A 132,181-nucleotide genomic window follows, 5' to 3' on the forward strand; every position below is an offset into this window, starting at 1 on the left:
CAGACAGCGCGCTCAGTCAACCCCAGCCCCCCGGCAGCTTATGGAGAGCGTGGCCAACCCCTTCTATGAAGCCAGGACACTGGGACCAAAGTGCAGGTGTCCCCAGTGCCATCCAAGTGAGATGACATCCTTCCTGTGGGAACAGCGTACGAGTGGTTCAGCAGCCTGGGGAGGGTAAGTGCATGGATGGGCCCCTTATGATCTGAGAGCCGAAGGGAGGTGCAGAATGCAGAGGAAGACGGTGACCCCAGGGCCTTTGCACATGCCCTCTGTGTTGAATTTAGGCTTCCGTTCCAGTCTCAGCCCCCGTGCTAAGACCACCTTGACCCTGGCTGGTACCCCGGAGCTTCCACATGGTCCCATCCATTCATTCCTGCCCCTCCACCGTGGTGCTGGGTGACTGCTGCAGAACCAGCCTCTGCACACGGCACGTGCTCACGTAAACACTTTGGAACTCCTCCTTGCAAGCGGAAGCTACTGAGAAACTTGGAATTTCCAAACACACCTGAGCTGACGCACATGAAGGTGTTTCTGAAAAGCCCCTAAAGATGGGTGCTGGTTGTCGGGGGAACCAAGTGCCCTCGTGATGAGCGGGTCACACATGGCCATCAAGCCACGTGTGACCCCTGGGGATGGGAAAGACACCACAGGATGAGTTAATCCCAATGACCCATGATTTAATCAATCATCAATCGTGCTCACGTGATTGAAGCCTGCCTAACACCCAAAAGGACTGGGTTCAGTGGGAGTCGAGGTCGTGCTGAAGTGAGGAATACACCGTCACTCCATGGGGACACAAGCTCCTGTCTGGACCCCTCCAGACCTCACTCCATGAACCTGTTAACCCAAAAGCTTGTGCATATCTTTCATCAAATCCCATAAGGTAAACCAACACCTGTCTAAACCGCTCTAGCAAATTAACGGAACCCAGAGAGAGGGTCCTGGGAACCTCCATCTACAGCCAGATGTTCAGAAGCTCAACCTGCATTTGCCAAGCATCGTCTCAACTGGGGACAGTGTCCTTGGACTGAGTCCTTACCCTGTGGGATCTGGTGCTATTTTTGGGAAACAGGAGCATGGTGATGTGTGCTCGCCAGAATTTCCCTGCCCTCTTCTGAATAAACTTGCTTATATCCAGAGCCAGCATTTTTTAAGGAATTTTTTGGTCAAAATAGAAAGAAATTTAATGTGCACTGGGGTCTCCAAAGGTCCCTCTTGTGTTCAGTGCTTCCCTTTGTTAACATTTTCCAGGCACCAAAAGTCCCGACCCTTTTCTGGAGATGCTGATACATAAAGGCCGGTGAGGGGGCCTGACCTGTCCACTGGGGCCACTGCGGGGACGTCTGTGTTGGCGATCAGAAGAAACCTCAGGGCCCCGAGAGATGGGGGCCAACCTATCTGCAGAGCCCACCTGCAGGATGGGCGTTGCCCTAGGGTGGCGGGGTGCTAAGGGGGTGTCAGGAGGCAGCAGCAGTTCCCATGGCCAGTGATCACCATCCACATAGGAAACTGTGTATCTTGTCGAACGGCTCTGGCCACAAGCCACAGTCTGCCCACCTTCCAGCTGCCTCCTGTGCACCCACAGGGACGCAGGTCCCAGTGGAGACCCCAGACCTCACATCTGAGCTGGCCAGTTGCTAATGCCATGAAAACATGCACTGCTCAGTTCAATGCTGGAAAATCCTACAGAAAGTGTCTGCCTTCTTGGAAAACCCTACAGAAGGCATCCACCTTCTTGAAAAACAACACAGAAGGCATCTACCTGCTTGGAAAACCCTAAAGAAGGAGTTCATCTGCTCAGAAAACCCCACAGAAGGTGTCCACCTGCTCGGAAAACTCAACAGAAGGCATCCACCTGCTTGGAAAACCCCACAGAAGGAATCCACCTGATTGGAAGACCCAACAGAAGGCATCTATCTGCTTGGAAAACCCTAAAGAAGGAGTTCATCTGCTCAGAAAACCCCACAGAAGGTGTCCACCTGCTCGGAAAACTCAACAGAAGGCATCCACCTGCTTGGAAAACCCCACAGAAGGAATCCACCTGATTGGAAGACCCAACAGAAGGCATCTATCTGCTTGGAAAACCCAACAGAAGGCATCTACCTGCTTGGAAAGCCCTACAGGAATCTGCCTGCTTGGCAAACCCCACAGAAGGCATCTGCCTGCTTGGAAAGCCCAAAAGAAGGCATCCACCTTCTTGAAAAACTCTACAGAAAGCATCCACCTGCTTGGAAAACAGCACGGAAGGCATCTACCTGCTTGGAGAACCCTACAGAAAGAGTCTACCTGCTTGGCAAACCCCACAGAAGGCGTCCGCCTGCTTGGAAACCCTCACAGAAGGCGTACGCCTGTTCACTGCACCCAAGTGGCTGAATCCTGCATGTTTTGTCCCCAAGAGCCAAGACATGGCCCCTGAGATGCACCTAAAGGGGTTTGGGATGCCCTAAGCAGCCTTTAGCAAAATCTGTCTGCATGAACCCCCCCATGTCTCCAAACAACCTTCTCTCCCCAACAGAGTTCCAATGCCCCCTGCCCTCCCAAGGCGTGCATACCGGACTGAGCTACTTGGAGCCCAGATGACCTCCAAGGGGATCTACTCAGGGTTTGGGAAACCATCTGTCGTCACCCTGTATCTCTTTCTCCTTCCCTGTATTAATGAGACCATAGTTGGTCTCTGTCTTGTCTCTTAGAAACTCCCATAGAGAAGCCCGGCTGTCCATCCTGGGGTTGGATAAAATTGTCCGATTTCTCTCAACAAGAGTTGCTCCATCAGGGACGCCTGCCCAGAGCTGTGGGGACCGCTGGGAAAGAAGCTTCCAGAAACCTATCCTGCCATCCAATAAGGGCCAGCCACCAAAGACATGGCGGCATCTTTAAGAGGCTGTCATGAGGCTCTGGAGACCTTATGATTTCCTATTAATTTTGCTTCCAGTGGGCATCTCCAGAAGCATCCATGAGCTGAGACCAGTGTCCACCATGACCCCTCATGAACATCATGGAGGAGACAGAATGCCATGCCCAGGGATTTGGGGAGGGTACGGGGGACTGTGTAGACCATTCCAGCCAACAGAGTTGAGCATGTGCACTCTGATGGGGAGATTTAGGGAACTGGGTCTTCTGTCCCCAACATGGGAGTGGGTTGCTAGTAAGGCAGCTGCTGGGCATTCGAAAACCATTGTCACTTCATCATGGAGGACAGAATTTCAAGTGGGTCAACATGGATGGTGTATCCATTCCCAACGTTTCTGAATTCAGGATTAATACACTTACCCCCGCCGCCGTCAGAACCCCCGGGCTGGGGGCGAGGGTGTGGCCTCGGCCTTGGGTAGATATCTGTCGGAAAGAAGCACAGGGACGTGAGGAACGCTTCTGGAAGCCCTTGACGTAGCCCAGGCTCACGTGGTTCTACGTGGTTGGGTTTTAGGTTTTGGGTGCTATTGGATCACCCCTGGACTTTACTGACAATGTTTCCTTCTATTTTATCTGCTTATTTATTTTTAGGAAATCTATGGGAACTGGGTCTACCAGGTTTTTGAGGCCAAGGAGACACAGAGAGTCAATGAGTTGTAATGCACGGTGCACACAATGAGCAGGAGATAATTTGGAGCCCTGCAAACGAGCGGAAAAGGAACCCGTCCTCAGCATCACTAAAAACCATCATGAGAATGTACAAGACTGAGCACACGGTATTTTCCAGAGCTCAGAGCAAGGGGAAATAAAATGAGTGATGTCGGTTCGACCTTCCGGCCCCCTCCCGCTTAGGAGTGCGACTCTGTTTCCTGCAGACTGAGCTGCTCCTTATTCCGAAAGCAGCCTGATGACCCCCCCCCCCATCCCCGTAAAGACAAGGCAGGTGTCACGGAACCAGGCTGCAAGGGAGCCCGCGGGCTGAGAACACTTACTTCCACTCTCGTCCGGCATCCCGGGCTGCGGGTGATACGGCGGTTTAGGCCTTGGGTAGAGATCTGCGGGGAAACGACATTGCATTTCAGCGCAGAGAAACAGCCTCCTGTCACCAGCGGCCTATACAACACGGACGTCGTGCAAGTCCCGATTTTCTGTCTTATTCACGTTTGCGGCTCACGGTGTCACAGATGGCCACGGACCCGCTGGACATGACTGAGCCGAGAGACGTAAAATCTGAAAACTGCCACTTAAAGGGAAAACCACACGAGGGAGTGTGTACACACACACATACACACACACACACACGTGCACACACACACACACACACACACACACACACACTGTTCCTAGAAGCTAGCTTCCATGGCAAAGACGGTGCCAGAGCTCCAGGTTGCCGACAGGGGCTGGCTTTATGGTAAGGATCAGCGTGCAGCCAAAAAAAAAAAAAGTCAAAAAAGGCAGAGAAATTCTCCTGGTTTATTTTTAAATTGACCTCAATGCTTTCTTACTAAATACAGTCCTCTCCTGGTTGTTGGTTATCTCTCTCTCTTTTTCTTTAATTTTAACTATAATATTTATTTATATATCACATATCGTGCATCATATATATAACATATACATCTCATATATATGACATATCAAATAATATATAAAATACCATATAATACAATACATATGTGTTATTGAATAACATGTACTAAATTTTATTATGTAATATAACATTTATTTTATATATAATTTAGTAATGTATATGATACATATAATACATTATGTGTTATATATGTACTATGATATATAAATATACAGCATGTATCATTTATTTTATAGGTAGCATCTATGCTACATAATATGTTATATGCTATTATATATTTCCACTATATTATAATTATGTATATTATATTTGTTAGTAATTATAATATATTAATATTATATATAATTGCCTATTATATAATATATAAATTTTTATATATAACATATACATTATATGTTATACATTATATATACATATACATGTATATATGTATATATACATATGCATTATAACATATACATTATATAAACATTATATACATTATTTATATAAATTATTATATAAAATTATGAATGTAAATTATATATACTATATCGTATATAAATTGTATTATATAAATATATATAAATATTTATATTATATATAGATTATATATCTTATATATAAATATATAAATTATATATTATTTACTTTACATGTTTATTACATATGCCATATTATATATGCTCTCCAATGTATATAATATACATTGTCTTTTGTTATATGGTATATAAATATGTTACTGATTTCATATAATTTAAGAATGTATATTGCATGTGAGCTACCTATATGCTCTATAATTATATATTACATTATAACACATATGTCCTATAAATCATACTTGTATTACTGAGGTTTAATCGACGTACAAGACTATACCAGTTTCAGGGGAACAACATGACGACGGGGTATTTCTCCGCATTTCAGAATCTGGTTAACACCCATCACCACAGACACCAGCTACAGAACCTTTTTTCTTGTGGGGAGAACATCTCGGATCTACAATCTGAGCAACCTTCTGACATGCACTTCAGCATTTTTAACCACTCTGCTCACGTTGGCGAGCCATCTTCGTGGTGATGCACATGGACGCTGTGCGTTGAGACGCTGGGCTCCGTGGTCCGCCTCCCACACCATGTCACTGATGGACGCGTAGGTGTTGTTTTGTAGCTCAACTAAGGATCCTTTGCACCCTGAGCTCACAAGCCACATCCATCTATTTTCCCAACACTTGTAAAGTGTTTCTTTGCACACTTGGACCTTATTTTTATAAATACTGCAGGACGCTGAGAGTGAACTAGCTATTATCCAGGAGAACAGCCGGTCGCCCCAGCCTGCTTGTGTGGTGTGCTCCTTTCCCTCTGTTCTCTGGCTCTGACCTCTCTCAGGTACTGAGACATAATTTGGTCCCTGAGCTCCAACCTAACCCTGGTCAAACCTCAGCTTCCCACCCTCCCTGGGGTCTGTGTCTGGGGTTTCTTGTCCAGACCCCTGGTCAAAAATGTGCCCATCCCTGCAGAAGTAACAGACGGCCCTTTTTCCTAAATCATCCCGTGCCATGCAAGTGTCTACTTCTGATCCAGACTGTGCAAACATAATAAAAACTGGAGATTATATAACACCTGTTGGCTACTATGCAAAACACAAGAAACGACAGCTGTTGGCGAGGATGTGGAGAAAGGGGAACCCTCCTGCACTGATGGTGGGAATGCAAGCTGGTACAGCCACTCTGGAAAACGGCACGGAGGTTCCTCCGAAATATTAAAAGTAGAAATACCCCGAGATCCAGTAATTCCAGTACTGAGTGTTTATCTACAGGAAACAATTACTGTCTTGAAAAGATATCTGCACCCCCATGTTCCCTGAAGCATTATTCACAATAGGCAACAGAAGGAAGCACCCTCCAATGTCCACTGATAGACGAGCGGATAAAGAGAATGTAGTATATGTTACAATGTAATGTATACAGAGAGATATATTGTATCTATATGTAGTATGCTTGAAAGAGAATTTTTATATGTTGCAAACAATGTAACATGTATATTGCAATGTAATGTATCTGTCACCACTTATACAGATAGAGATACATTGTATCTATATGTAATATGTATATTGCAATGTAATGTATCTGTTCCCATATATACAGAGATATATTGTATCTATATGTAATATGTATATTGCAATGTAATGTATCCATTACCACATATAGAGATAGAGATATATTGTGTCTATTTGTACTATGTATATTGCAATGTAACATATCTATTACCATATATAGAGATACATTGTATCTATATGTAATGTGTATATTGCAATGTAATATGTATATTACCATATATAGATAGAGATACATTGTATCCATATGTAATATGGATATTCCAATGTAATGTATCTATTACTATATATACAGATAAAGATACATTATATCTATGTGTAATATGAATAGTACAATGTAATGTATATATTATCACATATACAGATAGAGATACATTGTATCTATATGTAATATGCCTACTACAATATAATGTATCTATTACCACATATACAAATAGAGCTATATAGTATCTATGTGCAATATGTATATTGCAATGTATCTATTATCACACATACAGGTAGAGATACATGGTATCTATGTGAAATATGTATATTGCAATGTAATGTATCTATTACCATATATACAGATAGAGATATATTGTATCTATATGTAATATGTACATTGCAATGTAATATATAGTAACATATACAGATACAGAACTATGGTATCCGTATGTAATATATATTTCACAAAGTAATGTATGTATCACAACAGATATGGATATAATGAAATATTACTTGGCCATGAAAAGAAGGAAAGCCTGCCACCTGTGACCATATGGCTAGAACCTGAGCGCATTATGCTGAGTGACCTAAGTCAGACAGAGCAAGTCAAAGACCATACATCTCACTATATGTGGAATTTAAACAAAAAGAAAAACAAAGCAATGAGAAGGTCGTAGACACAGAAAACAGACTGGTTGTTGCAGAGATGGGAAGTCAGGGAGGCCAGAATGTCTGAAGGTGATCAGAGGGAAATCATCCCCCCAAAATAGGTCGTTTAGGTGTACACATCCAGCAGAAACCAAAATGACGCAAAGTGAAGGAAATACTCTATATAAAATTCAGTATTATGTTTAGCTCTGATGGGGAGATGGGGAGATACGAAGGGAGCTCACAGGTAGAGAGAGCTTATTGCCAAGTACGAGCTCTTGAATTCATCATGAAATTACTTAAAATACAACAAGGCTCTCCTCAGACAAAGACGACAAAGGGACATAAAAGAAGGATCACAATTCTTTCAAACTCTGGGCAGGTTTTAGGTTTTTGGCATTACTCGATTATTAAGGACTTTACTGACAATGTTTCCTTTAATTTTATCTACTTATTTATTTTTAGGAAATCTGCAGGAACTGGGTCTGTCAGGTTTTTAAAGCCAAGGAGACAGGGAGGGTAAAAATGACTTGTAATGCACGACACACACGGGGGGGGGGGGGGGGTTGAACAGGACATAATTTGCAGCCCCGCAAACACGTGGGAAAGGAACTTGTCCTCAGCATCAAAAAAATGCATCCGAGAACATACAAGACCATCTGAGCATGTGGTATTTTCCAGAGCTCAGAGCAAGGGGAAATAAAATTATTTAACCTTCCGGCCCCCTCCCGATTAGGAATACAACTCCGTTTCCTGCAGGCTGAGCTGCTCCTTATTCCAAAACCAGCCTGATGACCCCCATCCCCATTAAGACAAGGCAGGTATCAGAGAACCAAGCTGCAAGGGAGCCCGAGGGCTGAGAAGGCTTACTTCCACTGTCGTCCGGCATCCCGGGCTGCGGGTGATACGGTGGTTTCGGCTTTGGGTAGAGATCTGCGGGGAAACGACATTGCATTTTCAGCGCAGAGAAACAGCCTCCTGTCACCAGCGGCCTATACAACACGGACGTCGTGCAAGTCCCGATTTTCTGTCTTATTCACGTTTGCGGCTCATGGTGTCACAGATGGCCACGGACCCCTGGACATGACTGAGCCGAGAGACGTAAAATCTGAAAACTGCAACTTAAAGGGAAAACCACACGAGGGTGCGTGTACACACACACACACACACGTGCACACACACACACACACGCACGCGCACGGACACACGCTGTTCCTAGAAGCTAGCTTCCATGGTGAAGATGGTACCAGAGTTCTAGGTTGCCGACAGGTGCAGGCTTAATGGTAAGGATCAGTGTGCAGCAAAAAAAAAAGCCAAAAAAAGGCAGAGAAATTCTCCTGGGGTATTTTTAAATTGATGTCAATGCTTCTTATTAAACATGGCCTTCTCCTGGTTGTTGGTTATCTCTCTCTTTCTTTAATTTTAACTATAGTAATTACTTATAGGTAATAAATATGAAATTATGATATGTGCTATATTCTATACAAATGTATGTTAAATTTTTGTTATATAAATATACTAAATATATTACTTACTCTATGCATGATTTAATAATGTATATGATACATATATATTGTGTGTCGTATATATAGTATATAATATACAATTACATGCTATATAATTTAAATATACTGTTTGCTTTACATATAGGATATATGCTATATGATATATACCACATATTATGTATAATTACATATATATTATATAAATACATTAATTTGCATATATGTCATATGTGCTACATTACGTACTACATAATATGCATAATTATTTATTATATTTCATTATATGGTACATAAACATATTAGTTATTTTATGTACAATTTATTTATTTGTGTTTTAAAGCACTTTGTTTATTTTAGAGAGAGAGAGGGGGCAGGGGAGGGTGAAGACGGGGGACAGAAAAGAATCTGAAGCAGTCTCCACCCTGAGCATCCAGCCCAATGTGGGGCTCGACCCCATGACCTTGAGATCATGACCTGAGCCGAAACAAAGAGTCGAAGGTTAACCGACTCAGGCTCCCAGGTGCCCATCATATACAATTTAATAATCTATGTGCTATCATTTATGGTACGTGTGCTACAGACTAGTTATAATTCCATATTTTATTTTACTATGTGATGTATCATTTATTTTATATATCATTTATCACTTATTTCATATACCACTTATCGTTTTATATATATTATATATATCACTTATTTTATATATAATTTATCATTATTTATTTTGTATCATTTATATATATCATTTATTTTATGTATAATTTATCATTATTTCATATCATTTATGTATAATTTATCATTATTAATTTTGTATCATTTATATATACCATTTATTTTATATATAGCTTATCATTATTTATTTCATATCATTTATATATATCATTTATTTTATATATAATTTATCATTATTTATTTCATATCATTTATCTTATATATAATTTAAGAACGGATATCGCATGGGACCTCCTTAAGTGCTAATTATGTATCACATTATTAAAATGTCTGAAACACATCCCGTGTGTATTACGGAGGCATAATCGACACACCCGACCGGGTCCCTGTGCCCACGTCAGAATCTAGTTAGCCCCCAACCCCCAAGGTCCCGGCTACCAGACGTTCTTTCTTTCTTCTGGGGAGAACGTTCCAGACCGGCGCCCCAGCAGCCGTCGGACACGCGGGTCGGCACGATGAGCCGCGCTGCTCCTGCTGGCCGGCCGGCCTCGTCGGAGACACCTGGACGCCGTGGGTTCCAACTCACCTGAGTTCGGCTTCTTGGTGGGCTCTGCGGACACAGAGGGGACGCAAACCGGTGAGCCCGGAGGATGGGCCCGAGTCCCCACAAGGAACCGTGCACACCCTCCCAAAAGGTGAAAAGTGGAAGGCGGGGAACAGGACGTGTTGGAACACGTGCATTTGGGGAAGGGGGTGCAGACAGAATGCCGCTCAGGGTCCGTACCTCCCCGTCTTCCCCGGGGGCTGTGCCAGGCTGGCATCGTGGGAGGAAATCTGAGGGGGTCCGCTCGGCTCTTAAGCACACAACTTAGAGCAAAGCCTTTCTGGAGGTGAGGGACAGACGCTTTGCACAAAGGCCGACTGAGCCGAGAGCCTCCAGGGCCCATGGCCGCCTTCCACCAGGAACATGGCCATGTCTATGGTGGGCAGAGGCAGGGGATGCAAAGACAGGCAGACGGAGACGCCTTCTGCTCCCACAACCCTGCTTCTGTCTCCTCCTTTCACGTGCGTGTTTATTCATTCAACAAACGCCGAGTGCCCACGTGTCCGGGAGAGTGGAACGGGGATGCGTACAGCTCCCCAGGCGATTGCATGACCTCGAGGCCAGCCTTTAGGGACCTGGACATCGGGCGAGCCGTGCTCGGCGGTGCAAACCACTGTCTGGGTGAGCAGACTGTGAGGGTGTGAGGTCTGCATGTGCAGACGGTGGGGACAGGAGCTCAGAGGAGGGAGGACAGGGCTGAGCAAGCACGGAGGGACCGCTGCGGTGCACAGTGGCCGGGCTGCTTTCAAGCAGACGAGGCCACGTGCTCGAACTGCCCCCTGCAGTTTGCATCACATGTCCTCACGGTCCACCCACCGGCAGGCAGGAGCCAGCGGTCCTCCCTTGCCAGGGCTGCACCAGACTCCCTCCGTGCACGGACCGTGGTCGCACACCTTCCAGCCACGGTGAATGGCTCTGCTGCCCCCGTGCACGGCTGTCCACGAGCACGCACGTGTGGACATTTGAGTCCCTGCGTGTCCCTGTCATAAGCATCTCCACAGGACGGGAATGGCGGGGTCCTCTGCCAGCGCTGCTTCCAGTGACCCGCAGCCTGGCCCCTTCCCACAGCCACGTGCCCCTTCTCCGAGTTTTCCTTCCCCTCGTATCTGCCGCTCAGGCTGACCTTTGGAAGATGCCACCCGATGCCCTCATCGGGGGCGGCAACCATCCACCCTGGGGGGCTACCCTGACCTCCCAGCGGTGCACACCGGAGGCACTAAAGCCTGAGGACCCCAGTGCAGCCTCACGGGGGAAACAGAGTCCCCACCTTGGCACACCCCTGCTGCCCAGCTACACCCGAATCCAGACCCTCCTACATGGTCCAGGAGCCAAATAGTCAGCTTTCTAGCAGCAAGAACGGGCAGGTGGGCTCAAAGGTGGTGAAGACAGGGCGTGGGGGACTCTGCAACCCCATGCCCCCTTTCCGGGGAGCAAGCAGTCCCGATGATGGAGGCAGATGCAAAACCTGCTGAGGAATGACCCCCAGACCCCCAAGCAACCGCTAAGCTGCTGCAGAAGTAAAGCCCCCAAGAACTATGGTCACTCACCGGGGTCGTCGAGAGCATCGGCCAAATCGAAGTCACGCTGACCTGTGGGGGACACAGAGGGCGTTAAGTGGCACAGACGGGAGGCGTCAGGGGCCCGGGCTCCTGGCTGCTGGCGGGTCCCCTTGCCCCGTGCGTCCACGCTAATCAGACAGGAGCCTCGGCGCAGAGGTCAGCCCACGGCGAGAGCTCAGCAGACGGTCGGAGCGTCTCCACCTCCCCGTGGGGTTGTCCAACGGGTATCTTGTCTTTCCCAGCAGCCGAGGCCCTTCACCCAAGATGCAGCTTCTGGGAGACCCTGACGCTGTCTCTGTCTTCAAGGAGGACGGCATCGTCCCACGATCTCAACTCCTTCCAGCTCCCGAGTGGACCACGGGAGTGTTTCCAACACGCCGAGCTCCCGTGCACTCTGCAAACACCGCTGGGCGCTGGGCAGGCGCCAGTGAACCCGATCAGCCCTGCCTCCCCGCTGTTTCAGGGGGACAAGGTGCGTGAGCACCCTGAAAGGGAGAAAAAGAGAGGCAGCGGGCCATGCACTTCTTAGGTGAGCATACCTGGAGGTCTTCCCGGAGGAGGGGGTGGGGGAGCTGTTGACGTAGGAGCCGTAGGAGAATGAAACACCCCCGTAGTCAGACAGCAGCACATATGGGGCAAAGTAAGTAACCTCCCCTCCAGGGAGAGAAATGGACATTGTCCATGGGGCCAAAAGCAGTTAGCCCAGCCCGCACACAAGGCCGTCAGAGCCGCACAAAGAGCTTTACAACAGCCCAAAACGGCCACCACCGGGACTAGCCAGCTTCACCGTGCTCGTCCCTCTGCTCCCGAAGCCACTGTTTGGGACACGTCCCTGCCCCAACTGTGAAAGGGACACAAAAACCAGCTGTTTTCTGCTATTTAACCCCGAGCTCAAGCCTCCCGCTGCCGAGCAAGACAGCTCGGGTGTTACTTTCACTTTGCAAACCGGGCCTGACAACAAAGCCTTCCCTGACCTCTGCTGGCATTTGGCGAGACACCGTCCCCAGGAGCTGGTCCTGAGCCCCATTTCTGGGTTCCTGGGACACGCATGGGCAGATTTCTGGGGTCTTTTCCTTTCTGTGCTCCGACACACGGGTGTGCACGCCCGGCCCGGCCACAAAGCAACCCCTCGCTGTCCAGGACCTCCCCCCCGCCCCCCACCGCCGGAAGCCTTCGCAAAGCTCTCTGAACCGGGCCCTCCTCCTCCTGGAGCTCAGACAGTTCTGAGGCTTTCTGGTTTGTGGGGGAAACGGGGAAGGAAATCTGGGATCTGGGCAGGAGCTAAGACCCTATTTCTGCTTTTTCGCTGGTTCACCTTGGAGACGCTCTGGGTGCATCATTGTGCATAGGACAGGCAGGGAGTGTGGGGTCTCCAGGTGTGGGGACTTACTAGGTCCCTGCGGGAGGAGTACTGGTGCTGGGCACCACGTCAGGCAAAACTCTCTGGAATTCACCGGGTGTGTTCCTTCACCCGCCGACCCTTATCCATGTGCATTTTCTCTAAAGAAAACCCCAGATCTTTCAAATCCACAGAGGGTGGCCCCCGGGCTGCCCCAAACTCCTCTCCTGCTCACGGAGACTCTCCTTCTTGCTTGGCTTTGCCCCTTTTGCTGCTCCCAAAATTATAAGAAGGTGATCAGAGGATGTTCCCACTTGGGGCCCATTTGAGTCCCCTTTTTGGGCGATGATTTTTTTTTTTTTTTTGGCAAGCAAACAGCTACAGGGAGAGAATTTGCCCATTAAACGTGCACACTAGGGCAGCACAGGGCGCTTTCCTCCGGGGTGCGGGGAAGGAGTGACCACCTGCCTCCAGGTCCAGAACATTGCACTCTCTTTCTGCACAGGAGACCCACCGGCATCCGCTCTGCAGCCCTGTCCCCAGAACCCCGGTGACCACAGACCAGGAGCTGGTTTCCGGAGGCCTAATGGGTAAAGTCAGAATCACGCTAGACCCTCAGGCAGCCTCCACCGCAGCCGCGTGCTCCACAAAGGAGACCAGGCATCGGGGACAGGGTGACCCCTGCACGCTGGGTGGCCTCCCCGTGCAGCAAGCTTTGCTGGCCAAGCATATGCCTCTGAGGGGCCTGGAGGCCGGGGTGCACCCTGTAGTAGGCTCTGCGGTCCACACAGGAGGCGGGGGGGGGGGGGGGGGGACGTGCCCCGCCCCCCTGGCAGAGCCAATCGCACGGAGCCGCTTCCCACTGTGGGAGGTGCAGGTGCCTCCACGCTTGCGTCCTCCTGACCAGGGTCCGCTTCGCAGCAGCCGCTGCCTGTTGCTCGCGCAGGAACAGCCTGGCCCTGTCTGCTGCCTCCGGGGCTCTCTCTGGCCGCCTTCATCCAGGGTGGACGCACAGGGCTGCGCATCAACCCCTTTGCAGGGCGGCTGGGGACGTACACCCCCTTCCGTGCGGCTCCCGTGCGCAAATCCCTGGGGCAGGCACTGCTGTTCAGGAACGACCATGGCCCTGCTGTACCGGGGCCTCGTCCCCAAAGTTCCAGGCACCCCTACCATAACCCTACACCCAGCAAACTGCTCCCAAGGCCTCGACCACACCTGTTGTCCCAGATAAGCAAAGGCCTCTGTGTTATCTGCCTGGATTGCCCAGCCCAACCGCGGACCCGCCTCTCTGAATGCCTGCGCCCAGAGGACGGGAACCCCATGCGTGGGATGTAGGATTCCTGACAGCCACCTCTGCATGCATGGCCAGGGAGCCCCCTCGATGCCTTTGCAAACCTCCCTAGCTCTGTGCCTCCTCCCTTCTTAGCAACGCCTTGGCCCAGATGCATGAGGCAGCCACATCTGCAAATGTGGGGATTGCCCTGCCAAGGCTGGTGTGAAAACAGAACTCATGCATGCATGCAGGGGAGGGTCCCCGGGACCTCTTGCATCAGCTGTGGAATCTGGCCAGCATCAGGCGCCCATGGAGGGACCGTCCACTCCTGCGAGGCAGGGGGAACTGGCCAGGCACCCAGCGCTCTCCAGAGGGGCTGTGGCCAAGGCGTGGCAAGGGTCCCCATGCAGTTCAGATCCTAGCTGGGCTGGGAGCTCACTCGGGCTGACGAGGCCACTCCTGGGGAGACACCCAGGGAGGGAGGGACGGTGCTCACGAGGCCGTCGGCATTATTTTCCACTCGGAGCACATGACGCGGCTCATGTCCCAAGACCTGTTTCTCATCTGTTTTCTCCTTTTGCTGAGCGAGCTCGGGGACTTTTAATCAAACCCACATGTGCTGGATCCGGGACCTGGGTTGGGGGGAAGCAGCATCATGTGTCCTGGGGTTGTGATGCTGGTGATCTCGCTGGGATCCCGGGGATGTGGGCTTACGGTGGCTCACGCTGGTCGGGAGGCTGATGGTCAGCGTTACACGCAGCAGCCCCCTCCCTCCACCAAAAAAAAAAAAAAAAAAAAAAAAGCTATTTGGGGTCTTTGAGTAGCTACTGGAGAAGAACGGTCGTCTCCAGGACCCAGGAACCAAAGTTGAAACGCCAACCCCCGTCGACCCTGAGACTCTCGCTGTTCCCTCATGCCGTCTGCATGCCCTGAATTTCTCACCTACGACATGGACCCTTGAGGCCATATAACCCACGGAATCCTCAAACAGCAGGACTGCACTTTGAAGAATCATCACGGCACCCCGATGCCGCGAGGGTCCCCCTTGCCCACGGGCCACGACGGACCTCCCCGCGAGCCAGGAGCCACGCCCAAGCCCACGCCCGAGCTCCCCCTGCAACTACGGAAATCCTGACTCTCTACTGTATCCACATCCGGTCCGGGAATGTATGCGTTGCTTCTTCACGTAGGGTTTGACTGATTTCCCCGAGTTGCGGGGCTAACTAAAAGCAAACTTCGGGGTCAGTTGCCGCCCAACGCTTGCCTCCCCAGGGCTCCCGTCTGTAGGACGCATTCCCTTCCTTGATGCTTCCCCTCTCTGGGGGCGTCGCTGGAGCAGGGATGCCCAGAGAGCCAATCCTGACTTTCCCCAAGCCAATCCTTTCAATCGGCTCCATTGTTCTTAAAAATATCTATATAAATGTACAGAACACTTATTTTCGGAGCTCTTCTCCAGGATAGGGAAAATTAACAGCGCGTGTATTAGGTTTGCACGGACAGTGATCAGGAGCCCGGGGTGCGGTCCGCAGGTGGGTGGGGGGTGCATCGCCGCTCCGGGCTCCGCTTCCTCTGGAACAGCTGTGCCTAAATCTGTAAGAGTTTTGGGGTGCTTCCAAGGTTTCTGTTTTCCTGCAGCAGCAAGGGTTACGCAAGAGGGCTGGGTTCTCAGGCTGCACAGCTGCGTGCCCGTGCAGGGACACCAGGAGGGACTCTCTGTCCAGGGACACCAGTGCAGACCCTCTATGGAGATGAGATGGTGGTCCCTGGAGCCCCAAGCCACCCTCCTGATCTTGCAGCTCAGGGCAGTGGAACATCTCCTGCAAGGCCAACCAGTTGTCCTGGTTCCTAACATCCCCAGGTCCCCTCTGGATGAAACCCCACCACCCTAACAACATGCACGGTCCCAGGAAGGGAAAGTACTTGGTCACAAGAGACTAAGGGATGGTCATTGGTGATGAAAGGCAAGACGTACGTCGTGAAATGCAGACTGTCCGACAAGGCAATATCGGAGGCTGTGTCCTAGACCTTCCCAGAGGGACACGTGCACAAGGACCTCCGAGGACATGGGTGACACACAGCCTGTGCTACCACAGCTCTGGGTGTGCCTGAGAAAGGCATTTCTCTCCAGCTTCTCGGAGAGACTGAGGCTGCGGGCTGTGGGTTTCCCACCCAGTCCTGGAGGGTGGAGGCTGATGCCTCCTGAGGCCTCCCTCCTGGGCGTGTAGACCCTGTGTGCTCACACGGCCACCCCTCTGTGCCTGTCCGCATCCCCTCTTCTTAGAGGGACCCCAGTCCTATGGGATGGGGGCCACCCTAGTGACCTCATTTTACTGTAATTCCATCTCTCAAGACCCCCACCTTCAAATACAACCCCATTCTGAGATCTTGGGCTTAAGACTGCATCCTATGAATTTTGAGGGGACACAGTTCAGCCTGTAACAGACTTAAACCATGGAATCACCACAGACATTCTGCTAGGATGGACAGGAGGCCCTCACGTGGCCCCAGTCCTAGCAGAGAAAGAAAGGAGATTTTCAGCGGAGCTGCACGAGGACAGGCCACGGACATTCCTCAGCCTCAGAACTTCAGTCTCCACGCCTTTCAGACCCTCAAGGGCATGCGTATCAGCCCATAATCCTCTTAGGAGCAGATTCTGGTTCAGCAGGTCTGGGTGAGGCTGAGACTATCTTTCTCAGCAGGTCCCAGGGGGTGTTGGAGCTGTTGGCCCTGGGGACCCTACTCTGCAGACATCCTTCCTCTCAGCTCTGTCCAGGTCACAGACCCTCCCAGGATCTGAGAGATCGTCACCCTCTTCAAGAAAAGAAGAGCCAAAGAAGAGCCCTAGGCTGTTTCTTCCCATGAGTAGGAGGGAAGTTAGCTTTGGGAGCCTTGAAAACGAGAGACGTCATCAGGGTGGGGACACTAGATGCTTCCCTCGTGACCTGGGTAAGCGGCAGGAGCTCACGGAATTCCCGACACAGGAGGACCACCTACAAATCCAGGAATGCATCCAGAGTGGGGCTCCAGGAATGGATGGTGCGGTGGGAGACTGCGTCTTGACCCTACCCCCTCCAATTCTGATGACCACCACCAAGCAAAGTTCTCCAACTACATCCCCTGGGGATCACCATCTGTCCAGACCATATTTTATTGGGATCCACAAGGATAAAACCCAACTACCAGTAGAAAAAGTTTTGGGAGAACTTTTGAGAATGGTTTGCTCCAGGGTCGCCTGGGAAACCCGTCCGAACACTCACAGCAGAAGGCACAAGGCTTTGCGAGCTTTGCCACCTCCGTTCTCAAGAATGTAGCAATTTCTACAGCAGCTGTCCTCACCAGAGGGACACCTTCTTCAAGGGTGTAGCTCAAGGTCATAGGGAAAGTGGGGATGCTACAAGATTTAACAGACCTGGCTCCGCTCCACTCTAGCACCAGAAACAAACACAGGAGTTATTTCTGACGACAGAGCTGCAGGAGACCCCGAGGGCTGAGGACAGGCACATTGGAACCCTCCAGAAAACCTGCAGACTTGGTGTCTCAAGCAGTGGAAGTAGAAACATGAAAACATCCCTAAAGTTTCATATTTTGTGTCAATGTGGACAGGCTTCAGTGCCCGGATATTGGGTCAAACGCTAGTGTAGATGTCACTGTGCTGGTATGCTGTCAATGGGACTGACATCTGCAGTCGCATACTGGGAAAGCCCATCACCGTCGGTAATGTGTGGGTCTCCTGCATCTGTTGAAGGCCTTAAATGCAATGATTGAGGTTTCCTGGAGAAGAAGGGAGTCAGACTCCACACGGCAGTGTTATATCCTAGCTGAGTTGCTAAACTGCCCTGAAGGTTTTGGACTTGCCAGCTCCACAGTCCTGTGAGGCAATTCCTTAAAATAGATTGGAGTCTATAGATTTATGATGATGATAAGGACAATGATTGTAGATAGATAGGTGGATGGATGGATAGTTAGATAAATGGTGCAATGGGTAGATGGATGGATGGATGGATGGTTGGGTGGATGGATAGGTCAATGGATGGATGGATGGATAGATGGATGGATGATGGACGGATGGATAGAAACATAAATGATGGATGGATGGATAGGTCAATGGATGGATGGATACATAAATCATGGATGGATGGATGGATGGATAGATAGATGGGTGGGTGGGTGGATGGATGGATAGATGGACAGATGGATGGATGGATAGAAGAATAGATGGATGGATAGAAACAAATGATGGATGGATAGGTCAATGGATGGATGGATACATAAATCATGGATGGATGGATAGATAGATGGGTGGGTGGATGGATGGATAGACGGACAGATGGATGGATGGATAGAAGAATAGATGGATGGATAGAAACAAATGATGGATGGATAGGTCAATGGATGGATGGATACATAAATCCTGGGTGAATGGATGGATGGATGAATGTGTGGATGGATGGATGGATGTGTGAATGGGTGGATGTATGGTTGGATGGATGGATGGATGCTTGGGTAGATGGATGGATGGATGGATGGATGGATGGATGGATGGATGGACGGTTGGATGGATGGATGGATGGTTGGTTGGATGGATGGATGGATGGATGGATGGATGGATGGGTGGATGGATGGAAAGATGGATGGATGGATAGAAGAATGAACGGATGGATAGAAACATAAATGATGGATGGATGGATAGGTCAATGGATGGATGGATACATAAATCCTGGGTGAATGGATGGATGGATGGACAGATAGATGTACATATGTATTGGTGGACAGACATCAGGTGGATAATACCTAGATCCATACGTCAGACTCAGGCTGATGGAGACTCTCCTGCTAACATAAGATTTCCCAACCTGAGCTCCAGCAACATTTGGGGCTGGATCCCTTTCTGACATGTGCAGCAGACATGGGGTGGCCTCCTTGGCCTCCACCCGTTTGAGGACACCACCTGACCCACTCACAGGCGTGACCACCAAACACGACTCTAGATATTGTCCAGTGTCCCCTGGGGACAAAGCAGCCCCCATGGAGAACGGCGGGCTGCAGCGTGTCTGCCTGGGGCATGTCCCTTCCGGCCTGGCTGTGCTGGCTGTGGACGCACGGTTGAACGGGGAACCCCAGAGCAGCTGGCCCCTTGTGCCACGGATCCATGGGTCTCCACCCAAGGGTAAGCCAGATAGCCTGGTGCTTACTCATCATCCGTCCCACGGAGCCCTGACTCTGCACAGCATGACTCTGGGTGCTTCTGAACCTACAGGTCCCAAGCCCCACCCACATACCAAAGACGCCTATCAAGGGGGCAGCACCTTACATGGCATCTTTAATCCAGCTCCCTCCCAGATGACTCTGCACAACACGGCGGAGAACCACTGCCCTACATAGCTGGGCAGGTTCGGCTGAAAGGAGACAGGCTTAAACGCCTCATCTAGGGCTTGGCCTTCACACCCAGAGATCAGCTAGATCAAACGTCATTGAGGGTCCACGAGGAACGAGGCAGAATTAAGGGAGACTCTTGGTTGGTTGGTTCTGGGGTGCCTTCAGCGTGGGGTGGAGTCCCGTGGCCCAGCGTGGCCTGGCCTGTTGCCTCGGGCACGGATCCCACTCTCCACGTATCAGCCAACCACAACGCCCCACAGAGCTGGGTGCAGCACCGTAAGATAATAAGACGTTATAGTAACATATATACAAGACACGGTACGTTCAGGGGGGAAACATGCATAAAGATAGGACCTTCCTTCTTTCTCGACAGAACAGAAACAAACCGCAAGCTGGCCTTGGCAAGTTTCATTTCTGCTTCTGCTTCCCGACGGCAGAACCTCGGGCCCGTGATCGAACCCCACCCCGTGCCTCAGTGTAGCCGTCTCTAAGGCGGCGGCAAGCGGGGCCCCATCATGGGGCTGGGAGGCTGATGCGTGCCTGGGGTACAGGACACGAGGCCGTCACGGAAGGAATTTGGTGCTCATGGGCCACAGCCTAACCCAGAGAACGTTCCCACCAAAGCCTGAGGAACTGAGTGGCTCCTGAAGGAATTTGGCCCCCTCGTCCCTGAAGCATCAGATGCACGGCACCGTGCAGGTCTCACTGTCCCAAGGGGTTTGCTGAGCCTCCCGCTGTCCCCGCACGGTGACGACATCAACCCTGGGACGTGCTTTCCTGGAGGTCAGGCTGGGTCTGCCGCTGGGCAGCTCCGTGTTAAAACCAGCCTCTGCCCTCCAGCCCCTGCTAGGATGAATGTGGGGACGGGCCTGTCCCTGCTCCCAGGAGCTCCGCAATGTGTCGCGTCCCGGCGGAGATCGTCAGCTGACCCTCACCTTCCCACCGGCCCCCAGACAACCTACGCCCCCGTCCCTGAACACACCCCGAACAGGAAAAACAGGCCGCACCACGACGGGGACGTGGGAACATAATTCTGCCTTCCTAACCTACAGCATGTGCCAACCCACCCTCGTCCCCCGTCCCCTTGCTTGCAAGGACACCACGACACAGAGGGGCTGTTTCAGTCCCGTAGCTCCTGGGTTCCTAACCCGTTCCCAAAGAGCCTCCTGCCACACCCTCCTACAAACAAACACCCCCTCCCCACCCCTCCCTGCATCTGGGACGCAGCAGCCGCGATCTCCAGTGGCAGCTCCGGGCGTAAACAACTCCCACGGCTTTTCTTTTGCAACCAAGAAAGCTCTCCTTTTTCCAAGAAGCCGCAGAATCCAAACCCGCGTGCCAGCTCTGGGTTTACCCGATGAAAATCGGCCGAACTGATCTTTTCCATCGGGACCCAGGACTTGAAAAGACCCTGTGCCCCCTGCATTGAGCTTAAATCACGGAGGAGGAGGAGGGCCGTGTTGGAAAGGCAGAGCGGAACGGCCCAGAGCGCTGCTTGCTTCCCAGCACTGTGGGCCTGTGTTCTGCTGTTCTGGGTCTGGGTTCCTGACTCCAGAGTCACCGGCTGTCCCCTCGGCTCTCTCAAAATCCACCAGTCCCGTATCCTCTAATCGCGTCTGGCAGCTTCTCCCGGTTTTTCAGCAGAAGCAGCTCAGGAAGGAGTTTTGAGAAGGACCCAGACAGCACCCACGGCCGCTCTCCCTCGGGGCCGAGTCGGCTCTTACCTTGCACGTGCGCCAGGAAGCCCAGCACCGAGACCCAGAGGAGGCCCCAGCGGCTCTCCATCCTTGGCGGCAGCAGGAAGGAGCCTCCTGGACGGCCACAGCCCAGCGGCGGTGCGCGTGAGATCCGGCCTCCGAACCCCACCCTCCGTGTGTGTGTTGACTTCCTGTCTCCCAGCTTGGAAGGAAGGGAGGCCAAGTTCCAAGCGGAAAGTCTGCACCCGGTTGCAATCCCTTTGCCAAAAGCTAATGGGGCCCGTGCTCAGTTGAAAAACCCCACAGCCTGGGCGGGTGAGGCCCGTGTGTGCACGCCGGAGGTCGCCCCGGGCCTCCCCAGAGCAGGGCTGGCTGGCCGACGCTCTGCACGGCAGGGAAACACGCACCACCCGACAGCAAGCGGCCTTCCTCGCTTGGGGAAGCCGGCACACCTGCTCGGCAGCTCTGCTCCCTGCCTGCGTGGGAGGCGCCCCTGAGATCAAAGCGTTGCCAACCCCGAGCCTGGGGAGGACGCTCCCGGTCCACAGATCTGTGCATTCCGAGCTCCCCGCTTCCCCACAGGGGGATTTCAGGACGAGCTCATGCGTTCCTCCCCCAAACACGGGGGACACAAACATCTTCTGAGCCAGGCCCACATTGGGTACCGGGTTTGCGGCGGTGAGGAAGGCATCGTTGTGGACAAAGAGGAGGAGACATCGAAGGTTCAGCCCGACGGTGGCCGGGGGGCATTGCATCAGGCAGGGACACACATCGAGGCCTTGGGGGCGGCGTGGGGAGGACTGGCAGGCGCTGGACTCTGCTGGGTGCCGGAAAACTCTTCTGGGGAGGGCAGTGGCCTCGAAAGGACTGTAAAAGCTGAGAAGGAAGGACACAAGATGGGACGGACAGAGCGTTTGGGCCAACAAGTTGTAGGCTGAAGCCCTCAGTACAAAACAAGAAGCCCAGGGCCGCTATGTGGGACAACTCTAGGGGGCGCCATGCCCACTGCCAATGGTTATCGACTGGAGGTCTGCGTTCCCCCAAGATTCATATATCGCAGCCCCATCGTCCAATGGGATGGCATTGGACATGGCCCCCTTGGAAATGACTACACTGAGATTAGGTCCTGAAGCTGGGCACCATGATGGAATTGTGTCCCGATGAGAAGAAGAAGAGGCACCAGGGATCTCTCAGTCTGCCACATGAGGACACGGGAAGACATGGGTTCTATGTCCCACGGAGAGCAGCCTCAGGAGGAACCAGCCTTGGCCCCACCTGGATCTCAGACTCTCAGCCTCCAGGACAGTGAGAAATAAGTGTCTATTGTTTGAGCCGCCCAGTTCTTGGGATCTTGTCATACCAGTCCAGATGGACAACTGTGCCAAGTAGGACAAGTGCCCCCGAGGCAAAGAGTAGCCATAATTTGCCTCGTTCCTCGTTGACGTAGAGTGTGACTTAGCTCATGTCATGTGACAGCATCTGATAGAGCACCCATGATATTCTGTACATCTGGGGGGGGGATAATTTGTCTGCTAAACCATTCCTTGTCCATGTAGGGATGGGGGTGCGGCCTGTGGAGGTCAGTGGGGTTGCACTGTTGATACTGGGACCCATTCATTGCTTTGTGGGCCATCAGAACAGAGAATAGAGACTTTGCCCTGATATTTATGGACTTTGTCTGACTCTACGTTTACAGATAGTCCATATTTCAAATTGAAATGTATCAGAGCCAACGTTGAAAGCGGCCCAAGGTCCATTGTATTTTGTGCCTCCTTTTGTCCCGTAAGAAAGGCAGCTAATGACCATGTGAAATGAAAGGGCAGGACCTACTGAAAGTACTCTTACACCTGTTCCTTCCTCCTGACCCACCCCACCAAAATCAGGGTCATGAAGCCTCTGAGTTGGGCCTTCAAGCACAAGTACAAATTTGATGGAGAGAAAGGGAAGGGAGAACAAACAGGAGGTGTGGACCTCTTGAGTCCCATCTCTGATAATAAGGTCTGAGCCGGGTCCCTTGAGGATTAAAATAACGACAGGCCAGGTCTTGACTTTGCTAGTCCTGGTTGCTGTATGAAGATCTCAGTTCTGCAGGATGGTGGGAACCACATCGCACCCGTAGTCAGAGGAGGATGGAGATGGGGTCCTCTTGGGAAGAGAAGACCACCAGTGCCCAGGAGATGAGTTAGTTACAGAGGGGGCTGAGTTTGATGCAAGGAGGTCACAAAAGCCTTTGATGTCATGCTGGGGAAGGTGACATCAGGCAGAGGTGGGCAAACCCAACAGTCATGGGGTGGGGTGGTTTCAAGCATTCTTTGGAGAGAGAACCAATGGAAATATGGCACCCGTATCCTACCGCAAGAGGACCCTTCTGCAGATCTGGAGAAATTGCAGTCCCTAGCATATGGCAGAGCTAGGATTCAAAGCCAGGCAGCCAGGGGGCACCTGGGGGGCTCAGTCGGTTAAGTATCTGACTCTTGATTTTGGCTCAGGTCATGATCTCAGAGTCGTGAGGTCAAGCTCTGCGTGCGTGGGGCTTCCTGCTCAATGCAGAGTCTGCTGGAGATTCTTTCTCTCCTTCTACAGTTCCACCCGCTCTCTCTCTCCCTCTCAAATAAATAAATAAATCTTTAAAAACCATCTAAATCCAGACAACCTGAGTCCCAGACTCATGCGTCCTGTTGAAGGCTGGCCCGAAGCATGGGTTCAAACACCACCTGTTACGTTAAACTGAGAGGAAGTTGGATGAAAGCGGCTGGTGAAGGGAATGGAGGTGACCATCCAGCCCCATCCGTCTTTGGTCCAGCGTGCATTGCGTTGACCCTAAAGTGAGAGAGCCAAGTCAAGAGTGATGTCCGGCGCTTGGAGTGAAGAGAGAACTCTGGTTCAGGACCAGTTGGCTTTTCGTTGAGTGAGGAGGGCGTCTGTTTCTTCTGGTTTCCTGAGTATTCTTTACGTCTCAAAGTCTCACGTTTGTCCCCCATCAACTACTTGGCAATTACCTGCTTGGTGTCAAGCACAGAGGGGTGTGTGACATTGAGCTAACTCAACAGGCACCGTGCCCTCAAGAGATGGACAGATTGGTGTTTTCGGCTGAGCTGTGTCTCCTTGCAAAGTCATGTCATGGTCCTCACCACCAGGAGCTCAAAATGGGGCCTTGTTTGGAAAGAGGGTTCTTGCCAATGTAGTTAGTTAGGAGGACCCGGGGGGGCCCAGAGAAGTGGACCTTCGCATGGTGATCCAGGTGGGACCTAAATCCAATGACATTGTAAGACGTAGACGCGGAGAGACAGGGACGCAGAGGAGACACCACGTGAAGATGGAGGCAGAGATGGAAGGCACATGGCCATGAGCCCAGGAATGCCTGGAACTCCAGCAGCTGGAAGAGGCAGCTTCTCCAAGAGGTTCAGGAGGGAGCACGACTGTGCCCCACCTGGATCCCAGTGGTCCTGCCCTGCCTGGATCTCAGACATCTGGTCTCCAGACCTGGGAGACTTGATGAATTCCTGTGGTTTTAAGCTGCCTGATTGGTAATTCTTTGTCACAGCAACAACAAGACATTCGTAGATGTTCCTTTCTTTGAAACAAAAGACCAGAAAGGTACTGACTATGCATAAGCCTTTTTCTTTTCGTGCAGAAATAACCCCCCAAGACCGCCGTGCTACGCATCGGCGGACCATCACCACGGTCACGCTGGGCAAGCTCCATCGTGTTCATCAGCACCGTCGCACATGCACCTGTCACCTATACACGTCCTTCATGACGTTATAGGTTTTTCCTTCCCTCCCATCAGCACTAGGACTCGAACACAACAGTACTGTTCTCGAACACGGGTGGGAGCCGAACCGAATGCCCTTCCCACATGCCCCTTTGTCCTCCCTGATACGCGGGCCCGCGTGGAAAAGCGCAGGCACTCGCCTTACGTAAGAGCACTTTCGGGGACCCAGAGCCCGGCTTTCCCGTGGCTGCCCCGAGGTGGAGAATGTGCGGCAGAAAAAAGGCTGCGTAGGGTACCCGGTGACCGGCCACCGTCGCCACGGCCGGGGAAGCACTCAGTTCTGGGGAAGAGGGTTCGAGGGGTGCCAGCCGGGACGGAATCCGTCTTGAGTCTGCACCATGTGTCCTGTCTTCTTTCTTCCTTACTTCCCTCGTTCCGCACAAAAGACTAAACAAAAACAAAAACCAAGCCAGAGAAACCCGCACTATCGACGCTGCAGGCCTTTTACAGAACAGCCAGATGCTTTACATCCTCAGTGTGGAATCCGTCTGCCCATCCGGGGATGTTTTCTCCGTTTTCCCAGACTTTACGGCCGCGTGTCCATGAGACCCTGTGAGGACGCGTCCTGACCCACCGACACACGCTGACCGACGCTGGCCGGCCGCCTCCCTCCACGCGTCGGGGAGACGTACAAACTCACCATTTCCAAAAGGCTCGGAACGCGTCTGGGCCACGGCATTCGTGCCCAAGACACACACACACAAATACATCCTGGTTGTGAAGGCGCTTTCTAAACCACCTTCCCCGACACACACAAGAGCTGGATTTAGCCTAAACAGATGTGAAAAGAGCAACGAACCCTGAGGTTTTCGGCATTTTTTTTCCCCCCGGCACCTGGAGAGGCACGTGTGGCTCGAGCGTCTGGAGATCCGGATCTGGTTTTGTCCACCCGGGGCCATCCGACAGTGAGGTGAGGGACATAGGACATGCTGGGGCACACACAGGTGTGTGTGTGTGTGTGTGTGTGTGTGTGTGTGTGATGCTTTCAGGAAACCTGCATGTCCGATCCCAAACTCCCCACGGGACCGTCGAGGGCAGCAGGGGACGTGCTCGCAAAGACGTTTTCTCCTCATTTCCCCGAGCAGGAATAGGAACAGAGACACCGCCCTGTGGGCAAACTTGCAAAACCGCACAGTCCGTGCCAGGTAACAGACACCGAAGGCCACATCTGGGGGAGTCCGCGTCCCCGAAGCATTCACAACGGGAACCAGAGGCAGATGAGTGGTTTCCCAAGGACGCAGTTGAACTGTGTCCGTCCCCCGCTCTGTTCCTGCCCCCCAAATCCCATATTGGAGCCGTCCCTGGAAATCCTGCAGAATGGGAGCTTTGCTGGACATCGGGGAAGGGTCCGTGAAATTGGTTAGGACGGGGTCACGCCGGGCTCAGGTGGGACATGACCGGTGTGTGGTGTTTCCAGACCCATGGGAACGTTTACCCACAGACGGGCACACGGAGGCAGCGTGGGGTCAGCCAAGGGAGGCCCAGGCCCTCCAGCTGCCCCGGGGAGCGGGGACACAGACAGGGAGCAGACTGTCCCTGGGAGGCTCTACCGGGAACCGGCGCGGAGCCCAGTGCAGTCCTGGACGTCAGGTTTCCAGAACGAGGACACAACATGCTTCTGTGGTTTAACGGCTTCCCACCCGTGGTACGAGCTGCTACATGCACGATGGACAGGAGTCTTTTTGCTGACGTCTTTGTCCGTCTGCACCCCACGATGGGGTAAAACGACCCCTATCCCAGTCCGGTGAGTCGGGGCACCTCCCAGGTACAGGACGAGCAGGTGCAGGAAGGAGAAGCCGGCCTCCAGGGAAGCCGGCTTCCGCGAAACTGGGCTGGGTACACGAGCCGCGTCTGGCCATATGTGGCCATCCCCGGAGCAGCGGAATGAGACACGCTGTTCCCTTGTCAGGCACTCCCGGCCGGAGACGCTCCCGGGAACTGGCCACGGCCGAGGTCGGAAATCCTTGCAGGCCTCCCCAGTTGTGCCCAGTCAAGGACCAGAGGGTCACTGGGTGTCTCTCTGCAAGGCACGCGGGATCTGGGGAAAGCACCCTATTTGGCCGTTACAGGCGGGGGTAGCCACACGCTTTCCAAAAACGAGAGATCTGGATGACCACGAAACGTGATGCGTGGACACAAAGTTTCAAAGTCTACAAAATGTTCATACATCCCCAAATATGCCTTTTCTTGCGGAATTTTAAAACCACACAGAGTTGGGCGCCTGTGGGTGGCTCAGCTGTTGAAGCGTCTGCTTTCGGCTCAGCTCAGGATCCCGGGGTCCTGGGATCGAGCCCTGCATCGGGCTCTCTGCTCGGTGCGGAGTCTCCTTCTCTCTCGCTTTCTGCCTCCTGCTCTCTCTCTCAATAAATAAAGTCTTTATAAAAATAGGTTTAAAATAATAAAATGATGCAGAGTCATCAAAACCACTCAGACGGCAGACTGCATTGGGGTTCTGGGATGTGGGTTGTGTGGTCCTGGGATGCACGTGGTCGTTGGACCCCCATGTGTCACGGGTGCAGGACGGCCACGTCATCTGTCCCCTAGTCACAGGACCCCGGTCTCCTGCACTGGTCTCAGCCCAAACAGCTCCCATACAGGACACCTAGACCAGGAGGATTCCACGATCGCGTCCTGTGTACCTTCAACTCTGAGAACCCACGTGGGTTTCCACATTCATTCTCGGGAACAAAAGCTTCGATCCACTGGGGGGGAGGTGTGGGGAAACACGTGTAAAAATGGGCAAACGGTGTCTTCAAGTGTCTCCCCCATAAACGGCCGGCAAATGGATTTTCCCACACGTTCCCCACCCCGCCTGTGTTGATAGAAATGTAACGTCAAACCAGGGATTCGATGCCGTGTTTTCAACAGGTTGGAAAGGCCCGTAATGCCTGCCCAATCTTCGTGCATTTAGGGTAAACACACACACACACACACACACACACACACACACCCTAACAAAGCTGACCTCAGACAATAAAAAATAAATGCACACACGTTTGCACAAATGTTCAATGTCTGCGTTTTCCTGAGGCCGACAACCCGTACCCAGCTCACGCTGGTTGGCTAAACGCATTCGGACCGAGCTTTAAACCCTCTAACTGGATTACAGTCTCCCGCTAGCCCTACAGAAATTTCCTTTTTTTATAGGATTTTTTTAAAAGACTTTATTTATTTCACAGAGGGGAACACAAGCAGGGGGGTGACAGGCAGAGGGGGAAGCAGGCTCACCACGGAGCAGGGAGCCCGATGCAGGGCTCGATCCCAGGACCCTGGGACGGTGACCTGAGCTGCAGGCAGCTGCTTCACCCATGGAGCCCCTCCCACATAAAATTTCTAATCCTGATGTCAAAACCAGAACCCTAAGATTCTTCATATAAAAGCTCAGAAATAATTAAATGAAGCTATTTTCGTCAAGGAGGAAGAGTACACGTGCATTTCGTTTCCAGTCAGTAGGGAACAGCAGGAGCTCGTCCGCCACCAAGCAGTGTTACCCCAAAGTTAGAGCAACGTCTCCCACCCCAGCAATTAACACACTTGGTAAAGACATGACCGTTAGCCAATTTCCACCAAAAACCCACATGGAAGAAGAGGGAAGTATCTGAACACAGGGGCGATATCTAATTCGGGGGGAGTATCTGACTCAGAGGAGTATCTGATATACAGAGAAGATCTGATTCAGGGGAGTAGCTGAAATGCAGAGGAGTACGTGATGCAGGGGAGTATCTGAATGTACAGAAGTACCTGATGCAGGGGAGTATCTGCAAGCAAGGGAGTATCTGAATACAGAGAAATATGCAATGTAGGGGAGTATCTGAATACAAAGGAGTATCTGAGTAAAGAGAAGTATGCAATGCAGGGGAGTATCTGGATGGGGGAGTATCTAAAAGCAAGGGAATATAGAGAAGGGAATATAGAGTAGTATCTGATGCAGGGGAGTATCTGAATGCAAGGGAGTATCTGAATACAGAAAACTATGCAATGCAGGGGAGTATCTGGATATACTAAAGTATGTGATGCAAGGGAGTATCTGAACACAGAGAAGTATGCAATGCAGGGGAGTATCTGGATGGGGGGAGTATCTGGATAGGGGGAGTATCTAAAAGCAAGGGAGTATAGAGAAGGGAATATTGAGAAGTATCTAATACAGGGAAGTATCTGAATGTATAGAAGTATCTGATGCAGGGGAGTATCTGAATGCAAGGGTGTATCTGAATACAGAAAAGTATGCAATGCAGGGGAGTATCTGAAGCAAGGGAGTATGTGAATACAGAGAAGTATGCAATGCAGGGGAGTATCTGGATGTACAAAAGTATCTGATGCAAGGGAGTATCTGAACACAGAGAAGTATGCAATACGGGGAGTATATGATTCGGGGAGTATCTCAAGCAAGGGAGTATCTGAATACAGAGAACTATGCAATGCAGGGGAGTATCTAAAAGCAAGGGAGTATAGAGAAGGGAATATAGAGAAGTATCTGATGCAGGGGAGTATCTGAATGCAAGGGAGTATCTGAATACACAAAACTATGCAATGCAGGGGAGTATCTGATGCAGAGGAGTATCTCCAGCAAGTGAATATCTGAATACAGAGAAGTATGCAATGCAGGAGTATCTGATGCAGGAGAGCATCTCAAGCAAGGGAGTGTCTGAATACAGAGAAGTATGCAATGCAGGGGAGTATCTGCATGCTGAGAAGTCTTCATTCCCGAGGTACCAAGGCCAGTAAAGGAAAGTAGGCAGGGAAAGAAAATCCCCGAAAACACAGGGGCACACTTGGGTTGATCGTCCGTCCTACAGTCTCAGAAAAGGGACCACGGGGTCCATCCCACTGGTTTCCACAGCCTTCTTTAAACGTCACCCCATGGGACAATATTTAAGTAAAAAAGTACTTGGTTTCTTGTTTCTCATTTATTAGTCCGGTGTGGAAAACAAGAACAAAACAAAACAAAACAAAAATCCTACCCAATGAAGGAAACCTTGAGGACACCAGTGGAAGGTTTATCTCACTGTATCCGAGGGTCAATGCAGGGATGGTTCTGTTTCGTCAGCACGGGGTGTGGTAAACGGCCCAGAGTTCCGGGAGGGAGAACGTGTGCGGGGTCGGTATTGGAAAGACTCTGCCACGGACAATCGGTGTCTCCCACCCCACAGGGAAAGCCCTAACAGCCCCGGAGAGGGAAGCACAGTTCCCCTCTGAAGGTGACACGCAGCGTTAGAAGCCCCTTCGTCTAGCCGGCGTGGTGCAAACGGGCGCGACGCATCTCAAGGTCAAAATAAAGCATCTCAATGTAAGGACAGGCGTGGGCAGGACGGGGCTGGAGCCCGCTGTGGCCACCGTCGCCGCCCGTGCACGTGTTTTTCGGGAAGACACAGCCAGCGAGTCTTGTCCTTCTGCTGGGAATTGCGTCGCGGACGTGCGTCGAGGCCAAGCTTCTATTTTTCCAGAAGACTCCACTGAACTGTCAAGGACAAACAGACGAGAGAAGACTTTACTAGGCATTCCCGGCTCCCCCCAAAACCCGCACGTCACCGGCTGCTCCTGAAACATTTCAGACGCGGGTGACTCCCCTAGAAGGTACGTGAGCACGAAACCCGTCCCCGACAGAAAGCTAAATCCTGACTCTGACCTGCTTGGGGAAAAAGAGTCAACAAACTTCAGTGTATGATCAACTCTACCTAGAAGAAAATATACATACTCCATGAAAAGGAGGGGAAAAAAATAGGAAAAGGCATTTTCTCCTAGAAAAATAAAAAAATAAAAAAATAAAAACATACACCATGAATAATGAGGAAAAAATAAAGAAGGCATTTTCTTCCTAGGGGAAAAATAAAATTTCATACTCCAGGAAAGCTAGGGGAAAAAATAGGAGAGAGAATTTTCTCCTAAAAAAACAAAAAGCAAAAAAAATAAAAACATACTCCAGGAAAAATAGGAGAAAAAAATATAGAAGGCATTTTTCCCCCTAAGGAAAAAAACAGAAGGCATTTTCTCCTACAAAATAACTAAAAAACCCCCCAAAAACAACAAAACAAAGCAAAACAAAAATACTCCAGGAAAAATAGGATAAAAAACATAGAAGGCATTTTTTTTTTCTTAGAAAAAAAATACATAATCCAGGAAAAGTAGGGGTAAAAATAGAAAGCATTTTCTCCTAGAAAAAATAAACAAAAACATACTCCAGGTAAAAATGGGGAAAAATATAGAAGGCATATTTTTCCCAGAAAAAAATATACATACTCCAGGAAAAGTAGGGAAAAAAATAAGAGAAAGCATTTTTTCAAAAAAAAAAAAAAAGAAAGAAAGAAAGAAAAGAAAAAAGTTAAAACATATTCCAGGAAAAATAGGATAAAACACATAGAAGGCATTATTTTCCTAGGTAAAGAAATAGGAGAAGGCATTTTCTCGTATAAAATAACCCCCCAAACCCCAACAAAACAAAATGACAATACTGCAGGAAAAATAAGATTAAAAAATAAAGATGGCATCTTTTCCTAGATTAAAAAATAATAATAATACATACTCCAGGACAAGTAGAAAAACCAAAACCAAAAACATACTCCAGGAAAAATTGGATAAAAATCATAGACAGCATTATTTCTCTAGAGAAAGAAAGAGGAGAAAGCATTTTCTCCTACAAAATAACCCCCCAAACCCCAACAAAACAAAACGACAATACTGCAGGAAAAACAAGATTAAAAAATACAGAAGGCATTTTTTTCCTACGGAAAACAAAGACATATTCCTAGAAAAGTAGGAAAAAAAACATAGGAGAAGGCATTTTTCTCCTAAAAAAAAACCAAAAACCAAATAACAAAAACATACTCCAGGTAAAATCGGATAAAAAACATAGAAGGCATTTTTTTTTCCTAGAAAAAAAAAAATACATACTCCAGGAAAAGTACGGGAAAAAACAGAAGGTGTTTTCTCCTAGAAAAAATAAACGGAAACACACTCCAGGAAATAATGGGGGAAAATATAGAAGGCACACTTTTCCCAGAAAAAAAAAAAAAAATACAAACTCCCAGAAAAGTAGGAAAAAACAAATAGGAGAAGGCGTTTCCTCCTGGCGTCAAAAATGTCTCTGATCCACCCGATCTCCGCGTCCGTGAGTTCCTCAACCCAGTTCCCGTAGTTTTTCTTAATGACTTGGGGCCGCGATTTCGCTCCGCAGCTCATTTAGGGTTGACCACGGGACGTCGCAGCCCATGAGACACGGACGTCCCCGAAGTGTCCATTCTTAAATGGACAGTTCGTTACGAGGTCACGCGACCCTGACCTGGGGGTCCGCTCGTGTCCCGTTCCTACAGGCCGCCTCTCGCGGGGCAAACAGGTGCGTCCCCACGTCCCTATAAATAGGGGAAACGCGCTCACAGACGCCTTATTTTTATTTATTTATTTTTCCCAACGCGGCTTTTGAAAGTGGACCCGATGGTCCAGCGTCTAACTTGGACCCCAAGAAGCTCCCCTTGTTGGGAGGAATAAAACCACCCCGTGGACCTCGTTCCGCTCGTGGTCCCGGGAAGACATCGGTCCCAGGCCCCGCGGCTCACCGGGCTGGTCGGCGTTGGTGCTCTGCTGGTTCTTGGTGCTGGCCTCACCCTGGTCGGCTGAAAGGAAGCACAGAAGATACCCCAAGGGGGTCAGTACGCAGAAGTCCCCCCGTAATGTCACCGCCACGCACGGGGAGCCCCCACTCACCTCCCCACCGGCCCACGTCAGCGGGACCTGGAGGGGCGGAGGCCCAGACCCACTCGGGGCAGCTTTGTCCATATAAAACCGAACGCTAAGGGGGCCTCACCGAGTCCCGTTGGCTTGATTTCGGGTTTTCCCTGTTCTGGTCAATTAAAAAAACTTTTTTTCCCCCGAAATTTCTCTTTGGCATCCGAGCACACGAGCACGTCCCCTCCCCATGATCGGGATCCAGGATCCCCTCCGGAAGTCGACGGAATTCAAGACGACGGACAGAGTCGCGGGCAAAAGGCGTTTTATTTCTGGACGGCGACGCTCGGGGTTCGGGGCCCCGAGCGGACGCCGCCCCACACGGTTCACAGAGCTGGGACGTTGGTACAAAAGCGCCCGGCTCGGGGCGAGAACAGAGCAGACACGTGACACGCCTTCCCTGCGGGTCCCGGGGGGTGTGCCTGAATCCCACCGCCGGCGGCCCTGTCCGGAGGGAGGTCCTGAGCCCACGCGGGGTTCCCCGCCGATGGCAGGAAGACAGGCCGTCGGGGGACTCTACAGAGCCAAGTGCGACAGGGACGCTTGGCAGAACGCAGCATCGTCACGGCAACGTCCCCTTGGGGACAACACCGGAAAGGGCACGTGCCCTTCTGAGGCTTTTCGATGTCGGCGTCGCACACCGCTGGACCTCGGAGAACCTTCTCGAGGTGCTGGCGTCACGGCTGGACGTTGGAGGGAGCAGGACCCCAGAAGGAGCACGCACGGGGCACGGAGTCCAAACACCAGGACCGCTGGTGCTATGCGTCGTGAGTCAGACGGCAATTGGCCACCCGGGCGCCTCCCCCAGATCCTGACCGCCGGGCTCTTTGCTGGACCTGTTCCCACCCCTTGGCAGGGGCCGGCATTCAAAGGAGACCCCAGGCCTTGCGACTAGCAGGGGTGCACAGCCAGACTCCCCGTCTCCCCGAGGGGACCTACGCCAGCCCAGAGGGGACCTACGCGATGCACCTCTACCCCTAAGGGGACACCCCGTTCCACAAGACGCACCCTGCATCCTACCCTCTCCACCCTGCCCTGCGACCAGAAAAGGCCACCCACAGCGTCTCTCACAATAAACAAAACCAATGCACACGCTTTGCGTCGGCGCTGAGAACCCCTCGTCCCTAGCAGGACCGTCATAGAAGGGGCAGCTTTACGGGCCTCTGTGGCTGGGGACTGTTAGGTGCATTTGGAGCCGAGACCACAGCCCTGGGGCACCGCCGACCCGCCGTGCCTGACTGGAGGCAGTTACCCGGACGGCTGCCTTCTCGGGAGGGGAGCGGACACACCGGGTTCAGACCCACCAGGGAACAAGCCTCATTTTACAGGAACGGACAGATCGGCAGGGACATCCTACAAAGAGCCCGTGGTGGCCAAGGTGACCACAGGCGGCGGAGGCGGTGGAGGGGGCGGGGACCAGACCCAGGAGCAAAGCACTTAGAGCCCATGCAAACCCCACAACCTTCCAGAGACCCAGGGAAAGAAGCCGGAACGTGCCCGGGGCAGGAAAACAGTCACGGATGATTTCCCGTGTACGGGCCGATCTAGAGTGCTCGGAGTCTCCGGCCCGGGGACACGCCGCGCTCCGTTCTCCACAGACCTTCAAATTGGACAACGGTGAAATTTTTAGGTTGTTCCTAAATCATGGGATTTTTTTTTTTTTCTTTTTCCTTTCCTTACTGGAGAAGCGAGTCAAGCAGGACAGGCCCGTATTATTATTATGTTTTAAATAGCACGGGTCAGAGAGACAGCGAGGAGCTGCTTCCTAGACGTGCAGAGGACAAGGACTCCGGAGGCAGGAAAGTCAGACGTTGAAAGCTGCAAACGCAACGCGGGCTCTGCCTCCGGACCCTCCGTGTGGCCCCGTTCCGCTGCAAACGGGCATCTGACCGACGCCTGGGAGCGGGATGGAGGCACGGACTAAGCCCCGTCCCCGGACCTGCCACCCTGCCTGCCTCGGATTTAAGTTCAGAAGAAAACAGCTGCATTCCTCCTCACGTCCTAAAACTCCTTGTGCATGAATATAGCCTACTACTATGCGCGGGATCCGGGGATTGGGGTGGGCTGGCGGGGCGGGGGCGGGGGAAGCATCCCGTTCCCATGGCAACGGACTAACTCGCGGCAGGGAGCGGGGCAAATGCCAGATCACACGGGGGCAGCTCCAGGCGTGCGCACGGTTTCCTGCTCGTCCCTACAGCCGCGGCTCATCTGAAACGAAAGGTCGAGACATGAAAACCGAGCCAGACGGGAAAGGGGACCGGGGAGCTCCGCAGAGGTCCCGGCGCGTGCAAAAGCCCCAGGCAGCAGCCGCCGGCTCTGACAAAGACAGTCTTGGTGCTCAGGAGGACAGCGGGGTTTTTAGGATTTTTTAAAAAAGCGATGCTTAAAGGCCAAGGGGCAGTGGGCGGCATGGGTCAGAGACGGAAGCCAGTTCAAGGACAAGAGGGAGGTGAAAGTAGGGCATCGACGCTGACAGGGAGAGGAAGACAAGGCACAGGCCAGCAGGTCAGCCCAGCAATACCTCAAACTCCTGCCGGAAATAACACAAGGACACACGGGAGAGCCCACATCCGCCACCATGCATGCAGAAGGAAAGCATCGTGCACAGCAAGGGACAGCCCCAGAGTGCGTCACCATGCATGCCGTTGGCCGCGCAAAGCCAACACAGCCATCCACAAACACCCACATCAGCCACGAGCCCATGCCCAAGACGGCTCTTAAAACAGGCCACCGTGCGCCATTTGCAAAAAAGCCACATTAAACTCTTGGGCACACACGGATATCTCCAGGAATATAGGACAGATCTACCAAGCCGCGTTGGCCACGGACACTCTTCCGGGCATCGGCTCCCAACATGATACTAAAAAGCACTTCAGGGAACGTAGAGCTGGAAGTCTGGTATCTGATGGATGCATTTCCCCGTAGAGAGACCACCCAGTTGGTGGAGACGGACCTTCACGCACAACTCAACAGACCCTACCAAATTCAACGGGATGACAAGGTCCTGGAGAACCACCTACTCTTGTAGAACCATGGTTTTCCCCAAAAAACCATGGTTTCTTGAATGCACTGGGATGCACCAAGGCCACATCCTTCTTAGGAACTGTCCACGCTCACAGGTCCACGTGCGTATGTGCTTCTTTAAACCATCATCCCAACAAGAACACCCACCAACAGTCCTGCACGAACTCCACCAAAAGGTCTAGGATGTTCACGATCCCAATGTCTGAATCCAACACTTCAATTCTACGACTTTATAAAAATGTGCCATGGAGACAAACCCCAAGTTCATCGACTAATAGGTCAAGAACACCAAAATGTCTCTTCACGGACGTGGAAGAGATGACTCACTCTTCTGTGATACCATCCTGGGGTTTACTGAAAAACAGCACCTGATTTTCTTTGTCTTATGGGCATTTTATAGCTACAGACTAAGGTCCCTAATGACTGAAATCAGAGCTACCAGCTTCCTTGTTGCATTGTTTTTGTTTTTTGGGTTTTTTTGGGACATTTTCTTTGTGTGTCTATATCAGCAAAGATCATAAATCCCATAAAAACCAGAAAGCAAATCAAGATGGTAAAGTCGACCCCAATGGAAAGTTCCCTTCGCTCATGCAGAACGAGAGACTGTACGAAATTCTGGGTCAATGAATGGCCAGGAATGGGGGACAGGAAGATGGAGAACACTTGGTTTTCCAAGTTCCTCATCCCATTCCAAGTACGGGACAACATCAAGTCCATTATGATTCTTGGGTCCTCCCCCAAATCCCTGTGCCTCAACAAATGAAATCAAATTGGCATCGTAACATCCAAGGGGGTCATATATCTCAAACCCAAGGTGACAGAAAGGCTTTGCAGGTCCACGATATGACTGCATTTGGAAATCCAAATTGGATTTGACAGTCACTTATAGATTTTCAGAAAACCGTTGTGCCCAGACTTTCCATGCATCCTTCCCTAGCAGGCATGCCTTCCTTCTCTCCTGGCTGGGCATGAGGCTCTGAGCTGAGCGTTTTCGGAGAGGGAAGCAGAAATGAAGTCCACTTGGGCACGTCCTTGACCTTGGTTCTCTCTCCATTTGGGCATGTCCTTGACCTCACACTTGGGCATTTCCTTGACCAATTCTGCTCTTCATTTGGCAAGTCCTTGACCATGGTCATCTGTCCACTTGGGCGTGTCCTTGACCTCGGTCATCTATCCATTTGGACATGCTGGACACTCAACATTCAGGCAACCGAGCATGGTTTCCTGAGGGCCCCTGATGGAAGGTGCCCGGTCACATGTGGAAAATAGACATAATCGGGTAAACAGTAGCTTCTGTTAAGTCTCTGAACCTACAAGCCATTTGGGACTTTCAGTTTCAGGCTACAGACAGAGTCTGTGAATCTAAAAATCGAGAATGACAGGAGATTAAGGGTAGACTCCCTCCTTATAGACAAATTTTGTATCACCACCTATTCAAATCTTTTGTGAATTTCCCTACAGCCCTCAGGTGGTGGTCCTTGAAGATGGAGGTCAACAGCTAAGTACGAATCTGGACTTGAAACTACAGGTGGGTTGAGAAGTTCAGACAGCATGAGGCTCCACCCACAGACCATGGGACCCCTAAAGCCACATCAGAGTCCACCCCTCGTGTTCATCTTGCAAGAGGGAAGGCAAGACGTAGAGCAACCCAGAGATACAAGAACATGAGCCATGTTTGAAACCAAACTTACGGACTTCAAGGCAAATCCTATGTATTTCAAGGACTCTTGCCTGTATGGTACCCAAACACCCAACGTTGGAGTTCCGATCCCTATGCTGGTGGGTGGGACACCTCCCCATTCTCCTATAAATTTTATATCCCACCCCCAAACCCTTGCGAGTACCTGTTCAGTTCGGGGTCGTACCAGAAAGGCAATCAGCCATCCCGCGTTCGGAATTTAATTCCCTTGGTTGGAGCAAACAATATGGCGGACCACCCCCTGCACCGTCATCGCTCTTGTCATAAGGGGGATGAGGATGACCGCAGTTATAAATTAGGATGAATAAACATTTCCAAGAGCTAACATTTCTCCAATCGACCTGTCGAGACTTTGACACACAGCCCTATGAATCCTCACAAAAGTCTGGTGGTGTGCAGATGATCAACTCTGCCCTTTAGAGATGGAAAACCCAAAGACAGGGATGGTTACTGACTGGCAAAATTTGCACAACTCCACACGGGTGGCACCGGTACGGAAGCTACAGAGTCCAATCCCACTAATCCCAGCAATCTCTCGAACTATCGGCCACCTCCCACGTGTCTCAAGCCAACGGGACTTCTGCATTGTTTTAGTTTCGAGACAGCAGAGCTTTCAAGTTAGTAAGGCATAAAGGGAAGGACGCGGCCGCAAAAACCTTACTGTTCTCTTTGAAGCACAACTTTTTCTTCTGGTAGGCGATAAAGCTAGAGACCGCTCCGACCACGGCCATGACGACGGCCCCAATGATGCCAGGGATTACCCCCGGGGAGTCGGCTGCGGGAAGAAACACACGGAACCATGACTGGGAACATTGGTGGAGAGCAGACCACAGACAGGACACGTGGCTGGAAGCCTCGCCCACCGGAACAAGGTGGGACTGAGTGTCAAGACATAGGGCCCCAGGGTGACCATGGAGGAAACCCCACTCCTGAGTCTTGCTCAACTTCCAACGCCACCTCTAGCCTGTTTGCTTGACACGAAGAACCAGCCATACTGCTCCCCAAAAGTCCCACTTGGTATTGGAATTCATCTGACTACACCTATCGCTTCCAGTGTAAAACAGGTGTCGGGTAGATCCTGTGGCCAGTGCAGGGGTCCTAACAGTTAGAGGCAGAAGCTCTCAGGCGAGGCAGCAGGGTACCCATCACGGAGTGGGATGTCCTGGACATCATCCTCTTCACACATTTTCGGAACATCAAAGCTGCTGATCCCCTTTGCTACTTCCGTTGGATTTACTGCAATGTGGTTTCCACGTGCGATCAGTAACTCTCACACCACGTGTATCTCTGCCATGTGGACAGCTAAGCTATTTCTAAGTATGGTGGCAGCACAGGACATCCCACTCCGTGAGTCAGTCAAGGATGCTGTGAAGGGTAATTGTGTCCACTTGACTGGGCCCAGGGTGCCCAGACGACCGGAAAAACGTTCCCTCTGGGTACGTCCATATGGATGTTCTCGCAAAGGATTAATGTCTGTATCTACAGACTACGTGAAGCAGGTGGCCTTCACCAGTGAGGATGGGCATCAATCCACCCGTAGAGGGCCTGCATGGAACAGAGCTCACAGATGGGGCAATCATCTTCTTCTGCCCTTTGTGCATGGGCACTCCTACTTCTTGGGATTGGAGACTCAGGACGGGACTTGCCCCCCCAGCTTTCTTGGTGCCCAGTCCTCTGAAGTGGGACTGAACCACACCTGAGCTTCTCCTGGTGTCCAGCTTGCAGTCAGCAGATCACAGAACTTCTCGGCGTCTACCATCATGGGGGACAATTCCTTACCATCAGACTCTTTCCACAGATCTATACCTACATCTCTATCTAGATAGATCGCAATGGTTCTGTTTCTCTGGGGGAACCGCAGGTAATACAGATGGGTTAGGGTTAGCGTTCCTAGGGCACCGTGGGAAGGTGAGTGAACCTAACGTGTGGGTGTCATCAGAACCCCCTTGCTGAGCCTACTCAAGAACGTCAATGACCTAGTTCAGCAGAGTGCTTGGGATGTGCATGGGGCAAGGCAACCACAGTTGGACGTTGCCCGCCATCATCTTTAGGACAACGGAGCCAACACAACACGTTTGGTCTTGACCACTGCATTCCACTTTTTCTTAACAGTGACTATAAGAAACCCAAGACATCAGAAACCACATGTACATACCCTGCTCCCCGCCGTCATGATTTTGGCTTCCTCCGCCAGCGCCGCCAGCGCCGCCACCGCCAGCACCACCACCACCACCGCCTCCTGCAAGGGAGAAACAGACTTACAGACAAGTCGTGTTGGGAAGATTTTTGGCAAAGAAAATATCCCAGAGATCAACTCCCAGGACCTTGAGCTGTGAAGAAACTCAGAGAGTCCTTTCCTTCCATTGAGTCCCAACTTTGCTAAACGTCATCGGACTCGTTCCTGTTTGTCTGATACACAAGCTCAGCTCCTGACTCAAAGCACTGCTCTCATGGTGGGCCGCAGGAGAGCCAGTACGTCCTGTGTGCCTCATGGATTCTGACCCCTCAGAATCCCAGTCAGGGCCTCGGAGCCCACCTAAGACCCAGCCCATGGCTATGAGGTGATCCAAGCCATGTTCCTATTGACTCCCAGGATACGTACTGGTGACCCCTTGAACAACGCCAAGAGGATTAGGAAAGCCAACCCAAGGTACAGGCAAAAATCCATAAACAACTTTTGATTCCCCTCCAAATTAATTAATTATTAATAACCTTCTGTTGACTTTCTGGTAACAAAACAGTTGGTAACACATATGTTGTATGTTCTTTATATTACATACTGTATTCTCTCTCTCTCTCTTTTTTTTAAAGATTTTATTTGTCAGAGAGAGAACACAAGCAAGGGGAGAGGCAGGCAGGTCAGCTGAAGGAGCAGCAGGCTCCCCACTGAGGAAGAAGCCCAATGTAGGACTCGATCCCAGGAACCCGAGATCATGACCTGAGCCAAAGGCAGCCACTTAGCCAACTGAGGCACCCAGGAGTCCCATATGTACTGCACTATTACAATAAAGTGCTGTTACAATCAAGTTAAGCTAGGGAAGAAAGAGAACATGTGATTAAGAAATTCATAAGAAAAAAGAAAAAAAGAAAAATCATGAGGGAGAAAAAATACATTTACTAGATTATATTGTATTTATTGAAATAAATGGACCCATGCAGACCAAACCTGTGCTGGTAAAGGGTGATCTGTAAGTGTATATTAAGACCAGCTACAGGTACACATCATAAATATTAATATATTCTAACTACTATAAAGACATTATTATATTATTGTAAACTTAAATTCTTATTTATATAGACAAGATGCATTATATCTAAGTACTGCTCTGGACCCTACTCTAAGCTAAGGTTTTAAAGAGAGGGGTGGAGAACCTGCTTTCATTTCAACGTTCACGAAATAACAAGACACACGCCACTGATGACACCCAACAGTCACCAAGCAAACACAGGTGACTGGGGCGCTCAGGAGATGTCTGAGAAAGGTGCAGTGAGCCCCATGTATATGGTGGGTAGCTCCCTGAACCATCAGCACAGCAACCAGGGACCGGCCCTGGTGGGGCAGGTCTGAACAGTCCTCATCCTTGAGGTGGAGGTAGGAAGAGATTTCCAAGCAACTGACTGTGACTTCACTGAGGGTCAGACTGTCGACCCCGACGGCCTTGTGGACAGCAGGAGTGTGATAAGGAGGAAAGAGAACCCATAACTCTACCTCCATCTGAAGCTCCATCAATGAGATCGGAATCCGAAAAGCCACCTGGGAGACAAAAACACAATGTCACTTGCCGTGTTGGAACAGTCAGGAGGGTCGAGATCAGCCATGCCTGGCCCCAAACTTGCTGACACATACAAAACAAATTTTTTTTTAAGATTTCATTTTTGTATTTTAGAGACTGAGAGAGAAAAAGAGCATGAGCAGGGGCGGGGGGGGGGGGAGGGTAAAGAGAGAATCTTAAGCAGACTCCACGTGGACCCTGACCCAGATGGGGGACTCAATCTCACGACCTTGAGATCATGACGTGAGCTGAAACCAAGAGTCAGATGCCCAATAGACTGAGCCCCCCAAGCACTCTGAGACACAACAATTTAAAAAAAATTTTAAAGGACCCTGGGTTCATGCATGGTTTGTTACGCAGCAGTAGCTAGCTGATACGCATCAGATTTAATGCATCAGTTTAACGAGACCTATCATCACTCAATATGGTTTATTCCAGGAAGTCAAGGACGTATTCTGCAGAAAGACATCGTTCAGTGGATCTCACGGGTTAAAAGAAAAAAAAAAATGCTCCTATGCATTGATGAACAGTCATGAAATTTAATATCAGCTTTCTAGCCAAGGCACAAAGATTCAAATACAAGAAAACTGGAAAGAACGAGACAATATAAACGTAAAAAAATACATTTGATTTAAAGATCACTTGCAAATAATATGATAGTCTTTTCATTAAACACTAAACGATGAAGACAAAGTTATTAACAGGTAATAAGGATTCATCATTAAGTGGCCCATGAGGAAAGACGTATGAAATTCATTTCCATATCCCAGAAATAAGCAGAAAAATAATGGGCATACAATGGATTCACAGAAACAAACACCAACAAGCAAAAGCAATTTAGAAGGAACGTTTATAGGAACGGCAATGAGAAAGGACAGAAAGCGGATTCCAAAGCAAAAAAGCTCAATTTTGCAAATGGTCGGCACTCTGCAAATTGATTTCTCATTGGAAACCATTCAAGTGACAATAAAGGGAGGTTTTTCTTTCTCCCCAGAGGGATGACAGACAATGACTCAGTGAGTGCTCAATTAAAAGGAAAAAACAGAGAGCCACCAAGACGCAGGGGAGCCCATTCGAACACAAAAGATCCCACGGGGAAAACACACATACGCGCACACACATTCCAAGACCACTTGCCAAAAACCACTGCGAAAAATACCCAAAGGCTAAAATAAGGGAAGAAATGTTTTCATCATAAATGACTGAAAAGAAGGATTTGTACGTGGGTGACGTGGGCTTCTAGACCAGGCAGGACATGCCCGTTTTCCTCAAATGTACCCCAGAACCAGAGACACAAGCAAGCCACGCACAAAAGAGAAACCAGACGTGGCCATGACACGCCCAATATATTTCCTTACATTTCGGAAATACATGCCACCAAAAAAGTCAAATCCAAACCAAAAATACCTTTTCGAGAACTCATGTCCCACTCCTGGAACATGGAAAGGGCCTTGTCCCTAGGAGCCCCCCCCCCCATGAAGGCTACGTTGATCTGACAGGACGACTTCTCAGCCGACAGGGAGACCACCGTACTCTGAGAAGTTCACAGTGTGCGTTCAGGGAAGGGGTCTTACCAGAAGATCCCGGCTGGTTGGGTTTTGGGTAAGGCTGAGGTTTGGGTGGATTCGGTGGTACTGGGTCATCTGTTGGTAAAAAACACAAATGTTGCATTTGTGAGGAGTCAGCAAAAAAAAAAAACAAAAAAACCCAAAAGACAAGAAATAAAACACATCCATTTTCCTACAGATGGTTTCCCAAACACCTACAAAGGGCCGTGTATCCTTTCTCCTGGTGGAGACCACTAAACACAGCCACCAGCCCATTTCTTTCCATCATCATCCAGGTGCCCTACCTACCTCCAAGAGAACTGGACCGTTCCAACAGTTGTATAAATTTTTGTTAGAAACTGAAGCAAGTGCCTGGACCAGATACAGAATTTGTGGAACCCAGTGCAAAATAAAAAGTAGGGCCCCTCATTCAAACTCTCTTGAGAATTCCAATATGGCGGCCACAAACCATTCCAGCAAGGGTAGGACTATAGCTGAATGAATGCACCGGTTGGTCACTTGCCCTGGCAAGGGTGTTCACATTAAGCTTATGCCACTGCAAAGGCTAGAAGCCCTTTTATTTATTTTTTTTTTAAATAAAAGCAAAAACAAGCAGAAACCAGAAACCCAACAAAAGCCAACAACAACACACCACTCCCCATGTCTTCATGGTAACAGCTGGTTCTGACTTGAGAGGCACAAGGTTCTTGGGAACGATGATCATTTGGTGACCCTAACCAAGCCGGCCACCCAGGAGACTTCCCAAAGGTACTTACTGTGTCCTTCCCCGCCGAGCGCATCTTCCAGACTGAACCCGTCATCGTCTACAAGGGAAACCGACTGTTAACACTGACGACGCAGGAAGGAATTCAGCTCCCTAAGCCACGGAGGAGCCCCTGCCTCCCCACCTCCCCAAACACGACTGCGAATACCAGTCTGACTAAACAGAAGTGCCAAATTCGTGGCCTCTCCAAGAAGAGGACCAAGAGACAAAACAAAACCCCCAAAAAGGCACTGTACCCATCCCTGGCACCACGCGGGCCAAGCTCAGATTCCAACTCTGCCCACCGTTACCGTCCTGTCCAAAACCATCCCTCCCACGTGGCCAGCCTCCGTAAGGCAGACACGATGTGCTGGATGCAGAAATGGGGCCAGATTTGTGCACCTACAACCGAAGGCCCTCAACGAAATGATGGGACCCTTCCTGCCGCCATCATGGGCTTCTTTGGTATTATGACCCCTTTCCAATTTCCTGCTACGTTGATGGGACGTTGGCGGATCTGCCCATCGCAAGGCACTGAACTACGGCGGCCATTCCGGTTTTCAACAATCTCTAATCCAAAAACCTTTTCACCCCCCCGTGCCGCGCAAGGACACGGGTCTGAACACGGCAGGTGCTACCCTTTCACTTCTGATGGGACATTCTGGCCGGGAGCCCTGTTCCTCAACAAACTGATTCCGTTAAAAACAAATTAAAAAAAAAAAAAACAGCGGTCAGAGCGCCATGATTCTGACGTCTGGTTGGCCAAGAAGCAACGATCAGACCCTTGTTCCCGGTTTCGACTTTCATTTGGAAGGAACCCCGCCTGGAACGGGTAGGTGTGTCCTAGAGGCTGGAGACTGGGTTTGCTCATGGGTTGTACCGGCATGTCAGCTCCAAAAAGTGCTTCTCCTATGCAACGCACATCCAAACACAGAGCAAGCCCTCCAGACACACACTGTCTAGGCGACCCGAAATCATCCCCAAGACCCGTCAGACCTCAGTCTTGCCCAAAAAACATGGCACCCGGTGGCCAACGTCGACAGCATGGCTCCGGGAGCAACCAGTCTGCACCCAGAGCCCCGAAACCACTTGTCTCTGTGGTTGTCTACATCTCGAGCCCAGAGAGGGGTCCGGCAGACGTTCTCTGCTGTGCCCACCAGGCCCGTTGGCTTCTTACCAGCGCTGGGTCTCTTGGGCGGTGGCGTGGGCTTCTTCTCCCTGTCTAGAGAGAAAAGACATCGAATCAGCAAAACCCGTGGCTGAGAAACTGTACCACCTCTCAAGAATGCCCTAGGTGCTCTAAAAATAGTCAAAGAATGTCACAATCACCCCACACACAGCCCCCATGGCTCCGGCAGTGCACAGGGACTGGAGCGTGAATTCTGAGCCCTACAGGACCCCCGTGGACGGGTACACAGCCTGATGCTGGACGCAGCCCTTGCTGAGACCAAGAGCAGCGGGGTCTTTGCACTGGGAAGGTTTCCTCCCTCTACCCAGAGCGTCTGGCTTTTCCTCCCCCGACGTGAGTCCCTTCCCGGGTCCACGCTCGACACACTCACTACGTTCAGATGGAACACTCGTCGTCCGTTTGGAGACACAATTCTAACACGACCCCTGTCACCTCGTGGATCGTAAATCGCAGGACTTACCATCGAGGGCGTCCGCCAAGTCGAAGTCTTGGCCTACGAGGACAGAGAGTCCGGTTAGGAATCAGGAAAACAGTCATGCAAAAATTAAGGCGGCAGTATTTTTTTTTTTTAAAAAGATGGGGACTAAAATTTTTCTGGACTTCATGAAGTTTGCAAGACTTAGTTGGTTTTTAAAACATAGAACGTGCCGGAAGGTCTCATGTCTTCGACATGCTCACATCCATGGGGAAAAGACAGATGACAGTTTACGTTCGAAACAGCTGGTGATTGTAACATTTAGCAACATAACAATTACAAAAACAGTGTATAAAAATGTGTATAATAATTTTTTTTTAAAAAGTGGGTAACAATTTAAAAAATGGGTGTCACAATAAAAAACGGTGTGTAACAATATTAAGAATGGGTATAACAAATTTTTAAAATGTGCATAATGATTTTAAAATGGGCATAACAGTTAAAAATGTATATAACAATTTAAAAAATGTGCATAATAATTTTTAAAACGATCGTAACAATTTTAAAAATGTGTATAACAGTTTTAAAAAAATGTGTGGACCAATTTAATCAAATGTGTGTAACAAAAGTGTATAACAATTTTAAAAAGATGTATAACAATTTAAAAAAGTGTGTATAACAATTTACAAAATGTATAACAATTTCAAAAAATGTGCATAATTTTTAAAATGTGTATAACAATTTAAAAACATGTATAACCATTTAAAAAATGTGTGTAACAATAAAAAAGTAGAACAATTAAAAAATGTGTATAATGATTTTTAAAAAATGTATTAACCGTGTTTAAAAATATGTGTAACAAAAAAGTATAACAATTTAAAAAGGTGTCTAGCAATTTTAAAAAATGTGATAAATAATTTTTTAAAAGTGCATAACAATTTTAAAAATGAGTATGACCATTTAAAAAATGTGTATAAATTTTTAAAAATGTGTTTAACAATTTAAAAAACATTAGCGGCAGCTAGAGCACTAGGAAAATACGGTCATTTTGCCCGTGTGTCCCTCAGGAACATCAGACCCCCTCCAGTAATGACTAACGATATCCCATACGTGACGAAAACACACACACACACGGACAGAAAAGCCCCATTTGGGACCCACTTTCCCGACGACGCACCCAACCTGCATTTCTTGCAAACACACTGAACCACCCAGAAAAGCGGAGAAAGTGTCTTCTCGGGTCCCTGGGGTCGCTCGAACCCCCGGGGCGTCTGCGGAGACGCGCCGCGTCTTCTCTCCGGTTCCCAGGGTTTGGACGGACACCGTTTGCGTGCCACGGCCCGGGGCCCGTTCCCCACCGGCTGCACGGAAGGCAACCTAAGGACATCTCGGAGAAGCCCGCACGCGGGACTTTTTGTGGGTAGTTGTGTGCATGTGTATACGTGCATGTGTCTCCGCGTCGAGCGTGTGTGTATCTGTGTGTGCACTTGTACGTGTGTGTGTGTGTTCCTACGTGTGTGCTAACAACAGGCAGGCAGAAGCCGGCGGCCTCGGGCATGGGCATGACGGTCACGCGACGCCCCGCGATCCCCCACTGGGCTGTACTCAGGATCCCAGACCTGGAGTCCCGCCGTCTACACCCGCGTGGTCCCTAAACAACACACACAATCATACGACGTCCTGCACGCGGCAGGTCTCTCTGAGGCAGCAGGTGGGGTTTCACCGACGTCGCCGACCCCGCTGGCCGTGACATAAACGCACACGCGTGTCCACGTCGCGGGTCGTATTTACAGAGGAATCTGCACCTGTTCCCCCGCACGCTTCACCTGCCATCCCCGCGCTGAGAGCTTCCCCCGACGTCCACGCCCCTCACCCCGCCCTCGGGAGGACGGCGGACGCTGACAGCGGAGACGCAGACAGGGCTCTCGGCGACGCTCAGAAGCCAACCGCCGTGCGGACTTGTCCGTGCGCCGCCCAATTCCTGTGATTTCTGCCTCGTGAGAGTGGACGGTGACGGACGGACGCCACCAGGAGAGCAAACGAGAGAGCTGTGTCCACGGACTCGCGTGCGTGCTTCTGTGTGTGCACTCCTTACGGGCGTGTGTGTGCATTGCACGGGAGTCCGTGTCTCTGTGCCCGTGGCCGTGTCTGTGGACACCAGAACCACCGACCGGGAGCTCGCTCTCCCTAAAACGCCGCCTCGGGTCCTGCCCAGCCTTCCCCGCCCCCGCTGCGAGGCGGCCATAGGTCCCCTGCACACCCCTTTCCACTGACGCCCCGCAGCCCCCACACAAACCCAGCGGAGCAGAGCGAGGAGGGATAGGGACAGGCTCTCCGATCGCCCTCCAGCCCCCACACCCCCAGGCTGCCCTGTCTGCTGTGGCTCGTGTCCAGGACGCTCTGCTACAGACCACGGCCGACACGGCCATCCCAAGACCCCAAGGTCAGCCAAGGGCCGGTCTGACGGTGGATGGGCAAAGGGAGACTCCATCCTTCTCAGCCTCCCCCCAACTCCCTCTGCGTGCCCCAGGAGAATGCCCTCGGCCACAGAGTGAGAGCCTCCCTCGTGGGCAAGACCCCCAGGCATTCGGCGGAGACCATTCAGACTGGATCCCAGGGCTCGGGGCTCTCCCTGCCCTCTGCCCCCTGGAGAACCCCTTTCTCCTGGTCACAAAGCCACAGCCTCGCCACAGATGACAGAATCCCGGGGACTACCCCCAGGGAGTGCTCCCCACACAGAGCTGGACAGACATTCAGGGGCACGGAGGGGCCAGCTTCCACGGAAAGTCCCCCCCGAGCTCAATCACGAAGACACGTCCCCCTGCCCTGCCCCTGTGTGGGTTCCCCGATGCCAGCTGTACCAAGACTGTGCCGATGTTGGCAAAAGGGACGCTCGCACTTCGTGACCGGCTCGAGCCCCCACGGGGACAGTCAGGAGATGCAATGATTCAACACCCAGCAGCACCGGCCGGCCGGAACCCCTCCTAAACTGTTCCTGACCTAGCCTAAGCTCCCCGTCCACACGGCTGGCCTACCAGATCCAGCCCAGCACTGCTCACTCTGTCTCACCACAGGCGACCACGTCAGGGGGCCCCCGGCTCCCGGCAGAAACCCTCCTGTGCCGGCCGCTCCCCATACTGACTTCTGGGGACAATCGTCACCACCGGGACCAGGAGCCCAGGCCCCGTGTCCAGTGACCAAGGCACGTAGCTCCTCGGTCCCAGCGACATGCAGACCACGGTGCACGAAGCCCGTTCACCCCTGTGGGCTCCACCACCCCTCAACGCTGCAGATGCTCACGGCCACGCAGGGGTGAGTCACGCAGGGGTGAGTCACGTAGGGCGAGGCTGGCCCTGGCCGGAGGGAGAGACACGTGAGTCATGCTGACGGCACCACGCCGGCCGGCGCAGCCCTCCAGCCCTGTATCAGTCAGTCCTGCTGGGACGCAGGCTGAGCCACATGCGGTCCCCAAAGCCTCTGGGCAGGAGGGCGGGCGGCTCCTCCTGGGTGCACCCCTGCCTGGGTCGCCATCCCACCAACCCAGCCTAAACCAGGTTTCTCTGAAATTCTAGCACAACAAGGAACCACCGCAGAAATACAAAGCAGGATGGAGATTTGCATAATGACACAAGACAGGTTCCATACAAGGAGCTTATATATTACAGGATTACCTAACAGAAAACTTATAGACGTATATTCAGAACAAATTCCATATGTTGACATATAGAGAGTATGGGATTCTATATAGAATATGGAATAAATTTTAGATATATATTTGGGATAAATTATAAGCATTTACATATATAAAATATAAAATTCTATATAGAATATGGAATAAATTAGACATATTTAGTATAAATTACATATAGAATAAATTATATATATTTACACATATATAAAATACTACAGAATAAATTATATATATTTATACATATATAAAATACTAAGTTATAAAGTTAGAATAAATTATATATAATAATTTTATATAACTGTTATATGTTTTAATAATAAATGATAGAAATTGGAAATCATATAACTTACACACAGACTTTATAAAATCTAGGGATAAATCATATTAAAAATATAAGTAAGTTATAGAAATTAGAATAGGAACAAAATATATTGATGAGTCATAGAAACTAAATCATGTAATTTATAATTCTATGCAAAACCTATAAATTACATAATTAATATGTAAGATAAGACACAAGTAAGTTGTAGAAATAAAATCAGAATAGAAACGAAATGTAATCATAACCCGTTATAGAAATTGGAATTCATGTGCTGTATAATTTACACATGTAAACCCATAAACCCTATAAACAAAATAGAAATAAGTTTACAGGACGGAAGCACGGAAACAGGATTTGGAATAAAGTACAGACCCGCGTTTTACAGACTGACACGTTATAATTTATACAGAGCTTATAATCTATATAACCATATAAATACAATTACAGAAATCGAATGAGAATGGGAACCCAATAAATTATACCGTTTTGGGAATTACACAACTCCCAATAAATGATACAATAAAAATATACAATTTAGACAAAGTGCAAATCTTCCAATTTGCACACACCGTCTGCAAATCACAGACACAAACATCTAGAGACAAACACGTACACAAATAAAATAAGTCACGGAGAGATGAGAGGAGAAAGTCCAAGGAGGCAGTGAGGCCAACGCTCACATTTTCAGATGTTTTCTCGGGGGTGCACCAGAAGAACAAATGTAGGTAAAGCCTGCGATGCCCCTGGGGCTTTCCAGTTAACATAGGAGTCCGCACGGACAGTGGGAGGAGCACAGAGCCCTCCCCAAGGCGCCCCGGTCCGGTGCTGTCGGTGGAAATGCCAGGGTCCCCCCAGCCCAACCACCTGTGAAAGACAGAGCCGTGGGGACCGTCCATGCTCTGTGCCACGACTGCCGCCACCGGGGAAAGGCTTTTCGTAAGAGAGCCCTCCCCCACCCCAAGTCACATGGCACGCCCCTGAGCAGCCGGTGTCCAGGCTCCTGGGGGCTGGAGACGGAGTCCCCTCCACAGGACAGAGCAGCCCGGCACAAAGCGCAGAGCGTGGGGACACACAGAGGTGTCGGCCTCGTCCCAAGCCCTGCAGGTCAGGAGGACGACGGACATCGTGACCACGAATGCCACCTGACTGCATCGTATCTCTCGATACCGAGAACGTCCTCGTGTTTCCGGGGGCAAGACAGAAACCGCTTCAGAAATACTCCGTGCCCTTTGCAGACGCGGCATCGAAGGGCCCGCCCTTCCCAGTTTAAGATTCATTTTGGACAGAGGGAGGGCGCACGGAAGGGGCAGAGGGAGAGGGAGAGAGACTCTCAAGCCGACGCGAGACTCGATCCCACGACCCCGAGATCACAACGTGAGCCAAAACCAGGAGCCTGACGGTAAACCGACCAGGTTGCGGGATTGTGCTGGTCCTGGGTCCAGCTTCCCCAAGACGCACGACGGCACGACACCGGATGTGCACAAAAACGCACAGTGACAGACGCCAACGAAGGCCAAGCTGGTGGACTATCGCCACCACTCACGCAACGGGAGCCAAGATGGCGGGCTGCACATACATGTCTGTGAACCCAAGGCATGGCGCTTGCCCTGCCCGGAGAACGTTCCTGGCCACAAAACGGAGCCAAGCTCAGCGTCACGACGGTCTTGGGCATCATGGGCACCCCGACGGCTCACGTCAACTCTGTTGCCTGTTTCAGTCCCACACGGATTCACCCTCCCCAGGGGCTGGGATGCGCCAAGTCCTTTCATGTAAGTCTATGCCACGGTGGAGGGGAGGGCAAAGGTCTTTCTTGGCGTCACTCTGGGGACGGCCCTGAAAGGTAGGCCAAGCTGTGCACAAACCTTGGGAATATGGTGAGGCTGTGGGTTGGTGTTGGGGACCATGACGGTCCCCGAATCTGCCTGTGCCAACACATTCCTGACAGGCCAGGATGCCATCCGTGCATCTGCCTTTCTAACACCCTCTGGCCGGGACCCTCTGCTGTCTGTCCTCTGCTTGGGGCTCCTTGCAGTACTCTGTTTCCCCCAGAAGCATCCAGTGTCTCCCCTACAAGAAGCCAAGGCATTGCTTCCCCAAGGGCAAGCTCCAAAACCAGACTAGAAGCCCCCATTCCGAACCCAGCCACCTCCCCAACTGTGCTCCCTTCACACAGAGCCCTGCGGGCCCACCTGGACTGGCCCCAAATGACCCATTAGAGGATCCCAAACTCTTGTCAGCTCATGGAGCCCTTGGTGGCTCTGGAAACTGGCCCGAGGCTGCAGAACAGACTCGACCTTCTGTTGATTAATTACAGTCCATTCCCACAGGTCCCGGAAGTTACATTCTCTACGTCGTAGGGGATGTTGCATGCACTGATACTCCATCTTCGCTCCTAGGGATGGACGGGGTTACGACCCCACCGCCGTGGGTCCCGTGTTCCCCAGGGCGTCAACGCAGGACTTTGCTTTCTGCGTGTTTCTGCTTAAACAGACCATCCTGGATCTGTGTTGTTTATGCATCAGCATGGCCAAGCACAGGACGCAAAAATGCAAAAGAACGTGCCGCCACACAGACCACGAAAAGGACACTTGAGGACAACCTGGAGGCCGGTCGGTGGATCGCATAGTCTACGCTTCTGCACCTGTCCCTGAACACGGACGGTATTCATCTGGGAGTTCCAAATCCATGTCAGCAGGGGGGCAAATGCACAAATACGGGATTCGTGAATATGAGGAACGCACTGTATTTCGCTTCAAACAGCATAACCCCAGGAGGTCCTGCGGTATCTAACACAGGGGGCTGTGTGTTCCTCAAAACTTTAAACGCTTCCCCAAAAACAAACCCAGGAGGGAAAGCCACACATTTAGGGCACCTACGGCCTTCATGGGGATCTTCTCCTTGGCTATACATGCTAATCTCTTCTTTCCGTACCAAGAGAACTCCTATTCATACCTCAAAGCCCCGAGAAAATGCTGCCTCCTCTGGGAAGCGCTCTGTCCCTCCTCCTGAGCACACTGAAGCATTTTTTCACCACGGCGTGCACAGACAGCTTCTCAGCTCCAGCCGTGCGTGATTTCATAAGCCCGGATGCTCAGCTCAAGGTCCCGGTGAATTAAACCAGGAATTTTGTGGGCTGGGATTCAGGTACGTGTTCACACTGACCTGCCTGCTCAAAACCCACCCGGGGAGTTTGAAACGCACATTCTGGGCACCGGGGCTGCCGATCACGTAGCCACTGCAGGCTGGTCTACAGCTAGAAATAAGCTACGTTCTTTCGGCATTCACCACCGCTTCTGCCTTGTCATCTCCTCCTCCAGACACCCTCCAGATGATCGCACACACCTAGGCTTCCTTTCTGCAAGCCATGCTCCCCAGCCTAAAAAGCCCTCTTCGCGCTTTGTCAGGCTTCCTCTGCCATGAAGGTCTGTCTGCTCGTGGAAACTTGGTGCCCGTGGAGGTTTCCACCTGCGAGGAGCCCTCTCTGACCCCCTGGGGCAGAGTGGTCCCCTCTCCCCTTCACGACACAGCACCAGAAGAGATATCTTGCTTGTCTCTCCCCTGGCAGAGAACGGAGGACGGGGACCAGGTATTTCTTCTCGGGACCCCAGCACACAGCAGAGAGAGAATACAGATACCACTGGGAATTCAATCTATGCCGGGTGAAAGCACACGTGAGAGCCGGTGGCTGGGTGTGTGGGTGCGTGCACAGACGGACGGGCGAGTGGGTACGTGGGGAGATGGATGAGAGGGTGGGTGAGTGGGTGGATGGAGAGAGAGTAGATCTATACATAAAGCTCAATAAAAGGAAAAAGTTGGTGTTAGTCATAAATAAATGATGGGGGATAGATAAAGCATGGGTGAGCAGATAAACTAATGGATGGACAGACCAATGGATGGATGGATGGATGGACGGACCAATGGATAGTTGGATGGATGGATGGATGGATGGATGGTTGGATGGAAGGATGGATGGACGGACCAATGGATGGATGGATGGATGGATGTGTGGATGGATGGATGGGACGGACAGACGGATAGATGGATGAATGAGTGAGTGGATGGACGGATGGACGGACGGACGGACGGATGAATGGACGGATGGACGGATGGATGAGTGAGTGGATGGATGGATGGACAGACAGACACATGGACAGACAGATGGATGGATGGATGAGTGAATGGACGGATGGATGGATGGACGGACGGATGGATGGATGAGTGAGTGGATGGATGGATGGATGGATGGACAGACGGATGGACAAACGGATGGATGGATGGACAGACAGATGGACGATGGATGGACGGACAGACGGACGGATGGATGGATGAGTGGATGGATGGACGGATGAATGGATGGATGAGTGAGTGGATGGAAAGATGGATGGATGGATGGATGGACCAATGGATGGATGGATGGATGGATAAATGTGTGGGTGGATGGATGCATGGATGGATGGATGAATGTGTGGATGGATGGATGGATGGACAGATGGATGGATGGATGGATGGATGGATGGATGGATGGATGGTTGGGTGGATGAATGGATGGATGGATGGACAGATGGATGGATAGATGGATGAATGTGTGGATGGATGGATGGACAGACAGATGGATGGATGGATGGATGGATGCATGCATGCATGGATAGGTGAGTGAGTGGATGGATGGAGGGACAGGCAGACAGCTGGACAGACATATGGGTGCATATATGTACAGATGGATGGATGGATAGTATATGAGCAGGTGGATGGATGCACACATAAAACGGTGGACAGATGGGTGGACAGAACAAGGAATCCATGCGTTGTTGAAGAGGCCTCAGTCACTGATCCTGGATCTAGTTCACTATCAGCATTCAGAGTTCTTGTCTATCCGGACTTAAGTTTCAGTCAATATAGGATAAGCTCCTGTACTTCCCTATCAAGCCACATTATTAAGAGAGGGAACTCCCTCTGTGGTCTACACGGCAACACCTAGAGAGCTCCTACTAGCCCAGTGGCTCTGATGCTTGGGTCTTGCGATCCAACATAAATCCAACGACACAGGCAGGCCTGGGCAAGAGTGATTTCTCCAAGCTCCTCAGGGACCCAGCTCTGGGGCCAGGTCCAAGAACCTAGGATCTGGGCCTCCACTGGCCACTGAGGGTTCCTGGGCAGGGGTGGAATTGCAACGGCAGCTCAGGCATCAGGACAGAGAGCAGAGGAGGGAGGTGAGCAGGAGAATGAGCAGCCCTGAGCCTGGGATCTTCTCCACCTCAACCCTCAACAACTGGTTTAGTAACACCAGCTTCCCCTGCAACGTTATGTGTTTTATCCTGGGCAGTAAACCATGAAGTATCCTGAGAAGGACTCCCCACCGCCCTCCTAAAAGAGCCTGAAAAGCCCAGGGAAGAATGTAGGTAAGGGGTCTTCCAGGCATCCGAGAAAAGTGTCGGGGTAGGGGTGCAACTCAAGAAAAGAACGAGGAAAGAAGAAAGGAAGGAAGGTTGAAAGGGAAATAAAAAGGAAGAAAAGGCAGAAATAGTGAAAGGAAAGCTAGTAGGAGCTCTCTAGGTGTTGCCGTGAAAGGAGCAAGAACCAAGAAAGATTCAGACCTTGAAACGAACAGGATTGGGTTAGCAGATGGAACCCAGGAGGAAGGTGATGGCAGGAGTGAAGGGTGGTTCTTCCATCTGAGAGTCGGAGCAAATGGTCACATCACAAAAGATAGGAATGAAGGAGGAGACCTAAGCTGAGGAGAAAATAATGAGAAGTTCCAGATACAGAGCAGTGGAGACACCACGGGTGCCGCCAGAGGGACCTGGTTTAGAAGCTGTTACCGACACCAGCTTAACCTGCAGAGAGATTCAGGGCTGGTACCTCAGGGCAGGGAGCAGTGGCCTCCCAAGAGGGGGACAGGGAAGCTTCCTGTCCTGTAGCCAGACCCACGGTGCCAGGCTTTGGCTCATCTTCCTCTCTGTCATCCTCACTCCCGGGTGCCTTTCCCAACTCCACGCCAGGTCCCTCTTGTCCGAATGCAGAGATTCTGACCCCTCTGTCACCTGGTGATAGGCTTAGGGTTCCCTGGGATGAGTGCGGCTGCTTTCAGAGCAACGAGACATGTACACCTCCACCTGGGAGCCTCTCGGGACAGGCTGGGGCCTCTCTCTCAGCTACGCATCTATCACCCAGATGTCTGTCTGTCCATCCGTTCTCTCTGCCTGCCTGTGTATGTATCTATGTATCTGTGTGTCTACTTAGTTATCTATCACCCATCCATCCATCCATCCATCCATCCATCCATCATATCTATCTGTCCATCTGTCTTTCTATCTATCTATACATCCATCCATCCATCCATCCATCCATCCACCATATCCTAACCCTAACCTTCACCCTTTCGAGGGCCACCTCACTCCAGCCAGGCCACAAGTCCTTAAGCAAGTGCCCCGGCAGGCAGGGTCCATGGCCTCATCTTTCCCACAACATCCAGCCCCGAGTGACACGCAGCTGTTCACAACCATCTCCTGCTCCGTGAGACCCCAGCCCATCGGTCCTTGCCCGCCACACCGTGTTGCTCTGCCTCAGAGAGCCGTCTCCCCTCATCCTGCTGGGGTACGCTGGGGTGCACTCTGCACGGAGTTTGGGGCAAACACCACCGTTTCCGTTCGCGCTGAGCACAGAACCCACGCCCTCCTCCAAGAGAAGACAGCGGACAGCCTCAGAAGGGCTCGTGCTGTAGATGGCTTCTCGCAGTATTTACAGACCCGACGTGCCCCCGGGACCCTGTGCCCCCGAGACAACATCAACAATTGATACTCTGTCCACGTACAACACCAGTCCACGGGGCGCCCCAGTGCATGGATGCCTCGTCCACACGGCATGCCCTAACGCCCTCCAGGGAGCCATCGGACCAGCACACGGTGGCTGTGGCAATGGCAGCGCTGAACACAGGCAGCTAGAAATCTCTGGCCGCATTGTCTCAAGATGACTAATGCCTTCCAAAGCCTGGGAATGCAGCACTCTGCTCCTTGAGCCCCCTTCCCGGGGAGGGCGGTTCATGTAAGGACGAACAATTACATTGTTACAGAAAGCACTGCTTCACCGCAACTATGTTGCTCTCTGCAAAGTTCCTGATACAATGTAATGTATCAAAAAAAAGGGGGGGGGTGGACACACTCACACACTTCTCCAAAACTTCCAAGCCCAGAAAAGGAATGTGAGGAACTGTGATTCGCACCGCATTTGGATGGGCAAGTACTTTGGGACCCTGCTGCCTCCCGTCCAGGGCAACAAATCCGTTTTACATCTTGCCTCAGGCCACCCAGACGCAGAGAACCGCAACAAAGGGCTCACCGGGGCTCCCTCTGTCTGGCTCCTGGCGAAACACAGGGCTGCTTTCGCTTCTAGTGAGTTTTCTTCTTGTGTCCACGCGGCCGGTGGCACGCGGAACTCCGGGCCCATCAGTGCATCCTGAGTTACTGCTGCAGGAACACACCGGTTTTTCGTCTTATGACCACCTCCCTCGGCGTGGGGGAGGAAGGAGGAAGCATCTGGTTTCCTGTTTAGGGGATTTTTACTGATCCGGCTAGAGAGAATAGGGAGAGAGCTCGCGAGGGATGGTGGCAGCCTTGAGTCATTCCGAGACAACAACCCCGAAACACACCCGAGGGCCATCTGCCCAAACTGGTCTAACCACCGGGCTGGGGCAAGGAGAAGAAATTCAAGAAAGGGAAGTGTCGCATCTCTAGACGCGTGAAAGATACTACAGATTCCCTAAATACAACGCGAACTTTGGCGAGGGTCCATCGGTCACCCCCAGACACTGGTCCCCACGGGAAAGAGTGCCCCGCTGTTGGATGGTGAACCACCCCACACCTCCAAGCACCATGGCACCAGCAGGATCACTGGGAGTCCATGCGACCTTCTCTCCCAGAGCACGGTGGCCGCGACCTCACAGAATCCTGAATCCTCACAGCTGCTAACGGGGGTGGGGTGGGGTGGGGGGACAGAGGCCCTGTGTGTTATAGGGTCTCTAGATGGTAAGGGTTCACGGTGAAAATAAATTAAAAACAATAGTCCCCTCTGAAAATACTGGAGGAACATAAGGGAAGGCCTGATTTCCCCCACAAATAACAGCACCAAGAAAGAGCTGGCAAGACCGGTTTCCGTAAGGTTGGAGGACAAGACTCAGTAGAGGCCATCAACTCTCGTTCAAGGGTGTGTCCTTCCCCGATGATCAGAAAACGCACCTCTGTCTGCAGAAAGCATTTCCCAAACCACTAATATTCCCCTTGCCCCTAAAAGGACTTTTGGAGATCCCTCCCTAAACACGCGCTTCATGGTCCTTCGCAAGAATCAGCAAAGGACCAGAGGAGGTCCCACAGCCATCTCCGTCCATTGACCTAGGACAGACGCCCAGACCTTAAAACAAAGCACGTGCGGACAGAGGGACATGTCTGGAGTCCCCTGTGTCTCTCTGACCTCCGCAAAGGCTGGGCATCCTCCAGCCTCTGGGCGTCCGAATGATCCCAGGTAGAGACACAACAACGTTGATTTTTTTTTTCTTTATTTGAAGAGTGAGGGCTCCAACTCACGACCCCAAAATCAAGACCTGATTTAAGCACATCTTCCCAGAGACACCCAGGTACCCCCCTAGGGACGCTGACTAATTCTGAGCTTCCAAACACACGTGTACCCCGTCTTTATGTCATAAGTTCCATTCGATTCTTTTCCCCCTAAAAGAAGTCGTCGTGCACTGGAAAATCTCGGGGTCGGGGGGAACACCACGACGCCCACGACTGTGGTACTCAGGGTCCCGTGGGGAAGCCACGTGCCAAGAAAAAGGGCAGTTTCCATCCACGAAATCGCGCTGGGACCCCTTCCCGTCAAACTCGTTGTGTTGCTCTAAGAGCTCCATTCTGCTATAAATGAGAACAGGCAGCCAAGATGTCATCCAGATGGAAGAAAAAAAAAAAAACTACAAAACTCAAGTACTTTCCTATCTCGACATGCCAAAAAAGAAAAAAAAAAAAAAAAGAAAAAGAAAAAAGGCATGAGCCTCATAAACTGAAAACGGAAAAAAGGGGCCCAGGCAGGGAGGTCCGTCCACAAAGTGCAATTCAATTTTATCAGAGCCCAAAGGGCAGGAGGGCAGGGAAACAGGCGAGACCATGAAAGCCAAACCCGAAAGCCATACCCAGGGGTCAGAGAGCAGAGCCGTCATCAGGAAACCGAGAGACCAAGCCCAAACTGGCTTTGGATATTGGGTGCTGCCTGACTCTGGGGTTGGGGAGGGACGTCCCGTGCAAGGCTGGGCGTTGAGAGTGTCTGGTACCCCTTCTGCCGGCTGTCACAACTCAAACTAAACAAACAAACAAACAAACAAATAAATAAATAGAAAAAAGGAAAAAGAAAAAATGCAAGTATCCCAGTGGGGGAAAGCCCAGCTCTAGAAAAGGTGAAATGCCCCTTTACAGCTCCTCTGTCCTGGGATTCGCATGAACCTTCCCCAGGGAGCCCTGGGTCCCCACGCGGGACTTTGAAATCTGTCCCGTGCTGTTAAAAGCAAAGGTCTGTCCCCAGGCTCGGCCGGCTTCGACAGCCACTGTGCAAACCACGCGAAACACCTATTTCTACAGGAAAGTGTGTTCTGACCTTCAGCAAACGGAAAGCAGTTTCCTGATTAAAAAAAAAAAAAGTATTTGTATCTTTGGAGCTGCTGGTTCCCGCCCCGAACCCCAGAAGGATCCTGTAGGGAGGCGTGAATGCGTGTATGCAGGGGGAGTCTGCACCCTTGAAAAGATCAACGGGTAGTAAGGGCCCATCCTTCCCGCTGTTGGGGTGAGGCTGGCTCCCCTCCGCTGCCTCCGGGAATTTCAGTAAAATCTTGCCCCATGTTGGAGCTGCCCCGCGCAATCTGGATACAAATCAGGTAATTTCCCGGACAATCATACCATGGGTTTTTCTAAGAAACAAATCACAAAAGGACTCATGTGGGGCCCCAAAGAACAGAAGGAGGCTGGCCCAGATCTGTGAGGCAGACCCCGACCAGAGAGCCCCCATGCGGCTCACCAAGACTGCCCACCGGGTTCTTGAAGTAGGAGACCGTCCCGGTTCTTGGAACCCCGTGTCCTGGGTGTGTGTTTAGATGTTCCTCCAGCCCCACCACCACCAAGGATGGTCCGTCCGGTCCTGAGGAACCAGAACCACTCCGGATCCACGGCCCGGGGCCCCTGCCCACGGAAGGGGCTCATGAAACCTTCAGAAGACAGACACACCCACATGCCCAGAGAACCCTCGCACGCTCCTCTGCGCCGGTGTGATGCCAACAAACATATCGAAAGACAACCATATTGGGGGGGGGGGCAAACCCATTTCTGCTGAACCAGCCAGAGCCAAGGAAAAGAGGACATTTCTCCCGGAAGGAAGAGAGAAACGGGAGGGCCATGCCAGGCCCTCCCAGCCAGGTCGTGAAGTGTCCCAAGATGTTCCCCCCATACACCAGTCTTAATCTCCCCCTGAAGCCACCCGAGGGCCCCGGGGGCCCATTCCAAAAGCCCCCACATGAATTCACAAATCCTCCCGCAAAACAACCGGGGTGCCAGGCATTCAAAAACTCAAGCCCTTACTGCAGAGCTGGAGGCCCCTCCAACAGCGGGAAAGTCCCCAGCACCACACAGGCCTCCCGCCATGACTCCTGTTTGCAAAACAAGGAGTGGACACCTTGGAGCAGACCCGTCCTGAAACTCCTCTGCCCGGCGCGCCGGACGGTCCCCTCAACAGTCTGGCCACCCTCTCCGGGTGGGTCCTAGGGGAAGGGGGGTGCGCAAGGGAAATCAATAACCGTCAGGTGGAAGAAGTTTCCAAAATGTCTACGCCCAGGAAAAAATAAGTAAATAAATAAAAAGTTTTAAAAATCGGAGCTCTCCTCTTGAAAGGACAGAGAGGGAGAAATAGGCTGGCAACTTCCCCTTTAAAGGAAAGCCACAGGAAAACAGGCAGCGGCCAGGAACAGGCACAGGCTGCGTGCGCGCAAAGTGGGGGGTCGGGGTGGAGAAGGGGAGGGTCCCCAAGGCTCCCCTCGTCCTGATACAACTTCTGTGTTTTCTGAATTCTCCACCGGAGCAGACGCGCAGCGCGCTGAAACCGCGTTCCCCCTCCCCACGCGCGCAGCGAGCGCCCCAGTCCCTGAAGCTTGGGCACACCGTGTTTCTGAACGTGTCCAAAGCTCCGAGCCGCTCTCAGGGGCCCCCACCCCCGCTCGGCGGGCGCGCAGGCTGCACAGCAGACTCCAAATTTAGGCCCGGAACGCAGGGCGTGGCTCCCCGCGCACCAACAAAGACTGCGGCCCGGGGTGCGCCAGAAAGGGGGGGGGGTGCTCGGGTCGCTGCAGGGGAGCAGGGGCGCACACGCGGGGCCGGAGGCACCTGAGAAGTGTCCCGCGTGCGAGCACCCAACGCCAGCGGCTCCCGCGAGCGCCTCCAACTACGGGAGTTGCTGACTTGGAAAACACACGCGGCATTTCGGCCCTGGAGTAAGTCCAGACCCGCCCCGGAAAAAAAGTTGGAGCGCTATGAGGCCGCCCGTTTGGGGCGTTGGCTACCGGCGGGCACGGCGCGTCCCGCCGAGCGGGGAGGAGGACCCGGGGTCCCCGCGGCGTCCCCTGAGGCCCGCCTCACGTAGGGCGCCCCCCGAGGCCCTCCCTGGGGTCCCGGCGCGCGCGGCCGTGTGCGGGTCGTCCCCAGGCCGGCCGGCGCCCCTGGAGCACTCCGCCCGCCCTCCGCCCCCACCAGGCCCTCCAAATCGCTCACCCCGGGCGGGCACTAGGGTGCCGAGCAGGCCGACCAGTAGCAGCGCGACGGCGGCCCGGGGAGCCATGGTGCGCCCGGCGCCGCGCAGGAACCGTCCGGGAGTGCGGCGCGCGGGCAGCGGGGGCGGCGGGCGGCTGCGGCGGCGGCTGCGGGAGGGCCCACGGGGCGGGGCCGGCGGCGGGAGAGGTCGGTGGGGGCGCCCCTGTGGCCCCGCCCTGGCCTCCGCTCGCCCCGCCCGCAGTCCGGGGACACCTCTGGGGCGGGCCCAGCGCAAGGGAGTGGAAAAGCGGGGGGTTGGTCTGGTTACTCAGGGCGGCGCCGAGGGGAGCAAGTGACCCCTCCCTGCTCAGAAGGTGGGGCCCCTCCTAGTGTGTCGGGCCCCTAACGGGACCCGCGCCCCCAAGAACGCGGAAGAGGCCCCTCCCCGCCCCGAACTCCTAACGGGGACGCGTGCCCCCTTGAAGTGAGGCCGAGTGAAAGGCTGTCCTTTCTCAGGAGCCGTGGTTCCCTGGCCCCGGGCAGCCCCCCCAGTCCCATCCCAAAGTCCGGTCTGAACCGACAGAGCCCGGAGCCGGGGTGGGGACTTGGGGGGCGCAGGGTAGCGCCCCAGCCCACAGCCTCTACAAGGACCTCCCTGGGAGGAGCCTCCGAAGCCTTCGCGCACCCCAAGCTGGGGGCTGGGCGCGCAGACGGGGAAAGGCACGAGACCCCTCCCTCGTCCCCTGGGGAGGTGGTGCTGGCGTCCTGCTGGGTCACTGGCCACAGCCCAGACCCCAGGCTTGGGGCTGGTCCTTGTCCCAGACCATCAATATCTTTCTCGCTGAAATGTTAGCTTCCTATTCTCTCCGTGTTCCTTCAGAGAACAGAACATCTCAGAGGGAGAAAAATCCCTGAGTCAGATTCGTGCATTCTCCCCTGCAAACCCTACCCCGGCTACGGGCCAGCTCCACCCCACTCTAGCCCTCTCTTCACCCCTGCAAGAGTCAGGGCCCTTCCTCCCCGCCGGCCATGGGGACACCTGTCCAGCTGCTGTCCACCTACCGCCACCTCCCAGGTCCAGACAGACACAAGGCAGGCCAGACAGCACCCTGGGGCCCGCCTAGGGCAAATGCAGGGACACGTACTTAAAAAGGCACCGGTCTGGCCATATCCGGCTGGATGCTTGGAGGTGTCCCATTTTCCATCAGCCAACAGGAACCCCACCACCGTAAGACTGCGGTGCCAGAGGTAGGAAGATCATGCACTCCTTTCTCCGGAAAATGCAATAATCAGCCTTTGAAATCAACAGGCTCTGACCGTTTGGCCAGAGACCGGCAGCCCTCTGTCCTCACGCACCCGCTGTCCCTACATACGGCCTCTCCGTTCCTCCCCATGCAGCCTTGACTCACCCCCAGGGAAGCCAGTGTGCACGTCTCCCTTCCCCGGCCACAGCCTGGCAGCCCGTGCTGCCTGTGGACCCTGGACCAGGGCTCCCAGGAGGCTCTTCTTGAGCAGCAACAGGATGCCGGAGCTGCGGCAGCCCTTTTGGCATCCCGAGGCAGTTCAGTAGGCTGAGAGAAGCCACTTGTGTTTGGGACCAATGTCAAAAGGCAAAGACCTCATCCCTGCTCACGGAATGGCCCGTTTTAGCCCTGTCCCCCGCCCCCGCTGTTCAACCTAAAACCTCAACCGGGACAATGTTTAACCTCACTCCCTCGGGGCTGAGACTTCCCTATCCACACCATGGTCAGCATTCCAGAACACTCTCCAGCCTGGGCTTTCCTTTCATCCCTGAGGGGCTAGGTCCGCGTCACCAGCTCTCACAGATAGGCACGGTCACGGGAACTAAAAGCCAGGCTTTCAGGCTGGTTGGTTTTTTTTTCTTTTTCTTTTTTTCTTTTTTAATTTATGTTCGTACAGACAGGCGTCTTGGACGCGTCTCTTTCTAATTCATTAAGTTGATTTTTTTTTTTCTCTTAAGGGCCACCTTCCTTGGCTCAGAATGAATATTTCCATCATGTTTCGCAGACGCTCTGGCGTCGAGGTCTAAGCTGCAGAATAAAAATTAAATTAATTGACGGAGGCCCCTGAGGTGTGCCCAGGCATCGCAGAAGAGATCTTTGAAGGACATTCGTGAAGATCTAGACAGGGAGGAGGGAGCAAGGGTCCTTTTCGTGCGGGCTTCTTGCTCTGCTGGTTGGGACTCAGGGCCGGAGGGAGGGCGGACCGTTTTCGGCATCCCCTGTAACTCACGCACAGACACACACACACACCTACGGACTAGCTCTTCTCCGTCACTGATGGACCATTCTTTGTGTGACCACTGGGCTCTGTCTCTCGACCCAGAAAGCGGGTCTCGACGTGGGCCCCAGGAACCCCATGCACAGAGAAAAAAACCATCTTAGAAAGCAGAACAGAAAAGACCACTATTCTTGTGGGGCGTGCGGGAGACGGACAACCTCAGCTGTCCTTAGCAGAAGTTTGCAGAAAGCAAGACCTGTCCAGCGGGGGAAATTCCAAGGGGCCATGCCCGGTTGCAAGGGCTTGGGCAGCTGTCTCCGTCTTCTTGGGAACACTCTGTCCTCACGGCAACCCAAAGCTGGCGTGGGGGGAGGCTCCCTCTTTGTGGCCCTCGAGTCAGAAGACGCAGCCAAAGCAAAGAACGGGAAAAGGGAAGATTTTCCTTGCAATTTCCCGAAGCAGTGTCTTCTCTGAACCACGGAATTGGGGGGGAGTTTGAAGCTTCGGGGTGTATGTCTGACCAGGATAGGGCTTGCAAGGTGGGGGGGGGGACGCAGGGCCGCAGTCATCGGAAGGTGACAGGGTCCACGTCCTACCTAGCTGCTGGAACTCACCAGGGTCAGCGAGGCCCAGGGTTATCAATACTCTGGCTCTGGCCGGTCTGCTGTTTGGGGAGCTCACAGGGGTTTAAAACCCTGCATAAGGGACTCAGGAATGTGGTCCAGGTCAAACTTGGGTCCTCCCGCAGCGAGGGGCGCTGTACGCCTGGTTTCCTGGCTCTGATTCCTTCGGGGTGGCTCCGGGTTGGGGAGAGACTTTTTGTTTTTTTCATTCTTTCATTTCCCTTTAAAAAAAAAAAAAATCACGAAGTCCTGAACTTTTGTGTGTCTTTGTCACGTTTGCAGGAAGTTCTGCAGGAAGTGTGCGGGGGAGTAGGCACTAGATCACTAAATGATTGGGGGGGGACCTCAAATATTTGTCTTCTGCTTGCTTTTTTTTTTAAGATTTTATTTATTAATGTGACAGAGAGAGAGAGCACACAAGCAGGGGGAGCAGCAGAAGGAGAGGGAGAAGCAGGCTCCCCGCTGAGCAGAGAGCTCGGTGCAAGACTCGAACACAGGCCCTGAGATCATGACCTGAGCCGAAGGCAGGTGCTTCACAGACTGAGCCCCTTAGATCAGGGAGGCAGCAGGGAGCCCAGCACGAGACCAGGCCCTTGGAGTTGCAAGCAGAGCCCTTCCCCGGGTTGACCCGGCCTTCAGCATCCAGCTCCACGACCCCAGGCTCCATTTCCGCGGAGAGTAACACTCCGTTTCGGTTCTGGGAAGGGGCACTGTGGAGCGGGCGTGGGCCACCGTTATTCCAAAGTACCACAGACATCTGTCCGGTCACCTGTCACCGTTCCCCACCTGCCGACACCCGCCCGCTGGGCTCAGCCCTTCCGCACTCACGATTGCATTTCTGGAAGGATGTAAACATTCAGTCCCTAGCAACCTCCACTTAAAAGAGTATTGTTTGTGACAACAGAAGCACCGAAAAGCACACACTTCCTGCAACACAAGAACAGAAGTGACAGGCAATCCACGTAAGCCAGGAAGGGAAGCACCAGCCTCTTGAAAGCACCGAAGTCTATGAAAAACCACGGCCTAAACCCAACCACGTTGCACTGAAACGCTCTCTGGGCTTTAAGAGAACGACTCGGGGCCCACGCCGAACGCATAGCCCTGATTCCTTCTTGCAAAGCGAGAGATGTCTTTGTTAACCTGCATTTGCTGAACTCTCTGCACGGAATCTGCGTCATTTTCGAACTTGGAGGTGAACGTACTTTGAAGCTGTAAGAGCGAAAATGTGGGGAACGCCGCCAGAGTGTGGCCCTAACTTCAGGAAGGATCTAGCTCCTGGGAGAGGATGATAGCCATTCGGTCAGACGGAGCCTGATTTCCCTTCCGGCTCATCTCTGGACGGGTAAGTGGGGAGATGGTTAGTGCATGGATAGATGGGTGGTTAGTGATTGGATGGATGGAAGGTTAGAAGGTTAGATGGACGGATGATGGATAGATGGATGGATGTTCTTAGCTCCTAGTCACACCAAACCTTGTCGCCAGACTTTCTCTTGATAGCTCTATTGTTCTTGGAGAGTCAGTGAAAACTGACACATTTGCAATCGGGTACACACATAACCAGTGCCTTACCCTGAATCGGACGGGCTCTGCTGCCCTGTTAAGGTTCAGATTTTCATCTTTAAGCTTGGGCAGCACTAGACCTTTTGGCCAAGATGTTTTCACCAGGACAAGACCCCCAGCACTTGCCCACCTCTGAGTCTCCACCTATCTGCTCCTGTTCATCTTCTCAGTCTTGTCTTCCCCAAGTTCATTGGGGTCCCTCATCTCAATGATTCCGTACTACACTCAGCCACTCAACAACTACCCAAGGGCCCACACTTTGCAATACAGCAGTGAAATCAAGCTGCCATAGCTCTGCCTCAGAGAGCAGTGCTTAGTTTTAATAGCCCTTGATTTACATGTATTTATTTGTGTTTATCTGAGTCTCCCCAAAGTCTTTGAGCAGTCTTGTTTTTTTATTCTATCTCAGCACCTGGCTGAGAGCCCAGCGCACAGAGACTGCCTTTCAGATGCTTAATTACTCCACTGAATCAAGCAGAACAGAAATGAGCGTGCCATGAAAAGCTGAGCATTGAGGTAATGAAGCTTTTTTATTACCTTTGGGCTATCAGGACACACACACACACACACACACACACACAGCGACGCACACACAGAGTATGCATGTATATAAATGTCCACACTTACTTCTACATATAGATCTACATCTGTCCATCCATCCATTTATCTTGGCTACATGCAAGACTATGCATTCTATGCAAGACTTCTACCTTCTTCCATACTAAGGGACTTGATTTTTTATGGATGTTGGCAATATGGCAGCTGGAAGACCATTGTCTTCAGTCTTCCTCACACTTAAGTGTAACCAACAAGTAAGTTCTGGTCCATGAAATAAATGTAAGCAGAAATTGTTGAAGAAAACTTCTGAAATTTTCCTTAAACGATGGATGGATGGATGGATGGATGGATGGATGGATGGATGGATAGATGGATGGATAGATGAATGGTTGGATGGATGGATGGATGGATGGATGGATGGATGGATGGATGGTTGGATGGTTGGATGGATGGATGGATGGATGGTTGGATGGTTGGATGGTTGGATGGATGGATGGTTGGATGGTTCGATGGTTCGATGGATGGATGGTTGGATGGTTGGATGGTTGGATGGATGGATGGATGGTTGGATGGATGGATGGACGGTTGGACGGATGGATAGATGGATGGATGGTTAGATGGTTGGATGGATGGATGGATGGATGGATGGTTGGATGGTTGGATGGATGGATGGATGGGTGGATGGTTGGATGGTTAGATGGATGGATGGATGGATGGATGGATGGATGGATGGATGGCAAGTGGCTCTTTTAGCCCTCTCCCTGCTTCATCTTGTGCTTTCCTGGAATACCAGGTTGATGCCTGGAGCCCCAGCAGCCAGTCTGGAGAAGGAGGTAACCCAGAGGAAGGGAACTACTCTTGTACGATGACTGAATAAGAAGAGAGAAGTAACATTTTTATCTTTTTTTTTTTTTTTTAAGAAAAAGTCATATTTGCTTCAGTCTTATTTAAACCAGTTTTCTTTCTGGTCTTTGTTACCAGAGGTTGAGCCCAGTTTATAACAGAAACCTGCTATGAGTTCCTTATGGGCAATCAAAACAGCTAAGATGGGTCTGGCCATCACACATGGTGTCTGTTGAACAGATGTTGAGGAGAAATTTCCTGAGTCAGTAGAATGGCAGGCAGAACGATGAGTAGTTGGATATGTCAGTGGATATGTGGGTGGATAGATGGATGGATGGATGGATGGATGGATGGATGGTTGAATAGTTGGGTGAATGGATGGTTGGATGGATGGATGGATGGATGGATGGATGGATGGATGGATAAGTAGATGGATGTGTGGATGGATAGACAGATGGATGGATGGATGGTAGAATAGATAGATAGATAGATAGTTGTATGGGTTGATGGATGGATGGATGGATGGATAGTAGAATGCATAGATAGATAGATAGATAGATAGATAGATAGATAGTTGTATGGGTGGATGGACGGATGGATGGATGGTTGGACGGACGGACAAAGAAACAAATGAACCTTTTACCAGATACCATTGTGCCATATTATAACTTACTTCCTTGTTGGGAAACAACTATGAAGTAGAGGCATTGGACTGACTAGCCCACTTGTGTTGATGAGGAAACTTCCTGGTCCCATGGGGCCATCCATGGCAGGCTGGGATGAGAACCAAGAATTTTTTGATTCTGAGTCCAGGCTATTTGTTCCTCCCTGCCTCTTGACTGCCTCCAAACCACCGGCATTTTCCTCAGAGCGTTCACAGCAGCCAAAGATAAAAAGCGTGTTGTAAGCTAGAGTTTTTACCTTAGAAACCTCACGGTCTGTGGCCATCCGTGGTCCAGTTTATTTCGAAAACAGTGCTTTCGTTAATTTAGCAAAAGGTTCGTGTGTTCATGTGTTTATCCCCTCTTAAGTGCAATGTAGGTTGGGGCCCCTGCAGAAATCAAAGGATGTAGTGAAGCTTCCTAACACAGAAACAACTACTTTGTTGAAGGAGCTAAAGCTTGTGGTTACTCTGGCTTAGAATCAAGAACAAATCAATTTCCCAGAGTCCAGGAGTCCCCTTCATCCTCGGGGGACAGGTTTCAAGGCTCCAAGTACATGCTTGGATCTGCAGCCAGTCCCAAACCCTATATGCACTGTATTTTTCCCTGAACTTGCATTTCTTTCATAAAGTTTATTTTATCAGCCAGGCACAGCCTGAGACAAACAATAACTAATCAGGGGCACCTGGGTGGCTCAGTCGGTTGAACATCCCACTCTTGATGTCCACTCAGGTCTTGATGTCAGGGTCGTGAGTTTAAGCCCTGTGTTGGGCTCCAGACTATGCCTGCAGCCCTTAAAAACAAACAAAGGAAAAAACCCAATAGCTCATCATAAAAGACAATGATTAGGAGAAGACACCGTAACAAAAGTTTTGAGAATGTGGCCTCTGTCTCCCTCAAATTGTCTTACTGTTCTGTATGTTCCCTTCTTCCTTCTTGAGATGATAAAATGTCCACGTGATGAGATCAAGAGAGGTGGATGACATAGGCATTGTGACCTAGCGTTAGGCTATAGCTGACCTTCTGGTGATTGCTCAGGATTATCTGTTCCTCAAACCACAGATAACTTGGGACACTGAACTGCATTTGAAGCATGAATCCTCTTTGTCTCTAAGGGCTGCCAGTACCATGTCTGGGACCTGGAATGGGATCTTCCCCAGGGCAAACGTTGGCCATGATGGTCATGGTGGTGGGCCAGAGGGAGTTGTCCTACGGTTTTCCAAAACACAGAACCTGGACCAAGAGCTGTTTGAATTTATTTCTGTTTATTTGTGGGTATCTGAGTCTCCTGATAGGCAGTGAGCAGGCTTGGTGGTGTTTCTAGGTCAGCCCATGGCTGAAACCCCAACACAGACACACACACAGCGCGTTACTCAATGGAATGCATCAAAGCAAAAGTGAGCTCAGCACCAAAGGCAATGCATTGAGATAATGAAGCTCTAGTTATCTCCTTTATCCTACAAGGACACACACAGACTCGTAGACACACGGAACACGCGTGTATATGTGCATATGAAAACGGTACATGGCAAAAGTTAGCATACATACTAATTCTAGGATGCATCATGTTCCAATTTTGCATCACGTACTGCCCCAAAACTTAGTGCTTTAAAGCAGCACTATGCATTTTGTTAAAATTCATTTTAGCTAAAAATGCATTTTGCTAAAAAAAAAAAAAAAAAAATCTGCAACCTGGTGGGACTAGACCAATTTTGCCCCCTTGTCCCAATTGCATTAAGAATTTCAAGATGGTGGCAACGGAGCATTAAGCCAAGCATGGAGCCCCCCTTCTGAGAGGAGGTCTGACTGCACAGGGTGCCAGCCCATGAAGTCAGCCCCGTCTGAGACGTTTGGTGAGACAGAACACCTCCCGATGGCTTGGGCTTCCTGACATTGTGACGGCGGGGTTCCCACAGTGACCTTCCAGAAGGAGAGAGAGAACACCAAGTCATCTCTTATGCAATGTCTCTTCGTCAAAGCAGCCACAACTACGTGGCCAATTTCAAGGATGGGAAATGCTAAGATCCTAGAAGTGGACACGGGACAGAAATATCCACAGTATGTGCCTCACAGCGGCTCGGCTGGTCCAAGCGTGTTCTGGGATGCGGGATCTTAACGCAAGACCATGTGGACATTAGGTTCGTATATGCAGAACACGGTTCTTAAGCGTAGGGTGTGCTGAGGATCTTGACCTACGTACCGAGCATGGAAAGGTGAATTAATCATTTCACCTGTTAGCCCATTTGGTCTTTTGAGGGATACTAGAAAACCCATTTGGTCTTTTGAGGGACACTAGAAAATCCAAGACCATGCCCAAGGGTTTGGACACGTTTCACCAAGGAGATTACATTGAAAGATTCTTATGGGGTTTCCAGAAAAAGAGAGGGTGGGGATGCATTCTAGAGCTTTTTCCTGCATGAGCCATGCTGCAGATATCGGGGGAAAACATCCGTGGCATGCAACGAGTAGGGGAAAGAGTAGGGAGGTCTGGCTGGAACCGGATGGTGATGGACGTCGGATGTTTACCAAGCAGTGTATCTTCGTCCAGAGACAAAGGGAAGCCCCAGCAACACCGTAAGGTAGACGATTGTAGGCTGAGACTTGGTTCAGACAGGGAGCTAACTGAAGGCGCAATAAAGGGACGGTTTCATGGGGTGGAGGAAACCTGGGAAACCCCCAAGTTTCTCAAAATCTATATTTTGAGAACCTTAACTTGCAGTGCAGACTGAAGGGGACCCTTTCCAGAGAACTTGGGAAGGGGGGAATTTATTATTTTTTTTGCTCAGATCATGGTTATTTAGGAGCCAAGTAAAGAATGTATTTGCAACTTTGGGGAACGTTTGTTCCTCTCCCCAGAAACCAAAATCCCCATGTCCTCCTGCTAGTTTTCCTGGCTCTTCCAGAGCTCACCAAAGCAATCTGCCTAGGTCTGACGTATGTGCCGTTAGAGTTGATGCCTGCTGAGAGCCGCCCATTGTTGGTTGGAAGACCTTTCTACACCCCGGGATGGCCATAAATCATTGACGTTTGGTCAAGAGTGGGTGTTTTCCAGTGATATGCCTTGCAGGCAGGAAGGTTTCGACACGTCTGCATGGGGAAAAACAACTCATCTCTCCATCTCATGGACCTCCTCTTGGGTGTTCTTGACTCGGGAATACCAAGACCACACGCACTCCCTACGGGCACAGCCTTTTTCCATCTCAAGGATGGGCTCCGAAGAGTAAGGCCCACAGGTTACACCAGCTAACGTTCATGCCACGGCACAAGCCTGATCTCTGCACACAGAGGTTGGGTGACGTTGGAACAGAGCACTGAGAAATGCAAAGCCTAGTTCGTTTTCCAAATGGAGAGTATGGCCCAGGCTGGGGAGTTCTTCTCACACGCCGTGGGCGAGCCATATCTTCTCAGGCGTTGGGTGTTTGGGGTCTCCACCGAATGTGGTGAAGATTATTTGCAAAAGTGAGTGCAATTAATTTTCTCCGTGCTTCGGCATTTTTTTGCAGGCTGCGCCATGGACAGGTGGGGTCCTTGCCCCCACCATGTCTAGCTGATGCTGTCGCTTGCTTGGTCCGTAGAAGGCAACAGAAGGATCAGCCACATTTCTGAGGGTCACCATGCCTGGTCACCATGTGCTCAAGTCTGAGAGGATCCATGGAGACCAGGTGAGATTTCCTGGCTAAGACAGAAATCAGCCGTGCCTCATCCACCAAGCAGCTGACCACTGACTCAAGACGGAGTCGAGCTCACCCCAGAAGGACTGCCCAGATGATCTCAGCCCCAAGTGCCCAGACAGAGAATCATGAGTGAAACCAATGGTTAGTGTTTTAAGACACCAGATTTTGGAGTGATTCGTCCCGCTGCAAAAGCTGAAGAGCTGCACACCCAGGAGTTCCTCACGCGTCATATCTACCCCCAAGAGGACACACCTTCTTCAGTATCTACCAAGACCTCAACATGCTTCCTATCACCTCCAGGGACTTAAGATAACATCCCCAAGGAGTCTGCAGTCCCGTTGGTTTTGGAGGAAGGGGAGGTAGACAAGGTAGTCCGTTCATGAATGGGAACCAGCTCTCCAGGGTTTCTTCCCATAGTTCATTCTTGCTAGAGGTCAAGGTCAAGCGAGCTGGTCTGTGGTTGATCAGTTCCTCCCAGACTTCAGGAATATTTTCCTAGTTGGTCTATGTTGGTCGTCTATGTTGGCCGTCTACATGCCAAAGAAATCCAACGGGATTTGGTACCGTTTACTTGAATATAAGACACATACTTCTCTTTTCCTGTTGTATCGTCCATTCCAAGTGGGACGATGGGCAACTACTCACCTGGACTGCTTTTTTGATCTTCTGAGGAAATGAATATCCTTATTATAAAATCAAGGAAACCGACCCAATGTGGTTGACGTATAGGTGGGCATGGGAAGAGCTCATTTCTGAGGGCGCACCTGCTCCTGGAGAGTCAGGACGCCTGGGCATTCTGCTTCTGTGTTCTTGAGGTCAACAACTCAATAAACGGCAACTCCGTCCATGCCTTCTGCTAGGGGTGTGTGTGTGTGTCTGTGCTTACACACCCATTACTTGATCCGATCTCATCACGAATTCTGGGAAAGGGTAAACCCTGCTTTCCAAGAAACCGGGACGGTCACTACGCCCCACACTACCCGAAAACTGCCTCTTTTCTGCAAGCAGTCACACCACACCGACCTCAAAGCTACACAGGCGGTCATTTTTGGTGACAGACACACCATTTCACGATCCCAAAGGGAATTTAGGTTCGGAAGTATGCCGCAAAGTATAACCCATACCACTTTTCCAAACTCTTTTCAGTGAGATTAAAACACACACACACACACACACACACACACACACACACACACACCACAGCATTTTCCATTTTGAAATAATTATGACTTAGAAAATTGCAAGGACCCAGGACCCAGGACTAGCCCCAACAGTCCTGTGCGAGCCGGCTCCCCCTCAATGCGACCCTCTCCCCCGGTAGCTACCCTATAAAATCAGAACTGCGGCATCAAGGCTGGTGCAGTCCTGCTCAAGAAACAACAGTCACACCCACCTCCACACTCAACAATTCAGCCCGCTGTGACGCGCTTGCATCTCCATTAGCTCCTGCAGACGCGAAGCATTGGCCGATCCAACCGTCTATGGCTTACCAGCCAACCAAGAGCGGTATTTATGGACCGGCAGCTCTCTACAAAGTTCTTGGAGAATATGGTCATGGTCCCCAGATCCCCAGGCGCCGGATGAATGAGCCCTTTTAGATCGATGCTGAAGAACCTTCTGGCTTCATACCACACGGGGTGGGAATGCCTGTGTTGTCGTTCCAAGAATTCTTGAGGGAGGCTTTGAATTATTTCCGGCTGCTGGGTCCGGTTTGTTTGTAGGGTCAGGAAGTGAAGGTGGGTGGGAAAACGTTGAAGGCATCAAACCGGACCCATCAGAAGCAGCTGTGGACACCACTAGGTGTTGAAGGATGCAGGTCCCCAGGAAAGAAACGGGGCACACCAGGTAGCAGAAAAGGCGTGGTCTATCAGTCACCCTGGTGGGGACAAGTTAAAGAGCCCACAGCCAAGAGCCCCCAGGTGTTTGCAGGGTAGAAGAAGCCATGTAAGGATGAGGAGACCAGGGATGGGCACCCCGTGGGCTGTTTCCTGGAGCTGTAGACCCCTGAGCTAGTGGCTGCAAGGGACTGGCTTCTGGGTCAGGAATTGTAGCTCATCGTTGGGGTGGGGGGTGGGGGGATGCAGCAGCCTGGGGCCCCAGGGAGGAGAGCAGGGTTGCAGATGAACTTTCTCAGGCAGCTGTGACAAATGGTCACCAACAGGGCACTTACAGTGACAAGGAATTTATGCTCCTCCAACTCTGGAGACCAGAAGTCTGAGATCCAGGCGGGGCAGAACCACTGAGATCCAGGTGGGGCCGAGGTGCTGAGATCCAGGCAGGGCTGATGAGGTCCAGGCAGGGCAGGGTCACTGAGATGCCGCTGGGAAAGGGCTGTGCTCCCTCCTGAGGCTGCCGGAGAGGGTCCTTCCAGGCTCTTCCAACTTTTGGAGCTCCGGGCGTCCCAGGACTGGTGTCCACATGCCGCCCATCTCTGCCTCCGTCTTCCCGTGGCTTCTCCTCTGTGGCTGTGTCTCCTCCTCTGGTGTCTTACGAGGACACCTCCCATTGGATTTAGGGCCACCCTCATCCAGCATGAGCTTAATCTAAGATCCTTCCCTTAATCACATCTACGAACACCCTATTTCCAAACAAGGTCCCAGTCTGAGCCTTCAAGGCCACAGGATCTTACAGAAACCCCATTCCTTCCCGGGGCTTATGCTTCAGCCTTGTTAATTAAAAGAGCTAAGAAAACTCAGCTCTTAAAAACATGATTATTTGGGTGTCTGGGTGGCTCAGTCGGTTAAAGCCTCTGCCTTCAGCTCAGGTCATGATCTCAGGGTCCTGGGATCGAGTCCCGCATTGGGCTCTCTGCTCAGCGGTGGAGCCTGCTTCCTCCTCTCTCTCTGCCTGCCTCTCTCCCTACTTGTGATCTCTCTCCGTCAAATAAATAAATAAAACCTTTTTAAAAAATGATTATTTTTTTTAAAAAGGCACTCATGTCTCGTCCCGATTCATACACCGTCGCTCTTTTTTCCTAAAACCGTGTCAAACGAAAACCGTTCCTTCTGAAAGCGTTCTCAGATTCTTTGGGAAATAAATAGGGCAGGAATTCCCAAGTATTTGAATAAGTAAGTCACCATGTTAGCAGCGGGCATGCTAAAATATAAAATCATATAAAATACCACAATGGGATTCCTGGACGCTCAGTGCTTTCTGTCCACCGGCAGCGACTTCCTCTCCGCTCTGTGCAGTGGGGCTGATGTCGCTAACGTGACTTTGGGAAACATCGAGCTTAAAAACAAATGGGGAGGAGCGTTCGAGATCTCCCGTCATTGTGTCCGAAACGTTTTGTCTCTTCCCGGCGGGAAGACCGTGCGGTAGGAAGGCGTTTTGCTGGGGCGCCTTGGGGGGCTCAGTGGGTTGAGCGTCTGCCTTCAACTCAGGTCATAGACCCAGGATCCCCGGATCCAGCCCTACGTCAGACTCCCTGCTCAGCGGAGGCATTGGTGGGAGACAGTTCTAACTTGAACTCTGAAAGGCACTTTGGGAAAACCATACTTGCGACTTTCTGACTTGTTAGGATAAATGGGCGCAGAAAGAAGCATGGCCAACTGGACGCCAACTGAAGGGCTGAGTCCCCTTCAGACTCCCCTAACCCTTCCCTAGGGTCTCCTGCATCCTCACATGACCCTCAGCACCGGGGTTGGGGATCCAGTCATCGACAGATCGTGCGCCAATTAAACCACATGGCCTGCCTTGGTGTGGGTGGGCCTCACCTAATCCTTCGAGGGCCAGGATAGACCCTAACAGTGTGGAGGAACAAGGATTTGCCGTCTCTCTGTGCTGCAGGACCAGGCTTGGGGATCCCGTCATTGCTGGATCCTGCGCTGATTAAATAAACCACATGGCCCACCGAGGCATCGGTGGGCCTCACCTCATCAGTCGAGGGCCAGGTTGGACTCAAACACTGTGGAGGAACAGAGATTTGCCATCTCTCTGTGACGCAAGACCAGGCGTGGAGATTCCGTCATAGCTAGTTCCTGTGCTGATTAAACCACAAGTCCCACCTTGGCCTGGGTAGGCCTCACCAAATCCGTAGAGGGCCAGGATAGACCTTAACATGGTGGGGAAACAGGGACTTGCTATCTCTCTGTACTCAACACTGGGCTTGTGGATCCCGTCATCACCGGATCATGAGCTGATTAAACCACATGACCGACCTTGGTGGGGGTGGGCCTCACCTAATCCGGCGAGGGACAGGATAGACCAAAACACAGTGGATGAACAGGCTTTTGCCATCTCTCTGTGCTGCAGGAGCAGGCTTGGGGATCCCGTCATTACTGGATCCTGCACTGCTTAAACCACATGGCCCACTTTGGCATTGCGGGGGCCGCACCTAATCCATCCAGGGCCAGGAGAGACCCATACATGGTGGAGCAACAGGGGTTTGCCGTCTCTCTGTGCTCAGTACCGGGCTTGGGAATCCCATTATCCTGGATCCTGCCTCATTAAACCACATGGCCCACTTTGGTGTGGGTGGGCCTCACCTAATCCGTTGAGGGCCAGGAGAGACCCTAACACTGTGGAGGAACAGGCCTTTGCCATCTCTCTGTGTTGCAGCACTGGCCTTGGGGATCCCGTCATCGCTGGATTTTGCACTGATTAAACTGCATGGCCCACCTTGGCGTGGGTGGGCCTCACCTAATCAGTCGAGGGCCAGGATAGACCTTAACGTGGTGGGGAAACAGGGATTTGCCATCTCTCTGTGCTCAGCACTGGGCTTGTGGATCCCGTCATCACCGGATCATGAGCTGATTAAACCACATGGCCGACCTTGGCGTGTGTGGGCCTCACCTAAGCAGGCGAGGGTCAGGGTAGACTCTAATATCGCTGGATACTGTGCTGATTAAACCACATGGTCCAAGATGGTGTGGGTGGGCCTCACCTAATCCGCAGAAGGCCAGGATAGACCCAAACACGGTGGAGAAACAAGGGTTTGCCGTTTCTCTGTGCAGCAGGACGGGCTTGGGGATCCCGTCATCACCAGATCGTGAGGTGATTAAACCCCATGGCCCACCTGGACGGGGGTGGGCCTCACTTACTCCGGCGAGAGACAGGATAGACCAAAACACGGTGGAAGAACACGGTTTTGCCGTCTCTCTGTGCTGCAGGACCAGGCTTGGGGGTCCCGTCATAGCTGGTCCTGCACTGATTAAACCACATGGCCCACGGTGGTGTGGGTGGGCCTCACCTAATCTGTCGAGGGTCAGGATAGACCCTAACACTGTGGAGGAACAGGCCTTTGCCGTCTCTCTGTGTTGCAGCACTTGCCTTGGGGATCCCGTCATCGCTGGATTCTGCACTGATTAAACTGCATGGCCCACCTTGGCGTGGGTGGGTTTCACCTAATCAGTCGAGGGCCAGGATCGACCTCAACACGGTGGGGGAACAGGGATTTGCCATCTCTCTGTGCTCAGCACTGGGCTTGTGGATCCCGTCATCACCGCATCATGAGCTGATTAAACCACATGGCCCACCTTGGTGTGGGTGGGCCCCACCTAAATGGCGAGGGCCAGGATAGACCCAAACACGGAAAAGGAACAAGGATTTGCTGTCTCTGTGTGCTGCAGTAGCAGCCTTGGGGATCCTGCCATCACTGGATCCTGCTCTCATTAAACCACATGACCCACCTTGGCATGGATGGGCCTCACCTAATGCGGTGAAGGCCCTGATAGACCCTAACACGATGGGGGGAATAGGGATTTGCCATTTCAGTGTACTGCAGCACCGGCCTTGGGGATTCCGTCATCAATGGATCTTGTGCTGATTAAACCACATGGACCACCTTGGGGTGGGTGGGCCTCACCTAATCTGGCGAGGACCAGGATAGACCCAAACACGGTGGAGGAACAGGGATTTGCCGTCTCTGTGTGCTGCAGCACTGGGCTTGGGGATCCTGTCATGGCTGGATTCTGTGCTGATTAAACCGCATGGCCCACCTTGGCGTAGGTGGGCCTCACCTAATCCCTCGAGGGCCAGGGTAGGACTTAACACGGTGGGGGAGACAGGGATTTGCCGTCTCTCTGTACTAGGCACTGGGCTTATGGATCCCGTCATCACCGGATCATGAGCTGATTAAACCACATGGCCCACCTTGGCGTGGGTGGGCCTCACCTAATCCGTCGAGGGCCAGGATAGACCTGAACATGGTAGGTGAACAGGTATTTGCCATCTCTCTGTGCTGCAGCACCAGGCGTGGGGATTCCGTCATCAAGGATCCTGCACTTATTAAACCACATGGCCCACCTTGGCCTGGGTGGGCCTCACCTAAATGGTGAGGGCCAGCATAGACCCAAACACGGACGACGAACAAGGATTTGACGTCTCTGTGTGCTGTAGTAGCGGCCTTGGGGAATCCCATCATCACTGGATCCTGAGCTCATTAAACTACATGGCCCACCTTGGCGTGGATGGGCCTTACCTAATCTGGTGATTGTCCTGAAGGACCCTAACATGGTGGGGAATAGGGATTTGCCATTTCACTGTACTGCAGCAGCAAGCTTCAGGATTCTGTCGTCGCTGGATCCTGCGCTGATTAAACCACAGGGACCACCTTGGGGTGGGTGGGCCTCACCTAATCCGGCAAGGGCCAGGATAGATCCTAACATGGTGGAGGAACAGGGATTTGCTGTCTCTGTGCACTGCAGAACTGGGCTTGGGGATCCTAACATCAGCGGATCATGAGCTGATTGAACCACATGGCCCACTTTGGCCTGGGTGGGCCTCACCTAATCCTAACACGGTGGGGGAAAAGGGATTTGCCATTTTATTGTACTGCAGCACCGGGCTAGGATATTCTGTCATTGCTGGATCCTGCACTGATTAAGCAACATGGCCCACCTTGGTGTCGGTGGGCCTCACCTAATCTGGCGAGAGCCAGAATAGACCCGAACTCGGTGGAGGCACAGGGATTTGCCATTTCACTCTACTGCAGCACTGGCTTGGGGATCCCATCATCACTGGATCCTGTGCTTATTAAACCACATGGCCCACCTTGGTGTGGGTGGGCCTCACCTAATCAGTCGAGGTCCAGGATCGACCTTAACACGGTGGGGGAACAGGGATTTGTCATCTCTCTGTGCTCAGCACTGGGCTTGTGGATCCCGTCATCACCGCATCATGAGCTGATTAAACCACATGGCCCACCTTGGCGTGGGTGGGCCTCACCTAATCCGTCGAGGGCCAGGATAGACCTTAACATGGTAGGTGAACAGGGATTTGCCATCTTTCTGTGCTGTAGCACAGGCGTGGGGATCCCGTTATCCTGTATCCTGCGCTGATTAAACCGCCTGGCCCACCTAGGTGTGGGTGGGCCTCACCTTATCTGTCAAGGACCAGGATAGACCCAAACACTGTGGAGGAACAGGGATTTTCCATCTCTCTGTGCTGCAGGACCAGGCTTGAGGATCCTGTCATAGCTGGTCGTACACTGCTTAAACCACATGGCCCCCTTGGCGTGGGTGGGCCTCACCTAATCTGGCAAGAGCCAGGATAGACCCAAACACGGTAGAGGAACAGGATTTGCCATCTCTGTGTGCTGCAGCACTGGGTTTGGGGATCCCAACATCGCCGGATCATAAGCTGATTAAACCACGTGGCCCACCATGGTGTGGGTGGGCCTCACCTAATCCGTTGATGGCCAGTATAGACCCACACATGGTGAAGGAACAGGGATTTGTCGTCTCACTATGCTGCAGCACTGGGCTTGGGGATCCCGTGATTGCTGGATCCTGCACTGATTAAACCACATGGCCCACTTTGGCCTGGGTGGGCCTCACCTAATCTGGTGAAGGCCAGGATAGACCCAAACAAGATGGAGGAACAGGGATTTGCCGTCTCTCTCTGCTGCAGCGGACACCTGTATCTTGCCCCACTCTCACACCCGGAGCCCCAGTGTTCAGGACTTTGGACTCACAACAAAGAACACCACCGGCTTTCCTGATTTTCCAGCTTTCCAGGTGCCGGCGGTGGCGCTGGTCCGTCTCCACCATCATGGGAGCTGACTCGTATAATCCAGGACCTCTTGGACGCAGTTAAATGTTGTTCTGATGCTGTTTTCGGTGCAGAGCCCTGACCGAGAGGTACAGTTTGTGGGCAGCAGGTGCGTCTAAGTCCCCGTGCATGGAGCAGAGAGTGCGGTGTGGACATATCTAGCCCGAGAGCAGCCAGAGAGCATCCGACCCACGGATCCCTCAACATCAGACCTCCGGTTGCCAGCTGTTGGACAGAACAAATGTCCACAGTCTGGAGACGCCCCCTTCCCACCCCAAGCCCCAACCTGGGATCCCGGGGAAGGGACGCCAAGTGCAAGTGGAGAAGGACCTCCCTTGGGTGCTCACATAGGTTTCTTCCCATCACGGATCTTTTTCTGCAGGGCGGTGGGGGCGCCAGGGGAGGGCCAGCAGCACCGTCCAGGAACGCGCCCACCACCCTCCTCGGTCGCAAGCAACAACAGAATTTGGACCGAGTTTGCAGAACAAATCCTCGTTATCCCCTCAAAGGATATTTCGGGGCTGTCGGAGGCACCAAGGGCTGGTGAGGTGCCCTCAGCTCACGGGCAGGACTCAGACCCGCAGCGGATCCACACAATATGGCCCAGGGATGGGAAGCGATGGCCATGCAAGTGGAACTTTGGGGTCTGCAAGCTACGGTGTGCGAGGACCTCGGCCACACCTGTTTCTGTGCCGGCCCCGGTCGGCTTTACTGAGTCCGTGCAATGTTGTCTGCACAGCCTAGTCGTTCCTGTTGCAAACTGAACCGCTCCCTATTGCACGACCCTATTTCACCCTCCTGCCTGCTGACCTGCAGACAAAGGGCCTGGCGTGTACGGAATCTTTGCAAGGAAGAGAAGCAGCATCCCGCTGCTCCCGTGTCAAGCCAGGACACCAACTTGTACGCACGTCAATAAGTGCATACAGTGTGCGCCTCCTCCCTCCTGCCTTGCTCGGAGTTCCCAGAACCCTTCACGGCCCTAAACAGTGACAGTCAGAAGGGTCCTTTGCTGGGTGAATGAGGTGACTTTGGGGGAACCCCCGTCGGGATGGGAGCAGGCTGCCCTGTGACGGGAGGGTTGCAAGTCTCAGCCCCGTTCCCGGACCGGTAGACGGCTGGATCCATCTCCCATGGCCAGTGATTTCATCCGTCATCACTCTGCAGGGAAGCGTCCCTAAAAAGAAACCAAGAGGACAGGGGGTTCAGAAAGCAGCCAGTTGGCGGGCAGGAGGGGGTTTGGGGAGAGAGGTACGCCATTCCCCCCACCTGGTCCTGTACATCTCACCATCCGGAGTTCCTTAGTTACATCCTGTTCTCGTCCACCGTGATCTGGGACGTAACGTGCTTCCAGAGCTCCGGGAGCTGCTCTGGCAGATGATTGGGAGCCGAGGAAGAGAAGGAGGCCGTGGGCCGTCCTCTGTCTATACAGCTGGTGGTTTACCAGCACAGGTGACAAGCCGGACAGGGCATGGGTGTCTGCAGTTTCAAGACGGTGGTCTCGTAGGACGGAGCCCCCTCCCCGGTGCGTTCTGCCCAACCAGCTGCTACCGTCCGTCTGGAAGGTCCAGTCCCCGTGGATACATCCCACGTTTCCAAGCTCTGTGAGGTCCAGCTGGTCTGCTGACCGGACCTGAGACTGTCCCCAGGGAGGGAGGTGTTCCTGGACCCCAGGATCGGGTCACCTGCTCTAGGGGCAGCCCAGAGGAGGGTGTGATGACCTCCAATGTATAATTCATCCTACAGTGCTCTCCATGGGCCAGTCCCCAACTCCCAGGATGGCCTCCCTGGAGGCCAGATCCCAGGGTCTGCTCTGAGAGGACCCCCACCCAAAATACATCCTCCGTTCTCGCTGAGACCTCGTGGGGGGCCCCAGAGGACAGGTCCGCCCGGCCAACTCACCCTGCTCCCCGCCCCCGTTTCCTTCCCTTCGCTGGCCAGGCTGCCCAAGATGACTCACAGGGCGCGCCCCCGCGCCCCCGGAGAGCACGCCCTCCCAATGGCTCACCCCATTCCCCTTCCCGTGTCCCTCTCTCTGCCTCCCCGCGCCCTCCCACAAAGCCCAAGCAAACATCCCACAACAAGAAAGTCCTTCTTGGAGTCGTCGAATCCGTGAGCGACTCTCCAAGCAAAACCCTTTCTCTTCCTCCTGGAACCTCGAGAGGGCACGGAGGATGCCTTCTTTGTTGATAGCGGGAAAAGCATCCACCGCCTCCCCAGGGCAGCCGGGTGGGAGGTGCGACCAGTGAGGCAGCCTTGTGGGGTTTTTACTGGTTGGCCCCTCTGCAAAAACACAGACATCAGGCAGGGGAGTGACCTCCCGAAGCAGGAGCAACCCCGCCCCGAAAATGTCCCCGCTGGGCCCCCTCCAAGCCGCCCACTCGGCCCTGCTCTCGGGTTTTTGCTGGCTGAGGTTTCTGCTGCTTTTGTTTCCGCCTGCTCCATGGAGACATTACTCTGTTTTGCTGTGGGACGGGCTTCTGCAACCGCAAAGACGGAGGTGCTGAACCATGAAACTGCAGGTTTGGTAAAAAACATTCAGAAACGGGAACTCAAACAGGTATTTCCTTCATAATGCAGATTTTTGAAGAAGCAGAAATTTTGAGACTCTCGGAGCAAAGAGAAGCCACGTGCTGTGTGTGTAAGCCTGAGCTAGCCACAGCGGTGGAGACCCCTGGATGTCTCCTGGTCCGCCTTTGCCCTGCTGCCTTGCGTGAGGTCAGGGTCAGTCACTCCTGAGGGCACCGTCCTCCAAGAGACCAGGCGCGGTCCAGACGGAAAGGCTCTCTGAGTCTTCACACCCTCCAACATCTCAAACCTGAAGCAACTCAGACACCACCGTACGGGTGGTCAGGACTGATCACAGGGTGGCCAGCTTTCATGGGTTCAGTGATTCCTGGGAACAGCGTGGTCACATGCAGATGCCAACATAGTCCATGTGGGATGTGAAGATGTGGCATCTCCAGCAGGTCCCAGGGAGATGCTGAGGCTACTGGCCCTGGGACCAGACCTAAAGAAGCAACGTCCAGAAGGTCAAACTGAAGAACTCAGGTGATCAGGGTCTGAACGTGCAGAGGAACAGGGCGTCTGCATGAGTCCAAACATTCAGGATGGCAGTGTTACCTCCCTGGAATGTAGACAATGAGTTTGACCTTCCTGCTCCTGCCTATCGCCAGTGGACGGGCCAGTCCTGCTGGCCGCCTGTGCATGCTAGGCTCACGTCAGAGCAGAGCTGTGTGTGCAAAGAGGACAAGCCGTCACGTTGGCTTGCCTTTGTCCTCAGTATGAATGAGGGCTTGTGTCTCCAGAGGGGAAGCGGGTTCTGCAAACCACGCAGGCACAGATGGACCGAAAAAGTTGAGCGCAGACCTGGAAGGTTGTCCAAGGAAGCACCACTGCTGAAAGACCTCAGCTGAGCTGCTTGCATGGAGAGACCATGGAGAGACCCCAACTGGTTGGGTGTCCCAAGCCGGCCACCTGCACCTACCTTCTAACTTAGCAATGACATGAGCTCCCCTTGGCCCTGATGCCAAGATTTCGCCAACCAGGTGTTTGGCCCAGCAGGCGGCTTTGTGGTCCCCCAACCACACGAGGCTCTGAACAAGTTGACGAACACGGCCTTGGGTGATTTTCCGTAGCCGTGCACCGGGTCCTGCCATTTTGCGAGGATCCTGTCCACTGACACCTTCCCACTCTCCTGTCCCCCAAAGAGAGAACAGAAACCAGATGCCTGAGAGCTTTGGAGTCCTCCTCTGGGAGGTGGGTCTGGTCCCTGACCCTTGCTCTGTTATCCGTGTTCACCCTGTCCCCCTCCTGCTCAGGTGCCCACCATGACCGAAGTCATTATGCAAAGGGAATCACTGTGAGTGTCTGCAGTAGAGGCTCTTAGTCTCCACCTGGGGGGACAACAGAGCTGGGCCATCCATCCTCAAAGCCCACAGTGCTTGAGAACCATCTAGAAGCCAGCAGCTTCTAGACAAAGAAGGTTGATGTCCCACAAGCCAATAGCCTTTATTTGTGGGTCTTGTGGGTCAATGTCCTACAAGAAAATGGCTTTTACTAGGTGTGTGGTGGATTATGAGCATGGCTTCATGGAATTCGCGAAGGGTGGATTCACCATGGACCTGACTTCTAAGTGGACATGTCCAGGTGTTAGGATCTATTCTTTATTGGGGTAAAATTGCCAAAACGTGAAATTTTCCCTTTTCAACTGCACATCTGAGGGCTGTTTAGCACAATCAACAAATCACGCAACCCTCCCTCTATCTGCTTCCAGAACATTCTCATCCCACCAAACAGAGACCCTGTCTCTGTGAGCAGTTCCTCCCCATCTCCTATGGAAGCCGCTGGGAACCACTAATCTACTTTCTATCTGAGGACTCACCTGTCTTGCATGGATCATATAAACAACAGTCATATAAACAATGTGTGCTTTTGTGTGTCTGTTTCCCTCCCTGGGCATCATGTTCTCAAGGTCTATCCACATAGTAGCAGGGGTCAGAGCTCTGTTCCTCCTTATGGATGAGTAATATTCCTTTGTAGGGGGAATAACTCATTTTAGCTCATGCATCCATGCACTCATGGACACCTTCATTGTTTCCACCTTTGGGATGAGCAGTGCTATGAACATGTACATACAGGTATTTGTGTGAACACTGTTTCTTGTTCCTTTGAGTTAACACATGCAGTACTGGGGTGGTGGGATCGTAAGAGTCATAGGGTCATTCTGTTTGCCACAGCACTGCACCGTGAGACCTGCCCACCGGGACTGCAGGATGGTTCTCCAAAGCATCTTCTCCAAAGCATCACCTACGATTCTTACTTTTCTCTTCTCTACCCATCAGCGCCACCCTAGGGACACATTAAAGTCTTTAAACTTGTTCAGAACTCTGGTCCTATGCATCTTCGGGGATAGACAACAAAATTCAGCTTTCCTTTCTATTTTCTTTATCGGTCATACTATGATGACTCAAAGCATTGCACTATCACCTAACGGTGGAATATATTTTTCTTGTGAAATTTCTACATCGTGCTGACGTGCAACCCAACGCACTGGACGGGCAGGACTAGACCGGTACCCCGGGTTTGGAGTGAGCCTGAAGAAAGGCTGGTTTGCACATGAAAAGAAGGACACCCCACAGTTAGCAATTGACGCTTTATCCACTTTTACAGGCAGGTCCACAGATGGTGCATCCGTGGCAGCTGAAATTATAACGCAGACGAGCAGACAACTCCGGTAATGAGGACATGATTTCTGCAACCACCTCTGCAGGAAAATCCGTATTGCCCATTGATTCGACCCTTGTTAACATGCTTCTTTTAACGGCGGGTACTATTGGGGAAATGAACACACTGATGTCCAAACTTGCTGAGTCTCCTGGCCCGTGTACTGTCTTTGTCAGGGTGAGGTGGGGTGACGTCGTAGAGATCAGCTGGAGGCAAAGACAACCCCGTTGCCTGCCAGAAAGGGGAAAAGAACCAGAGTGCTCTAGGAGAGGCCATGAAAATGCCATCTACTGGGGCAGGAAGATGGCCGTCAGTCCCCAGCGATCCTCATCCTTACTGTCTTGGATACCAGCCCAGCTTCCCTGCCGGTCAGTCCAAGAATCAGCTGTCTGTGGGACCAAGCACCAACTGTCTGGCTTCTAGGAGACACCAAAGCCCCTGACCCCTCCTTTCAAGGGGGGCATGTCTCTTGCCATCCTGTAGGCAGCATACACAGCCTTCCCACTGTGGCTGTAGAAAGGTCAAGAAGCCGTGTGCCCAATAAGGAGGAGGGCGTCTGTGAATGTGTTTGCAGACAGGACGTAAAAGACCAAGAATTTGCATGGCTTTTGAAGAAAATGCCCTACAGTCCTCTATGCCCAGCTGGGTTCCCACTCAGAAGACTGCCTACTCATCAAGCCCCAAACAAGGGCCCTTGTGTCAGGGAGCTGCTGCAGCTGACGAGGGCATGGCTCACTGGGCTCAAAGGATAAGACAGAACGGTGAGAGAAGGCATCTGTGGAGCAGGGGTTCCCACAAATGGCCCCACCAGAGGAACCTGAACCCATTCTAGGGTTTCCAACATGGCCCTGAAAGGTTTAGATTGCCCAGCTGGGTGCTGGGAGACCACATATTCCAGAGAAGAAGAAGCCCAGAATCTGCTGGTTGACAAAGGAGAGAAGAGAGACCCAGGACAGTTCAAAGATTTGCTAAAGGTCACCGTGTGGAAGAGGCAACTGGGCTCAATGCCTAGGACTACCCTACATCTGCACTGGGATTTTCTCTGGACATGAGGACAGTGGGAGGAGGGTGCACCCTGACTCCTAGGGCTGGGGATGTAATTCTCCCTTTCTGACCCAACGAGGAAGTCCTAATTGTCATTTTCAAGAACGTACCTTTCTTTCTCTATGTATCCATCGATGCGTCCATGCATCCATCCAACCATCTGTCTACTCACCCAGCCATCCGTTCAAACATCCAACCACTCAAACATCATCCATCCATCCAACCATCCACCCATCCATCCACCCATCCATCCACCCATCCATCCACCCATCCATCCACCCATCCATCCACCCATCCATCCACCCATCCATCCATCCATCCATCCAACCATCCATCCACCCATCCATCCATCCATCCAACCATCCATCCACCCATCCATCCATCCATCCAACCATCCATCCACCCATCCATCCATCCATCCAACCATCCAACCATCCATCCACCCATCCATCCATCCATCCATCCAACCATCCATCCACCCATCCATCCACCCATCCATCCATCCATCCATCCAACCATCCATCCAACCATCCATCCACCCATCCATCCATCCATCCAACCATCCAACCATCCATCCACCCATCCATCCATCCATCCATCCAACCATCCATCCACCCATCCATCCACCCATCCATCCAACCATCCATCCAACCATCCATCCACCCATCCATCCATCCATCCAACCATCCATCCACCCATCCATCCATCCATCCAACCATCCATCCACCCATCCATCCACCCATCCATCCACCCATCCATCCATCCATCCAACCATCCAACCATCCATCCATCCATCCATCCACCCATCCATCCACCCATCCATCCACCCATCCATCCACCCATCCATCCATCCATCCATCCAACCACCCATCCAACCATCCATCCACCCATCCATCCATCCATCCAACCATCCATCCACCCATCCATCCATCCATCCAACCATCCATCCAACCATCCATCCACCCATCCATCCATCCATCCATCCAACCATCCATCCAACCATCCATCCACCCATCCATCCATCCATCCAACCATCCAACCATCCATCCACCCATCCATCCACCCATCCATCCACCCATCCATCCACCCATCCATCCACCCATCCATCCATCCATCCATCCAACCACCCATCCAACCATCCATCCACCCATCCATCCATCCATCCATCCAACCATCCATCCACCCATCCATTCATCCATCCATCCAACCATCCAACCATCCATCCACCCATCCATCCATCCATCCAACCATCCATCCACCCATCCATCCATCCATCCAACCATCCAACCATCCATCCATCCATCCATCCATCCATCCATCCATCCATATACCTAGCCATCTATCCACTAAGCCACTCATTCATCCATCTGTTCACCTATCCATCCATCCATCCATCCATCCATCCATCCATCCACCCATCCATCCATTCACTTGCTTATTGCTACTTATTCTATATTGCAATTGAGAAAGCATGACAGTCCAAAGCAGACCAGCTAGAGGTGCATATGACAGGAAGACAGCTCACCTCGCACCTGGGATGGGCTGTCCCCCAACACAACAGAGAGGCTGGGAAGTCTGTCTCCTTCATTACAGACCTAGGAGAGCAGAAGGTGGAAAGTCTTTAGACTGCACCAAGCAGAATACAGTCATCCAAGAAAGGGAGCTTAGAGGGTGTGAGGTCTGTGCAGGGTTACTAGGAAGGTAAACTGAGGCTGGATCACCATCAGGATATCCTGACTGCAAGCACAGACTTTGGAAATGACAAGGAAAACTCTTGGTATTGAATCCAGCTTCTGCCTTCAAAAATTAAAAAAAAAAAAATCATGCTATTGGAGAAAACCGTGAGCTTCTTGCATTGAGAGTAACAAGCTATACCCTCACTTTGTCCATGTCTCTGTCTGATAAACATCACACTCCAAAAGTCTTAAACCGGATGAATTTCTCAGTAGCCTTGGCTCATACCATTCACCACTACAGACCTTGTGAGGCAGTTTGAGATCTTGTATGATTTCCTGGTCCGTGATGAATGCTCCCAACATTCACACCGACAGGTCTTGGCATAACACTTTCATGGCAAAGAAGGCAGTGGACAAACATCCAACTATAGCTCTTGGCCGGTCTCCACACCCCAAGTTATTTCTGCTCCTTTTGCCAATGCTGAAACCAGGTTCCCTCCTCAAGGAACTCACCTGGGTCACCTCTCTGTGCAACCGCAAGACCTCTTCAGGTCACATATCCTTCATGGGCACCTGTCACACCTATGTGATCCCTAAGCCTTTGGGATCCCATTCTGGGAGGTCCTGAACCCTGAATCAGAACAGATATCATCAGGAAAGCCACAGAGGTGATTTGCAAAATTCAGCAGGCAGAGTTCCAGACACCTGCGTTAGGCAGAATAATGAAATAATAATAATGATAGAAATAGTAATGTTGACACAAACAGGACCTTGTTCAACCTAATTAAGGGAGTGGGAGAAAACACACCCATTCACAGGGCTGTAACAGACTGAATAATGTCCTTCTAGAGTGTCCCATGCAGTGGGGTCAAAAGTGAGCAGAGAGAAGACACAGCCAGTGCTCAATCCTGAAAATGCCCCTTCGGTTGTCCCCAGGGGCCATCCTTGTCTTCCATTCTGATTGTCTTGCCCCTCGTGTGCTCCCTGGGAGCTCTGTTCTGCCCCCAGATGCCCGTCTCTGTCCTTCTGGCTTGAGCTCTCACACATCTGCTCACATGCCCCTTGGTGACACCCTTCCCCGGACCCTTGAAGTGCAATAGTCATTTGTCCCATCACGAAAGCAGTCTCTGCTCACTGCAGATGACCAGGACAACCCAAAAAGGGTGGTGGCTGGAGAAATAACCCCAAGATTTGCCCACGGAAGGAAGCCAGAGATGCTGCTGGCACCCAGCATCCCAAGGAGGACTTCTCCGTCATGATCCTACTGCGGATACAGGGCATAGCTTTCCCTTCCTAGGTGGACGCTGCCTTTGCTGGATTGGAGGCTCTCACTCCTCTCTTCAGTCCCCTCAATGCATTTTGAAGATGGAAGAAGGGTCCACCCTCCAAGGAAGACAAGTGGCTTCTGGACGCTGCGGAAGGCACACAATGGCTTCTTCACCAGCAGTTGCCATGCCAACAACTTATTCTGACCTACTAAAGCCCAGTCCCTTCTTCGGGCCCCCAGAAATGCGAGATCACACACTCCCGTCATTTTAAGCATTCAAGCAGGGCTAGGAGGGACCTTAACGCAAGCTGACAGAAATCTGCAGAACCTCTGTTGGGTTTGTAAGAACGGTTGAGGTCACGGAACCCAGCCCTGGTCTGGGATCCAAAAAGTTAAGCCCTGCCCGGCAATCACAGCAGCTGATTTCCAGCTGTATGCATCGCTGGCTCCTTACAATAGGCGGGACTCCTGGGGCAAGCAAGGTGTGGTTTTTCATTTTGGTTCTGTTAGGAATCGACTTCCCTGCCTGTTGAGCCCTGATGTGAGCCTCCAAGCTCCATAAGGAGCAGCAGGGAGGGTGCATGGCTCCTCCAAGTTGGACTTACAGCACGACGTCTTTTGGACGTGATGATATACCGACAACAGGGGACTTACAGCTTACAGAGAAATGAGAACATCATGGTGCGTTGGGACAAGGTGAACATATGCAGTAATGCCATGGGACCCTTCCCTTCAACCCATGAGGGACCACTCCGTGGAAACCATTCCTAGTGTGCTTTCCTTAAGCTTACCACGTCCTCCATCCTCAAATTCCCCAGAGCATGCTTCTAACATTGTATCTGCCATGACCTCTCATCTCTCCAAAATGAGACCAGCTCAGAGATGGGAATATTTGCTTTAACTTTTTGCAAAAGACTACAGTGGGAGGGTTTTCATTTCAGCTAAGGATGCTAAGGGGCAAAAAAATGCCTTCTCCAGCTGATGGGGAAGAAGGTCTTACAATAACACAAACGTGTCGTCAAGGAAATTTTGCAGGTTTCTATCCGTTTGGACCACGGTCCCTCCCAGCCCTGCCTGGTTTTGATGGAATCACCTGGAGAGCTTGAAGAACACCAAAGCTGGGGCCACTCCCTGCTCTGGGACATGGATGTATTTGTTCTTGGGTGCAGCATCTTCTCCAAATCCCCAGGGATGGGACAAGTGAAATTTGGGAAGGAAACTCTGTTTATAATGGGTGTCCTGAGCAGACTGGCTTTGGGGCTTAGTGGCCACACAGGCCAATAAGGATGAAATATTGGTTAATGTCAGGGTGCAAGGAAGTCTTTCCTTTTTAGGGCCATACCTCCAGGACCCTGCATCCATAGTGCTACACATGGATAACGGAGGGGAAACGTTGCATCCAGAAAAGGGGGGCAACTCAACTTTCATAACGAGCCACCAGAGTCTAACACATCAGTGAGAAGGACAGCAAACCCAAGGAAGCCTAACAAGTTGGTGGTGGGGACAGCGGTCAGAGTTGTCTTCTCAGGGTCTTCATGTACCTGAATGACTTGACCAGAATATCACCCCTCCCAGTGGTTTGCTCAGGGTCCTCATGTACCTGAATGACTTGACCAGAACATCACCCCTCCCAGTGGACCATGGATTCTGACCCAATGATTCTGAACAGCTTTGTTTAACCTCCTGGACTTTTGGGGCATCTGAGGAGAGACATGGCTGGGATGATCTCAGTGCACTTGGGGAGGATTCCATGAAATTTTTCTATCATCCATCTGTCCGTTGTCTATCATCCATCCATTCATCCATGTGTCCATCCATCTAACCCTTTATCTATCAACTCTCTGTCCATTCACCTACCACCTACCCATCTATCTCCATCTATCCATCTATTATCAATCACCTATCAACTTTCCATCAATGTATCCATCCATCCATCCATTTACCTATCATCTATTTAACTCTCCATCCATTATCTCTCTCTCCATCCATCCTATCTATAATCTACTCATTATCCACCATCTTTTTGTCATCTATCTATCCATTATATGTCTCTAGCTACCTACCTATCTATCTACCTATTTATCGACTATCATCCATGTACCCAAACATCTACCGATATTTATTAACTTACTGACCACAAATAACACAGGTGGGATTAACTGACACATTTTCTGAGAGCAGATCTCACGAGGTTCCCCAGCAGGTGGCTGTCAGGACAAAGAAAGAGGGTCTGAAACACAAATGAAGAAGAGGGAACTTATCTCTTTTGATGAGAGACCACAGGGCAGGGCAAAGTGTACCAGAGCACAAGAACCAGAGGGCAGAAGACAGTCCCTGTGGTCAAGGAGAGGAGGCCTCAAGAGCATTGACTTGCAAGGACAACCTTATGTCACTTCACTAAGCATGTGGTCTTTCTTACCCAGTGTTTTCCCATCTGCTTATCCTAGAAGGGTCAGAGCCAGAATCTCCTTCCAGATGAATAGAATGAGGATGTTCCCTGAAGCCCCTGGGTGTGAGTCACCCCTGAGACAGGCGCTGCATTTAACTGGGTTCTTCCCTGGTAGACTACACAACCACCCCAAACACTCAACCGCCCGGAGCCAGGGCTGAATCTGAATTTCACCACTTACTTAATATATTACTTGAATACTTTAAAAATAAAATTCAATCAACAGCCAGCTGTCCCAGCCAGAAGCAAGCTAAACCACGGTTCTGTCTCCTGCTTCCCTGGATGCGTCTCTTCAAAGTTTGTGTTTTTAATATAATGGAAATCATGACCATATTTCTGGAGGCTAATGAGAAGTCGAGAGTTTCTTTATATTTTTAATATAAAAGGGAACATTCTCTGCCCCTGGGAAAATATTTACGAAGGAAGTTACTGAATGAAGAATCAGCTTTCCTTTTTATTTTCCTTCTGAGTCGCAGATTCTCCTGTTTGTTCAGAGAACTAATTAAATATTTAAAGCAGCCTTCCTGTAGAGATTTATCTTTATAAAATGTTTCCGTAAGCTGGGAAGAAGTGGAGGGTGGGTTACTACCTTCCACAAATCCATAGAGGAAGGACATCTACAAGGGTTGGATGTGCTTTGATGTGGGTTGTTACCTTCCACAGATCCATGGAGGAAGGACGTCTACTAGGCTTGGGCATACTTTGGAGTCGGTTGTTACCTTCCACAAATCCATGGAGGAAAGACGACTACTACTGTTGGGCATACTTTGATGATGGTCATTACCTCCCACAAATCCATAGAGGAAGGACGTCTTCAAGGGTTGGACGTGCTTTGATGTGGGTTGCTACCTTCCATAAATCCATAGAGGAAAGACATCTACTACAGTTGGGTGTACTTTGATGTGGTTTGCTACCTTCCACAAATCCATGGAGGAAGGATGTCTACTAGGGTTGGGGTACTTTGATGATGGTCACTACGTTCCACAAATCCATGGAGAAAGGATATCTACTACAGTTGGGCGTACTTTGATGACGGTTGCTACCTTCCACAAATCCATAGAGGAAGGACATCTACAATGGTTGCACGTGCTTTGATGTGGGTTGTTACCTTCCACAAATCCGTGGAGGAAAGACGACTACTATGGTTGGGCATACTTTGATGACGGTCACTACCTTCCACAAATCCATAGAGGAAGGACGGCTTCAAGGGTTGGATGTGCTTTGATGTGGGTTGTGACCTTCCATAAATCCACAGAGGAAGGAAGTCTACTACAGTTGGGCGTACTTTGATGTGATTTGCTACCTTCCACAGATCCATGGAGGAAGGACATCTACTACAGTTGGGCTTACTTTGATGATGGTTGCTACCTTCCACAAATCCATAAAGGAAGGACATCTACTAGGTAGGGTTGAGGGTATCTTGATGTGGCTGGCTACACAGTAGTGAGAAAACACGCGAGTCTACGGCACCTTGCCGCTGGCTTCCCGTGCTGTCTGGCCCCTTGGAGAGCTCACCTTAGCAGGTCATGATTCTTGCACATGACCAAGGTGGCATCTGCTGTGCACTGAGGAAGGGACAGCCCCCCTTCAAGTGTTTTAAAAATAAAGTAGTAAAAAGTTGGCCATGGGCACTGAGTATGAATGATGCTTGAAGACATGGCTCCAGCCGCCATCAACAGACACCACCAGGAGGATGACACAATGTTCTTCACTGTCCACCACAAACGCAATGGACAGCTGACCCTGAAATGCTAACGGTTCTTCCTGGGAACACGGAACAATAAACTTCCCTAGATCCCAACTCAGACTCATGTACAGCATGGCGATTCAAGAGCACATCTCCCCCTCCTAGTTTCCAAAAGCTGGGGGCCAGACTCCCTGCAAAGCTTCCCTGAGCAGAGATGCTGGAAATGGATAGCCAGCTCCCTGTATCAAGGACAAAGGATGACTTCAGACTGTACGGTGAAAGAGAGGCGAAGTCAAGGCGGTCCACACTCAAAGACGAAGACCCCTCGCTCCTTTTTGCACTCACCTTTATTGATGCTTGAGGATAATCAAACATCTTTATCACTGTTTCTCAAGCAAGTGATGTGTGGCAAGGAGTCTTCCAGAAAATAGAAGAGTCCGATTACAGGGACGATCCAACCTGCTGACCTGTGTGTTCTATGAGTCCTGCTAAACACAGCTTAGGGGACAATGCATACATCTCTCAGACCACAGGGCAGCTGCTTGGGCTAAGAAAGCTTCGGGGTAGGCAAATTCTGAAGGCATTCCTATGGCAGAGTGGTCAGGTGGCCTTGGCATTCCCAAGACCTACACCCTCCTCTGAAATCTTCCCTTGCCCCCAGCGGCCTCCATGCTACATGTTATTAGCAAGCCAGATATTATGGATGATTTCATGCTCTACATTAACCTCAACAAAGAGAAAATGCGGAATTGCTTATCTCAACGGACCAGGTTTAAAAAAAACAAAAACCAACAAAACATGACTTACTGAGCTTCCTTCAAACCCCTATCACAGGAAACACTCTTGCTATGGGTGGTTGAGACTTTTAGACGCTATTGACACAGTAGAGCTGCAGTAGACCTGGAAGGTGGTCTCTGAGGTCAACTGTCTGAAGATGTGCACCGTCTTCTGTAGACTCATGGTCTTCATCCTTCCAGAGGAAACAAGGTCGGGGAGTCTGCATGGAAGGAGAACATTGGAGATCAAGAGATGTATGGGAGAGAGAGAGACAGAGACAGGCAGAGAGAGCAAGACTGGCCTTTCCCTCTTCCCCGAGGACACCTGGGTAGCACCATGGACCTTCTGGACCTCCTGAAGACACAGAGCTGGAGAGGCATGGACAGCCCGAATCAGAGCTGCATGTGTCCTGCCCTGCTGACACCCAACGAGAAGTGAAGGCATCAGATGGGGAGGTGGGCATTGGATTCATGGGGGAGGTTACGTGGTGAACGGCATCCCTTGGAACGTTCCGTCAAAGAACATTCCAGAATGAGGATTTCATATACCAAGGACAAAGCCCTCACCTACTCCCTGAGCAAAATCCAGTTCCTTCCTTCCTTTACAGCCTGTGCACAATGCTCTCTGACCATGTCCACAAGAGGAGAGACCTCCCTCCATGCGTAAGACACCACATAGAAACGTCCACGGTGTGACACGTGGGGAGAGGACGTGGTCCACATTGGGAGCAAACGGGATGGCTGAGGAGAACTCCTTTCTCACAGGCAGATGAAGATGGCACACACCAACAATGGAGACATTCAGTACTTTCCGCAGACAAGAAACTTTTGGGAGAAGGACACAGAAAGCCTTGTTCTATTTGGCCGAAACCAAACTGTCCTTGGAGCACGTGGCCTGAAGCCTCTGAGAAGGTCTCCACTTAGGAGATCTGCTAGCTCATGTACATGCTGAGAAAGCACATTTACAAGTTCTTTTCTCACAGACCTAAGTACTGAGGGAAGAAGAAAAGTGTGTGCATTTCCTAGGGCTGCCCTGAGTGACAAGGGACCCAAAACAGGGTAGCGTTGAACATCAGAGACCCATCCTGTCCCAGCTCTAGACACCAGAAGTCTGAGATCCCGGGGGGACATGGATGCTGAGATCTAGATGGGGCAGGGCTCTGCTCGTTCCTGAGGCTCCATGGGAGGGTCTTTCCTCCCTTTTCCAGCTTTTGGGGCTCCAGAGGTCCCTAGGCTGGTGGCCAATTTTTTCCCATCTCTGCCTCCACCTTCATGTGACTTCTCCTCTGCCTCTGTGTCTCCTCTTCTGTCTCTTACAAGGACACCCGTCATTGGATTCAGGACCACCCTGATCTAGGATGAGCTCATCTCAGATCCTTCCCTTAATCACATCTGCAAACACCCTGTTTCCAAATAAGGTCCAGGCCACAGGCGTCTGCCACGTAACCTCTTTGTCCCCGTGTGCTAGTCTCGTTGAGAAGAAAAATAACGATACCTTTCCCTCTTCTGTAAAGCTCTGCTGGGCAGTCACTTTTAAGAGGCGCAGAATGACTCACAACGGGTACTGGCAACATCGGCCCTTTCCCAGCTGGGTCTTTGCCATCGGGCACCAGGGATGCATGACTAAGAAGGAATAAAACCATGCCCCATAGGGTTAATGAGGTTGAAACGAGCTAAAAAAAAAAAAATGTTTTTCAAAGAATTGTGTCTCCTTCCTCAGCTAACATGTCTTCTCAGGCCCCACTCACAAACCCGGGGGTTGGCTCTACAGAAACCTGGTTTCAAGGTCAACTGATGATAGGGTTGCAGCTTAGGAACATTCCTGACCAGAGATAAGGAGTCCAAGACCCCATCTGGCTTTATCCCAGTTCTGGGAGGACACCCACAGCCCGTTCCCCTTGTCCTCAGATAACCTTCTGACTCAGAGGCTGAATTTTGCCTCCTGGTGGGGTTAAGTATTCACCCCTCAGCAAACACGGGGTGTATACCCCATATATGTTTTCCCAATGCTCGTACCTCCATTTCCTCATGAGTAGTCCTACATTTCCTCCCCTTTGCACCCAGATGTGCCCAATCTCAACCCCGGTGATTACAAAACACATGTCCTCTGCCCCCTCATGGGGCTGGATTCCAGGAATTTCCTCCCCCAGCCCCTTATCTGACTTTGTTTCCAGTAAACCCTTTGCTTGCTACAAACCTGATGTCTCCGTTGCACCGGGCAGATGGACTTGGGTTGGCCGAGGTCATGTGTTTCTACCTCCATGTCACCTGCCCATCTCCCCGCACAGCAAAGACACGCACATGCCACGCCTGGATCTCAAGATCCAGGTGGCTCCCAGCAGACCGCCCAGGGGTGTCCCCACCAGACACATTGCTCTGCTCTGGAGAAAAAACGGGGGGAGGTCCTCGAAGTCTTGACGTTGCACGCTTGCAGGAAACATCTACAAGTTCTCTTGTAAAGGGAAGAGTGAGAAGACCTGCCCATCTCCAGTTGGAGGTCAAGGTCATCCCTACACGTTCCTGAAGATTGGGGACCTGGGCTCCGATCACTCACTCACCCTTCCTTGCTGAACCCAACACCTCCATTCTCACGAGTCTCCTTCCGCTCCCCACATGACGGCATGGGGAAGTCAAGAGAAGAACCGTTTTGTGTTTTTGTTCTGGAAGCTCCTCATGGAAGCCCAGGAGATGCGTTCAGTGCACAGAAATTATGGGAAAGACGGCTTCCCGTGTCCTTAACTCATCGGAGTGACCCCACAGCTCAGCACATGGGCGTTTAGGTCTCCCCCGATGAGCTAGATGCCTGCCCTTTTGAAGACAGAGTTCAGTCACTCCTTTCTGTTAGAGGCTCAGAATGACTGGGTCAGAGCAGCATGACTGCCACTCCTTCTATTTCCTATAGGAAAGAGGGAACTCCGTCTGGTGACAAAGAGTCACCTCTCCTCTCTCCAAATCAGAACATCTCAGTACCATGGGGATTGGAAGGAAACTGACGGCCGAGAACCGATTTTTCCTTGACATCCAGTTCATGGGGCGTATTTGTCACCGGAGGAAGAGGACGCCTGCCTTATGAGTCATGTCATGCTGGGTGGTGGAACCCACTGGAAAACAGGTGATATCTGGAGGCATGTGCATAGGGCGGCTATGCCCCTGCATCCAGCCCGGAAGCAGGAACATGAGGTCCCGACTTTGGATGCAGAAGCACAGAATTCTAAAGTGGTGGCCTCGGATGGAGGGAGAAGGGGGAAGGACACAGGACGCTGTAGGAACACAGTAGGCACCGACCGCCCCCGAAAGTGCAGCATGAGTAACCACAGCAGACCCGGAGGGCTGGGGCCCCCCAATGACCAGACCACGGTCAGGAAGCACACCACGTGGCCAGGAAGGGTGGGGAGCAATGGCCATAGGATTCCACGGGGAACCTCCCATGTGGGAGTTCCAGGCAACGGCCAGGGAACCCAAGGAGTGTGGACACCGAGTGCACGATGTGAATTCCATGACGACCCGTGCCCACGAGTGACTAAGAGCTGGAAGTACCAACTGGGTGAATGGACATTGGGTGGGCCTCGGCCAATGGTGGACGTGAGGGGTGTGAAATAAATCAGGTCTCGGGCCCCGTCTCACGCGTGGAGATGTCCGGATGGTGACCAGAGGTTCTTCTAAGGTCGCTGCAGAGAGGGTTCCCTCATTCCCGACTGACATTCTCCACAAAGAGCAGAAGATGGGCCCTCTTGCTTTCGATGCCTGTCTGACATCCGGTCAAGGCAGCGTCCAATGAGGCAGTGCCCCCCAAGGGGACGACCAGAGTTACTGTCTTTAGGGACAAGTGGAAATTATGTAGAAGATGGTCCAGATATAGTCAAGAGTTCCACCAAACCAGTTTCCAAGAATCGGAGATCTATGGTCACTAAAGGAGTTTTCTGGCGCAGACATAACAGAGTGTGATAAACCCAGCAGATGACAATAACTCACGTCTAACCAGCTGTGGAGACGAGAGGTCCTAGATCCAGGCGGCGCAGGACCACACTCCCTCCAGAGGCTCCAAGAGAGGGTCCTTCCTTCTTCTTCTGGGTCTGTCTTCCTCTGTCTCGCTCACGCACTTGTCCTTGGATTTCGGACCAGCCTGATCTGGGATACCTTCATCTCAGACCCTTCCCTTCCTGGCATTTTTTGGGATAAAAGATCATATTCCCAGGTCACAGGGATGAAGAGGTGGACCGAATTCTGAGCAAGCCGCCATGCAGCCTTCTACAGATTCTTTGACACATAGGAGCGATCAAACCCACTATGATATGATTTTATTATTTCCTATGGGAGCTGCACATCTTAACAGGAACAATTAAATATTTATGGAGGAGTTATTAAGCACCACTTACTAAACCTTTTCCGCACACTTATTTTATTTTCACTACAGCCCTGAGGAGTCGGTCCCTTATGTCTACGATGAGGATGGAATGTGTGTGTCCTTCCAAAATCCGTATGTGCGATACTGAATCCCCAGTGGGATGGGCTTAGGAGGTGGGGTCTGGGCTCTCTCTGGTGGGATGCGATTCGCTCATGAGGATGGGGCCCCATGAAGGCATTGGAGAGACCCCAGGGAGGACCTTCGTCCCTTCCTCCATGTCAGGACACAATGGGAAGAAGTCTATCTGTGACGCGGGAAGGGGGTTCACAGCACACATCGAATCTGCACATGCCTTCATCTCCGATGTGCAGCCTCCACAACTACCAGGACGAGACGTCTTTATAAGCCCCCCCCACCAGTCCGTGGAATCCCATTACAGCATCCCCCACGGACCAAGAGAGTCCGCTTTGTAGGTAAGGACAAACCAGCATGGGATTGGGGTTCTGTCTCCAAAGCGCCCGAAGTTAGCCATTCCTGAGTGCCTGTGCCCTCCTCACAGGACTCAGTTGCACGTCTACACCACTCTGCAGTGCCCACCTGTTGGGGTTATCGTAGCGTCCGCGACAATGGTGACTTTATGGTCATCATGTCCCGTGGGAATCAGCTTCAGCTCTTACCATGACTACAATCTAATCGCCACATTACAATAGTAACTGTGAGTCCCACTCAGTTTGGGACCCTTCCAACACCACCACCGACTGGATTCCCACCCTCCACCATGGAAACGGTTCTAGAAAAACACATGAACAGTTCTATAAAACGCATCAGAACAGCAGCACTCTGAAAAATCCTATGGTTTCCCCCCAGGGCTAACCCCAGTCTTGAGATGTTAAAGTGGCTGATGATTTTTACGATTTTGCGGCGATCAGCCGCGACCCTGGTTTTTGTTGGCGGGAGGTATGTCCAAGGCGAATGAAGCGGGAGGAAGGTGGAGAGAGGGGCCGGTTAGTCTGGTGACTCCACCATCATGGAGGACCCACTGGGAGCCATGTGGTCGTCAGGCTGGGAATGCGCTTGGTGGTTTTTTAGGGGCACCATTTTAATCGCTTTAAGTGTATTAATGGAGGGAAAGTCTACACTGTTGTTGGACGTTGGTAAACCATAAGTAGTGAAAACCATGTGGTCCTTTGCCCATTGCCACAATGAGTCATCAGAAACCCTCAGTGTCTCCCATCTCCAAGCAGGTGGAGACCTCGGTCAAGCCACTTGGTTTTCCCAGGCATCATGCATAAAAACATGAACTCTGAGCTCTCAGAACTCCTTCCACATCTAAAGGACCAGATGCACTTTGATTTTTTTTGCCCGTGGGGCAGCCTCCAGCTGTGGACGCGAGGTGTCCTCTGGGCTGCCTCGTTGCCTATCAAGGCAGATGACCGTGTGTCATCTGTAGCGTGATGGGAAGTCAGGCGGCCAAGAACTCAGCCAAGAACAAGGCCCATGGTCCACCGTCAGAGCGCGGTTCTCCTTCACGGTGTGGAAGGGAGTGGTTTGTGGCCATGGCGAAAGGAGACACATCCACAGCCGGAAAGGAGGAAGGACGGGAGACAGGAAGAAAGGAAGGAAAACGCTCGCTGTGGTGACGGAAGTGTCAGCTCACTTCTGGCCATTTCAGCGTGCGTACCCAAATATCAAGTTCTGCACCTGACATGCCTATCATTTCTATTTGGCAATTACAGCTCAATCAAGCTGGGACAGGATGAGAAAAAAAAAAAAAAACCCACAAAGCGAATAGCGTCCTTCACTCTGATACACCAGGCACCACGTCTCTTCGTGTACGGAACACCAGCTGGTCTGGAACGCGGTGACTGACCCCTTAGCACCCTTCCTGCTGGTAATGGGCACACACGTCCTCAGCCACGTCCCCCCGTCATGGGTCGCAAGAGTTGGGAAACAGCCTTGTGGAGACCTACTTGAACACCTTGATGTTGACCCATTGTAAGGCCACCACGCACTGGACTCCAGTCCATGGACAGAGCTGGGCCACCATTACACTAGGAACAGAAATCTCGTCTCGTCCCCATGCCCCCAACAACCACGGACGGACCTTCTGTAGGTAGGTCTACATTTTCCGCCCCTTTCATACTCATGGAATCCTCTGTGGGCTCTTGTATCTGGCTTCTGTCCTTGGCACGGTATTCTTTTCTTTTCTTTTTTTGAGGTCTATCCTTGTGTCGGTGGGTGTCAGAGTTTGTGGTCCTCAGGGCTGACTCATCGTCCCTTGTATGGACGGACCCTATTCTCTCAACCCATTCATCCATCCATGCATTCTTGGGTGGCTTCCCAGTTTTCAGCTGCGGTGAACCGTCCTGCTGTAAATATGACTGTACATGGGCATGAGGTTTTGGGTAGACGTGTCTTCTCTGTCTCCCGGTAGACCCCTAGGAGCACCCTAGGTATGTCCACCATTAACCTTTTGAGGAACCCGCCACACTGTTCACTCTTTGTCTGCTTTTAATTCCAATCGGGACGAATTTTGCTCTGGGAATGAGTCTTCTCGTTATTAGGGTTCCCACTCCTCCCGATGGCCCCCTAGTCCTTTGAGTCATGCTGCAAGTTCAGACGGCTTGGAAAATGGTCCTTCCCATTTGATGCCTTTCCTAGACGCAGAGCCCTTGGCGCTGGGAGGTGGCCACCCCGCTAGAGGTTTCCCCGGTCACCGTCATCTCCTGAGTGACTGAGGTCCCCTGCAACATCTAGCATATAGGTTTAGGGCAGCTCCTTCCATTCAGCCGGCTGTAGCAGAGACGTGAAACCAGCGCCCTGCCGTGCTTCTTGGGTTGGGCAGGGGGACTGAACCCCCAAGCATCTCCGAACCCCTCCCTACCTTCTCAAGATCCCACTGCAACATTCCCAGAACGTTCGGTTTATTAAAACAGAAGCTTAAAAGGCGGAAATTCTGCAGGGGCGACCCACCTCCCAAACGGCGAATCCTCCCTGAACAGAGGGGGCACATGCTCGTTTGCAGGTGGTCTCCGGGCCCGGCAACCTAGTACAGGCGGGCAGGCGTGCACCCTCCTCCAACTGGGCTTCCGACAGCTCCCCCCGCAACCCCGCAGGAAACCCAAGGGAAGAGGCAGGCGGCCCGCGCCCTGCGGGACCGCTAGATGGAGCCCTCAGACAGGCAGAAACCCAACGGAGTCTCCAAGGGCGGCCCTCAGCCTGCGAAGGGGACGTGTCCCCTCGTCCCATGACCCCGAGCATCTTCCGGAGACCGTCAGCCCCGCGGGTCTCCATCACACCCAAACCCTCCCATGATGATTCTGCAGGAGCGTCTCCCTAACCCGAAAGGAAACGGAGCAGCGGTGCGGTCAGCCGGCCAGAGGAGCAGGACTAGAGGCCCCTGCGCGTGGGGGAAAATAGACAGCGTCTGCCCAGATACCTGCCCAGGAGCCCCAGGGTCTGCCTCGAGACATGCCCATTGAGGACTGGGGTTGAGGACGGGGGAGTTTCCAAAATCACACGTCGGTGCTGGCCCACATCTTAACATCTTTTTGGAACTAGAACGTAATCATCCAGTAACCCTGAATGACTTCTCCCATGGTCCCCACCAAGCAATGGCAGGGTTCAAACCCCATAGAGGACCCCCTCCTGTTGGCCGCTCTCTTAGCTAAGGGGTTGGGGAAGGGAGACCATATGGCCCACCTCATAGGGACGGGCTTTATGGGAAATATTGTAACATGCATAGAGCACCGTGAAGGGTGATGGGGTGATGGATTAGTGCATCGTATCTGCTTTTACCCCCCGAGTCTCCCAGACTCTGATGTCCCCCCCCCAACTGGCGTGCCTCCCACCTTCCCTCCCCGCGTGTCCGAAGCTCAGGGATGCTGGCCACGTGGGGATCCCTCCATGAACGCATGTGACGTGTGCAAAGAACGGAAACTTGCTTGTTCAACACCCAAAGTGATAAAACCACGAGGCACATCCCCTCGGCTCCCCTGGTTTGTCCCGGTTTCTCTGGAAGGGCGGGGGTGAGGCGCGCGTCCCAAACGTGGCCTTTTCCCTTCCACGTTCTTCTTTGCTTTTCCCACACAGCCAGGGGGCGGGTCGACGCTCTGTCTTTGCAGGATTCCCCCTGATTTTCAGTATCGATACGGGTGCTCCAGTACGATTTCCTACATGAGCGTCTCAGAAAGCCACGTGAGGCCCCGTCGGCATGGCGGTCGGCTCTCGCTCCCCCCTTTTCCTCCAACGACTCTGCAACAGACTGTCCATTTTTCCCAATCCCGCACTCGGTGGCAAGCCAGCATCCCCATCTGCCCGAGGGCAACGCCATGAAATATGGACAAACACCCAATCCTGACCGGTCACAATCGGAGAGCGTTGCGCCATCGGGAAGCTCCCGACCTGTGAGCACGCGGTGAAGAGATTTCCCCATCGTGCACTGGGCATGCTGGTACGTCAACTGGGATTGATGATCACCGAAACCTTGTAGACATTTTAAAGATGGAGACGGGGGCGCCTGGCTGGCTCAGTCCACTGAGCGTCTGATTCTGGGCAGCAACTCAGACTGTGAGGCATGGACTCTGCTTGTCCCGGTCCCTCTCCTCCACCTCTTCCTCCTCTCTCTCTCTCAAATAAACAAATAAATAATGTGTGTTTTTTTTTTAAAAAAGCACCATGGAGACAATACAACCAGCCAGCCGCATTAAGATGCTGGACGTCTCAGCGTCACGGTCAACTAAGGGCTCAAATAAACATGTTGCTGGTCAAGGTGTGTCCGTCCCAAAGTGGAAACGCCCCTTGCATCCCAGACATGGAGACATGGAAAAACACTAACTTAGGTTCAATGCACATTTCATGAACCCACCTCTTCCAGAAAGCATCCCACAGTCCTTAACAAAAACATTGCAAAAAAAAAAAAAAAAAAAAAAAAGGATGGGAGAGAGAGAGAGAGAGAGAGATGCCAGTCTAATTTCAGAAGCTTGGAATCGTCATACGACACATGGCCCGGCTTTGTGGGTTTTCCCCAGCTCTGTCAACGTCCAGATTTTTTTTTCCCCACTATGAACCGTATGAAAATGAAAAAAGAGCTGACAGTAAAGACAGACGGACATCGACGGTGTAGGATATACCCACAGCGTCTTGACTTATCTCTGGGAGCATCTGGCCTTGGGTGTTTGGGTCCTTTTCATGATCCTGAAGCTATGGTGGGCCAACGTCTTCTCTCTCTCTCTCTTTTTTTTAAATAAAATATTTCCTTTCCTATAGTTATTAGGATGCAACCCTGACCCATGGCTGTTGGGGTAAAGTTTAAAACGAAACGCGCTGAAGTTGGAAACGGGCAAGAGCTCTGTTAACACACTACTCACATTCCTGTTGGCCAGGTCTCCTGAATGTGCGTTTGGGGACAACGCAGCCATCCCAAGAATGCAAGACATGTTCCCTCGTGAATCTAGCCCATCCTAAAAGGCAGATGCACGGCCTCTGCTTCCCTGTAAATGCGACTCTTTGTAACACCAAGAGTGTCCCCTTACAGACCAAAATGAGACCCATGCAGACCGTGGCTTGACGTTTACCAAGAGCCTCTCCATAAGACCTTCGCTCTTGTCAGGGGGTGGTCCCTGCGTCAGTTCTGAGTTCCCAGAGTTCCCAACTGCCAAGCAGGAACCATGAGCCACCAAGGCCAAAGGCAACCCAAGTCTCCTGGAGAAATTCCGACATCCCGCTCCTGTGCAAAACTCCGATGTCCCTTCGCAAAGTTTTGTTGGTTTTTACCCTTTGCTTGACATCTTGGCCTCAAATACCAAGTATGTTTGCACCTGAGTCACCATGTAGACTTTAGGTAACTCCTCCTTCTCATCATCACCACGCACACAAGTCAACAAAGAAGGACTAATTTCAATGCCCTTACCTCCCCCGACCCCGATACACTCACATGACCCTTAAACACGCACTGTCCAGCCACAAATTCAAGCACAAACCGGCGTGTGACAGATCCAGTGCTCTGGAAACGCCCTGTGGGGCCAGGCGCTGGCTCCTCCACCTCCCCACGTCTCAAGGATGCTGAACGTTGGCCAACGCGGCCTCCAGACCCCTGGAGACGAGGCCCCAAGATCAGCTGCTCTCCAGAACAACAATCATGCAGAATAATTTGGGCAAGCTTCCTATGATTAAAGAAAAAAAAAAAAAAACTTCACATTTTTTCATGTTCAAAGGAAAGCTTGGGGAGAAACAATTATTATTGGATTACTTGCGGCAATTGAGGCAAGAGAGACTGTCCAAAAACCGCTCGGGAACGGTATCCAAGCTGTTATATAAAACGCTGGACCTCTCCCAGCGTCCTCCAAGACTCACCCGAAGACTTGTAGGACCTTCAGGAAAATCCGCACGTTGCTCCAACGCACTGGCACGGAGACCCTTTTGGCCTGAGGTCCACGCCACACTCCGGCTGGCCCGTGGCCACTGCGTGTGTTGCCAGTCACCAACAAAGACACCTTTTCAGCTCCTTCCTGGGTCGTGCCAGAGACTTTGGTCCCTGGGGGACCTCTGCTGCCCCAGCCTGTCTGCCCAAGCTCAGGAATCTCCTCGCCGGCCAGTTTCTAAATGCACCTGTGCTCTAAGATAAAAATGTACCCGTTAGGATGGTCTGCATTCCTCTTTCATATCAAGACAAAGTGGTTTCACCACTTTGCTTGACCAAGAACACCTCTAGGTTCCCTTGCACCCGAAGGAAAGTGAACGGGTTCGCTTCCCCTGCCGCCCATCCCTGAGTGTCTACACCTCTTGGTGTCCCCGCTGCTGCGTGGTGTTTTGCAAACACTGTTGGCTTCCGTCAGGCTCACCCCACGTAGCACCTTCTGCTCTTTTAAAATTCAGGGGATTAAAAAAAAAAATCTCATTGCGTCGACTGAATGGATTCTACAATCCCCAAGTGGGTCGCGACCCACAGTTTCAAGAACATTTCCAAAGCAGGATGGGGACACGTGCATATTTGACCTACACGGACGTAGCCACTGCAGGGTCTGACCTGCACTTTCAGGGGGATTGACGTACGGAGGGGGCAAGAGGTGTTCAGGCTAGTGACTGGAAACCGTCATCACCCAGATGGGCCTCAACAGACTCCCCATCCCCATCTGGGGGGGGGGGCTGCAGGGTACAGAAAACACCACCGAGCCGCACATAGAGAGTTCCTGGTGGCTCCTAGGTTCTGCTTTATGGACCTAGCATTGATCTGATTCCAGAGGAATTCACTCCGGGGAGAGCCAGTTCTCCCGAAATGTTGCCTTCCTGCAGGAAGGGGTGCGGGAAGCAGCGGGGGGTTGCCGAAGAAAAGCAAGGGTGCATCCCAGGGCAGGGTAACGTGGCAGCTGAGCCCCAAGGAGGCCTCGGTGCATGAGTTAGTTGGGAAGACGGTGGCATGGAGCAGGCTGGACCCGAGGGGGCAGACATGGACACACGGGTCAGAAGCAACAGCTCTCTCCGGTGCGCACCGCACGATGTTCCAAACTAAGGCTGCTGTGGGAATCAGCTGAAAGGACCCAGACCCGCAGCACACAACAGGCAGGGACCGGCCACAACCAGAGAATCAAAAGCCATTGGGTATCTCGGTGCATTGCTGGGGACACCTGCCTCTCCCTTCTCCCTGCCCCTGGACGTCCTTTCTTGCTCTGGGCTCCGTCGTGGCTCTCTTGCAGATTCCAAGTTCCACTCGCCATGTCAGGAGCTAAGGGGGAGCGCCCTTCTCAGCACACGCCTGAGGAACAGGAGCAGGACGTGTGTGCAAGACAGAGACGCAAGGAGCACAGACACCCCAGGATCCGTTTTCTTTCGGCTAGCGAGCAGCTAGAGGCCGCCAAGGCAGGTGGTTCTCAGAGCAGGAAGCTGGAGCTCTGGGGACCTGCATGGTAACAGGACCCCCAGCCCCACTAGAAGTGTCCTGGCGGCTCATTGCATTTGCAAAGACGGTCCCTCGCCTCCCGTTTCTGCCTGTGTCCCCTTCCGCAGACCACAGAGCAGCCCTGGCATCGGCCGTCCTGGCTGCTGTGTGCTGCTGGTGGAGGGCTCCCTCCGTGCCGCCTCCGGGAAGGGGGTACCCTCTTTCCTATGCCGTCTGGGCCCAGAGCAGTCGCTGCGGTGCACGCGTGGACCAGCAGGAGAGGAAGCCAGACTCCAGAGCCAGTGTGGAGGCCACTGCGGAGGTGTCCCTCCCCACGCCGGACCGATGCAGCCCCCCAGATTCAGGGCACCTTCTCCTGCACCCCCCCTCAGCTGCGGTCTGACCGGGATGCTGTTTCCACCTGGGTCTGGTCGGGTCATCTTTGTGAGAGACTCTGAAGGTCAAGGATGATGCCAGGACCTATAGTCAGTGTGGGGCGCAGACAAAGACTCTACAACCCCTGGCTCCTTCGGCCTTCCTGGGGAAGCAGAGGTGGGGTCCGTACCTGCCCGTCTGCGGCCTCTCTCTGGCCTCTGCTCAGCAGACGGCCACGATAACTTTCTTCAAGCATGCCTGAGCAGTGCTGGGTCCCTGGGGTTGGGGGCTGGAGGTGGGGACACAGGACTCACAGCTTCTCGGACCTGGACCGTGTGTCCTAGCGACGGCAGTGGGGTTCGTCTGCTGCATGCGTGCCTGGATTCCTCCACAGGGCCCGTGTCCTGCACCCCTAGCTCAAGGCATCCGCATCCGGGACCGTGCAGAACCTTCCGGCTGCCAGGCTGCTGGGTGGGTACCAGCTCTCTGGCCCAGAGCTTCTGAATAAGCCTTTTTTTTAGGGTCTGCCTCGGCTTCCTCTGTGTACTCAGGGTCCTAGTAAAGTGCCCACCAAGGCATCCGCCCTAAATGCAGCAGGACCGCAGGACAGGCATGTGGGGTGTGTGTGTGTGTGTGTGTGTGTGTATGAGAAAGAGTGGGGGCAACATCCCTCCTTTCCTCCCCAGGGCCCAGGACCGGAGGGTGAGAGACCCCGGTGTGTGTTCTGGGGAAGGGGGATTCCTGTGGGTCTCAGGAGCCTGGATCCCGGTTGCTGGAGGTCCACTGCCCCCGCCCCAAGCTGTTCATTGATCCATCACAGAGCACCGAGCCCCCTTGCCTTAGGCAAGCCCTGCGTCTGGGTCCCAGCTCCCTCACACCCTCTCCTGCCCAGGGGCGTCAGCGAGAAGACACTTGGATGCCACCGCGCAGCCCCCTCCCCAGGGCAGAGGAGGGAGGAGTGCGCCTTTCCACCACCGCCCCCCCCAACCCCGCCATTCCTCCGTTAATGACAGCGCAGCGCGCCAGCGGCGGCACGAGGGGAGGGGGCTCCGGAAAGAGGAAAGAAGGGGCCCCCCTCGGAGGGCTGGCGCGGGAAGAGGGACGCGCGAGCCACCCCAAAACTACCATGGCGCCAGGGCTCGGGGCGGCGCGGGCCGCAGGGGTCGCGCGCAGGAGCCCCGCGCCGCAGCGCACACACACACCCCCCCCTCCGCGCTCGCCCCCGCGCCCCCCGCCGCCCGCGTTCGGCCGCGCGCTGCGCCCCGCGGGGCCGGGCTTGCACCTGTCACCGCGCGCCCGCCGCCGCCTCGCCGCCGCCCAAGTTCGCGGGGACTTGGCGGGCGCGCCGCCTCCCGCTCCCCGCCCGCGTCCGCGTCCTCGCCCATGGCCGCCGCCCCCGCCCGCCCGCCGCCCGCGCCCCTCGCGCCGCCCGCCCAGCCCCGCGGCCGCCGGGCCCGGTGAGCCAGCAGCGCGGCCGAGCGCGGGCGCCCGTCCCCAGCACGGAGCACTGCGGATGCGGCGCGGGGCCGGCGCGGGGCTCCGGGCGCGCTCGGGGGTCGTGAGCGCCGCGCCCCGCGCCCCCGCGCGCCCCCCGCCCGCCCGCGCGCCCCACCGGGGCCATGCAGTCGCTCATCTCGCCGGTGACCAAGGCGATCTTGGTGGCTCTGTTCATCTTCGCCATCCTGCTCATCCTCTACGTGATCCTCTGGTACATCTGCCGCGATGTGGACTGCGACCACGGCATCTGAGCCCCGCGGCGCCCGGGCCCCGCCGCGCTGAGGGCGCCCCGCCCCGAGGGCCGCCGCGCCGGGCATGGGGGCCGCGCGCCCCCCGCCCCGGGCCCCGCCGCGCGCCCGCCGCCGCCGCCGCCGCCGCCGCCGGGCCGTGACCTTCAGGGACAGAGCGCGGAGAGCGGGTGAGTGCACGCGGGCGAGGAGCCGCAACTTCTCCGGGGCGCGGGGTGCGGGCGCGGGACAGTCTCCGGGTGGGCGCTGCGCCCGGACTCCCCGCGGGGCTCCGGGAGGCCCTTCCCGGCGGGTCCCGCCGGCGCCTGCGGTCCGAGGACGCGGGGCGCGCCAGTCTCATGAAGCCACCTGCGCCGCGTGGGAGCGGGCTCGCGGGGGGCACGGGGCGTGCCGCACACAGCCCTGTCCCGGAGCCTCGACCGAGGGCGCGGGGCCCCGAGCGCTCAGGTCCCCCTCCCAGGCAGCCCCGCAGCCCCTGACCGGCCAGGCGGGGCGGGGGAGGGGGTCCCCGCAACCGCGAGCCGCCGCCACCGAGGGGCACCTCCGACGCGCCATGGCCAACAGAACTGCGAACAGGTCGGAAGGCTGGTGCGCCCTGCTCACGCCGCTGGGCAGCCCCCCACCCAGGGGGTGCCTAGAGCTCAGGAAGGGGGCTCGCCTCGCAGTCCCCGCACCCCTGCCCCGGAGGAGGGCGACAGATGGGACCAAAATGCGGCTTTGCCCTCCACCAAGCGCGCGGGAGCAAGTTTGTGACTTAAATAAATAGCTCGTTAGAGAGAGAGAGAAAAAAAATGCCTCCGTTTGAAGGCAGATCTCGAAATGCAACCTGTGAGGAAAAACACCCCGCTTTAACAGGCTGCCAATGTATGCGTCTGCGGATCCTGGGATGTCTTCCTGGGTAATGAGGACAGGCGGGCGGTGGCGTGGGTCCCCCGCGCTCCTGCGGGAGCTGTCCCCTACCAGCCCACCCCGGGGCCGGGGGCTGGCCAAGTCGTGCTTTGTGCCACGCTGCACACTCCCCTTAAGCCATTTCATATCCACCAGTTCCAGCCAGTGGAGGGTTAAGGGGTTGGTGGGGAGGGGGGGGGAACGCAGAGAGACTGCTGTCCCCGGAACATTCTTCGGGAGCCCAAGGGAGACGCGAGGGGACGAGATGGTCTGATGTGGTGCGTTTGGGGCGGCTGCGGAGAACAGGAGAAGGGCTGGCAGCAGTGTGTTTTTTCTCCCGGAGTTAGCGCCGGTGTGGAGACGGCGAGGGATCTTGCAACAGGGGAAGGCATGGTTCCAGGATCCAGTGTGCGAGGAGGAGGCAGGGGCGGAGGGGGAGAGGCGGGGAGGCCCCGTTTGCAGGATCAGAAACAGGATTTGAGAGAATGCAGAGAGGTTTGCAAAGGCATCCCCCCAACCGTGTCCCCGGCGGAAAAGCGTTCCTACGGGATCCTCTGGAGCTGGCCCTGGTGACGGACACAGTGTGTCTCTAGGAGGCCTTGCCCGGAACCCCACATCTCCCCATGGCCCCCCTCCGCATGCACACGTACACACCCCCCAGCTCCAACACCCGAAAACCAACTCCGTCCCCAGGGAGCCCGCGATACCACAGCGGACGGAGTATTTGTGACGGATCTTTCAAGGCGGCACGCGTTGCCTCCCCGGTACAAGGTGAACCCAGCTAGCCCACCAAGCGTAGAAGCGTGGCGACCACGTCCCAGAACAGAGGGGCCCTGGCAAGGCTCCCGCAGAGCAGGAAAGGCCAGCGGAGCTCTACACGTCTGCATCCCACGCACAGCACGTGAATCAGGATCCAAAATTATACCCAACACATACCCTGTGGGCTCGTCAGTCGGGGGAAGCGGGAGGCAGGGACCGGCATCGGATGCGTAGCTCTGGGGAGAGCCTCCCCCCCCGGAGGAAATTGTGATGGACGTTGTTGGGGGGGTGGGGAGGCTTGGTCACTACCGGGAGGGACGAGAACACACGGGGACAATTAAAACAGTCGGAAATTACGTAACGGACACCAGCCAGGATTTTTCCATGTGGCCGGGTGGTCGGTCCCTACGGCTAATTAACCGAGACCTACGACCTGCCCACGGTAGTTGATGGTTTCTTTCCAGCTCCTGATTCCTTTGATCTGTCCATCGTCCGCACTCGCCTCACCTCCCCGTCAAAGATATTTCTTCACTTTCGCAGAGAATGCCTCCCCATCGCGTAGGGACTCACCATGGACCCACGGAAGCCATGCACAATGAAGGGAGAGGTCCCTGCCGCCTGGTCAGGACCTCCTGTGCCGAAAGGTTCATGGTGGCATGATTGCCAAGGTGACGGATGAACTTGCTAGGGGAACGGGAACCCCCAGGCCAGACGGACCCCAGGCCGCCCATCCTAGGACCGCAGCCCTGTAGACAAAGTGCATCCGAGTGACCCACGTTCGCAGAGCCCCTTGGGAATCCGCAGAAGCCCTTCTCAGCTGGTGTCCCTGTGGATCTATGTCCCTGTCCCCGGGCAGAGGCCAGAGCACTGCACACAGTCCCCACGTCAGGTACAGCAACTAAGGCCGGTGGGGGTGGTTTCCTGCCCAAGATCACTCGGCTGGGACGGGCAGGGTCGTCCGTGGTCAGTGCCAGATTCTCCCTCGTAGCTTCAGGCTGGAGATGGGGCGCCTTTCATGCTCACGTGAGACCTCCCTCTGCTTCTGGGAAACGCACGCCCCGTTCCTTGTCACGTCCATCAGGGGACCTTGGGACACTAAATCATGCTGACCATTTGGGGGATCTCACACCTAAAAAGAAAAAAAAAGGCAAAACAAAACAGGGAAAGTTCATGCATATCAAAGCACTCAAAATCCTTAAACATCAGTCTCAGGTCCCATATGACATGAACCCAAATCCAAGTACAGGGATAATTGGGGAAGAGCAGGAAACTGTGTCCCAAGACAGAAGTACCTGTACAACGTCTCAGTTTCCTCCTTTTCTAAGGGCGACCAGAGGCACCGCGTGGACCGCACCCCAAAGCACGATCCCCTATAAATAACAATTCTATCTCGTAGTTCAGGGTGAGGGACTGAGTCCAGGATGTGAGGTTCCAAGGAGAAAGGTGGTGTCCTTTACCCAAGATGGCAAGAAAATCAACCCGCGATCGTCTCTGGGCTGTTGACCTGCAGGCACGCGCGTCGGTGTGTGTGTGTGTGCGCGCACATGTGTGTGTGTGTGTGTGTGTAAATGAAATCTCACATCCATTACTTTTCCCCCCAAACTTTCCCATTCCATGTCTAGGTTCAGCTGCTCACTTGGGTTTGGCGATCGTGTTTCTCTTTTAATTTTTTTTTTTTTTATGGATTACGAAATAACCACTTAGTATGTATGTCTCGGTAACGCACACACAGGTTTTATTGGGAAAATAATGGACCACTCGGGCGCTGTTTCTTTGTCCCTATGGAGAGCCGGGCGAGAGGGATGAATTTAAGACTGTGCCCGTGTTTTGGAAGCTGCAGGTCATGCTCCTTGTGCAAGGGAAAAAAAAACCAAAAAAACAAAGAAAAGACACTTGTTCTAGAACAGTGTGGAAATACAGGGTATGTATGTGAAGCTGAGAATGTGTGTACGAGCCCTGAGGGATCAGGCTTCAGATCCCGTAGAGTTTAGGGTCTCTTTCCCTGAACGGGAGGGTTGTGGGTCTCTGGGTTCCTTCCCAAACTGGAGGGTCTCCAACGGGACCAAGATGGGCGACCTACGACCCTCAGCGTCCACGGGAGAATAATTAGTAGAAATAAGTGTTTTTGATCTGCTTACAAAGTGAGATGAGAGAAAACAGACGATCAAGAACCCAGGACCAGCAGGATGTGGGCGACATTTGCGAAGGGGTCGGTCGTCCTTCAGATGAGAGTGAAGTTCCTCAAAGTGATCATTGGGGAAGAGACCACCCGTCCTCACGTCCCTAGTAGATGAGCTTGTTGGGCAGAAGGGAACGTTTTAGGATTCAGGCTAAGGGATGTTGGGGCTCAGAGCATAGGTGGGCAATCTGATCTTTGCTTCCAGACCTATGTTGGGATTAAACAGGAGATGCAACCCCCCCGTGAAGGGGTTTCAGGAGATCTCTCACCGTGGCAAGATCTTCCCGTGTCTTCCCGTGCCACGGATGCTCACATTCGAGCCGGGCTGCATTGCAGATGCCTCTTAGAAATGCGGGCAGGCGGAAAGGTCGCGGAGAGCTCAGAGATGCTTGCCAGGGGAGGAGAGCCAGCCCGCGCCGCAGCTCCAAGTTGCTCCTCTGTGTCAAGCTCTTGAGAAGGTGGAACAGAATGTGCATGGCGGGGTCTGAGCCTGGGAGGGGGCTGCAGGGCACGGGAAGCAGGTGGGGTGCAGGGACACGCGGCTGTCCGTGTTCCCCATCCCTGTGTCCCAGAGCCAGCCAGCACCTCCCGGGCGGGGACGAGAATCCAGCAACCATCCCAGAGAGGAACAGTCCTGTGCAATGAGCTGCACACCTCCCGTGCCTCATGAGTCATTCCCGTTCCAAAAAGATGCTCCTCCCATAAGCCCCCCACCCCACGTTTGGGCTGGCGACCCTCTAGAACAGGTCATGGGGCGGCTGTGGGACCTTCTGAGCCCATGCCTTCACCAGGAGCTCCCAGCTTCTTCCAGAGGGGGCTGCTCGTTCCTGCAGGGACGCACCCACGCCTGGATCTCCCGCAGCTTTGCTGTGAGTCCCCACATGTGGGCGCGCGCCGGGCCTTCCAGGAGGAGGCCGGCCGCTTTGGAAAACCCCGAAGCGCCCTCCGGAGCCGAGCCCAGGAGGGGAAGGAGTTTGGAAGCCGATTTGATAAACGCGCCTTTTAAGCTCCAAACCGTGTGAGCGTAAGGGAAGGGCTAGGCAGGGCGTGGAGTCCATTCCAAAAGCGTTCCAAAAATACCGGGAGGTATTAAAGGTCCTTTGAATCCGTGGGCGGCCCAGAGGGAAAGGTCAAGTACACTTGTTTTGTGAATTGTCCATTCACACGTTCCCTCCAAGTACGACGTGTAGCGCCTGGGAACAAGGACCGGGCATGCGTTGAGCACCTCCGGTGTGGTGAAGACTGTTTCCCATCATTTGGGGTGTGCTGCCAGGTTTTTGTTTTTTGTTTTTTTTTCCCTGTGATTGGCAAAACCTCAGCCTCCCTGCCACGGGAATGAGCTATGCCCTAGGGAGTCCAGGGGTTTGCAGTGGCTCTCTGCACACCACTGGGTGCCACTCACCATCTGAGCAGACTAAACCTTGCTTTCCATCCGCCTACTCCTCTGTGGGACCTACTGTGTGCATGCACACACAGATGGGTGCCAGGAGACGATCGCGGTGCGCCGTCGGAAGGAATGAACAGACACCATGGAGAGGAAGCCCTTCGTTGACCTCTCCCGACGCATGATGGTCTGCACCCAGCACATGGGCATGTCACTGTCTCCTCCTGCATGACCAGCACGTTTGGGGCATCCAAGTGGAATCCCCACGACAACTCAATGACCTCATCCCCCAATACGTCGTCGCTTACCGTTCTGACACCCACAGAAGCGCCTCTTGCCGGGCTGACCACAATGGGAAAGTCCGACATCATCCTCTGTCGGCAAAAAAATTCCAAGACAATGACAACAAGAAGAAAAAACAAGAGGGCGGCCTGAATATGGTGGTGGAGGCAGACAGGTAGAGAGGCAACAATGAATCCTTTCTGAAGCAAATGTTTCCAATGGGCTGTGGAACTGGATGTTCTTGTGGGGAACAAATGGTAACAAAGTAGCATTCACCGTTGCCTCTGAGCAGTCAGGAAAGAGGCAGGGAACATGCTCCCGCATTTGGGTTTGCTCCCGTGCGAGTCGTCAGCGAGAGATAGCGCAGAACCTGGCCTGCAACACCCAGCGGGACTGAGCCAAACGCACGTGTGCACAACTCCGCCTGTTATCATAAATTTTGTCCATTCTGGACCACCTGTTCCTCCCGTTCATGGGGACAAGCTGAAAGCCTTTGGATGTCCAACCCCGTAAACAAATGTGTCCAGGTACACAGCCCTGTTCATGGTCGTGCTCCCACGTTTCTTGTGTACTGAGGTTAATATTTCTTTTTTCCCATACTTCGGAGACAAATTTCTTAGGTGTTGGGACCCTAATGCCGGCTTCCTATTAAACTCTGTGGTACGTATTGTGGATTTGCATAACGCTGTGATTTCAAGAAACATGAGCAACACCTTCCTGCAAAATGGACCGAACTTAGACACTTTTGTGTTTATTTATTTTCTTTCCATTTTCTGCTTTTTTCTTTAGGCAGGTTGGCCAGATCCGTGGATTCTTAACATCCAGAGAAGCTAAACTCTCATTGTGAACAACAGAAATGAGCAACTAGAGGTTTTCCCCCGCGTCTGTTTTTTTTTTTTTTCTCCTCTTCTTTGTCATTTCCTTGTGTTTCTAGGGTGCTGAGCCATGAGTAGGGGCTGTCTTATACCAAAGGAATTATATTTAGGAAATAATTATTCTTCTCCTGGAATAAAAAAAAAAAAAGCAGTCCCCTAGGCCGCATCTCCCGGACTCGCAGTTTTATTTAGTCCAGTGTGCTATAAAGAGAAGCTGCTTTCTCTGCGAGCCGAGTGACCTGTTTTGGGGCCTACATTTCCCCACTCCTGGCGGCATCCCCAGTGGAGGGAACTTCAGCCAACCGCGTCTCTGTCTGCGAACAAAGCAAAAACGAGGGAGGTCCAGATCCTAACCTAGAAATCATCTGGGGTGCCCCGTTTTGTCACTCGTTGGATTCCAGAATGATGGCTTCTCTCTTGATCCCACTGGACATTTCCCGGGGTATATTTTTGGCTGGCGGTTTAGCGGGCTCAAGGAGTAAGACGTGCGATGCCGGTCTTTAACGAACGTTGCGTTCTCTGCAGGAATGCTGATCATTGTCACCCGAGGGGGATTGTGTGTGTGTGTGTGTGTGTGTGTACCCTAGTGCTCTCACGTTTGGACAAAGACATAATAAAATTTGCACGTAAGTCAAAGGGATGGGTATCACATTAAACATTTTTTAAAAGATTATTTATTTAATCGGCCGAGCAAGGCAACACAAACACAAGCAGGGGAGAGGCAGAAGGCGGAGGGAGAAGCAGACTCTCTGCTGAGCAGGGAGCCCCATGCGGGACCTGATCCCAGGACTCTGAGATCATGACCTGAACCGAAGACAGACACTTCCCTGACTCATCCACGAAGGTGTCCCACACCTTAAACCTTCTTATTGAGTGTTATCTGACCGTTACCCGAGAACGATGGGTCCCTATGCGAAAACGCCTTGAGATGTTTCACGGAGAAAGGAAATCTATGAAAACACCCAGTTTGGAGGAAATGGTAGACCTGGAAATGAGGAGCTGTGGCCACCTGCTCCAGGCACTGGGGCCGTGGGAAATCAAGTCGTGTTATTGCGGCTGGTCTGGGGCTTACAGACTGGAATGAGCACAGTCACAGGTGGACAGGGCATGGGGGAGCCCCCTGCCCACATACAACCCAGATGTTCTCAGGAAACAGATCTTGCCCCAATCTGAAAGGCTGCTCCAATTCTGGGATGGTGGATTTGAGACAAAGAGGTCAGAACAGAGCTGAATGATTAAAACATTTTTTAAAAAAGAGGCATGACGCAGATCGGGTCATTCTGGGGACCATCATGATGTCATGCTGTCAGATGGTACAGGCAACCCCAGACTCTGGGCCTGCCTCGCATATACGATAACATCTGCATTTGCCTCCCGTGGTTCTCATGACCTGTCATCACAACTGTAGCACCCTAAAACTTTATTCTCTTGTGCTTTTGCAGGCCAGCATCCCAAAGGCAGTCTTCTGGGAGTAAAATCAAGGTGCTGGCAGCACTCATTCTTTGTGGAGGTTCTAAGAGAAGATCCTTCCTTGCCTCTTCCAGCCTTTGGATGGTGACCACACCATCTCTCCTTCCTCTGATGCTCTTGCCTCCCTCCGAGAAGGACCCCGGCTGGGACATTGGGACCACCTGGACACCCCAGAATCCCGTGCCCATCTCGCATCCTTTGCTCCATCTGTAGTATACCGCCCTTGTCACGTAAGGCCACACTGACAGGTTCCAGGAATTAGGACCTCCTGTCTTTGGGGGAAGGGCAGAATTATGTAACACCACATTCTGAGGACTTCCATTGGATTAATCCTATAACAACGCTATTTCTGGCAAAGTTGCAGGTTCCAAATCGTGATGTGTTGGAAGAGTCAGCCCTTGGCCAGGACAGCGTCCAGGAAACTAAATGGTCTTTCAAAGTGGGGGAAAATGATCAGTGGCTACTGTTATAAGAAACACCTTTGTCTTGGTCCCACTCTCCCAGAGTCTGGGGGGCAAAGGTTTACATGCTCACAGGAGATGTGGTGAGCTCTAGGTGGTGGCCTACACATGGATAGGACTTCATGGATGTGGTCTTCCTTCCTCACATGGACCACAGTGTGGACCCACTTGGTTACATAGCCCCACCAGGGACAAGACAACCATCCGAGGTCCTCCATCTGGGGACAGCTGGGAGAAGACTGCAGATTCACAAAGGCAGAGGAGATAAGCAGTGCTTCCTTTAGGGTCAGAGAAGAGGAACCCAGTCAAGAATAGGATGCATGATGAGGGAGAAATCTCTAGACCTCCTCTGTCTGATATGGGAGCCACCAGCCACATGGGGCTACCAAGCACGTGGAGGTACCTACATTCACTGAGGGCTTCGGTTTTATCATTGTGTTGATTTAAATGCTGGTAATCTCATGGCTAGTGGCTACCATACCGGATAGTAGAGCTCGAATTTTGCTTTATATGCTATTCGGGTCAATCATGTGTGAGTCTGCTAGAGATGTCATCATTAAAGTACCGTAGACCAGGTAGCTTAAGCATTTATTGTTCCTAGTCCTGGTGGCTGGAAGTCTGTGATCCAGGTGGGGCCAAGGCTGGTTTCTGCTGAAGCTTCTGTCTTTGGCGTGTAGATGCTGTCTTCTGCCTGTGTCCTCACACGATCATCCCTCTGTATGTGTCTGTGTCCTCAAGTCCTCTTCTTCTAAGGACCCCAGTCTTATTGGATTACGATCGATGCCTGGTGACCTCATTGTACCTTAACCCCCTCTTCAAAGACCATGTATCCCCATACAGTTCCATTCTGAAATCCTAGGGCTTAGGGCTTCAACATGGGCATTTTTGAGGGGGGACACAATTCATCCTATAGTAGACCCTTAAACCTTTCCTGAGCTCCTTCCATATTCCAGGAGTTATTTGCCAGATGTGGCTTCTACTGTCTGAGTGTCAATTCCCGGTTGGGGAGATGGCAAGGTTATTTGATAACAGTGGTACATTTTGATCCATGGTGGAACAGAAGTCTGGGCAGGATGCCACGGAACACCTGGTAGGCAGCCGGCTCAGTCTCTGTGCTTCAGAAACATGGCCTTGGAACCCAAGTAGGACTGGGATGGGAAGTGGCAGGGAGGTTTCTCTGGGGACATCACCCTTGAGTGAGCTCTGAAGGGCAAGGAAAGAGTACACACGCACACACACTCCATGCCCCAGAGAAGGAAGGTCTGCAGTCTATAGTTTGTACTCCACAGATCGGGACCAGAAGCGACTGAGACCTCATCATCATGCCCAAGGTAACGCCACCTGGAACAGGGAGGAGACACCCAGGCACTGGGTCTGGCTTGGTCCCCCATGATCAGAATTAGTGCCACTTTCTGCCAAAAGTGGAGGGGCTGGTGGTCGGCAGGGGTGAAAGTGGAGGCAGCTGTCCACCTGGCCAAGTGTCCTCAGAGAACATTATCGACCATCTGGTTGCTTTCTTCATGTGGGATTATTGACCAAAACTGTTCCGGGTTAGGGGGCATGCCCATACAACCTGAATGGGTTTACACATGACCGAGGGATGTGCTTGTTTCATGGATACTTGGCTTTTTGGGTGACCTGACAGGAGTAGGGACCCAGAAGGCCCTGTTATGCTGCACGGAATGTCTCCCAAAGCTTCAGACATTCCAGATGGCTGGATCCTGGTTCCACTTGGTTCAGCCTTATGCAGAAGAGAAATGATCTATGAATGGAAAATTTTATCTAAAGACCCATGTCAAGCCTCCTCCTGCCATTTTTGTTAAAGTAAATTCCAAACTTTATCTGGATATCACTAGTTCTTCCTAACACCCTTTATCGGTCCCGGGACAGTATATTTCTTTACTTCTCATGTCTCCTTAGGTTCCTCTTAGTTGTGACATTTTTTCAGGCAGTTTCTCAAGGAAGTTCTCAGATTCCTTGTTCTGGATGACCTACATAGGTTTGAGGAGGACTGGCCAGGCATTTTGTAGGATGTCTTCTGGGGGGACTGGCATGCTGTTTTTGCCATAAACATACTGGGTGCTTGGTTTTTTGAGAGGAAGGACACAAGGATGAAATGCCATTTTCAGCACTTTTTATCCAAGGTGCCTACTATCCACATGACTTACCACGAGGGGTATTGGTCATGGTCACCTGGCTGAGGAGGTATTGATCCAACTTCTCTCCCTCTTCCCATATCTTTTGGAAGGAAGTCATTGTGTCCAGTCTACACTTAAGGAGTAAGAATTTACCTTCTTGAGGGTAGAGTCTCTTTATAAATTACTTGGAATCCTTTTGCGTGGGACATTGGTCTCGCTCATTTATCAATATATGCAATCACGGATTTACATCAGGACGGACTCCTGTGGCTCTTTATTTTACATGTTGGGTTACAACCCAGTGGCATTTCAATTTCAGTCTCAAAATGGTCCAATGTTGGCCACTGGGGTCTCTTTCAGGCTGGCTGCTGCGTCTCCGTTTGAGAAGTCCGCAAACATTTTGGGTTTTGAGCATCTCCTTGCTTTCTAGCACTACAAGAGGTTCCAGGCAAAGTCTGCGTCTTCCAAGCCCTACTCTTGGAATTAGCTCCTTCTCCAGGGAGCCCCAGTCTCTTTGATTTGAGCATGTTTTGGGAACTCACTGCTTCTCCCCTTACACTTCTGTTTTCTTTCTTTCTCTTTCGACCCTACTTAGGGCCCCTGAAGGGACGGAGAGCTCTGGTGGTGGTGGAGCCTTTGTTCACCTGTTCTCCAGGTGCGAGCCAAGAGGTTATGAGAACATCTCCATCGTGGGCCACCGGCAGGCCAGGACTCCAGTGTAGAGGGGTGGATCCCTGGAGGTCACTTCTCGGCCCTTTTCTGGAGACTGCCAGCCCGCATGCCGTCCCAGCTGCACTGTGGGGGTGAAGGGTGCGGTGACCACCGACGAGGATGAAGGCCATCCCCCTGTCACTCGTCTTGCCAAGCCATTACCAGGCGGTCAGGACTCACGGGCAGTGTCTCCTCCGGGGCCAATGCTGACATCCGGAACCTCCATCCACCCCTGTGGTCCCATGCAGCCATCCCTGCCCACCGCCTGGCCCACTCCGTTGTGAGGTTCTCATCAGCCTTCCCCTTGTGCCTAGTCGTAACTCACAGGGGCTCCCACGCCCGTAGGGAAGCCCATCGGAAGTGTCTCCTCTTATTCCCGGCTTGAGACTTTCAGAGGACAGTCGGCTTCAGATTATACCACCAATAAGGTAGGCGCAGCGGGGGCCTGACCCTTGTCATCTCAGAAGCAATCCATACTGTTAAAAGAAAGGGACACGGACTGCGTCCAGGGCTCTCTGGCCTCCTCCGGTGCGCAGAGCAAATGCTCCAAGGAAGAGACCCAAGGAAGTCCCCATTCCTCCTTGTTGACAAATATTTTTGTCAGTCTGTTGCCAGGAGTAGAAACCATGCTCTGGAAGGAATGAAAAACACCGTAAGACACAGACTGGAGACTTTGCACGCGGAATAAGAGAGTTCTGGACCATTCTAGAAACACACCAAGCATTAGTTACATTTGGACTCTCCGCAACGCATCAGGCACTTTGTGAATGGCGACCCGGGGCAAGCGTTGGGTTGCCTTAGTCCGGATCACCACGAAGGACTTTGAGCTCTTTTTCCTCTGCTTCGTTTCAGACCTGAGGGAAACACGATTGACAATTCAGGTGGGCCCTGCCTCGCAGGGCGTGTACGTCTCCATGAATGTACTCGCTGGTGTGCAACCCGGCAACGCCCACCCTCCCCCCCTGTCCTGTCCGTATGCACCCTGGTGAGCTTTTTATACACCCTCCTCCAACGCTACCATCATTCTGTCTTGCAGGTGTGTTGTATAATGCCTCTGTGTGTTGTCCCGTCATAGCTTCTGCCTCCCCACGTGGAGAGAGGCAGCCAACACCAAGCTGAGACATGATGGCTATTCCAGAAAATAAAATATTTTTGAAACCGCACGGCGTCGGTGGGGATCTTTGGTCTCACGGTGTGGTCGCGGAGCCCTGGCGGCCTTGCTCACCAGCACCACGGTCGCGCTGAGGAGGTGCCGAGAATTTGCTGTCCCTGCAGCCGGGGCAAGGACAGGGAGGTGTTTATCACATGAGGTTGGCATCGTCTGGTCTCTGTGTGCTTTGCAGAATGAGACACCTCTCAGATGCTTCGGATAGGTGTGAAAGGGTGTTGCTTCTCTGAAAACAACCACGACGAAAAAGCAACGGCAAGCGCTTGATTAGGATTTTAACACCAGCGCTCGTCTGAGGTCATTTTCCTAAATGAGGTCTGGTTTCTCCATATCTCTGGAGGGTTCAGGAAGACCCTGGCGTTCCCTGCCCTGCAGAACTGCCCAGGTCCACCGCTCTCAGTTTTCACTGGGCATGTGCCTGATTCCTGAGCTGCCCCTCTAGGGCACACACCCCCTGCCCCATAACATGCAAAGTAGGTTCTCACCTCAATCCAGGATGGTACCCTAGGATGAATGAATGGACCTGAAAAGGAAGTGCCATTTCAATTGGGTGAAAGAAAAAAAAAAAAACAATAATTCTTGTCCTAAGAATGCATTTATTTTACCATTAATCCAAAGAAGGACAATATGGCGGAAAGCTGGGGTAAGGGAAACCTGTGTCTCCACTCATTCCCAACGAAAGGATCCAGGGTTGGAAGGGGCTGTTGGGAGGGGGCACCATGTTCCTTTTGGAAGAAGGCTTCAGAATCATGGGGGACAGCTCATTGAAGGCAACGGGTGACATCGTCAAGAAGTGGCTGCCTTGGTGAGCACATACAGGGTTGTCAGGGACAGAGCGCCCAAGCTTTAGGAGAGATGCAGTCTTGACATAGCCAGCCCCTTCGCCATGTTTTTGGAGGTGCTCTGTACTAAGACCCCTGGGAAGCTTGAATGTGGAGAATTCTGAGTGGTATCCTACGTGTCATCACCATTATGCAAATCAGGCTCCCCTAATTTCCACAAGTTGGGAAATGGCGGGACGACCCCATGGGTCATGGAGTCCTAGCTAAGAGCATGGTATAGAATCAGGGTTCACTGGCTTACACCCAACTTTGGGCAGCTCATCAATGGACTACCTTGGGGCGCCCAATTTAAAACACGAAGACAGATGAGTGGGGGGGGATGGGGTAATTGGGTGACGGGCATTAAGGAGGGCCCTTGACGAAAAGAGCATCAAGCGTGAGAGGCACCATATGAATCACTAAACTCTATCTCCGAAACTAACAATACACCATATGTTAATTGAATTTCAATTGAAAATATATTTTTTAAAAACACGATGATAAAAATAATATGATTCTTCCTGCAAGGGGCCATTGAGATAGTGTGTGAATACACACAGAATGTCTTTAATGACTACAGCCTGGTGTAAATTCTCGACCGTTGTTCCGCACGTTTTCAGTTCACCAAGGAACCCAGTTAGGAAAAATAGTTGTTTGACCTTGTTGAATCAGGAGGGCAGGATTGTCTCATTAAGTCACGAGCTGTAAGTTTACCCAGGCATGCTAGCTAACAAGATCAGCACTTACACTCCTCTCTGAAACCTTACGTTAAAAAAGAGAGAGAGAAAGAAAGAAAGGATCTCAGACCTTGTCTAAAAATGTGAAATCTCTTTCTAAATGGAAAAGACTCGATCAGAGGTTGAAGTTGTCTTTGCTATGGCAAGCAGTGATAGGGTGGGAAGGCCGTTAACTCTGAGAATAACATGGAAATGCTTGGCTACCGGAGACTCCGTGCACTTGCCAAAAATTGTAGAAATGATGAAGGTTAAAACAAAGCATGAAGGTGATTTGGGGTAAGTGTCTAGTGCCTGTATTGGTAGTTGGGAGAAAAACGTTTAGGATCAAGAGCATTCGTCCATGTAAAAGCTTAGTGTTCTGGGAGAAGCTAAGAGAAAACACACCAGCGTGTTCCTCGCTTAGCTTTACAAATGAGGAGGAGGAAGGATCCAGTTTCCAGAATCGATTCGAAGAGAGTCAAGCAAGACATTAATCTAGAACAAGCCTTTCCACGTAGCACAGACTCTGTTGTAAGACAAAAATACCTAAAGAAATATATCACCAACATGGTGGAAGCGGGCTGCCGGGACAGACGAGAACTCATGGCCTCCTTCTCATCCCTGCGAGGGAGGGAGGAAGGGAAGCTCTTGATCTTTTATAGATTGGGGAGCTGATGAATGGAAGGCGGTTGGCCTGGGGAAGCACAAGCTAGAAGCAGGCGTGATTCAAACTCAGGTGTGTCCCGCTGCCGGACCCATGTTTTAACCCCCGTGACATTCTCTCTTGCTTTTTAGTTGGTTTTGTTCACCAGCATGAGTGGGGACCACTCATAGCTCTTGTGTTTGGCACATGGGCATTCATCTTCCCCATTTTGACGGACATGTGCACTTTCTGTGTGTGTGTGTGTGTGTGTGTGTGTGTGTGTGGCGTGTCTTACGATTCCAGGGACCTGTGGGCTCCACTGTCTCATCGTGGATGAGATGTCAGTACGAATCTGGAATCATTTAGTTTAAAACTATATGCGACTGTATAGAGTTTTCAGTTGGAAGACGATGGTCTCTGTTTTTGAGCCGCTCAAGAGTTGTGTCCTCTGGTACCTTTGAGGGGACACATTTAATGATCACGGTCCATCATGGTATCGTGTCCTGAGCTCTCACGAGGCTGTCTAGGCTCAGACTTGCTCACAAGATCTCCAGGACAATCGTATGGGATAGGCACTATGGAGGAGCACAGTGGTTGAATTGTGTGCCTAAGATAATGCAGCCAGTACTTGGGGCTCTTGCAACAGCATACCTACTCCTAACCTCTGGATGGGACCAGCAAATACCCTGAGGGATGGAAAGAGACGGGAAGCAAGCCAGGAAGTTGAGAATCTTTTATCTATCCATCTACCCACTCATCTACTTACCCAACTATCTATCCAAACATCCAGTCATCCATTCATTCATCTGTGTACCCACCAATCCATGCACCTACCACCTATGTGTCCATGCACCAATCCATCCATCCATCCATCCATCCAACCATCCATCCAAACATCCATCCATCCATTTATCCGTTCATTCACACATCCATCCATCCAACCATCCATCCATCCATCCATCCATCCATCCATCCAACCATCCATCCATCCATTCATCCATCCAACCATCCATCCATCCATCCAACCATCCATCCATCCATCCAACCATCCATCCATCCATCCATCCATCCATCCATCCATCCATCCAACCATCCATCCATCCATCCATCCAACCATCCATCCATCCATCCAACCATCCATCCATCCATCATCCATCAATCCATCCATCCATCCAACCATCCATCCAACCATCCATCCAACCATCCTTTACTTCCTGAAATCAAACATTAATACCCATGTATATTGAGACCTACCTCAACACCTGTCATACCTTGGGGAATCAGTACTCATTAAACAATAAATGCACCTACGAGTGAATGAATTGGCTTAGTCTGAATCATTCTGCAGACAATTTATGGGTGTATTCTTCTTTTCACCAAGGAGTAAACCCAAAAGGGAGAGAACAACTTGGTTGGCAGAGACCCGTGTTCCCCGTTGCATGGAGGAGAATCATATTCCCCCAGAGAGAGAGCCAAGCTCTGGATGCAAAGAAATGAAAAAAACATATTTTGCACAATATGTATTCATCCCTTTACAGCTCTCTTGCTTAACTATGTGTTCCAGAGACAGATTCCAAAGAGCTTCCATGACTTTATACACAAGAGATTAAATTCTGGCCACGTATAATTGGTTCAAAAATGATGGTTCATAAATAACACTAAAGAGAGGGATTATATTCTCCTGATGGTTCGGGAAATTGGAAACGGCAGGTTGCAATACTGAATGTTGCTCACTGACAAGACAGTGGGGAACATTCTCTGCCCAGCCCCCAATAACTGAGCGCATTCTATTCTAGAAGTCCGGAAAGCAGAAGAATCCTGTTTATGCTCCCCTGTAGACAAACGTCTGAACGAGTCTGGGATCCTTTATATTTGAAATGTCACTCATTTCCTAGTGCCTGGAAGACCTCATGCCTTTCATTTTCCTTTTCCTTATTTATCTTTATTTGATCATATATTTGCTCTTATTTTTACTTTTTTACATCTTTGTTTTTAAAGTCTCCACCATGGTTTGCTACATCCGTTCAAACAACCAATTATCCTGGATTAAATCAATTATTCCACACCACTGAGGTGGACAGATGCAAGAAACACGGTGAAAGGTGGCCTTATTAGCGTCTAGACAATGGAGAATTCCAGCATCACCGACTCGCGTTGGCAAGCAACCACCTCCAGACTTTTGCTGTTTAAAGCCACGTCCTGAGCCCTCTGGGCCTCTGGGCAAATGCCCTTTGCTCTGTGCAGAATCCAGGTCTGGATAGCGTCCGCAGAACTCTGCAGGGAACACCTCACACAGACTCTGCTTCTTTCCACAACGGGCTCTAAAAACAATCGGCTCCGCGAGACTCGTTTTTTAAAATTTAATGGAATTTTTAAAATTCCCTTTTTATCTTTGTGCGCTGTGTATGTAAGACATCACTTAGCACTGATTTGTTTTTTCTTAAAGTTCCCTTTCCTTCCAGGATTTACTAAGCCCCATTTTGTCACTATTTTCCCCTGGTTTGATCTAGGTCAGGGACGCACTACACACAGACACAGAGAAGAAGGCAGTAAGATTGCACAGGAGTAACCGTTGGTGACTTCTGGGAATGGTCATGCGTTGGAGTGATCTGTCTGGGACGATCACTTTGTCTTCTCTGTGATGCATTGCCTGCCCATGTGCGTTTCATACTGTGGGTCAGGCAAGTGGCTTTCCCACCTTCCAACCCCATCTCTTGGGTTAATTAAGGAGACCCACATGCTTTCTGCAGCCTATTCTCACAAATAATGACCCGTATTGTGTAAAGGCTTTGCTCCAGGGAACCGGTCGAGAATGCATCATCCTTCTCTGCCCCTGAGTTTCCGGTGAACTCAAAAAGAGCTGACCGTTCCTGCTGAAGCTTGCAGATGCAAAGAAGCAATGTTCAGCGGTTGAGCAATGATTCTACTAGAAAGCGTTAAGTTTTAGGCAAAGAATATAGGGCAGTCTTCCAAAGATCCAGGTTGTACCATAGCTCAGCACCACACAGCTTTGGGGAAGGTGCTCCATCCCAAACTGGTTTCCAATTGCGTTGGCTAGTTTGTGTCTATTATTTTGTGAGGTCAAGACATGCTGCGTTTGCCTGACACTTCACAGCTGCCCACATAGGGCTCTTCATCTGACTACCCCATTAATCTTGTTTTCTAGGCAAGGAAGTGTCCCCATGTCCCCCCGGCAAGCATTGTGGCTCAGAGTCCGTAAGGCTTACAAGACCAATGAGTTGGTCAAGCTACTGGAATTGTTTTTTTCAAGATTTCATTTACGTATTTATCTGAGAGAGACAGCAGGGGAAGGGGCAGAGCAAGACAGAGAATCGTGAGCAGACTCTGGGCTGAGCATGGATCCCAGCGCTGGGCTCAGTGTCACAACGTTGACATCATGACATGAGCCAAAACCAAGAGTAGGACGCTTAACCAACTGAGCCATCCAGGCACCTTGGGCCAGGGCAATTCTCAACCATGACGAGTCCAGAACACACTTCTGATTTTCTGGAACACCTATTCTAAATTTTGAGGGGCAAGAGATCCTTTGTCCCCTTGTTGGTAACTCAATGTTCTCCCCTTATGTGGTAGGAAGACCGATAGCCTCCAAAGACGTCCACGTCCTGTTCCCCACATGGGAGATAGAAAAATGTCCCCCAAGACGTCCATGTTTTAACTCCTGTGTGGTAGACAGAATAATGTCCCCAAAGACATTCATGTCCCAATCCCCCCATGGCAAGCAGACTAATGTCCCCAAACACATTCATGTCCTGATTTGCAAGTTTTGACTTAAGCCATAAAGTTAGTGATCATTTGTTTCAGCAGCCGTAATTAAACTTTAACATAGAAGAACAAATATCATTCTAGGGGCCCCTTTCCGGGTCATAACGTGCATGCAAATCCCGCCACCCCCGCCCCCCGAGGATTTGTTAACCACAGAGTCCACTTGAACAGGTCTGGGCAGGACCAAGATGCTGTGTTTCTAACCAGCTCCCAGACAACGCTGGCTCTGCTGGTGCAGGGGTCTCACTTGGAGCTATGAGGTCCAAGAACTGATCAGCATGGTTTTTATCCTTCAAAAAGCAGTAGACAATGTCCCTAACGTTCCTCCAGGGTTCCTTGGTCAGGGGCAGGTCAAGGGAACCTCGATGGTAGACTCCAAACTCATTCGCAGACTCTGGTGAATTTGTCCAGTTCCTGGAAAATGCTCATCGTTTTCCCGAAACTTCTTAGACAATTTCACCGAGAGGTGAAATTGCTCCAGTCCCCTATTAATTGAAATTGGAGATATGCCCTGACAAGCAAAATGATTTGAAAATTAATTATTAGACGTTTTCCTTGGCTGAAGCCTGTGATTTTCAGAGCATGTCACGCATTCCTAAATTTAATTTCTCCCAATGACGGAGGTGCTACGAGTTTTCCAGGTGCTACGGGTCACCTGCATATCTTCCAGAAATAATATGGCTCAGAGGGGAAACTATAGGAACAGGTGTATCGCATGCATAATTTCTAGGACCTGCCCATGAATTCAAAAGAACCTTCTCGACCTCTTGTTTTCATTGTCCTTTAAATTCAACGATCAAAAGTGTCTTAAGGAAGAGTCATGCTCTTTCTCGTAGGGACTTCTCATAGCACACATTTTCATCAAAAGGCTCCAGGCTGTGTGTCCAGACTTTTCCTGGAACTCTGCTGGATTTCAGCCCCATGCGTATAAACACTGAGTACAAACCTCACAGCATGTTCTTAAGTATTCTGGGCACACGCAGGTCTTCGGGAAAGTCATAAAGTCTTTGCTGTAGATGTAAGAGACTTTTCTTGGAAGAATGAAAGAAAACAAATACTTCAGGAAAAATACTCTGATAACAGGAGATTTTAGCTCATGAAAAGATTCATATATATATTTAGGATGCACAGATATGTATGTCTGTCTATCTTCGACTCTAGGGCACATGGTGTCGGTGCATTGCACTGGTAGCTTCCTTAGGAAACGCATTCTACTCTTTCCCAATTAGTATGTACTCAACAGTATGAGGAGTATTATTAGTCTACCAGGTAACAAGCTAAGGATTTTAATGATTTTAGTCTCTGGGATCCAATCGGATTGAGACGTTAATAACATGACCTAAGGCAAGAAAGTATGCTGTAGTCAAGTACCTTGGGGGAAGCCAAGAGTGGTACCATAGTATCCCTTCCTCGGGGAAAATTTCATTGCATTTCAGCAAATACATTTTTAAAAAAGGAGACTTTTTGCTGAAATGAAGAGTTCACGTCTTGTAGACTTGTGTTTGTTACATATTTTGGTCTGTAGAACCGTTGGTCCGTAGAAGGAGTCACCTTTGTTACTCGCCGCTCACACTGCAATTAGCTCCCTGGGTGACTCGTGTTAGAAGGAATTGCTCAACAGCGTTTGGAAAACACCAAAGTCAGTAATAGAGCATAATCCGGTAATTCACAATGGAAAGCGTGTGAACTCAATGCTCCTTGAAGGTAGAAAGTAAATTCAGTGCTCATTGGAATCACATGAATGGTTCTTTCCGTAGACCGTGAACCTTACCTGATCTGCAGCCCCCCGAGGTCAACAAGACTCTTAGCCCTGGCTTCTATAGAGACGTGTTTTTATTTGCAAAATTTCACATGGCCATTATCAAACAAATACACATGAAAATATTAATAAACAGCCCTCGCTTTTAAAAACATCCTACTTGTGTGCTTAAGCATGACTCCTTCTAACATACATAACCCGTGTTTCTTAGAACTATGGAAGCAGTATTGCATCTCGGAATTAATTTCTAGACAATCTTGGAGAGTCACGGAATCCATTTTTATATAATCTCGCAGAGTCAGTGAATCCCCATATCAAAGTAAGTCCCATTCTTTTTTATTTTTTTCTATCTTGCACAAAGCTTTTGTATGCCTTTACAGCTCAATGCAATTTCTCCCTTGACACAATTTTCTCCCATAATTAGCTTATTAGTCTGGCTGACCAGATATACAGGTTATAGACTAGGAATGACACATTTTCCTCCAAGGAGAATACGCATTACAAGGGGAAAGAGCGTGTGGGAGCCAAAAGCCAATGCACGCGGACAGGTGTGGATGAAGCTTGTCTCTGACTTTATGATGAGACCGGACACAAGTGACATGCCAGCTCTCAGTCCTGTGACATTTTTGGTGCAAGTTAGCCATACAGACTCTGAAATATGCCTTGGAGACGCTCACAGGCCACCACCTCTTCAGTCTCATGGAATTTTTCCAGACAACGTCAAACCTCCTTCCCGTATTCTGACTGTAGTCTGCACACACAGGTGGCCCCTGGATACAACATGGGGACTGATTTACTTGTGCGTACATGGCGCTAGCAACACTGGAGGGCACCTCTGTGCCATGCCAGGTGGAAGCTCCCTCCAGCCCAGGGAGTCTGTCCTGTTCACACTTTGTCCCTCACCTATCTTGATGTAACCGTGACAATCTGCAACTCCTGACTCAACCCAACGGGCATCCAAGGGAATCTATGATGTTGGGGTTCACATCTAATGCAACCATGATAGTCTTCACCTTCTCACTCAACCCAAAGGACATCTTGGGAGTCTGTGATACTGGTGGTTGCATCTCGTAAAGGAACTATGGCATTCTGCACCTTCTCACTCAACCCAATGGGCATCCAAGAGAGTCTATGATGTTGGGGTTCACACGTAATGCAACCGTGACACTTTGCACCTTCTCACTCAACACAAAGGACATCCTAGGGAGTCTGCAATACTGGGGGTCCCATAGGAGCTGAGGGGGTGACATCTGCACTTGCTTGGTGGCTCTGGAACAAATGTATTTAGTGTCCATGAATGAACAGGATTCCATCTGCCACCAGGCATGGGTATCTAAAGAATGAGCTTTTCATCCAATCAGATCAATGCATTTTCTGGCTTCGGTAGCTGAGCCTTTTCCAAAACCCAAGTGCTTGGTCCCATGCCCTCCTTGTATCATGAGTCGTGCCAGAAAGCTTCTGATAAATGAGCACGTCTTTGCACGGGGCACGGCACCCTGAGCTCTGCACCAAATGGAATGGCCGGGTGCTCTGGCATCACCTAATGGAGTCTCCTGCTTGGTCTGTGTGTTTACCTGGGGCTGAGAAGAGACGCTGGGTTTGCATGTGATGCCTATAGCATCTCTGCTCTGCTCAAAGACCCAGAGGTCTTTGTTTGCACAGACAAAAGCTCCAGCCTTTCAACTACCCTATGTACCTAGAAAAATGTTCTCGGTGAAGAAAGGACGGAAGGGAGAAAGAGGGGAAGGAAAAGCCAGGCCCCGATGTGCCAACTGGGAAGAGTCTCCAAGATCCCCAGCATCTGGGAATGTTGCCAGAGAGTCATAGGGTCGTCTGGGTCTAACGGAGTTCGGTGTGGTAGAAGGACGTTAAGCAAAATGCAACCTATTAAAATAATGAAAAATTGTTCAGAAAGAATATATATATACACACACATATATATGTGTGTGTGTATATATATATATATATCCCTAAATAAGAAGCAGCTTATCCAACCACATAGGACACACCATCAGCTTTGCACAGAATCCCAATATCTTGGCACAGCGTTTGCCAAGGACCAGCCCAGCCCTGTAAGGAGACGCGTGAGAATCTCAAACTGGAGGCTCCATCCAGGCAGCTTTTCACTGAAAAAATTTCTGCGTGCGAAAACGGCGTACCAGGACCGTTGCCAGTTTTCCCATCACCGAAGGGAGGGAGATGTTTTGCAAACACCTGAATGCCTTATCAAGCTGAAACAGAGCTTCTGTACTATGTACAAGCATTGGATTATTTCCAAAAAAGATTTTTTTTTTTTTTTTTTTTTTTGGTCACCAAGAATCTTCCAGCTAAAAATAAATGGATTTGGACAAACATTTGGAATAAAAGTGCCATTTTGATTCCAAAAAAAATTTTTTTTTCAAGGTTAGAAGGACGGATGCCTCGTGGCTCATGTATTTACGCCTGATAAAATTTTGAATCAACTATTACACATTTGTCGTAAAAGCTAGGTTGAAGATGAAGTGAGGCCATGAGTGAGAAACATGGTTCGTAGTTTATTTTTTCAGTGTTTAAAATAGGGAAGGGTGGGGGCACCTGGGGGGCTTCGTTGGCTAAGCCTCTGCCTTCCGCTCAGGTCATGATCCCAGGGTCCTGGGATCAAGTCCCGCATGGGGTTCTCTGCTCAGAGCTTCTCCCTCTCCCTACTGCTGGTGCTCACTCCCTGTCAAATAAATAAATACAATCTTTTAAGAAATAGGGAAGGATGCCAAAAACAGACATCTACGCACTAATGTGTTCCCATGGGTTGATTTTCGTTGATACTCCCTGGATGGGAGGATTAAGGTCCTTGTCTCATTAAGACAAGGTGATTACAGCTGCTCAGTGAGGCCGATGAGAAAAATAAATACATACACCCATTTGGGGATATTCATTTGCGAACGTTCTTGCGGCCCCATGAAGCCACAGACACGTGGACTATATGACACCTGCAGAAGTTAGACAGTAAACCCCCCAATAGGAGAGGGAACAAGGAGGCTTTTATGTGAAAAACACGATACGACGTCCATCATCAGGGAGGCACACCTGTCAATGAACCCGAAGGAACGCAGCTCAAAACCAAGCAGAGAAAACCCGAGGAAACGTGCATCTGGTTCTAGGTGGTTTCTCAGCCATAAAATAATGAAAAGGAATCGGTCAGTGCCCCCAAACACACCTGGCTGCCCCCACTTCCACGCGGCTGCCAGGCAGCCGGCTTCAGGGTGCTAAGGGAGCAAAATGTGTGTAGGCTGCTCCGGCTGCTAGACAGACCCGCATCCCCTCCAGCTCCGGGTCCGCTGACTCTGAGACGCACACGTCGGAATCCATGCAGAGGATCATCCCTCAGTTCTAATTAAGCGACGTAGTAAATAATTCAAAACTGTGACTCATAAGAAATGTGCCCGGCTTCCAGAGTGAATGCTTATTAGCAGCTATCTGGGATGTACAAGCCAGATGACACTTCAGGCGCCGGTGGCGGGGGTGGCGGTGGGGGTTGGAGTTCTGGGATGGATTGAACGGGGTGAACAGGTGCCTGGGAAAGCAGGGCAGGAAGGGAAGGAGCAGCACGTAGTGGCTCAGCGGGGAGCTCTGGATGTGCAGAAGAGATCCTGACTCCGCTCTGAGCTTCCCCACCCACCTCCTTGCACAGAGATTTAGTTCCCTTCTGGGTTACAGGGACCAGACATCCTGAATATTCTCCCATCTGGGAAAGGAAGGCCAGCCTCAGGCAGGTCACTTTGGACAACTTGTGTGTAACCGGCTGCCTGGCACAAAATAACTCAAAATGAAAAAAAAAAAAAACAAATCAATGCAGCACAGACAGTGTGCTTTGTGCTGAGCAAACAAACAGAGGGTAAAAGAGATTATTGGCATCTGTAGGGGTTCATCTCCGTGTGTTCCTACGGGAGTGGAAATTTCAGCCCCCGGGACTGCATCGAAGTTAGGGAATGCAATGCCCATGGTTCAACTGTGTCATTTTACATGTAAAGCACAGCCCACGTGTGTTTGCGTATGTATGTAGGGATGGATGGATAGATGACAGATAATAGATAAGATAGATGGAGGGAGGCATGCATGGTGGATGGGTTGAGGATAGGTAGTTCAATAGATAGACAGACATCTGTACATGTGTATGAGCAGATGGATGGGTGGATGGACGGATGGATGGACGGATGTGTGGATGGATGTGTGGATGGATGGATGGATGGATGGATGTGTGGATGGATATAGGCATGATGGATGGATAGAGGACAGATAGCTCAATAGATGGATATATGTACGTATATATGAACAGATGGATAAATGTGATGATGCATGGATGCATGGATGGATGGATGTGTGGATGGATGGATG

General features: G+C 51.6%; 2 protein-coding genes and 4 long non-coding RNA genes across 15 annotated transcripts in view; 2 read left to right on the forward strand and 4 right to left on the reverse strand.

The window, feature by feature from the left end:
• Positions 1-22,028, reverse strand: part of LOC309856273 (glycoprotein Xg-like) — a 28,633-nt gene extending 6,605 nt beyond the window's left edge. For 2 of the 9 annotated variants that reach the window (XM_082717195.1, XM_082717194.1), the window contains exons 1-6: positions 12,324-12,689; positions 11,773-11,814; positions 10,208-10,231; positions 8,315-8,377; positions 3,903-3,965; positions 3,271-3,333 (exon numbers count right to left, since the gene is read on the reverse strand). In XM_082717195.1, coding sequence (XP_082573321.1) covers positions 3,271-3,333; positions 3,903-3,965; positions 8,315-8,377; positions 10,208-10,231; positions 11,773-11,814; positions 12,324-12,414 — 346 coding nt within the window. In that variant the 5' untranslated portion in view covers positions 12,415-12,689. Of the gene's footprint in view, positions 1-3,270; positions 3,334-3,902; positions 3,966-8,314; positions 8,739-10,207; positions 10,232-11,772; positions 11,815-12,323; positions 12,690-21,496 lie in introns of those variants that run through there. The other 7 variants (XM_082717199.1, XM_082717193.1, XM_082717200.1 and 4 more) reach the window with 7 other exon arrangements.
• Positions 22,029-30,132: 8,104 nt separating this feature from the next.
• LOC309855798 (CD99 antigen-like) lies at positions 30,133-61,362 on the reverse strand. 2 transcript variants are annotated; one of them, XR_014306994.1, is made up of 10 exons: positions 61,179-61,362; positions 45,419-45,451; positions 44,947-44,991; positions 43,783-43,830; positions 43,034-43,102; positions 41,396-41,440; positions 39,842-39,925; positions 38,348-38,461; positions 32,795-35,171; positions 30,133-30,702 (listed from the first exon to the last, which is right to left on the reverse strand). XR_014306994.1 is itself a non-coding variant. In XM_082716466.1 (10 exons), exons 1-10 carry the CDS (start codon positions 61,243-61,245, stop codon positions 30,677-30,679), a joined length of 588 nt encoding a protein of 195 aa, XP_082572592.1. In that variant the 5' UTR covers positions 61,246-61,345; the 3' UTR covers positions 30,133-30,676. The 2 variants fall into 2 exon arrangements, 1 of the variants encoding a protein (XP_082572592.1); XM_082716466.1 differs by having other exon boundaries at positions 32,795-32,851; positions 61,179-61,345.
• On the forward strand, positions 60,315-72,177 carry LOC309855799. Its single transcript, XR_014306995.1, has 3 exons — positions 60,315-60,901; positions 64,429-65,363; positions 71,148-72,177. It is a non-coding gene; the product is annotated as an uncharacterized lncRNA (long non-coding RNA).
• A 6,992-nt stretch (positions 72,178-79,169) lies between these two features.
• Positions 79,170-87,818, reverse strand: LOC309855800. The gene is made up of 3 exons (XR_014306996.1): positions 87,767-87,818; positions 80,121-80,484; positions 79,170-79,535 (listed from the first exon to the last, which is right to left on the reverse strand). It is a non-coding gene; the product is annotated as an uncharacterized lncRNA (long non-coding RNA).
• A 5,195-nt stretch (positions 87,819-93,013) lies between these two features.
• Positions 93,014-109,672, reverse strand: LOC309855801. Its single transcript, XR_014306997.1, has 4 exons — positions 109,598-109,672; positions 104,132-104,393; positions 94,928-95,055; positions 93,014-93,653 (listed from the first exon to the last, which is right to left on the reverse strand). It is a non-coding gene; the product is annotated as an uncharacterized lncRNA (long non-coding RNA).
• LOC309855802 lies at positions 107,875-120,083 on the forward strand. Its single transcript, XR_014306998.1, has 2 exons — positions 107,875-107,943; positions 118,805-120,083. It is a non-coding gene; the product is annotated as an uncharacterized lncRNA (long non-coding RNA).
• Positions 120,084-132,181: the final 12,098 nt, after the last annotated feature.

Source organism: Mustela nivalis, assembly GCF_964662115.1.
Source record: "Mustela nivalis genome assembly, chromosome: X".
Taxonomy (NCBI): Eukaryota; Metazoa; Chordata; class Mammalia; order Carnivora; family Mustelidae; genus Mustela; species Mustela nivalis.

Bases quoted from the DNA above. Each gene is read 5' to 3' on its own strand.
- LOC309855798 (XM_082716466.1), bottom strand. From the start codon at position 61,245: ATGGCTCCCCGGGCCGCCGTCGCGCTGCTACTGGTCGGCCTGCTCGGC. The intron at 41,441-43,033 runs GTAAGACCCCTT...TTTGTCTCCCAG, and splicing joins CAACCAGCCGGGATCTTCTG to GTGGCTTTTCGGATTCCGAT. The intron at 30,703-32,794 runs GTGAGCCGCGGG...TGTCCTTGACAG, and splicing joins CACCAACGCCGACCAGCCCG to TTCAGTGGAGTCTTCTGGAA.